This window comes from Muntiacus reevesi, chromosome X (assembly GCF_963930625.1).
Source record: "Muntiacus reevesi chromosome X, mMunRee1.1, whole genome shotgun sequence".
Taxonomy (NCBI): Eukaryota; Metazoa; Chordata; class Mammalia; order Artiodactyla; family Cervidae; genus Muntiacus; species Muntiacus reevesi.
The window spans coordinates 121690486-121812381 of NC_089271.1; the positions used below are offsets into that span (position 1 = coordinate 121690486).

General features: G+C 45.4%; 2 protein-coding genes across 3 annotated transcripts; one reads left to right on the top strand and one right to left on the bottom strand.

The window, feature by feature from the left end:
• Nucleotides 1-10006: 10006 nt before the first annotated feature.
• Nucleotides 10007-19169, top strand: APLN (apelin). The gene is made up of 3 exons (XM_065914762.1): nucleotides 10007-10384; nucleotides 15959-16130; nucleotides 16727-19169. The coding sequence occupies exons 1-2, from the start codon at nucleotides 10318-10320 to the stop codon at nucleotides 16123-16125; spliced, it is 234 nt and encodes a 77-aa protein (XP_065770834.1). The 5' UTR covers nucleotides 10007-10317; the 3' UTR covers nucleotides 16126-16130; nucleotides 16727-19169.
• A 49452-nt stretch (nucleotides 19170-68621) lies between these two features.
• OCRL (OCRL inositol polyphosphate-5-phosphatase) lies at nucleotides 68622-117032 on the bottom strand. Of its 2 annotated transcripts, XM_065914760.1 has the most exons (24): nucleotides 116797-117032; nucleotides 116454-116524; nucleotides 111997-112076; nucleotides 109244-109282; nucleotides 101171-101281; nucleotides 100621-100710; nucleotides 99788-99908; nucleotides 99538-99699; nucleotides 98107-98208; nucleotides 97483-97597; nucleotides 96291-96407; nucleotides 95997-96184; nucleotides 93917-94028; nucleotides 92283-92392; nucleotides 90047-90182; nucleotides 85282-85392; nucleotides 84525-84690; nucleotides 84020-84255; nucleotides 76765-76788; nucleotides 73869-73985; nucleotides 72878-72962; nucleotides 72168-72295; nucleotides 71281-71392; nucleotides 68622-71075 (listed from the first exon to the last, which is right to left on the bottom strand). In XM_065914760.1, the coding sequence occupies exons 1-24, from the start codon at nucleotides 116833-116835 to the stop codon at nucleotides 70951-70953; spliced, it is 2697 nt and encodes an 898-aa protein (XP_065770832.1). In that variant the 5' UTR covers nucleotides 116836-117032; the 3' UTR covers nucleotides 68622-70950. The 2 variants fall into 2 exon arrangements, with proteins under 2 accessions (XP_065770832.1, XP_065770833.1); XM_065914761.1 differs by lacking the exon at nucleotides 76765-76788.
• Between the last annotated feature and the right edge of the window lie 4864 nt (nucleotides 117033-121896).

Genomic DNA, 121896 nt, shown 5'->3' on the forward strand with positions numbered 1-121896 from the left:
GGAGGTAGTAGGGTGCAGTGGGTGGAATGGGAATGCGCAAAAGATATGTCTATGTTTAAACCCCTAGAAACTGTGAATGTAACCTTATTTGGAAAAAGGTCTTTGCAGATGTAACTAAGTTATGGATTCCAAGAGGAGGTCAGCCTGCATCATGCAGGTGGGCACTAAATCCAATGGTAAGTGTCCTTATGAGAGAGAAGCAGGGACTTCCCTGGTGGCCCAGTGGCTAAGACTCTGAGCTCCCAATGCAGGGGGCCCAGGTTTCATCCCTGGTCAGGGAACTAGAGCCCACGTGCCACAGCTAAAAATCCCATGTGCCAAAACAAAGAATGAGGATCCTGCATGCTTCAACTAAGACCTGGAGCAGCCAAATACATAAATATTTTAGAAAAGAGAGAGGCAGAAGGAGGTCACACAGACAAGAGAGAAGGCCATATGAAGATGTTGCAACCCCAAACCAAGGGATGCCTGGAGTCATCACAAGTTGAAAGAAGCAAGGAAGGATTCTCACCTAGAACCTTCTTGATTTCAGACTTCTAGCTTCCAGAGCTGGAATAGAATAAGTTTCTGCTGTTTTAAGCCACCCAGTTTGTGGTAATTTGTTACAGTCACCTTCAGAAACTAATATGTGAGATTTTGCTGCAAAATGGCTACTTTTCTTTACCCCCCACCCCCCAAAATGTTACCTTTTAAAGTTAATACATTACTGGACTCTCTCTTTCTGTGTTCCAGAAATGTATGGAAGATGAAGAAGTGAAACATCAAGAGGCTCTCAGTCTGTGGTCTGGGTTAAGACCCATGTGGTGACGATGCCATCTCTGATCACCATAGGGGTACAAACTTGCATCTGGGATGGAGCAAAGCTGACCGAGATGATCTCGCTAGCTTAACCTCATTATTTCAGAGCTCTAAGCACACAGCCAAACTTGTCATAGACTCAACACCTAGTCCCCATCCATCTTTGCCTTGTCTCAGCACTCAAAGATACCAGATTTGAGGTGCTATAATACCCCACCTTATGTAAGTCTGGTTAAGATTAGCCAGCAAAGCAAGAAGAAGAAAGGTTCAATGGCCCACTGGACCTTGGAGATAAACCTGCTCATTTGGGAGTGGCCATCCTAGTTCACAGGGCCTTGCTGCCTGAGGAAGGAATTCATAGGCCCCCCCCCTGGGGGACCAGTGTATTTATAGACCCTAGAGGAGAGGAAGGATGGAGGCTCCTGGGAGACGTCATAGAGGATGTGCTGAGGAAATGAAACTTCTCTGAAAGACCAACCAGAGGAACAGGGACCTGTGTGGCTCTAGGCAAGGCTGAAGGATCAGAAGGAATGGACAGGATGCAGGGAAAAGGGGCAACTCTGTGGGGCTGGGGTGGTGGTGGGGGTGGAAGAACAGTTCTTTACCTTCTTGGAAGCTCCCTCTTAGGACTGGATCCCGCTGGTGAGCAGTCAGTCCATTGAAAATATTTGATATATTGCCAGTGATCTGAATTCCATTGCCATAATACCTTTCAGAAACATAGTTGTGTCATGTGAGGCATATCTGTGAGGGAACCCCTGATCTCTTAAATATATGAGAAACTGGGAAGGTATGCTGTTTGCAAAGAAGTTGGAAGAAATGTAAACGTTGAATAAACATTTCTGGGACATTTGGAACCCATTTGCAAGTGGCAGACACATGCCCTGTGAAAGGATTTAGCATGCAAGGGGACTGAGTTATGGAATTAAAGCCAGGCATGTGAATAGAGGTAATGTGGTTATGCTGCAAAATGGCTACTTCTCTAAGATTTGCAAAAATGATAACTTAAAATGTTTAGTATTTGATGCTGCATGCTTGGGGCAAGGGCAAGTGTGAGAGGCAAGACCTTAATCTGTTGCCAGGGTTAGGATCCAGTTGATGATAAAGACTGGGAGGGATTGGATACCAAGGTGAGGGGAGAATCATACAGCTAGCTGAAGAAATTCTGGCAATGTCCCAAAATCCCAACAACTGGGTTTTTTCCCCCAATTGGTCATTAGGATCTTTTGATTATAGAGTAAGTTTCAGGCCAGTTTCCATGTAATTAACATCATGGTTTCACACTCAAAGTGGGAAAGTTAATCCCTGAAGATGTATTAAGTTTCTACTGTATAACAAACATTGTGTTGGTTGCTCTGGGGCATATAGATGTTCGAAAGCTCAATTCTAGCCAATAGAATTGGAAAGACAAATACTTAGTAATGAGACAGTGAAAATTCATGTTCTCTGCTGGTGCTGAGCCAAGCAAAGATCATTTGTCAAGGAGCTAGTTAGTGAGGCATCAACCAGCAGCTGGCCTTTACTGCTGTTTTTCAAGTTCCTGTTAAGTAGCTACAGAGACAGCGGAAGCTTTGAGGCTCTTCTTAAAGACTTTTCACCAAGGTTGCTGCTACTGAACTTCTCTGATCATTAATTTAGCTTATGTCTTAGGGAACAAATTGGATGAGTGATATTGGGAAGGTTCATTATTATGATGTGCTCCAGAAGGCCTGACTGTGAATGAGAGTCTGTGACTAACCACAGCCGTTCTGAGTGGCTTCACAGTCAGCCGGGGCACTGCTCAGCCAGTGAGTGAGTGATAGCTGTATGCAGGGAAGGCGCCGAGAGAAAAGCAAGAGACAGGAGTTAATCAGGTCATGGTCTCTGTCCTGACTTTGCCACCCGCTTTCTGTGTAACCTTGGGCAAGTCACTATTCCTTTCTGGACCTCAGTTTCTCTATCTGCATAATGAGGGGGTTGGGACTTTTTCTGTTAGGGAGATTTCTCTGAGTACTGGCTAGGCTTATCACTCTCCGGATGTGCACTTGTCACTCCACTTTTTGTATTACTCCTGTTAAAATAGCTACTACCAATTGGGGGTGGGGGGATTTCACATCTTTGTGTTATTTCTGCTAACTCTTGCTGTTGACCCATCTCAGAACCTGTTCGACAGGCTGTGATGATTTTGCCCAAATAAGGATACCTGATATTTATCATAAACCCAGATTGATTATTAACATGACTGTACTGCCTGAAGAATCCCATGGACAGAGGAGCCTGGTGGGCTACAGTCCATGAGGTTGCAAAGAGTCAGACACGACTGAGTGACTAACACACATACAGTTCCTTCCCACGTTCAGTGAATATTTATTGAGTATTTGCTTTGGGCATTAGCACTGCTGCTAAGAACACAAAAATGAGTAAGACATAGCCTTACTATTTCATACTGTTGTTAAGATATACACAAATACCTATGTGAATATATAAAATGTATATAATGCTTGCCTTACTAGAAGAGTCAAGCAGTGTACCAAGTACTTCCTAGGTATTGTTGGGTTTAATCCTTTCAATTTTCCAGGGGGCTAAGCAACACCCTCCCTTTTTCAGATGAGGAACCTAAAACTCAGAAAGCTTAAACAATTTGCTCTAAGTTATCTATTTAGGGACAGCGGTGTTATTTCAGAACCCAGAAGCTTAACCACTATGCTTCACTGCTTCCTAATTTGATTCAAGACAGTAGTGGTGCAGTGTTAGAAGTGTGAATAGGGCTTCTCTGGTGGTTCAGGAGTTAAGAATCTACCTGCCAATGCAGGGGACACGGGTTTAACTTCTGGTCTGGGAAGATCCCACATGCCATGGAACAACCAAGCCCATGTGCCACAACTACTTAGCTCGCATGCCTAGATCCCACACTCTCTGCAACGAGAGGAGCCTGCACACTGCAATGAAGAGCAGCCCCTGCTCACCACAGCTAGAGAAAGCCCATACGCAGCAATCAACACCCAATGCGGCCATAAATAAGTTAATCTTAAAAAAAAGAAGTGCAAATAAAGTGATATATTAGGCTCAGAGAAGTGAGAATTTGCTTCTCAAAGTTCAGTGAGGGAAGTGTGTAGTCTTCCAGGTTAGGCAGACCTGGGAAATTTTCTTAACTTCTGTTAGCCTCAGTTGCCTCATCTGTAAAATGGGAATGGTAAGAAGCAGGACTACTTCATGGGCATGAGGATTAAATGAGTTGACATACGTGAAGCATTTAGAACAGTGCTTCACACGCAGTAGATGTTCAATAAATTTTAGCTACATCCTCCTCCTCCTCTGTGGGGACAGGAAGAGAGGAATGGGCTACAACAGAAATGCACTCCAAGGTTTCAGTGGATGAACCTGTGAGTTGAAACTTGGGTTGTTACACAAACACTACTTTGAAGAATTACATGCACCCCCCTACTATTCACAGCAATGTTATTTACAAATGCCAAGATGGAAGTAACCTGTGTCCATCAACAGATGAACGGATAAAGCTGCGGTATATATTCGATGGAATATTATTTAGCCATAAAAGGAGTGAAATCTTGCCATTTGCAACAACATGGATGGGGGGTTTTACATTTAGTGGAATAAGTCAGACAAAGAAAGACAAACGGTGTATGATATCACTTATATGTGGAATCTAAAAATAAAACTAACTAGTGAATATAACAAAACAGAAACAGACTCACAGATACAGAAAAAAACTAGTGGTTACCATTGGGGAGATTAGGGGGGAGCAGCAAGGTGAGAGGAGGGGATGAAGAGGCACCAACTACTGAGTATATAATAAACTGACTACAAGGATATATTATATTGTACAGCACAGGGAATATGACCAATATTTTATAACTTTAAATGGAGTATAGTCTATAAAAATGTTGAATCACTATGTTGTACTCCTGAAACTAATATAATATTGTAAATTAACTATACCCCAACAAAAAATTTTTTTAAAAAAGAAGGTTGGGTTGTAAATTGTTAGAGGGGATCCCTTTTTGAGTTGACTCTGAAGCAAGGTGAGCTCTCTGTAGTGGTGCTTTAGTTGCTAAGTCGTGTCCAACTCTCGAAACCCCATGGACTGTAGCCTGCCAGGCTCTTCTGTCCATGGGACTCTCCAAGAAAAAATACTGGGGTGGGTTGCCATTTCCTTCTCCAGGGGATCTTCCCGACCCAGGTATTGAACCCAGTCTCCTGCACTGCAGGCAGATTCTTTACCAACTGAGCTATGAGGGAAGCTGGAGCTCTATATAGAGCAGTCAAATGAAACAACTTAACCTGTGTGCCACAACTATTGAGCCTGCGCGCCTAGAGCCCACACTCGGCAACGAGAGAAGCCCACACACCACAGTGAAGTGTAGTGTCTTTTTTGAGCCAAAGTCACAAGAATATCTCCTTGCTTGAAAGGGTGGAGCTTGATACTACTCTGCAGAATAGGACATACTTCATTGGACTACTATCATAATACCATACCTGGGAGGCAAACCTCAAATTCCTATCATGCATTAACTTCCTGGATCAAGTGTATTCATCAGATTAACTCCAGTAGAGATGGATGCTTTGGGGGAATAAGAGAGTGAACAGTTCTGATGGCTACTAAGAAGACAGGTATGGATGGAACAGGGCAAAGATTGAGCTGTTCTTTCCTGATCAGTTCCAAGAGGTCAGAGGCCAGAGCCCAAAGGTGGGTGGGTGGGGGGATCTTATCAGTAAAAGGAGAAAACTAACATTGACTGAGCAACTACTGTGGCTGGGGCCTGTGCAAAGTACTTTACAGGCATTATTTTGTTTAATCTCCCAACATAACGAGGTAGGTACTATTATTACCCCCATTTACTAACTGAAGACACTTAAGCTCAGAGAGGTTAAATAACTTGCCCAAAGTCACACAACTAAGGGTTGAGGCTGAGCATCAGGATTTGAATTCAGGTATTTGAAATTCCAGAAACTGAGTTCTTTCTGATACACCACACTGCTTACTGCAACCCAGAGGACAGGGAGTCAATCAAGCAGCAGAGTCTGGCGGTGAAGACATACAAATGGCACCAAGCAGAATGGAACAGCTTGTGCACCATGAGGGCAACGAGTCACAGGCTGGCGTCACAGGGGTCCATTATCTCATCTCTGTCCCCAACAGTACACTGGATTCTACCCTGGTCCTCAGAATTGCCCCTGAACTTGATTGGGCTTCCCTGGTGGCTCAGACGGTAAAGCAACTGTCTCCAATGCTGGAGACCTGGGTTCGATCCCTGGGTCGGGAAGATCCCCTGGAGATGGAAATGGCAACCCACTCCAGTGCTCTTGCCTGGAAAATCCCATGGACAGAGGAGCCTGGTAGGCTGCAGTCCATGGGGTCGCAAAGAGTCGGACACGACTGAGCAACTTTACTTACTTACTAACTTGATTGGAAACCAAGTCTTGCCCCTCCTTACAGGCCCGAGCCCCAACTGCAAGAACGCTGCTGCCTCAGGGCAGGAAGGTGGGGATGGCAGCCTGCACCTCCTCCCCACCCTTGGAGAAAGACCTTTAAACACTTATTCTGCTAACATGAACTCAACAGTGTCCTCTTTCGAACAAAAGACAGCGCATAGTTCTACCAACAGTCAGTTATTTCTTCAACGAGTTGCCTCCAAGTGCCAACTTTGTGCCACATCCTTCGTGAGTTGTTATCATTCTTATAACCTTCAAGTCTAGTGGGTGGAAATAAGTATGCAAATTAGTTATTTGAATAGTGAAAGTCACTCAGTCGTGTCCGACTCTTTGCAACTGTTATGCCCGATGTCCGAATCCCCGAGCGGGAAGAGAGAAGGCTTCCAAGACAATGCAACTCGCAGGAAGGGAAGTTTATTACTGACTCGAGTCAGGACTCCCTGCCGCAACCAACGCAGTGGTGCGGGTCAGAGAGCCCCGAGCCCAAGCTGTTACACAATTTTATAGGGCGAGAAGTGGATTGGTTAAACAATTTCATTGGTCAATACTTTCGCGCGGGCGGGACTTTCCTGGGGGTTTCCGCCCCATTCCTAATTTCCTAATTGGCAAACATCGGTGAAAGCTAATTGGTCCTAATTGACAAACAGTGGTCATTGTTAAGCGAAAGCTACCTGATAGTAGGAAGGCCTGCTCCTAATCTAAGCTGCGTTACTTCTGCTCGCCTCACAGCAACCACATGGACTTAGTCTGTAGAATTCTCCAGGCCAGAATACTGGAGTGGATAGCCTTTCCCTTTACCAGGGGATCTTCCCAACCCAGGGATTGAACCCAGGTCTCCCACATTGCAGGCAGACTTTTTACCAACTGAGCCACAAAATATACAGGAACTCACAGGGGTTTCAGGGTGCCTAAGTTGAGTTGCATCCCTTACCTCACAGGCCTTGGTTCTGGAATGGGTATCCTAGTGGTGGACCCTCTCCACAGACCCACAGAACATGGTATGCAGATACAAAAGGGCAGGCCAAAGTAAAACTGCCAATGAAAGTTATAGCCATAGCTGTTAAGAAGAAGATAAAGTTACTGTTGGCGAGAGCGAACTGAGAAAGGAAAAAGATGAGATCTAGAGAACTAAGAAAGGAAAAAGATATGATCTTGGATCCAGGACTGGAAAAATGGATGCAGTTCAGTGAAGTGGAGAGAAGGATTAGATTAAAACATAATTCTCCCACGTGGCCAGCTCTTTAAATCTTGCTTTTGATGCATGCCTTGGGAATTCCCTGGCACTCCAGTGGTTGGGACTCCAAGCTTTCACTGCTGATGGTCTGAGATCAATCCCTAGTCAGGGCACTGAGATCCCACAAGCTGCACAGTGCAGCTTCTATTTACTGAGAGTTGTTTGCCTTAAATTTGTATTTGGCTTTGCTTTTGAATGTTGTTCCCTTGTGCATTTTGAAGACAAAGTAAGGGGGGAAAAGGATTATAGAAGAAAGAATGAGGGACTTCCCTGGTGGTCCAGTGGCTGGGACTCCATACTCCCAACACTGGGGGCCCAGGTCCGATTCCCGATCCCCAGGCAGGAAAGTAGATCCTGCATACCTCAGTTAACACTCAGCACAGTCAAATAAATAAAGGAAGAAAGAAGAAGAAAGAATGATTGGGCTACTCTAACCCAGCACTGTCCAATAGAACTTTCTGCAACGGTTGAAAGGTTCTATTCTGTGCCGTCCAATTCAGTAGCCTCTAGCTACAGGTGGATACTGAGCAATTGACATGTGGCCAGTGCAACCGGGGAAATGAATTTTTCATTTTATTTTAAACGTCACTGGGGCCAATCGCATTGGAGAGAGCAGCTCTTAACCACTTAGCAAATAGCCCATCCACACCCTGGTTAAGGAGCAATTAAATATGAACGCTTCCATGAACGGACTTAAGGGGGCGCTCATTCGCAAATGCCTGGGCTAGTTCCATCAGCGGTTAGAGGATCACGGTTCCTAAAAAGCACCCCGCAAGGGTTGATTTCTGATTTGCATGGGTGCCTTCAGGTACATTATCTCATTCAATCCCCTAACAACCCTGAAGGGAGTAGCACGGAGATGATCATCCCCGCGAGATGCAGTAAATTTAGGTGACAACAGCAAGGCCCTGCAGCTGTTGAGGGTGAAAACTAGAGGTCCCCTGTTTTTCCTCCTGGAGGGGGAAGACTCTTTCCAGGAGGTAGCTCAAGGGGAATGATCTCACGTTGCTAATGCCCACTGCTCACCGCCTGGGCCTCACGGATGAAGAGGTGAAGACGCCTCTACCTCTCCTGTCTCTGCCTTTTTCCTACTGGACTGGGGTCAATCTGGCCGTAGGCTATGAACAAGAACCCTGTATTATCCCCTTCTCACTACCTTGATTTAGGCAATAGGAAGCGTCTTGAAACGTTCGTTTATATATTCAAAATTATGTAGGGAGCACCAACCATGCCCCAGCCATTGTTCTAGGCCTGGGGATGCACCTGTGAATAAAGCAGAGACCCACACTCCAGAGTTGACAATTACTGTGGACAGAAACTCCTAAAAAATTGGGCTTACACTGGATTAATATTTTTAAAAATATGTTAAATCTATGGTGGTCTCTTACATCTTCAGTGTCTCTCTCACACACACACACACACACACACACACACACACACAGAGTTCAAGGTGTTTTTTGTGTAAATCTGGACTTGCCCTTCAAGCAAACTGCTTGGCTGGCTGAAATGTGGAAACACCTTTCAATTTAGTCTTTTAACATGTGTTGAGTGCCACCTATGTGCAGAGACCGATATTGGGGACTTTGGAGAGAGGCAGAAGGATGAGAAGACAAGGTCCTATCTTAGGGGGTTCCCAGGGCAGCGAAAGGCAGTTCCTTGTCTTGGGAGCTCCCAGGTTGTAGGAAGGGACAGTCTAGACTGGGAAGGCAAACAACTTCGGGACCCACTTTCAGAGGGGAGTCCCAAGTACATGCAAAATGAATCCAGCCTAGGCTGTCTGGAGTCAGTAAATGGTCCCTTGTTGTGATAATGGGGAACTAGAGAGCAGATGCCCTCTCTTAGGAGCTGTCGCACATCCCAAGGACGAAGAGGAACCGGGGCAGCCTCTTCTGGATTATCCTTTATCCTGGCAAGTCTTCTGAATGAGAAGTGGAAGGATGGGGTGGGGGCATTCCAGTTAGAGGGTGCATCCTGGAGGGATAGTGGGAGAAATGGGGGCACCGGGCACAATTCAAACCCAGCTGAAGACACAGAGTTGAGAGGCGGGCGAGTGCCTGAGGGTCTCGGCTAAGTCCTCACAGCGGCGGGGTGGCCGTGCGGATGGACCGAGTCAGGGGTAGAGGGGGCGAGTGGGGGCAGCGCCTCGGTCCTTGACAGCTGTTAAGGAAGCGTGGCGACAAAGGGTTAAGTGTGCCCCTCCACCGCCCCAAACGCTTCCTGTGTTTGAAATCCTTCAGGTCTCCAGAACCCTCTGGCCCCCGGCCAGGCGGGCATTGTCCGGGGAGCCGCTTGTGGGCTGTCAGAGCGGCCGCGCCGCCTTTGTTGTGGGGCCACCTCGAGGTTCCCTCTCGCGCCCTGGCTGGGGCTGCCGAGTGCGTGCCGGGAGGGGGGCGGTGCGGGAGGCTCGCTCCCTCTCCCTCTTCCTGGCCCCCCCCTCCAGCCCTCCCGATGACCACATGACCAAGTGGGCTCGCGGCCAAGCCACAGGCTACAAAATGCAGCCCCTGGAGTGAGCGGGGCGCATTCCCGCTGGCAGCCTGAGCCCCGGGCCGTTGGAGCCACAGCCGAGCCGCCAGCCATTTGGAACGGGCTCGCCGCCGCCCCCGGAGCCGCCGAGACCAGCTGGGCGGCGCTGCCCCGCGGCGGGAGAGGGAGGCTGCGGGAGAGAGGAGGCGGCGGCCGGTCAGCCCGCGGCGCGGCTCGGGGCGCACGGTCTCGCGGCCCGGAGCCACGCGAGCTCCGCGCCCTGCAGCCCACCCGAGCCGCGGCTCACGCCTCCCTCGGCCCCCGGCCTCTCCGCCCCCACCCCCGCCCCCTGGCCCGAGCCGCGCGGCGGCGGCCGGCGGAGCAGCATGAATCTGCGGCTCTGCGTGCAGGCGCTCCTGCTGCTCTGGCTCTGCCTGAGCGCGGCGTGCGGAGGTGAGTGCGCGCCCTCCCGCTAGTCCGCGCTGCAGCCCCCGCGCTCCGCCCAGACGCTCGCCCCCTCTGCGCCTCCCGGGAACCGCGCGCGAGCCGTACCGGAGCCGCCACGCGCCGGGCCGCCCACTGACAGGGCGCCCGGGGTCAGGGGCCCGCCGGCCGCGGACACTGCTCCCTCCGGGGGAGTGGGGGGCTCGGCTCGGCCTGGGGCCTCACCCGCCCGGAGCCTGGCCCCTCCCGGTCGCCCCTCGCAGTCTGAGGAGCTCAGGGCCGCAGGAGTGCGCCCCGGGTCCCGCGCCCCGCGCCCCACGTGCTGCAGGGAATCGGGGGATGCGCGTCCCGCTCCCCTCATGGATCATTGGGGGGAACTGACCTGAGCCGGGTGGGCAGGTCTCCCGCGTGGAAAGTTAGGGGCCGCTGGCCGGTCCAGGGGCGCGGGCCACTGGGGATGATGTGCCAAGATGCAGACGTGACACTTGTTGCATAGGCAGGAGCGCGCGGCGGGGGCGGCGGCGTGGAGCCCAGCTGTTGCTCCTTGCAGCCTGCATATGAGCTGAGGCAGCCTCCCTTGGGCCGGGCCAGGCCGGGTCGGGCCGGTCTCCTCCCTTACACCCAAGTCCTGTTTGGTCTGCTCTCCTGCTCCCACACGGGAAGACTCTCCCCAAGGCCTCGGTCTCACCGCGGGGACTCAGTTCTTTGAGATCCTGGCTCCCTCCCGCCTCCCCTCCACCGCAGGCATGGTCATGCTGCGCTTCAGTCCCCTTGTCTCCAGGCACCAAACCGGGCAAGAGCGCCTGACCGGATGGATCCCTCCAGGTAGCTGGCCCCCACATGCACCACAGCCCCACCTGGCATACTTGGCAATCGTCCCCAAGCCCGGTCCCCACCCACAGCCCAGCCTCCAGGTCCAGGCTGCCTGTCTGTGCCTCAGTGTCTCCTGGGGCTGCCAGCTCCCACCTCCAGCTGCCACGGTCCTGTGATCTGGCTGTCACTGCTGCCTGACTGGCACCACAGAATAGAAAAGCCAAGACCAGGTGGACTAATGCCAGTGCCAGGGTTGGAGTTTCCGGGAGGTGGGAGCCGAGGGAGGCAGAGAGCAGGGCAGCATGTTTCCTAGAGGCAGGCTCCGGCTCCTCCTTGGTTCCAGGCCCTCCAGAACACAATGCAATCTTGGAGGCTCTGAGGGGCCTGGGGGGGACTCCACCTCTCTCTTTGTAGGTCACCTGCTTTCTCAGCTCTTGCCTTTGGCACTGTTCTGGCCCCAGGGAGCCCTGCCTGGCTTCTCAGGAAGGTGACTTGGTTGGCTCTGCCACCACCTGCCTTCAGCTGGCTATCCAGTGGTCACTCTTTTCAGGGCCCGAGCCCTGGGTCAGCCACCTCCTTGAGAAGAAGGGGAGCAGGCTTTTTCCTGACAAGCTCCTGTGAGGCAGGCAGTGGAAGAAAGTGAGCAAAAGATACAAATGAAGGGCCCCGCAGGGACCTGCCCTCCGGGAGCCTGCCGCCCAGTGCACTTGGCAAGACAAGACACCCAGGGGGCACCACCACTGGCAAATGGCCCCAGGTGGTGCCTTCAGGGAGAGTGGGTGCTGAGAGGGCATCCCAGAGGAAGCTGGGCCTGCCTGATCGGCAGGCTTGGGGCTCCCCCAGAACCTCCAGGGAGATCCTTCACTAACCGACCAGCACTCGGACCCTTTAGGTGTCCTGCTGTTGGGGTAGCATTGAGGTAAAGACAGAGCCGGTTTCAACAGGAGGGAAGGCACCGTCTGTTTGAGACCCTGCCACGTCCTGCTTCAATTCACCTCTTTTTCATTAGGTCGCCTTATCTCCACAGCCTGCTTTAGGTAAATTCGTTGCCCTCACGTTTTGCTTAAGCCAAGCACTGGAAACTTCCCAGGCTCCCCCTGCCTCTCCACCCACCCGCCTCCCGCAGCCTCTCTTGGAGTCAAGGAGGCCACCTCCGTGCAGGTGGCCACCAGCCCAGGGTCCAAGGATACAGGTCCTGCTGTTCGTGCCTCCTGTCCTGGGTCAGAAAAAGAGCTTTTCTGAAGCACCTCACCCCTGGCACAGACTCACATGCGGTCTGCAGCCTGAGTCCCCAGTCAGAGCTCCAGGCCTGAAATCCATGCTTCCTCCACAACACTGTGCCCTGACTTGGAATGCACCCCCACTAACACACACAGACTCCTCAGCTGCCTCCTGACCTGGGATACACTTTGCTCTTCTGAGTCTGCAAACAGCTGAGCCAGGGCCAAGCAGCCTTTGGTCTTTGTCTGAGCACCTCTCTCTCTCCGGCCCCCTCCTGCCTCTCCCCAGCCCCAGCTGAGGCCTGGCCACCGTGACAGTGTGAAGACAGCCTCTGACCTCTCTGGTTCAGGGAGGGGCTGTCTCCACTCCATCCCCAATGCCTCAGAGCTAAGCGCCCTGGTAACCCGAGTCAGTAAAGGACTAACGCAGGTGAAGCAGATGAGCAGGGCTGCCAGGGCAGGGGTCCTCAGTGGCTTGGCTGGCATGGGAAGACGGCTCAGAGCATGGGGCTGGGCAGAAAGAGGAGGGGCACCTCATCCCGGAGACACATGCAGGACCCCAGAGCAGTGGAGGGGACACAGCCAGTGCCACTTGTGTGGGCTTTTAAAGCCATCACAAGACAGGCTGGATGGTAAGAAGAAAAAAAAAGATACTTCATTCCAAGTGAGGATGGCATGTTCCTGAAAAGTGCACACACCTCATTGTGCGCTGGCAGGGTTGGAGTTCATGTGGTGTGAAAAGCAAGCCCTGTTTACCCCTGACTGGTTCACAGTGGAGATGCTGATGGCACTTCGGTCCCTGCAGGCTTGTGACTCTTGGCTGGATTGCCCTAGCCTTCCTTTAAGTAGCAGATGAGTTAGAGGAAAATATTTAAGTTCACTGGGGATGGCCCCAATTTCTACAGGGGATTTCTCTTGTGTAGCCAGGACCTCTGCAGTGATGAGAATCAAAAGCCTCTGATTGGCCCCTTTAGACAGGACAAAGCCTGGGTTTCAGGTGTCAGCTTATCTTCAGGTGAACCAGACTCAGAATCAAAAGTAGGAAACAAGTGGGTGATGGGATCAGGGTGGGAGAGGAACTGCAAACTTCTGGACAGTGAGCCCCCCGTCCAGTGGGGTGCAAGATGCCTGGAGCTTCTGGGTGACTGCTTTCCAGGGCCCGGCTGAGAGCTCGGTCAGCCTAGGTAGTTCTTCTCTGCAGCCCTAGTGTCTAGACATCTCCCTGGCTAGAGTCTGAGCCCACCAACTGTGCTCCTCATCCTGGATCTGGGCCTCCCTCCCTCTTAGGGGCCTCCCCCACCAGGCCTCCCTCCCTGATTGCTGCCACCACTTACAGCCCTGGGTCTGAGCATTTGCAGATGATACCCTTCCCAACTGGGCACTGGACCTCTCTTCTCATGCCTGCTGTTCCTGGAACCATAGCCTGTGCCATTGGTCACCCTTCAGACGCAAGAATCACGACCTCACTTATTGAGACCTTAATGGTCCCTAGGGTGCCTCTGTGTGCCTGGGCCACACACTCAGCACAGTCCTTTTTGCCCCGAGAGTTTCTCTGATACTATTCGTTAGCATCATTCCTATCCTCTTGCAGAGGGCAGGACAGCCTTGAGGGGGCTCCAAAACACAGGGCAGAAGCTGAAGCAGTTGGGGTGGGGGGCTGAGTGAAGGGACTTCCCTCCTGTCCCTACACACGTTCCAGCCCCTTTGCAGAAGGTAGCCCCACGATAGGAGCAAGCAGCCTCCTGGCCCCTACTGCCCCAAAGTGCGAAGACAATTTGTGTTTGAATTTACATTAGGTGCTGGGTTTAGGGGACCACATTAACCCACCCCCAACCAGAAGCATGAAGAGTGGCTGGTAAACAGAGAGGTCCTAATGGGCTTGTGACTCTTCTCCGGGAGGGAGGGTGGAGGGCTAGAGAGTGTGCACATGCGTGTCTGGGCCAGAGCTGGAGAGCGGCAGGCCCCAGGGGCCTGGGCAGGGAGGGCCCAGAGGACAGACCTCGCCTGCTTCTGGCCTAAGAGGAGGATAAATGCCTGGAAATTGTGTGCAAGTGGAGGAGGAATCACAAAAGCCAACTAGCCAAGGAAGGAACTGAAGCATGGGGATGCTGGAGGCAGGGAGGAAGGAAAGGAAGAGCCGCCAGGGGTATAATGGGGGAACTGGCAGCCAAGGGGCGGTTATATGGAAACTGTGAGCTAGTGGTGGAGACTCCTGGATGGATAGAAACAGGTCTCGAGAGAGAGGGATATAGCTGGAGGCAAACCTGCTGGTGTAGGAAGAGGGAGACTGGGATTCACGATCGCTAGCCTCAGAAACTGTATTTGCCCAGAGCAGCCCCATCCTGGGCATTGCTCAACACTTTGCTGGCCTGCCTCTTGCCCAGGACTGTCACCACTCCCTGCTCTGTTGGCCTCTGGTAGCTGGCTTGCCTGTGGTGTGCCAGCTCGCCTGCCCTGGCTGGACATCAGCCTCCATGAGAGGTGGCCCATGGGTCTTGTCCCTCATCACACCCAGGAACACCCAGCACCACTTGGATTCTATTGGCAGGGCTTGCTCTAGCATCAGAAGGTTTCTACTCTGTGCACAGATGTAGAGGGGAGCCCCTAGAGCAGAAAAGAAGTTAACTGGGATCAGAATAGAAGGAATGTGCATCAGACACAGGATGGGGGTATGATCTGGGGATGAAAAGAGGTTGTGGTAAGGGGGGCAACTCTAGCAGCCCAGCCCCCTTCCCGATGCACTTGCTGCTTCAGGTGACGGTCACTCATTTGTTTACTCATTCATTTCATTTGTACAATATTTATTGGCCTCTGAATCTGGTCACAGCCTGAATAGAATCCAGCATAAGGCAGAGTCAGAGACCACCGTGCCCCCCTGACACAGAGAATCAGAGACTGCCCCCCCCCCCAGCAGTCCCCCAGTCACACCCACCAGGAGGCCATGGGAGCAAGTGAGCCCCAAGATGGCTAGACATTGATGAGATACCCAGGGGGGAGGTCTAAGAGCTCTAGGACTCAAAAGTGGGTCACCTGCGTATCAAAGGATGTACAATGACATCATGTTCCAGATTTGCTTTAGAATACCTCCACAAAGAAACAGGAGAACCAAAGCATATGTAACTCCATCTGCATCACTGTTGAATCTAGGTGATGGCCACGTGATGGGGGGGAGTTCATTTCATTGAAACATGGTGTGTCTGAAATGTTTTCAGTGTATCAGTTGCCAGGGTGCAGTGGGAGGTATACCCCAAACTGCACCTTTTGATGACGTTCTGAACACAGAACATGTATTTGTGCCCATCAGAAACATGATAAGACTCTCAAAAGGACATGAAGTCAGGTATATAATTCGCAAGATGTGAGTCGTGGGTTCCATTTGCCCCAGAGCAGTGTAATCGTTGCAAACTGTTCATCGGTTCATGGATTGAAAAAGAAAGACAAGCTATGAGAGCGCCACCTCATGGGGAAACTGCCCCTCCCCTGGGGCGCCGGCCCTCTGCATCAACCTTTGGGGATGACTGGCTTGACCCCAGCTTTCTTCTTCCTACAGGACCCCTGCTGCAGACTTCTGACGGGAAGGAGATGGAAGAAGGCACCATCCGCTACCTGGTGCAGCCCAGGGGGCCGAGGAGCGGCCCAGGGCCCTGGCAGGGAGGTCGGAGGAAGTTCCGGCGCCAGCGGCCACGCCTCTCCCACAAGGGCCCCATGCCTTTCTGAAGCAGGTACTTGAGCCTCTGGTGAGTGGGTGGCACCGAGGGGGCAGGGGAGGAACAGTCTGGAAGCTGGGTGACCCTGCTGCTGATTGCTGGCCAGAGACCTGCCCCAGGCAGTCCCAGCCCCACACAGAACCCTGGGGCTCACAGACAGGAGGCCGAGGCTGGAGAGGGGCTTGGCGCTCCCCCAGGGGTCAGGTGCTGGCTCCCGTCTGCCCGGCTGCCTAGAGTTGGGCTGGCTGGCCCAGGTGGAGTGTTCTGGAAGACTTGGGGGGAGGGCGCCTTGTTAAGCTGGGGAGGGGTGCCCCAGGGTACGTGTGTGGGTGTGGATCCTCACCAGAGGCGGAGAAGGCGGCAGGGAGCTTTGGGGGTAGCCGCAGGCAGAAGACAGGAAGAGAGCTGCCCGGAGCTATGGGAGGGGAGGTTAGAGGTGACCTGCTGTCTCTCCCCCTGTCTCCAGGACAGGGGCACCAGCTCAGGGGCTTGAGGTTTTAAGTTCAGGCTTGCGCGGAGCAGGGTGAAGGTGGTCTTCTGTCCCACCCCGGGCAGTTTCTTTGACCTAGGACACATCAATGACTCCTCTCTGGTCATTTTTGTCTCTTTAGGACCGAAGGGGCCACCACGTGCCTATCCCCTGCGATTTCTCTCTACTCCTCTGTAGATCGGCCTGCTTCTCTGGAGCCCTCACAGCCGTTCGCCTCACCTGGCCCCTCTTCTAGCTGCTCACCGGCTGGCTCTCCTCCCCCACCTGCCTTCCCATCAAGGATCCATTCAGCCCCTGATTCCTGAATTGGGAGACTTTGCGCTGGAATGCCAGTCCTCCCCCTGCTCTAAGCCCTACCTCTTCTGTCTGATACCCTAATGTCTAACCCTTTTCTGGCCCTTCCTGCCTCAGGTATGCCCTGTGGGCTGGGCTCCCTTCTTCAACTAGGGCATCAGCCTTCCCCTGGCTGCCAGAGGGGCCCAGTGAGCCGAGCAATGAGAGACTCTAGTGAGAGGGGGGAGGGATGGGGTGTTGGCATGCAGACAGGGTGCCTTGGGGGGCATGGGAATGGGGGCTTGGCGCTCTGGTCAAGGAGGAGGTGAAGCACCAGAGAAGAGAGGAATAGCTACTATGGTGTCTTCCTCCTCCCCGCGTTTGGCCCAGTTAAGGAAGAGGTGAAGGAGAGGGGCCATGCTGTACGGGGTTGGCCAAGAAGTTCGTTCGGGCTTTCCATAAAGCTGTTATGGATACTTTGTCACTTCTCTCACCGCTTGCTGTGCTGCCTGACTGTCGCTCTCCCCTTACCCCAGCTAGTTTCAGCTCCAGCTCTGGAGGGGAGGAGATGGGCCTGAGGTGGCTCTGTACCCTCCCAGGAATGAAAGCCAAGCAGGACACTTGGTTTTGCCAAGAATCACAGACTATCAGAGCCAAAAGGCACCTTGGAGATCACTTAGCTCCACCTCCTTATGCAAACTCCTGCAAAAAAGCAGAGGCCTGGAGAGGGGATGGTGACCTGCTCAGTGTCATCAGAGCCAGAATGAGGGCTCAGGTCTCCCGCTCCCACGTGAGGACGTCCTCTTCCTTCTTGATGAGGCTTTCCAAAGCCATGAAGTGCCTTTCTCCCTGGGTTGGGGCTCGGGGTGCCTAGGAAGGGAGAGGGAGCTGGCTGTGAGCTGCCCCATGGTGGGACAGAGCTGTCCCGGCCTCCCTGGCCTTGGGTCCATTCCCCAACCTGGCCTGGAAAGTTCTGTGTCTGGCCAGCCACTCCCATTCCTGTGACACTTGCAGACCCCAGGTATTTTCATAGCGGCAGCTCAGGCACCAAGACTCCCAGGAGCCAGGAGGTAGCCTTAACCAATTGGACTCAATAGCCTTCCCTTCATGTTAACAGGACTTTATCTTCCAGTGGCCTTTCCTTGGGGAGGGGGGAGACAGAAAGGAGAGAGGAAAGAAAGGGGGGGAGGAAGGAAGGAAAGATGGGAGGAAGTGTGGATCTCAGCAGGCTTTCTTCTGAGAGGCCTGGGAAGGAGAAAAGGGAAGACAGGAGCCTGATGGCCACTCTTATATGTGTGGGAGAAGGGGGAGTCAGGGCCCCCTGAGTCCCACAGCAAATCCCTTTCACCTGTACCCGAACCCTTCCCGTTCCCTCCACTGCTGCTAACGCTACTGCTGCTTCCGCTGCTGCTTCAAGGCCCACCCTGGGGAGCCAGGCTGGGCACCCGCTGACCCCCCAATGCCTCTCAGCCTGGAGTGGGGGCTGACCAGAGTCCAGAAAGCCTCTTCTGCCATGGATGCCCCCACCAGGGACTGGGCCGTTTCCCCCTCTTCCTCTCTGCTTCTCCGGTCTCGTCAGTTGCCCAGCCCTGTGGGGAACGAGATGGAAAGGGATGGCTGGGAAAGTCTGGGGACACGAGCAGTAGGGGTGCTGAGGGGCTGTCTTATTTAAAGTGGTTGTGTATGATTCTTAGACTAATTTATACAAAGTTATTAAGGCCCTTTTCATTAAGAAAGCATCCCCTTTCCCTAGTTGTGTTCACTGTGTTTGTAAAGATTGTTCAGTGTAAATATGTCTTTATAATAAAGAGTGAAAAGCTGACAATTCGCCCTTACTCTTGGAGGTCACGTTCAGGAGGGGCACACCTTTCCCCTGAGGTCCCCGGTCCCCCCCCCCCTCCCATGCCCATGAACTTCACGCACAGGGACTGAAGTGCCTGCCTTCTATATCGGTTCCAGGTCAGATGGCTTCTAACTAATTTGCCAAAAACTCACAAAAAGAGTTGCTATGCTTAATGACCAGTTGACATAACATGCAGTCCAGTTTTAAGTGTGTTGGCATCTGTTTGAGTGTCCTAGTTGTTGTGTGCCGTGTCCTTTAAAGGACTTTAAAAAAAATTTATTTAAGAACATTCTGATTAAAGGTGGGATTTCTACTAAAAATTGTTTTATATCCTTGGTGCGTGCCTTCTTCTATTTTTATCTACTTTTGAACACTCCCGGGACTTTTTAGCCAGTTTGCCTTTCTTGAGAAATGTTCTGTTTCCTGCAATAAATACATTTGATAATGACTTTGTATGTATCATTTTATGTCTCACAAAGTAGAGTTGCTTGATGCACAAGATAGCCTGAGAAATAAAATGCAAGGAGTTCAATGCAAGGAGTTCGATGCAATTCTGCCCCATCTGTCTCACTTCTTCACGCTTGTTGTCAAAATGCCAATATCTTGGAGAACAGAAAGGAACGTTGGGTACATGCTAATTTGGTTAATCAACTCATTAGGTGCACACAGGCATACACAATCCAGAGTAAAACCCAGCGAAGAGGAGACAGGAGTGATCCAAAAGGTGTTTTCAATAAGTCTTGTGGGAAATTCTACAGATTTGACAGGTATTTAGTTCTAGAAATATACAATTTGAAGAAAGGGTCTTGAGATACTTGCTAAAAAGTCATAAAGCTGCTCAATGAAAGGTGAAATAGAAAACACCACCCACCAGCATACACAACAATCTTATCATTTGCAAAATGTTGCAGATTGTGACAGTGATTTTAAAAAACGACCTTATGTTGGAAGTGCCTCTTAGGAAAATTGGTACAAAATGCCTTCTTTCAAAATTACTACTTTGACTTTTAGGCAAACTGGTCGTCAAAGGAACTGGTTTTAGGCAAGGACGTTTGGGGTGGGCTGGCTTCATGCTGATTGGTCTGTTACCTCCCTAATCACCCCCAAAGCTCTAATTTCACATGAAACCAAGGAGGGGGTGGGCGGTGGCAGGACAGGACAACTTAATACTGACCCATAAGTGTGTAGCCCTTTAACAGTTTACAGAGCTCTTTGAAAAAATATCAGCTCTTTTTATTATCCTAACAACTGGACAACACAGACCCCCTGTTTTACAAATGAGAAAACAGGCTAAGAGAACTTGCCCAAAGGCTCAGAGCCAGTAAGTGAATCTAGAATCTGGACTTTGAATTCTAGAATGTGAACTCTTTCTATAGTACTATGAAAGATCCCCTAATTAGAGAGAAGACTTAAGTACAAAATGTATTTAAACCCCAGTAAGTGCACTTGAAATAGATGGTGTGGTGTGGACCGGTGGAATCAAAGAAAGGCTAATGGAGACTGACCAGCTAACACTGGCCCCAGAAGGCCCAGTTGCGTTTGGTAAAGTTGGCAGGAGGATGGTGGACAGTGGAGGTGGGGATAAGGAAGGGGAGTAGCTACCGGAGTCCTTCAGGCATGTGTCATCACTGGATGCTAGTGGGTGGTGGTAAGTCTGATCTCCTTGGACCAGACGATGAAGAGAAGTAAAGCTGGTGGCTTTCTGTAAAGATAGGCGTGCCTGTGTGCTAAGTCACTTCAATCATATCCGACTCTGTGCAGCGCTATGGACTGTAGCCTGCCGGGCTCCTCTGTCCATGGGACTCTCTAGGCAAGAATACTGGAGTGAGTTGCCATGCCCTCCTTCAGGGGATCTTCCCAACTGAGGGATCAAACATGTGTCTCTTGCATCTCCTGCATTGGCAGATGGGCTCTTTTTATCCACCTGGGAAGCCATCTGTAAGTATAATTAGACATCAAATCCAAAGAAGGTAGGACATAAGGGTTGCCACCCTTTGGAGATATCTTGACCAAGTAAACACAATAGAATCAGAGTAGGGGGGTTGTTTTTGAAAAAGAGAAAACAAGAAAAAGGAAAAGGAATTCACTTTTTGTTCACTGATTACTACTGGACCAAGACGTGGAAGGGTGTGGGGAGGGGGTGTGGCAGATGAACCTGAAAAACAACAGTTCTTCAAATCCACCTAGAAATCAGACGGTCCCCGAAAGGCAGAGACTAGGGAGGTAAACAGACTCAGGCTATGCAAGGCTTCTCAGGACCCCAGGTGTGGTATAGAATGAGCCATAGCCACTTAGATGTGTAACATTTCAGATTCTCCCACAAGCCCTGGCTGACTCGGTACCGCTAACTGGGGCTGGTCATTCCCAGGTGCTTATAGAATTCTATTTTTCAGGTCTGAAGTTTATTCAACTGAAATTTCTCAACTCCAAATTTCTGAATAGAGTGAACCTCTCTCAGCTGACTGCCAAAGGGCATGGTGGAGAAGACTTACTACCTTCTTTTCTGATCCTAGAAGGGGCTGCTGACTGAGCCAGCATTTTTCTAGAACCCCCGAAATGGAAGGTCTCTCCAGGGTTCCTTTGAAAAATCAACTTTCCCTACATACTGGCCAGTGCTCAGAGAAGGATACTCCTGACTGTTGCCTTGGACTTCAGTCAAAGGCCAGAAGGGCATCTAGGACATTTCCTTGAATGTTTCAAATCAGGGGTCAGTGAACTTTTCCTGTAAATTGACTTTGCAGGTCTCTGTCCCAAGTCCTCAAGTCAGCCATTGCCCTGCAAAAGTGGCCATAGACAAAAAGTGAATGAACCACAGTGGCTGTGCTAGAAAACTGTGTTTATAAAAACAGATGGTGGGCCATGGAAGCCTTTCTCACGTGGAGCGTCAGCAAACCCTCCAACAGAGCCCTTGACCCCTTGTCTGGGGCCCAAAGGGAGGACTCCCATTCTGCAGCAAGGTCTAGAATTAAAAGCAGCTAATCAACTTGTCACGAGCTGGCTCCTGTGCCATGCTATCTGACCATAGATATAGTAGCAGAGGGCTGTCTGTGTAAGGGGGAGTCTGAAGTCAGATCAGGGCTCAACTACCAGCACCACCATTCACTACTCTGTGAGACCTGAAAGCCGGTGTCTCAGTGAGCCCCGTTTCCCCTGTGGACAGAATCCTCTGGTTTCTTCTGAGCGCTATGGCCAGCATGGAATGTCATGATGCAGATCAAGTGTTGGGCACCGTGCCTGGCTCATGTATGAGCTCCCTAGTGGGAGGTAATATTATCCTCACTAAGCCTCAGTCTAACCTTGAGAAGTGGACAGGGCAGCCATCATTGTCCCCAATTTATAGACGGAATAACAGGCTCAGGGAGGTCAAGTCACTTGTTCAGACTCAGAGAGCCACTAACTGGCCAGGGCAGTCTCAAAGCTGGCTCCGTTCTCAGCTCAGGTTAGCTGCCTACACAACCCATGGGATTCCCAAGTGGCGATAGTGGTAAAGAACCCACCTACCAATGCAGGAGATAGAAGAGACACTGGTTCAATCCCTGGGTCAGGAAGATCCCCTAGAGAAGGAAATGGCAACCCACGCCAGTATTCTTGCCTGGAGAATTCCATGGGCAGAGGAGACTGGCAGGCTACAGTCCATAGGATCGCAAAGAGTCAGACATGACTGAAGAGACTCGACACACATGCGTGCACGCAGACAATCCACAGGGCCTACCCGGGCACTGATGGCCCTCAGCACTCCTGCGGCAGCGGGACCTTGGGCAGCACCTTATCCAGAATTTTGGAGTTGGGCACTTGCTCTAGAAGAACTGCCTGGCCCCTAGGTTCCTTTCTGTCAGAGGCCAGAGACCCAGAAACCTGACTTCCAGTCCCGAATCTGCTTTGGCCCAGGGCTGCCTGGGCAGCTTGGCAAAGTCTCCCCTCAGCCCTTTCTGGGTCTCAGCTTCCTCACCTGCCTTGACTGCCTGGAAAGAGGGGGTGGGTAGGAAGCACCTGCTTGTGAACAGGGCTTTGTTGGGGTCCCAGCAAACAGCGAAGATGCTTCAGGCCACTCTCCAGAGGGAATCAGTGCTCTGGGAGAAGAAACCGAAGAAATGGTGGGAAACAGGACCCCTGGCCAGTGAGGAAGTCCGTGACTGGGTTCCGTGGGTCTGTCTAAGCGTCCCTTGGCCCCAGAGGCTGCTGGAACCTTCATTTAATTTTATTTTTTAAAAGTTTTTATTGAATTCGCTACAATATTGTTTCTGCTTTATGTTTTGGTTTTTTGACCGCAAGGCATGTGGGATCCTAGTTCCCTGACCAGGGATCCAACCTGCACACCTTGTACTGGAAGGCAGAGTCTTAACCACTGGTCCACCAGGGAAGTCCCTGGAACCTCTGTGTTATACTTCTCCCATCTTGCAAGCCAAATGCTTTCTGACCTTCCCTGAGTGTGAGAGAATTGTCAGGCTGCAGCCCAGTGGCCTGAAGCTAGTGGCTCAGCACTTGGGATCCTAATCCCAGCTTGGGCTGTAACTGGCTGTGTGACCCTAGGCAAGTCATTTCATCTTCTGGGGGTCCCAGTTCCCCTTCATCTATTTTCACAGGCCAATAATTGCAGCTCCCCCTCACCCTTAGATTTACAGAATCCTAGCAGGGCAGAGCTGGCAGGCTCTTGAGAGGCCATTCAGTCTCCTGAGACTCTTCCTTTTTACAGAAAGTTGGGCTCAGAAAAGGAAATGGACTCACTTAAAGGGACACACCAAGCTGGTCCTAACAGACATGTAGGGAGCCAGCGCTTCCTGGGTGCCAAGCACTCTTCTGAGTGCATCGCCTGTCCTGGCTAACTTAGTCCCCATAACTCCATTTTACAGCTAAGGAAACTGAAGCACAAAGAGACTAAATTCGTCTGAGGATCTTCTGTGGTATGTAACGGAATGAGGACCCAGGTGACACTGTTTTAGCTGCATTTTGCAGTATGAGGGATCTTAGTTCCCCAACCAGGGATGGAACCTGTGTCCCCATGCCATGGAAGCATGGAGTCTTAAGCACTGGACTACCAGAGAAGTCCCTAACACTGTTTTAAAGGAAGCCGAAGGCACTAGTGAAATGCCAAGCAGTCACTCCCCGGAGATGGGGAAGCCTTCACTCTGGCTCCTTCAGCCCCAGGGCAGCAGCAGTACTTGTGTCTGTGGGATCTGGGAGACTGGCCTGGCCTGGATGAAGACGCCATCTTTCCATCTAGGCAGGGAAGTCTCTGGCTCCTTCCCCAGCAAGTATGGGGACAGGAGTCAGTGACCCTGGCACTGTCATAAGGTTTCCTACCCCTATCTCTAGACTCCCAAACTTTCTCATAGCCTAGAGTCCTCTTGGGGCTTCCCAGGTGGTACTAGTGGTAAAGAACCTACCTGCCAATGCAGGAAACACAGGAAACACAGGTTCGATCCCTGGGTTGGGAAGATCCCCTAGAGGAGGGTGTAGTAACCCACTCCAGTATTCTTGCCTGAAAATCCCATGGGCAGAGGAGCCTGGTGGGCTGCAGTCCATACATGACTGAAGTGACTTAGCACACATGCATGCAGAGGCCTCTCACCTTCTTGGGAACTCCTAAGTTGAGTGATAAGAGAAGAAAAACAAAGCAGGGAGGGGAGAGAGCACACAGGGATGGGGGAGGTGGGGAGGAGGCATCTCAGGAGAGAGGGCTCACCTCTGGGTCCCTTCTACCTCCATCACCTCAGATGCTCCTTTCCCCAGGAGTTTCAAACTGACTCCCCTCCTACGCCACACCAAGGCGACTCTGGGCTACCGCAGCCCAGCCCCATAACCCTCTCTACCTCCACCCCAGCTCCCGAATGGCCCGTCAAGTTGCAGGTCCCATGCGTTGTGAAAGTTGCAAAAGTAGTTCCAATTCACCTCAACCAAGGCTAACATTTTCAGAACCAAAGCACAAGAAAAACCTATTCTGCCTGCCCCCATCCAAGATCAATTCAAAAGAATCAATCTCCTGGACAATGAGCTCAACAGAAAAAGCACCTACTCTGTGCAGGATGGTAGGTGAGTGACCGCAGAGAAGACTGTTCCTTGCCTTGCCTCTGGCAAGGGTGGGACCTGGCTGCTGCCTTGGTCCCAGCAGTAGTGTGACGGAGTGAGCGTCTCATGTATCTTTAAGGAAGCAGAGGCTGGGAAGGACTTGGCCTACGTCACCCAAACCCCATTTCTCGGTGCACCTCTAGTCTCCCCAGTCTTCTCTTCCCTGGCTCTCTGCCTTCTCTAATTCTCCCAGTCCTTCAAGTGCCAGCTAAGGCCGCCTCCCCCATGAAGCCTGACCAGATGCTCCTCCAGCCCTGAAGGTCATGGGCAGGCGACGCCCAGATAATCCAGGCTTGCTCTTCCACCAAAGCCTATGTCCTTGCCAAATATATACTTTCTTGCCAGGCTGAGCATGACCTTTACCACAATGGAGATGATGATGCCCAAAGTGATGACTGGCAGGGGAATCTAATGATAGTACCTGTCCACACGGGGTGCTGTGCTGTGCTAAGTCACTTCAGTCATGTCCGACTCTGTGCAACCTTATGGATTGTTGCCCACTAGGCTCCTCTCTCCGTGGGATTTCCCAGGCAAGAATACTGGAGTTGGTTGCCACTTCCTCCTCCAGGGGCTCTTCCTGACCCAGGGATCAAACCCACGTCTCATATATCTACCTGCATTGGCACGGGATCTGGAGGCCTAAAAATCCTGGCTCCTCCAAGCACTAAACCTGGGTCACACTTCACCTTTCTGGGCCTCAGTTTTACTGTTTGTACAATGGAAATGATAATCCCTAGCTTCCTCACAGGCTTGTTGAGAGGCTGAAGTTTCTGAAGTGAAAAAGTTTGCTACACTACAGAGGTGATACAGGTGTGAACAATGCCTACCTCAGAGGGTGCCCAGTTCGTCTCCTGCCAAGGGCCATAGAAATTCATTTCTCAACATTCAACAAATGTCTTTGAATGCCTGCTCTGTGCCACATTCCTTAGAACCTGGTGAGAGAGACCTGTGTTATTCAAAAGTCACAAGGGCAGGTCTGGCCACGACGGTGTCAGGGCCCTGTGGGCAAGCACAGGACTCGAGGAAGTTTATCATGGAGAAGTGGCGGGATCCTGTTTGGGAGGAGAGTCCGAGAAGCTTCCTTGAGGAGAAGTATGTGGCAGGAGATGTCAGGGTGAATAGAGATAAAGCAAGAAAAAGGAAGTCCTGGCAGAGGGAGCCCACAGCTTGGAAGGAGTGAGCGTGTGTGATTTACTCTTAAACCCATTTCACAGACAGAAAGTGGGCCCTGAGAGGCGCTATGATTGACAAAATGAGAAATTCCATTCAAGTCATGTGTTCTAGCTGATTCCCTTCTGTGCTCTCGGCTGGGCAGAGCGATAGCAGGGCCCTGCTATGGTAACTAAAATATCATCTCCTCATTAACTTGCCCAAGGCTCTATCAATTTCATCAGTTGGGCAGGAGGGGCTGAGGCCCCACACCCACAGGACTGGGTGGCTGGCTGTGCCTGGGCCAGCTCTCAGGCTGGCTGGACACTTGGCACGCTTCTTAGATGTTCCACTTTTCTTGCGCTCCACCTCCCTTTCTCCTCCAAGCCCCGTAGTCCTCCGGTGAAATTCAGAGTGGTGTGAGAGGCTGCTCCCTGCTGGCTGAGCCTGGGAATGGCAGGGACTTCTCACTGGCCATTGAAGGAAAGTTCCTGAGGTCACCTCAGCTCTGTGGTTCACCGGGAGGTGTGAGGAAGGGCAAAGACCAAGGTGTATGTGGCGGGCGACCAACTGGAGATAGTGAAAGCTGACTGTTTCGCTTGTTTCTGCTGCAGGACTCTGAGTCTGTGAATGATTTTGTGGGTGTGAGTGTTGAGGCCCCATGACTTGAGAAGGTATCTACAGGTCATGTGCACAGGTAGACTCTGTGTGAACACTGTTTGGGCAGGTATGTGTGTTTGCTCCACAGCGTGCACTGTATGCGTACATGCTACCTGCTTGTGCCTGGAAGAGGGACAGAAATTGCCACCGAAGGGTGCCGGGCTGAAATTCTCCAGCTGGTGGCTTCAAAAGGTGACATTCGGCTCTCTGAGTCCAGGCTGGGCCCTATTTGCCTCCATACCAGACTTTTCCTAGGCTGTCTGGCTCTCGGGCTTTCCTGAAGGGCATTTCCACCAGTTCTCCCCCAGGAGGCACACCCCTGCACCCCTGCAGCTACTGTGGGAATCTCACAGCCTCTGGAGGCAACAACAAACCTGATTTCTGCACATGCTCCCAGGAGAGGCCCAAAGGAGCACCCCACTGCCTGGCAAGGCCCAATCCAGGGCTGCTCTTTCCTCGTGTGCTCTAGTGCAGCCTTCCTGGGTGTTTCTGAACATTCTGATCAGTTAGTGGCCATGCCATGCTGGTTATTAAAGATTATCAGTTACCCCTGTCCATTTCCTATACTCCCAGATAGTATACATATATTTTAACCTGGAGTTTCAGGAGACCATGAGTATTACTCTTGTTCTCCAGCCTAAGAGCAGGTTTCTTCTATTTAAACAGCCCGCTTCTTCATCACGTCTCCAAATGGCATGAAAATACTAGTCCGCCTTACTAGTCTCAGCAAGCAAAATCACTTGCTCAGGCCACCAGCCATCAGTTAAATACTTGCGCCATTAGGTTGAGAACAGAAATGTCAGACCAGAGTCTAATGACTCCTTTGGACTTTACCCAAAGGCCCAGCTTTCTCAGTGAGATCAAAGTGATGGGCGCTCGGGAGGATTCAAGTTTAGGTTCAAGTAAGTACACATGAGCAGGCCTGGCCTTGTCCTTTGCCCATGGGTAGTGCACACCAGCCACACCCACAGCATTTCTAGGAAACACCCTCTTCTGCTCCCTGGGCCTCAGCTCCTCCTAGGAAAAATGCAAACTGTGCAGAGCTGCTCTCCACAAGTTACTGCCCCGGCAGGGCTCCTCCTCTGCCTGCCCCGTGACATGCCCCGTCCAACTGCCATCTTCCCCATATGGTGGCCCTGAGGACTGCCAGGCAGTGTGATAGAAGGGAAGCTCCCATCCCTGTTCTGCCTCTTGGTAGCGGTGTCACCTTCCCCCTCCGAGTTTGGCCTCTCTTGTCCGTAACATGCCGATGATCACTGTACCTCTTGAGTTGTCTTGAGGCTCAATGGAGTCACTGATTCCCAAAGCACTTGGAGACGGAGATCATTGCTAGAAGCAGGTAAGGAGTGGGAGATTCCCTCAGGCAGCTTCCCAACAGGGGAGCTTGCAATCTTAGCCTTGCCAGAATCTCTTTTTTATTTTTTTATTTTTTTTTAACAGAATCTCTTTTTTATCCCCAAGGTGTAACCAACAGTCCTGGGGTTGGCAGGGACCTTAGTCGAGCCATCAGTAGATAATAGAAGCTACTATTTATTGAACACTTACTATATACTGTTGTAAATGCTTTGCATATATTATACTCATGTAATCCCCACAACAGCCCCTTGAGGTAGAAACTCTTATCATTCTCATTTTATAGACAAGGAAACCAAAGCTTGATAAGCTTAGGAAAATTGCCCCAAGTCACCTAATGAGTCAATTGAGCTAAGAGTTGAAGCCTGGTGATTGGCCCCCAGAACCTTTACTCTTGATCATTGTGCTCGATGGCCTATAGACAGTCTTCACTGAGCAGCTGTTTTGCTTCTGCTTGCATACATCCAGTGACGGTGAGCTCACTACTCACCAGCATAGCCTATTCTGACTTCATGCAACTGTGGCTGCTAGAATCTTCTCACATGTCTGGCCAACCCTTTGGTGATCCAGACTACACAAAGACCCCAATTTCCTGAAGACTCGAGTAGGGTATAAGTTAAAACAGGAGACTACAGAGGACAAATATTTTTCCTGTATCCCTAGACACATAGAGGCCCTGTGATTCCATTCCCTTTGGCATGCCAATACCTTCTCCTCAAATGGAGATTGAAGCAGGAAGTAGGATGGTTACCCCCATCTCATTAGTCCTCTTTCAACTGGGGTTAGTGAGTGAGAAGATGGTTTTATAGTTAGAAGCCAACACATATATTTGCATGCTAAGTTACTTTAGTCGTGTCTGACTCTTTGTGACCCTATGGACTGTAGCCCTCTAGGCTCCTCTGTCTATGGGATTCTCTAGGAAAGAATACTGGAGTGGGTTGCCATGCCCTCCTCCAGAGGATCTTCCTGACCCAGGGATCAAACCTGCATCTCTTATGTCTCCTGCATTGGTAGGCAGGCTCTTTGCCACTAGTGCCACCTGGGAGTGGGTTGCCATTCCCTTCTCCAGAGGATCTTCTTGACCCAGGGATTGAACCTGCATTGCAGGTGGCTTCTTTACTGTTTGAGCCACCGGGGAAGCACCTAAGACATACACAGCTTTCACTGTGTTAATAGCTAGTCAGTGAATGCTGAATGAATGAATGAATGAATGCACAAATGAATGAGGCTCACAGCCTCCTTTCCTACCAGCCTCAATCCCCTGGAAGAGTTAGTTTTACACTGTGCTTTGAGATCCTCAAAAAGCACCATTTCCATGGTAACGAAACATATAGATCTGCCACTCTGCAGGGCCAAATTCTTTCCTGTCACACTGACTCTGAGCTCATCCAAAAAAGATCCTAAACTACCTTTGGTGCCCATGGAGTGGGGCACTGTCAATTGGGAGGCTTGAGGAGTGGGCACGGCCATGGGCGTGTCCCCCAGCGCACATCTCCTCTGGGGAATTCCTGGGCTGATCGACCTTGCTGGGGTTTCCATGGCAACAACACTAGGCTAATGGGTTGCCAGGGTGATGGTGTGCTACTGCTAAGATTGCACGGGACCGGACCACACAGGGCCACTGAGTTGAAAAGATGCTAATAACACCTTTCTGAGTCTCCATGGCAACAACACTCAAGCACCGGGTAGGCTTTGTCCCAAATGCAGATTAGGCCCCCACCCACCACACACAGCAAGAACACCCTGGGAGGCAGGCCACTGGTCCAGTGTCCAGGGGCTTGGCTCCTGCTGTTCCCCCCAGGGGAAGAGTCAGCCGGCCTGGCCTTGTCCCTCCTCAGGGGTCCCCCCTCTGCCCCAGGCCCCTCACCATACTGGTCTGGGGTGTCTGGCTGAAGCAGCAAGGGCTTGGGATTGTCATTGGGCTTGTCCCAATTGCCATTGGGATTGTCAGGGAGAAGTGCCAGGGCAGGAAAAGGGCTCGGGCTGGTTTTTCATGGGGGAAAATGAAGTCTGGGATACTTTTGGGGTTGGGGACATGTCCTGGTATGGTTGCTGCCAGGCCACTGGACTCACTACCCTCTGGGGCTAAGGAAGCAGCCAAGGTACTTTGTCTGCCTAGCAAATCCAGGAGCATGAGGCCAGAGTTTTTAAACTACTTTGAAAGCTGTGGCACATATGAATTCCATCAAAGTTGGATGGGCGGAGGCATTCCCCATTCAGTCTTGTCCTTCTCCCTACCACAGTGTCCCTGAGGAACCTTAGCTTCTGTAGAACATGGTCTGAGAAACCTCTGCTTAAGCCAGTCCAAATGGAAAGACTAACTGGGGACCAAAGAGGGCAGGTGACTTGCCTAAGGCCCCACAGTCAATCATTGTGAAAGTAGCTTAGTCATATGCGACTCTTTGCGACCCCTTGGACTGTAGAGTTCATGGAATTCTCCAGGCCAGAATACTGGAGTGGGTTGCCATTTTCTTCTCCAGGGGATCTTCCCAACCCAGGGATCGAACACAGGTCTCCTGCATTGCAAGCAGATTCTTCACCAGCTGAGTTACAAGGGAAGCCAGAAATAAAACCCAGGACTCAAACCCAGGACTCTCATGCTGGTAGGCCCACTGTCAATAAGCCAGTGTGTTATATACACGTCTGATTGACCTCTAACTTGGGCTCTTTGAATTGTCGAAGACCCCTGGGGCTTCTGTCTTTCTACTTACTTGTGGAGGTTTTAATAAGGATCTGTGGGGACAGGCAAAACTGTTTAGAATGAACCTTCCAAATTTGACATTTTTGAGCACCTGCTGTATGTTACACATTTTTTAAAAAAACATACTTTCTGTGCTAGATGTCATCTTATTTCTTTATAACAATCTATTTAGACAGATATAATTTTCTTCCAGGACTTCCCTGGCGGTCCAGTGGTTAAGACTCCACACTTTCAATGCAGGCAACGTGGGTTCAATCACTGGTCAGGGAACTAGGATCTGACATGCCATGTGGCATGGCCAAAAAGAAAAATAAATTATCTTCATTTAGCAGGTGAGAAAATGGAATCTTTGGAGGTAACTGAAGATTAGGTCTATTGAATCCTGAGCATGTCTTCAGCAGAGACATCACCTTACTAGCTCCAGCAGGGGCTTGTGGGATGAATGCTGATCATGGTCTATCTCTAGTGACATTGAGCTGAGGCAGGTGGATGCATTCGAAGTATTAGAAACCCTTTACTACCTTCTCCCACTGTTCCCCCCAACTAAAACCACATCTACCTCTGCCCCATCAGTGATGACTGTAGAACAAATTGAGTCTCAAATGGCAGGCATCTGTTATTCTTCACAACCTGACACAGCTGGCCACAACAGGCAGAACATCTTGTGAGTTGTGATTGGGGAGCGAGGTGATTCCTAGTTGCCATGGAAACCCGGGGGAAGGTGTTGTGAACATCGTGTCCATTATACAGAAGGTCTGGGGCAGAAACACATGGAATTACCTCCCAGCTGGTGGCCTGGTGGGTGTGGCCCCCCTTTGTCTGCCCCCAGGAACTGCCAGAGTGTGCACGCTCTGGCCAGAGACTTTCCAAGGATCGCTGCCTCACACCCTCCTCCATGGGACAGCTTCCCTCCTTCGCTGGAGCTTGTCTGCATTTGCTCCTACTGTGGGGTTGGGGGGGAGCCTGGGAGTCTGAGCCTTGACTCTGGGTCCCAGCTCTGTGACTCACTGACTCTGTGTTCCCAGGCAAGTCATCTGATCTCTGTGTGCCTCAGTTGTCTTTTCTGTAAACTGGGCTGTGGCAAGAATCAAACAAGATCTCAGCTGAAAGAGTCAAGTGCTCAAGGGAGACCTTCCCTGGCACACTAGACCAGGCTTGGACTAGATCTAGGTTTGGCCCCTCTTCGGGGTGCCTGTGGCCCTCTCACTGCTCCTGTGTGGGCCCTGGTCGCACGGCGGTGTCACTCCTGGTAACTGCTCTGTTTCTAGACTGGGAGCTCTGTGACTGCAGGCCTCCCTGGGGCAGTCTCCTCAGGGCCCTGCTGTCCCTACAGTCAGAAGGGCATGCAGTGTAGGGGTTAAGAGTGCAGGCACTGAAACGAGATGGCCACTATCAACCGTGAGACCATGGGCGAAGTCCTGAACTTCTCACGGCCAGTTTCCTGATCTGTAATACGGAGGTGTTGATAGTGTGTGTCACTGCTGTGTGTACGTGTGTCTGTGTCTGTGTGCGTGTGCCCATGTGTTTGCTTGGCACTAAGTAAATGCTCCACAAAAATTGTAGGAGAAAGCAAGAAGGGAGCTCTCTGCTCCAGTTAAGGGTGGGGCTTCCCTCCCTTTAACCCCGCCCCCCCCCCATTGTCCCCACCCCAGTTTCCTGTCAGAGCTGTGTCCCATGAAAAGAAAAGCCCAGCCCAGCTATTCCAGTCTCACAGATCTGAACCCAGCAGGACTGAGTTTTATACCCCTGTGGCCTGGTCGGTCCTTCCCCCACCTCTGCAGCAAGAATCTCTTTCATTTATTTACGATGCATTTGTTAAGCACCTACTGTATGCCACTCCCAGGCCTTCTCAAGCATTGCCTACATCAGTTCCTTCACACTCTCCTTAGCAGTACTCCCGCTTTAGCATCACATCTCCCTCAGACTATTCATCCTCCCTCCCTCTCAGCCACTCAGTAGCTCCCTCTCCTTTGCCTCATTTTCCTTATTTAAAAATGAGGCTCTGAAAAGTCTCTAAGGACCCTTGTAGCTGAGGTGGTTCCAGATGGCTGGGTGTTCTTGGCTTCTTGTCCTGGGGCCAGGATGAGTTGTGTGTGTTGCTGTGTGTGTTGCTGGGTGTGTTGTATGTATGTCCTGGAGCTCACCAAGGGCAGGGCTTGGCGTCCCTGCCTGCTGGGCAAGACACAGCCCCCAGTTCCAAGGTGCTCCAGGTCTTCTGGGGCAAGGTTAAGGCCATGGTGGGGGAGGGGGGTGGAGCTGGAGGCAGACATTCCCAGAGGGAGGCCAACATCTCCCCAGTGAGTTTCCAAATGTTGCCAAAGTCAGGAGACACAGCCATGCTGAGTGGCTGAGAGAGGAGCTCACGGGGACCACCCCTCCACTGGGAGAGTCAGCCTGGGGGGCCTTGTTGGCCCACATTGACCAGGCAACTGTCCGCACACACTGCCTCACGGTGTTTAATCAGAATCCCGTGGACCCTGGCATATATGTCACCAGGCCACTCTGCAGGGTCTTCCCCACACCCCTCTCCCACCCCAAAGCTGCCCAATTTGAGTTACAGCCCCCTTGGCAGTTGAGGAATTCTTACTCCTTCCCATCTGCAACCCTGCCTTAAGTGAAACTGTCGTCTTTCATCAGTCCCCTCAGGGTGAGAAAAGTTCCTCAACTTCACAGGCATGAGGGAGCCAAGGCTTCTTGTTGAGCAGTGGAATAGCACGCTGAGAGCACTGGAGTGGGGGGTGGGCAGTGAGGAAGTCACACGGACTTGAAACACTCGGAGGTAGAATACCTGAATTCTAGCCCTGGTTCAGACAGCCCCTCTCTACACCTGTTTCCTCAGGGGTAAAATAGGGGTGATGCTATAAGTTGCCCTGCTAACATTTCTGGGTTGTTATGAGGATCAAATAAGTACATACATGTAAAAGCACCTGTAGCCTATAGTGCGCTATGTAAATGCTCCCAGCAATTGACAGGTTTCCCTTTGTCCTGTCTTAGAGGAGTCTGGCTCCACACTTTCCCCTTCCCCCTCCACCATCTGCAATGTTCACCTCTCCACTGGCTCCGTCCCTTGACCTTCAAATGTGCTAAGAGTTTCCCGTCTCTTCACTGATAGGCACTTCACTATCACTGCCAAATCTGAGAAAAAGAATCTCTTCATCAACTCAACTCAGAGTCATCCCCCAGCTCTGCTCTCTGGCTCTGCCCCTTCCCCACCTCACGCTTCATCCTTCTTAGTGTGTGTCTCTGCAGGCACTTGGTCTCACTGATCTCTCTCCACCTAAGTCCTCTGGTTTTTGTGGTAGGCAGCCTCTATGATGATCCCCATGATCCCCACCTCCTGAGATTCCCACCTTTGTCTATTTCTTCCCTGGAGTACGGGCTGTATCTAGTGACTCACTTCTCACAAATAGAATATGGCCAAAGGCAGGTCAGAAAGCAACAGTTAGAACTGGATATGGAACAACAGACTGGTTCCAAAGATGAAAAGGGGTATGTCAGGGCTGTATATTGTCACCCTGCTTATTTAACTTACATGCAGAGTACATCATGAGAAACGCTGGGCTGGAAGAAGCACAAGCTGGAATCAAGATTGCTGGGAGAAATATCAATAACCTCAGATATGCAGATGACACCACCCTTACGGCAGAAAGTGAAGAAGAACTAAAGAGCCTCTTGATGAAGATGAAAGAGGAGAGTGAAAAAGTTGACTTAGAGCTCAACATTCAGAAAACTAAGATTGTGGCATCTGGTCCCATCACTTCATGGCAAGTAGATGGGGAAACAGTGGAAACAGTGGCTGACTTTATTTTGGGGGGCTCCAAAATCACTGCAGATGGTGACTGCAGCCATGAAATTAAAAGACACTTGCTCCTTGGAAGGAAGGTCATGACCAACCTAGACAGCATATTAAAAAGCAGAGACATTACTTTGCCAACAAAGGTCCATCTCATAAAAGCTGTGGTTTTTCCAGTAGTCATGTATGGATGTGAGAGTTGGACTATAAAGAGGGCTGAGCACCAAATAATTGATGCTTTTGAACTGTGGTATTGGAGAAGACTCTTTAGAGTCTCTTGAACTGCAAGGAGATCCAACCAGTCCATCCTAAAGGAGATCAGTCCTGGGTGTTCATTGGAAGGACTGATGTTGAAGCTGAAACTCCAATACTTTGGCCACCTCATGCGAAGAGCTGACCATTTGAAAAGACCTTGATGCTGGGAAAGATTGAGGGCAGGAGGAGAAGGGGACAACAGAGGATGAGATGGTTGGATGGCATCACCGACTCAATGGACATGAGTTTGGGTAGACTCTGGGAATTGGTGATGGACAGGGAGGCCTGGCGTGCTACGGTTCATGAAGTCGCAGAGTCAGACACGACTGAGCGACTGAACTGAACTGAAGGGTGATGGGCTGTTGTGTCCAAGGTTAGATTGTAAGACTGTGACCCCTGTCTTTCTTGCACTCTCTCATCATCTCTCATTTGTTGCTGCTGTGGAAGCCAGCTACCATGTTGTGAGCTGTCCTGTAGTGAGGGCAGCCGACAGCTGGCAAGAAACAGAGGCTCACCAGTTTCCTGATCTTTAAAATGGTGATACTGGTAGTGTGATACCTGCTTTATAAGGTCAAGTGAGACTATGTACAGGGAGTGCTTAGCATAGCAAAGCAGGTATTTTATGATCCATAGCAAATTAATTCTCTCAGTTCCAAATATGTGCTAGAAATAATGTTTGCTGTCAATTTATTTTCAACCCATCCTCCTGTGATGAAAAGACTATAAGTTAGTAGATCAAGTCTATAGTGATGAATAGGCCAACGACTTAACCTCTCTGGTTTTATTCTTTTGGCTCTGTGAAGCAGCTAGTTAGGGGAGTTCTGAGTAGTTTTCAGTTTTAAAGTTTCATGTTAGGATTTTTTTCCAATTCATTTTTAAACAAAGTTTTAATAAAATTAAGCATAGGAAGTATTATATGTTTTAGCAATTTATATTTTAATTAAACGTACCTCAGGTTAAAACTGCATTAGGTAATGTTAAAAATACAGAAGGATATGGAAAGTGATACATGTACCTATCATTCACTTTAAGAAAAAAAGAAACAGAGGCTCTCAATTTAGCAGCCAATGAGTGCCTGAAGGCCCCTCCAACAGCCTCATAATACAGCTGGAAGTGACCATCCTCCAGGTGAACCTTGAGGTGCTTGTACCTGGCCATCACCTCGACTGCCTATGAGAGAACCTGAGATGGAGTCAAGCTAAGTGTACCCCATTCCTGACCCACACAAGCCATGAGATAAAAATGCCTGTCATGAGAAAGAGAAATATCATATGACATACCTTATATGTGGAATCTAAAAAGTAATGATACAAATGAACTTACTTACAAAACAGAAAGACACTCACAGACTTAGAGAATGAACTTATGGTTGCCAGGAGAAAGGATAGTTAAGGAGATTGAGATGGACATGTACATACGACTATGTTCAAAATGGATAACCAACAAGCACCTACTGTCTAGCACAGGGAACTCTGCTCAATGTTATGTGGCAGCCTGGATGCGAGGGGCGTTTGGGGGAGAATGGATACATGTATATGTATGGCTGAGTCCCTTCGCTGCTCACCTGAAACTACCACAGTATTGTTAATCAGCTATAACCCAATACAAAATAAGAAATTTGAAAGTTTGAAGAAAAATGCCTGTCGTCTGAAGCTGTGAAGTTTGGGGGCAACTTATGAAGTTCAAATTATTGCTGTTACTTTCCAGCAGTTTTGACAACACGGCTAACAAAATGTCATTAGGGAGAAATCTGGCTGGGCCCAGCTTAGAGAACAGGGCACAGTGAAATCAACAGATATGGTTTATTTCCTAATGCCTTGGGATTAATGATCCCAGACACACAGATGGAGGTAAACAGAAGCACTTAATCACATTGTATCTGTGTGCCCTGAAGCAGAAAGCATTGTGTGCTCCATGGAAGCAGAAAAAAAAATCTAGAAATTCAAACAACCTAAGTCCATTAATAGGGGACTGGGTCCATAAATTGGGACATAATGGTACAATATTATAGAGTTAACTGGAAAGAATGGTATGTTTCAACATGATCAATCTAAAACAGGAACATGGTATCATTTATATAAAATTTAAACACTCATAAAGCAGTCATAGAAATTGTTTATACACACTGCATCATAAAAACATTTAAAATGTGCACAGAGAAGATATAGGTTCCTTTCTTGAGTTTCAGACTCATGTATCCTACTGCCTACACGTCTTCCCCATTTAGACATCTTACAGGCTCCTCAAATATGGCCACAGCCACCTACCTGATTCTGCCCCAACACCCAAACCTGCTCCCCCTGCAGGAAATGGCAGTAGATGACATCTCCAAAGTGGGTCAGGTGGAAATCTTTTGAGTCATCCTTGATTATTTTCTTTCTTTCACATCCCACTCCTCCTGTCTAATCCTGTCAACTCCACCTTCAGAATATATCTAGATTCTCCCATGTCTCACCCACTGTTATCTCTGGGGCACACCATCACCTTTCACCTGGATTATTTTGAAGAGGCCCTTAACTGGTCTCCCTGTCTCTGCCCTTGTCCCCCTACATTCTATTCTCTACACTGCAGCTGGAATAATCCTTTGTAATCTAAATCAGATTAGGTTGGGCCTCTGCTCTGAACCCTCCAGTGGCCCTAATCTCCCTCATTACAATGACAAATAAGACCCTTAGGATCTGGCCTCCGTTATATCTTCAGCTTCACCTCCTGCTGCTCTTCCTTCCAGTCCTCCACTCCAAATACACTGGCTTCTTTGTTAGTCTTTGCTCGTTCCAGGCATATTCCTACCACAGGGACTTTGCATGCACTACTTCCATGTCCAGCATGTTCTTCTGGATATAAGTACCGTCTACTCCTTCACATCCTTCAGTATCTGCTTAAATGTCATTTTCTTGGTCAACCTTTCCTACTCACTGTATTTAAAGCTGCAAACCCTCTCCTAGTCACTATTCCCCTTTCTTCCTTTATTTTTTTATCCAATAGCACTTAGCACCATGTGTCACATTATCCATTTTGTTTTTGTCCAGACGCTAGGTTACATCTGACTCTGCAACCCCATGGACTGCAGCACACCAGGCTCCCCTGTCCTTCACTGTCACCTGGAGTTCGCTCAAATTCATGTCCACTGAGTCAGTGATGCCCTCCAACCATCTTGTCCTCTGTAACTGCTTTCTTGTCCATTTTGCTGGTTTGTTTATTGTTCTCCACCTCCTCTCACTAGAACATAAACTGCTGAAGGGTCAGGGGTTTGGTCTGGGGTGTTCTGCACTGCATTCTCAGTGTCTATGAGCCTGGCACACAGTAGGTGGGGTTGGGGGCAGTTTCCACCCAGGAAGTTGTGCCTAGTGTCAGGGAAGGCTTCTGAAAGAGCCTTGAGTCAGATCCACAGCAATAGTAGCTTCTGGCCCTGCCACCCCTGACGGCTTTCCAAGGAGAATGGGTTGGATGGAGTGCGTGTACAACAGTGTGTGCAGAACTGCATGGAAATGGGTAGAATGGGGAGCAAAGGGTGCATGTGTGTGTGGTAACTGTGGGGTGACTGCACTCAAGACGGAGAGAAGGGCCTTTAGAGTCAGCCGAAGAAGCAGAGAGCAAGTCAGTGCCTCAGATTCATCCTTGGCCTCCAGGTGGACTTGTGGCGTGGCCAGACCCTCCCTGCAGTGTCCTCTGAGGGATCCGCATTGGTAGTGACTATTTGGCCAAGCATCTCTGAGGAGGTGGAGGGGAAGCTTCAGGCATTTCCCTTCCTGAGTCAAAGGAATGCCAGAGAAGCCTCGAGAACAATGGGGAGCCAACAGCCCCTCAGTGGCCCCGTGACGTGGGCCTTGAGGGGGGCTCACAGCTGTCGGTCAGAACCCAGGGCAGGGGACAGGGGCTGGCGGGGATACAGAGGAGCCATGGAATCCTTGAAGGAGGAAGCCGGAAGCAGCTGGGGATGACACTGATAGGCATTTCCCGCCTCAGGATGCCCTCCCGCTTTCTTCACTGCCGCTGCAGCTGCAAAAGCAAAGATGTCGCTTCCCTCTGGCCCCAAATGGCCGTCCTAGAGGTTGGGAGCTGTCGGGTCCCCCTCCCAGCCTCCCTCTCTGTCCCTGAGGAGAGCAGGCAGCTCCCTCAACCCTCAGCAGGTTGCCCCATAGGCTTAAGGGAAATCTTGGCCTGCCTGACCCTGAGTTTGCTCTGGTTTGCCAAAAGAAGGGCTGCTTCTGAGGGCTTCGGGGTCTGGAAGGTTGCTTGCCGTCTTATGCTTTCCCTGGGCCCCTCCTAGGGTGCTCTGGCTGGGCACTGCTGGCCTTCATGTCTTCTCCTCATATCAGTGTCTCAGTGTAAAATGCTAGGCTTCAGGCCAATGGAGGCCTCTCACTCTGGACAGTCTAACCCACCTGACTTCCCTGTTCTAGGACTCCTTAATCTTTTTACACATTTTAACTCACTCTAAGCTTCTCAGGTGTCTCAGTGGTAAAGAATCCACCTGTAATACAGGAGTTGCAGGAGATGCAGGTTCAATCCCTGGATTGGGAAGATCCCCTGGAGAAAGAAATGGCAACCCACTCCAGCATTCTTGCCTGGAGAATCTCATGGACAGAAGAGCCTGGTGGGCTACAGTCCATAGGGTCACAGAGTTTGACATGACTAAGTAACTGAATACAATCACTCTGAGCATGCTTCTGTTGGCATACTTGGGTTGTGATAACAACCAACCCTCCCCCCAATCTACACACAGACATATGTGGTAATCATGGCTGCACCTATTCATGATCCTCAATGGTTGCTCAAGGGTGGGAAGACAGGCTGGGGATCATGGGTGATTCCAAGCCCAGAAGCTATAACCCACTTTCTCTCCCATTTAAGAAGGCCTGCTGGGATGAAAGTGACCTTGCTCTATGGGGAACTTTGACTCTACTTTTTTTTTCTCTGACTCTACTTTTATTTAAATAAGAATGATGCTGAATCCAATCTCATTTATCATAAAAGGTCACTTGTCTGCACACTTAGCTGTTCTATGATTAGTCACACACCTCACAGCTGATCTGCCTTAACTTTGTTGTTGATGGAAATGGCCTCATCCAGAACCTTCTCTGGAACTGAACTGCATGAGAGAGGTTTCAGTGAGTGGCCCTTTCCTGGATGTCTCCACCAGGGTGGGGCTGACCATGAGTCCAGATGGCAGGCTGCACCAGGGGACAAACACCCAGACCATACACACCACAGCTACAGCTTAGTTCAAGCCATATTGAACCCTGGGAAGCAGCCTACTCTCTACCCCCAAGGCATACGCCACCAAGCTGGACCCCATTCAGACAGGGCCAAGTAAAGGATCCAGGGACAGAAAGCTGTAGTGTCTGAAGACCAAAGATGAGGGCATGCATCAGGTGATGCATGGGAGAGAGACAGACACAGAGAGCCCCTCAATGAGAGAAAGGGAAGGGTGCTGAGAAATCCCATGGATCTCTGTTGCCCAAAACAGTCACCAGTAGCCACATGAAATGTGACTGGTGTGAAAGAAGACACCTCGTTAGTGTAAAACACACTGGAATTTGGTGGGGAGGGATAAATTAGGGATTTGGGATTAGCCGATACACACTACTATACATAAAATAGATAAACAAGGACTCACTGCATAGCACAGGAAACTCTACTCTATATCTTGTAATAACCTATAATGGGAAAGAATCTGAGAAAAATGCATATATATATTATGTATATATATGTGCATATACATATACAATGTATGTATATATACAATATATATATAATATATATTGTATATAATATGTATATGTATGTATATAATATATAATATATATAATATATAATATATATAATATACAATATACAATATAATATGTATATAATATATATAATGCATATATATATATATATATATACACACAACTGAATCATTGTGCTATACACAGGAAACTAACACAACATTGGAAATCAACCGTACTTCAATTTTAAAAAAGGGTGAAAAAAGACACACTGGAATTTGAAAACCTGGTATTCAAAAAATGTTAAATACCTCATTAATAATTTTCATACTGAATACATGTAAAAAGGAATATTTTGATAAATTGACTTAAATAAAGTATACTATTAAACATATATAATTTCAAAGAGGCACAAGGACCCTTTATTCTGAGGATGGTTTCACAGGTATACACATATGTAAGATCTTAAATTGTATACCTTAAATATGTGCAGTTTATTATGTATCAGTTATACCTCTCTGATGTTGTTAAATAATACTTTAGTAGCTTCCTCACTGCTACCTGAGAGGATAAACAAGAACTAATTTCACCTGTTTACTTTTTTTGATGCCACTACTAGAAAATTTTAAATTACATATATGACTTTCATTATATTGGACAGGTTTGATCTAGTGATTGTAGACCATTTTACATATCATGAGACTGAGGTGCAGAGAGGGAAAGGAGCTTGCTCATATAATGAGGTGGAGAAAATTTTATTCCTTAACGACAAGAATTCACAGGGCAAGAACTACCTATGTTGGTAAAAAGACTTAGACAAAAGGGTCCCAAAGGCTTCAGGGAGTGGAGGAAGAACTTGGGGCAACCTCAGGAACCCTGGAGGGAAAGAGTAAGGAGCAGAGAGGAAGAGGGACAGAGGAGACAGGGAGCTGGAGGAAGTCTGTGAATTGTGTGTGATGTGACTCCTTCCCCCGGGGTCCATCAACCAAAGACCTTCAGTCAATTCTACTCTTATTTTCTTGATGGGAAGGGTCTAGGTTTCTTGCCTTGGTCAATAGGGTGGAAGCAGAGACCACGCCCAAAGCTCCAGGAACCTGGGTGGCACAGGAGGCTGTGAGAATATAAATCTTCCTTATTCCTCCACCCTAAGAAATTGGCCAATACCTTGGACACGGTTCTTGATTTGCCAGGGTCATGGCCTGGGGGTGGGGATGGGAGAACTCAAAGTAATAATGTTTAGATCTCAAGGGGCATGCATGACCTGGTAACTCTGGGATCCCTAGTATGGTCAGAATTTCAAAGTTAAGAATATGATCAGAGTGACTGCAGCTGTATTTCCATCCTCCCACACCTTAATTCAGCAATTGAACTAGAAAGGATTAAGGAAGCTTCTACTGCATGCAAGGCTAAAACTTTCACCCCATCATGCTAGGTGCTATGAAGTGGATGGAAAAGCCACGGTCGCTTGAAGACCACAGAGTCATTTCAGCAAGTGGTGGCAATAGACAATGAACAAAAATCTAAGTAGAGTAGTTAAAGGTATATGGGAGTGCTTGGGGCCACCAAGAAAACAGCTCAGCACCCTCGTAGGGCCCAAGGCCCCAATGAATGATGGGCCTGACTCAAGGAGGTGCTAAATGTGTCCATAATTGCTGGCCAGGAAGAAGAGGAGGGAGGGAGAAAGAGCATCTGGAGCCCAAGGTCAGCAGCACTGGGTCAACCATGCAGGAAGGGGAGCAGCAGGCTACACTGGGCGGGAGGCAGGAAATCTCTGGGGTTTGACTTTGAGATCCTGGTCAATCCGGCTGTACTGTAGGCTGAGAATCCCAGAATGAGAGGGGGCATCAAGCAGCCTGAATGTGGTCCAGAGTGTGCTTCACCACTACTATCAGAGGCCAACATGGGGTCTGCTGTCGACTGTGCCCCAGCCTGGGGGTCTTGATTGGGGAGTGGCGGTGGAGCCATGTGAGTCGGCCCCAGTGGCCGCACTCACACCTCCCTGATGATGGGTTCCCCACCTTCCCATGGGGGAGGCCAGTCAGGACGGAGGAGCAACTGTGTCTCCCCCTGGGTCCTGTTATCACCCCTTCTCAACTCCATGCAATCATTCCCCAAGGACTTAATGAGCACCTCCCGAATGCTCCCAGATGTTATAGGAAGGATCCCAACCCTTAGGTGACTGGCACATGTATGTGTCTTGTTATGACACTAAGTGGGTCCCCAGGACACATCCAACCAAAACCCTGTGGGAAGTTAGAGGAGGGAGAGAGTATTTTCACTTGAGTGGATCAGGAGGACTTCACGGAGGAGGTGGCATTGGAGCTGACTTTTGAAAGAAAGTTGGATTTGGATATGAATTACTAGTCCCTCATAGAGTGCTTCTGATTTACCAGATACTCTCTTGCATGCACTACACATGGTAACTTATTTAGGATTAGCCACAATCCTATGAAGGAAGAACCATCATTATCTCCAGTTAACGGGTGCAGAAATGGAGGCATAGAGGCCATACAGATGGCAAGCAAGGGAGCCCAGGATCAAATCTAGACAGAGTCCATGCTTGTCACCTCTAGACTACACTGTCTCTTGGATGGGCAGAAATGGGGTGGGGGCAGTGTGGTTCAAGGAGCAGAATAAGCAGACAGTGAGGGATGCAGGAAAAGATGGCCCCCTCCTGGAAAGAAGATATGAGTCTGTTAGGACTGGAGTGTTTGGTGCATGAAGGAAGAAGTCCAAGATGGGACAGAAAAGGAAGGTGGTTTCCAGTTAAGTCGTCAGGCATCTGACAGCAATGAGTCTCTGGCACTCGCCTCAGCCCCGACTCCAGAGTGGGAGGCATGCCCCTCTGAAGCTGGGCTCAGCTGAGACAGTGCTGTCCAGTTCTTGGGGGGCTTTGCCAAGGGCCCCTGTCATCCACTAAACGCTGAGGTGGGTGTTCATCCAAGGACAAGAATGGAAAATCCATCATGCTCAAGGCAGGAAATTCCACAGTGAAGGCCCCTTGAGCTGCATCATTGCAGCAAGACCCATCGCCCATGCAAGGCAGGTCCCGTTCCTGTTTTGTTTGTTTGGGGACCAAAGGTTGTTTTTACCCTACTCTGCCTGTGTTTATATCAGGGGATATTTACCGTCAAACAAAAACAAAAACAAAAACAAAGTCCAGGCAGTGTTCCCATCAATGCAGCGACCACGGAACCCTTCTCTCTGGCATTTCCGGCTCTCTCCCACCTGATGGATTTCTCAATTGAACAACATCAAAGATCTCCTTTTCTGGTTTCCCTCTCATCTTAAAGGGACTGGTGCTGAGAGGAAGCCATTTGACTGTGGAAGAAACGCTGTTTCTAGATTTGGTACCCTCGCCCATCTCCAGTCTGGGTGAGAAGTGAAACAGGCTTGTTTCACAACTGCTGGTACACAAGCAGAGGCAGGGTAGCCAAGGTCTGGACCCTCGTCCTTCACTGCCAGCCTGGGGAACATCCACAGCCCTGAGGCAGCAGCTCTTATTGAATCAGATTTCAGAAGCTGAAGGGAAAGCAGGAGAGGTGACACTGGGGGCCTGCAGTCTCCAGCACGAATACCTTTATTCGGCAGATGAAATAACTGAGACTTAGAAGAAAAAAGGGATGACAATGAGACCCAAAGGAGGGAGAGAGAGTAGGGATGCGTGCAGAAAATAAAGGATACAAAGAGAAGAGAATGTGGGGTAGAGAGAAAGGGCAACCCCCCTGGCCTCTGCAGCCATCTGGCCCAAGGTCCCTCTCTGCAATTCTGCTGCCCCTACCTCTGCCCCCACCTGACTGCTCGCCCTCTTGCCTGCACCTGACCCACATCTCCTTCAGTCCTCACCGAAGGCCTGCTGGTTCCCTCCACCAGCCCTCACACAGATGAGTGCATCCCAGCCCGGCCAGAACTCAGTTCGCCCACCCCATGCCAATCCCTCCTCTCCTGCAGCGTCCAGCCCTACTGCACTCCCCACGTGCAGACTGCTTCTTCTGCTGCAGAAAGTACAGGCTACAGACTCCAGCACTGGGCTATGGACAGAATCCCCCTAGACTTTCCTCCCTCCCTCTTGTGTGAGGTGGCATACTCCATCATCAGCCAGGGCCAAGACCAAGTCCCCTCTTTTTTTCTCCCTTCCTCCCTTCCTCTCCCTTCTCCTCTCTCGCCAACAGCACCCAACAATGGGCCATGATCTCATGCCCAGTGAGACACACGATATGATCCAATGAGCCTCCCCATGACAAGAGGGATCCACTAACCGCCAATACTAGGGGTGACTAAGGATGGGGATGGGGGAGTGGGAGACTGGGGGATGGGCAGGTGGCAAAAGAAAAGGGCCCAAAAGAGAATAGGAAAAGTCTCGGACAAGGAAAGGAAGCCGTTTCCCCAAAAATGGTAGAGACTGATGGCATGCTGCGTGTGGCCCAGAAGCTGAGGAGAGGAACAGAGACACAGTGACCTTGTTACACTGGCCCCATGCCGGCACCACCTCCACAGGGGAGCAGCTCCCTGCACCCCTAGCTGCCGCTCTAGCACTGGAGGGAGTGTGGACCATGTGGGTGTGGGTGGTGCACTGATCTGGGGATTCTCTCTGCCCTGGCCTCTGTGGGAGCCACACCACATGCTTGAGTGCCCAACTGCAAGGTCTCAGGGGTGTGACAGCTGGATCTGGGCAGGTGAGGAGCAGAACCAAGCTGGCCCCTGCCGGCCACTGCCAGCTCATCTCATTTAATCTGGACAATTCGGTGAGGAAGGTGCTGCTTTTCTCTCCATTTTACAGATGAGAAAATGCATCCCCAGAGAGGTTACAAGTGACCTGTCTGAGGTCATAGAGCATGTAGGTGGTGGTGGGACTGGTATTTAAGGTCAAGTCAGTCTGATGCTAGAGTCAGGCTCATCACCCCATGTTACACTGTGGAATGAAGGACGGAAGCTTCGATTGGCCACTTTGACCTCAGCAGTCGTGTGCTCAAAGCACAGGACATGAATTGATAGGTGTGAAGGTCTGAAATACAGCCCCCCTTCCAAAGTACACACATTTACACACACACACACACACACACACACACGGGACACATGGGGCACACACACATGGGACACATACACCCGGGGCACATACACACATGGGGCACACACACGGGGCACACACGTGCACACATGTACACACATGCACACACACATGGAACACACGTACACACACGGAGTGCACACACACACAGAGTGCACATACACAGCACACAAACATACACAAGGTGCACACACACACACACACACACACACACACACACACACATATTCCAGGCTTTGGGAACATCTTTTTGATGCAAATGGTACAACCTCCAGCAGGGAAGATTGCAGAGCGCACCCCTGGGGGTCAGAGGGGGACAGAGGGTCTATGGCAGCGCTGCCTCCACAGTAAAGGTACAAGTCAGAAGGACAGACACCAGCTGAGGCTCTCAGCAGGGAACTGATAAAGCACTGCGGAGTGAGGGTTGCCCCTTTGAGACTTTGGGAACTTCTTGTGGTTGTCCACCCATCCCTTCAGTTTCAGGAGAAGCACAGGGTGGGGTACCTTCAACACAGCAGCTTCCCAAGCCCCTGGCAGGGTGGGTGGGTGCCCTTGGTCTGAGCTAGTGGTGCCAAGCCCCACCCACTAGCTGCTGAGCACGCAGAACAGTCAGAAAGACGACATCCACCTCCCAGGCCCTGGCAAGCCAGCCAGTGCCCCAGGTCTGCATATACAAAGGTCTCCAGCTAGGCCACAGGAAACACCCTCACTCCTTCAGAGATTTGCCTGTGAGTCACTTTGTCAGTGAGGCCTGCCCAGGTCACCCTATTTAAAAGGGCACCTATCTCCAGCTCTCCTTTTCTTTTCTTTACTTTTCTCCAATAGCATTTATCATCAAATGATATGTTATACTTATTCATTTTCTTTATTTTTCTGTTTATCTCTCTAGCACACTGTATGGATCACCAAGGCAGGGAGTTTTAGGCTGTTTTGTTCACTGCTGTAGCCCCAGTACCAAGAACAGTGCCTTGCATAGAGTTGGTGCTCAAGAAGAATGTTGATTGAATGAACTCACTGATTTCTACTATTTTTGAGCATGACGCAAAATATGATGGTGTTTACAGTTTCAAGCATTCTCAGCCATTCCAGAGGGGCAGGCTTGGTATTTGGGAATACAGCCAGTAAAATGGTCAAGGTGAGATCCTAATTAAAACCCAAAAAAATCTTATAAACATGATTTCCCTGCCAAGATCGGTTACTGCAATCGTCACTCTGAAGGAAGGGCCTCACTGAGGTTTAAAGTTCTTCAATCACATACAAAAGCCATGAGAAAATTCAGGAGTGCTCCGGGCACACACAGGTCTCCTCCAGCAATGTTGTTTATCACGACTACCAGCAGATAGGATCTAAACTGCAGTAGGAGCTGATAGAGAACTTCCTAAGCAACCTAGGTCAACAACGACCACAACAGAAACAGGGGAACTCCCCTGCTAGTGACTAATAATAGCTAATTCATTCTCACTGGCTGGGCCACCTCAGGCAACTTACTTGACCTCTCTGAGTCTTAGTATCTTTGTTTGTAAAAATGGGAATGATAATAGTGCCTCCCTCATAGGGCTGCTGTTGGGCTTAAAATGAATGAATAGATATGAGGTGCTTGGAACATGGTAGGTAATAAACATTATACAAATGTCACTTATTATTTGTATAGTTCTTTCTAGACAATGAATGTATGAAGAGAGAATCTTTGTCTTCTGCCCCCACTGCGTCGAGAATGACACATATGAGCAGAATATGTTAGCTATTGATACTGTTATCAATATAACAGTCATGAGGAAGAGAACAAGGAGCAGGAGGGGTACATGTAATGTCACTACTGAAGTGATGGGCCTTCTGTAGGAACTACAAGCTCCATGAAGGCAGGCAGGGGCCAGGATTGCCTAGATCCCTAGAACACAGTGGGCACTAAGCTTATACACAGCAGGTACTCAATTGAATCTCACGTGTGACTTTCACCCAGGGCTTTGGGAACTCTCCTGCCATGTTAGGACTCAAATATTCTTATACGTGAGTCAGCCTTGGCTCGTCCTCCCATAGGGGACACAAAGGATAGAGACATCATAGTCTCTTCTACTTTCCCTGGAGAAACTCAGTTCAATAGGTCCAGACCTGAGAAATCTCTTGCAAGCCATTCAGAAGGAAGTAACCAAACAGGTAGGCACAGTGGACTTACCTGGTGGTCCAGTGGTTAAGAATCTACCTGCCAATGCAGGGGACATGGGTTCGATCCCTGGTCCAGGAAGATCCCACATGCCACGAGGCAACTAAGCCTGTGCACCACAACTACTGAGCCCGAAGCTCTGGAGCCTGTGCACCTCAACTAGAGAGAAACCCACATGCCACAAGTGGAGAAGCCCAAGTACCACAACAAAGAGCCTGTACATCCAAATAAGACCTGACACAGCCAAATAAATAAATAGACTAAAATATTTTAAAAACCCAAATAGGTGGAGAATGTGATCATTGATATAATACCAAAGAAATAAACCTACTGATGATAAAGAGTGTCTGTGGTGGCTAGGGGAGGGTGGGAGATTTTATGGCTTTTTATGGGTAGTCAGACCTCTATGAGGTGGTCAGAACTTAGACTTGAAAGATGAAAAGGAAGCACACTGCAAAGATCTGGGAGAAGAACATTCCAGGCAGAGGGAACAGTAAACACAGAGGCCCCAGAGCAGCCAAGGGTTTGAAGTCTCTGGAAATAGAATGGAGGCCAGTGAACCTGGGTCTCTAGGCAGAGGGGTGAGGTTGGAGAGGCAGGTATGGGCCCTGTGAGCCTCCAGGAGGGAAGCCGTGATCCATACTCTCTCCTCAAACAACCTGTCAGAACACATTGCTCAAGTATCTAGTCGTTAAGGCAGCTTCCTGAAGACTTGTCCTTGGCAGCGTTTGTTAACTCCCTTGTATGTATATGTGTAGTGGAACAAGAGGGCTTCCCAGGTGGCGCTAGGGGTAAAGGACCACCTGCTTACCAATTCAGGAGACACAGGAGGCTCGGGTTTGATCCCTGGGTCGGGAAGGTCCCCTGGAAGAGGGCTTGGCAACTCACTCCAGTATTCTTGCCTGGAGAATCCCCATGGATAGAGGAGCCTGGCAGTCCACAGTCCATGGGGTTACAAAGAGTCAGACACAACTGAAGTGACTTAGCACGCATGCACACAGTAGAACGTGAATTTATAAAAAATAAGAAATGGAGCTTTGGGAAGGGAAATATGCAATATGTCAGTTTAAAAAAATGGAATCTAAAGCCTGTCTCTGCCCAATTCATCTGAATTTCCTGAGTCCCTATTGATATAACTGTGAGGAAACGTTTGTGTCCACATCCTGGGCAGGAGACAGAGTAAAACCTCAAAATATCCCAACCACAGGGACAAGTTTCCTACCTTCCCGCCCCCACCCCCAAGAATCCTATTCAGAATTGGGTTCCATGTCTTGGCTCCTCAAACCTGCCTGGAAGGCCATGTCAGGAGTTTGTTTCCTCCCTTATATCTCAGTGCTGCTGCTCTGACTCTCAAAATGTTTCTTCTTCACCTGACCCTATCCAGCAGACCATGTGTGACAAGCATCGTGCTCAGCAGATATCTGCTTGCTCCCCTATGCTTCCCAGCCTCCCTTGGAGTTAAGTTTGGTCCATGTGATGAATTCTGACCGAGGGAGAGTTGTTGGAAGCCATGTACATCACTTTGGGAGCTGAGGGGCTTAAGACTTGTTATGAGCTATGACTGATGTGTGTCTCTGCCTCATATGTTGAGGGCCTAACTCTCAGGGTGGCTATATTTGGGTTCAGGAAGGAATTACGGTTAAATGAGGTCATGAGCAGGGGACCTTAATCTGATGGGACTGTTGCTCTGATAAGAGGAGACACCAGGAAGCTCGCAGTGAGAAGGTGACCGTCTGCAAGCCAGGAAGAGAGCTTGTTGTTGTTGTTCAGTTGCCAAGTCATGTCCAACTGTGCGCGACCCCATGAACTGCAGCACACCAGGCGTCCATGTCCTTCACTGTCTCCCGAAGTTTGCTGAAACTCGTGTCTGTTGAGAGTTTTTACCAGGAATCAAATCAGCCAGCACCTTGATCTTGGCCTTTCCAGCCTCCAGAGCTGTGGGGAGTAGGTTTCTGTTGTGTCAGCCACCCAGTCTGTGGTAGTTTGTCATGGCCGCCCCAGATGACTAAGATTCGAGCTTCCCTCCTGTGGAGCTCTCAGAGGACACATGTTCCAGACAGCCCAGCTACCTGTCACTCAACCTGCATCACACTCTGCGTGACCAAGAAACAAGCCTTTCCTGTGGTAAACCACTGAGATTTCAGGGCTTCTGTGTCACTGCCGCAAATCTGGCCTACCTCAAGCAACGCACAGTGGCAGAGAAAGGACGCGGAGTAGACCATGTTTATCCAAACAAGAGCAGAGGCGGGGGAGCGCCACCAGCGCTTCTCCCTCTGGCCCAGCTTGCCCCTTACGACTGTGTGTGGATCCAGTGAGCCCAGGGTATTCAAACAGATGCAAATCAAATCATGCTTTCTGGGTCCCAGGATTCAGCCAACAATGAAGTTGTAAACTGCTCCAGGAATTCATGGAGCTCTCAAGTGGGAAAACAAGAGTTCTTGCTGCTAAAAAGTTGGGAAACCCTGGGAGATAAGGCATTGTCTCCAGACAGCCCCCATGGAAATGCAGACCAGTTCCCTGGAAGGGGTCACTCATTTATCCACTAATGACCAGGAGGCACTTTCTTAGGGATCCATTTCTCAGGGAGGGCTGGAGGGACAGGCAGACCACACAGCTTGGCCCAGGAATTACCCCTCCTCTACCTATGGGGAGGTTTGAATTTCATCAGGAGTAGGAAGGTCATTTCAAGACTTCAGTTTCCCTGTGACTTCTCAGTGGTATACCCTTCTTGGGTCAGGCCACCTGTGTGACCATGTCTTCAGGCCATCTATGAAAGAGGATGGGAGTGAAATTTGAGGCCTTGCTTTTACTCATTCATTCATTCAAATGCTTGGCAAGATTTACAAGAATCTTCTTCTATCTGACCTTCCAAATTCATCTCCCCATTTAAAGCCAAGCTTAACCCTAACCTTCCCTAACAAGCCTTTCCTTACTCCCCCTTCCCTTCTAATTCCTGCTAATCTAAGACCAATAGCTCTAACCAACATTTACCTCATACCACTACACACCAAGCCCTTCACTAGTTCATCCCACCCGAATGCCATCTCATCTGATCCTCTGGATCCTGAGGGGAGAGGGTGTTATCAATCCTACTTTAAATCTGAGTTAATAAGTTCAGAGAGGGCAAGTGACTTATCCAGAGTCACCCAGTAGGGAATTTCCTGGCAGTCCAGTGGTTAGGACTCTGAGTTTTCACTGCTGAGGGCTCAGGTTTGATCTCTCTTTGAGGAACTAAGATCCTGCGAGAGTGGCATGGCCATAAAAACAAAACAAAGCAAAAAAGCTCAAATAAATAAAGCCACACAGCAGAACCTGCAAGATTCCAGGTGTATCCAATTCTAAGACCCCCTATTATAACCACTACACTATCTTGCCCTTCAACTTCCGTTATCATCTTTTTTTTTTTTTTTTACAGTTGCAGATTTTATTTTCTTGGGCTCCAAAATCACTGCACACAGGGACTGCAGAAATGAAATTAAAACTTGCCTGCTTCTTGAAAGAAAAACCATGACAAACCTAGACATTATATTAAAATGCAGAGATGTCACTCTGCCAACAAAAGTCTGTATAGTCAAAGCTATGGTTTTTCTTTTTTTTCCCAATTATTTTTATTAGTTGGAGGCTAATTACTTTACAATATTGTAGTGGTTTTTGCTATACGTTGACATGAATTAGCCATGGATTTACATGTGTTCCCCATCCTGAACCCCCCTCCCACCTCCCTCCCCATCCCATCCCTCTGGGTCATCCCAGTGCACCAGCCCCGAGCACTTTGTCTCATGCATCCAACCTGGACTGGCTATCTGTTTCACACTTGATAATATACATGTTTCGATGCTGTTCACTCAGATCATCCCACCCTCGCCTTCTCCCATAGAGTCGAAAAGTCTGTTCTATACATCTGTGTCTCTTTTTCTGTCTTGCATATAGAGTTATCATTACCATCTTTCTAAATTTCATATATATGCGTTAGTATACTGTATTGGTGTTTTTCTTTCTGGCTTACTTCACTCTGTATAATGGGTTCCAGTTTCATCCACCTCATTAGAACCGATTCAAGTGAATTCTTTTTAATGGCTGAGTAATATTCCATGGTGTCTATGTACCACAGCTTTCTTATCCATTCGTCTGCTGATGGGCATCTAGGTTGCTTCCATGTCCTGGCTATTATAAACAGGGCTGCGATGAACACTGGGGTACACGTATCATCTGTTTTGAATTGTGCTCCCCCCACCCAATCCCTGTAAGCTCTTTGAGGAAACGAACAGTTTCCTCTGGGCTTCCGTGGTGCCTCAGTTGGTAAAGAATACCCCTACAATGCAGGAGACCCAGGTTCAATCCCTGGGTGAGGAAGACCCCCTGGAGAAGGGCATGGCAACCCACTCCAGTATTCTTGCTGGAGAATCCCGTGGACAGAGGAACCCAGTGAGCTATAGTCCATGGGGTCTCAAAAGAATCAGACATGACTGAGTGACTAACACACACATACACACAGCTTCTTCTAATTGGTTAATAATTAGCACTTCTCCTTGGACCAGCACTTCACAGTTCCTATAGGGCTACTACATACTTGATGTCATTTGTATGACTGAAGAGCTTTTTCCACTTGGGAACTCTGACATGGGGAGGCCCCCAGATTGTTCCCAGGTTGGGGGTAGTGACTGAAGAAAAAGAAAAGCTTTGTGTGTCTGTACCTCACTAAGTCAAGACTCCACAACAAACCAGTTACACGGTGTGAGGCTCCATCCCCGACCGAAAACCTTCCATCCCTCTGAGCTTTTTTCACAGAGCTCTCGTTTCCTTATGGCTGTGGTTTCCTTGTGGCCCCTCTGGGGTGAGGCTGAGCCAGCAGCTGGAGGAACGGAGGACAGGGTCTGGGGCTGGCATGGCAACCGACCTTGCCTTATACGGGCAGGCCCAGAATATAGACTTTCCTTCAGGGGGAGCCTGGATGAGGCCTGCAAGGAAGTTCCTGGAGAATAGCACCCCTCACCTCTAACCCTCGCACCCTCAAAAAAAGTCAAGCAGTTTTGTGACTATGAGGGAGGTAAGAGCAGTGGAAAGGAAGGTTGGAGACCTGTGTCTGAGGCCCAGCTCTCCCACCGACTGACTCGGCTAAAGAACGACTTCTCTGTGAGTGTCCTCAGGCGGAAGGTGACGGTGGTGCCGCCCTCAGAGGGCTGCAGGAGAAGCCAAGGAGATGCCACTGGCTAAACTGTGGGCCACAGGCCTTCCTGTTTCATCTCTTGCTGCATAATTTGGAGTAGGTCTCCTAAACTGCCTGTGATAATCTGTAAGAAACCAAAGAATGTTTTAAACTATCTAAAGTGAAAGTCGCTCAGTCGTGTCCGACTCTTTGCCACCCCCATGGACTATACAATCCATGGAATTCTCCAGCGTAGTATACTGGAGGGTGTAGCTGCTCCTTCTCCAGGGAATCTTCCCAACCCAGGGCTTGAACTCAGGTCTCCCTCATCGCAGGCAGGTTCTTTACCAGCTGAGCCACCAGGGAAGACCAACTGTCTAAAAGCAGCTATTAAATGGAAATACAATTTTTTTAAACTATCTGAAAGCAGAGGGCTGGTCTGTATAGTCTCACAAGGTCCCTTCCTGTTCTGTGTTTCCATGATTTCAAAACAAAACAAAACTAAACATAAACAAAAACTTGGAACTGGGAAAGAGAGCCGAATGCCAGGGAGGCAGCTTTCTGTACCACTCCCCCAAGCCAAACAAAACTGAGGTTATTCTGTCCTCTGGTGGACTGTCCTGCTACTGCAGCCACTGCCGGGGCCTGCTAGGTTTCAGATCTAGAATCGCTTACGGCCATTCACCCATTCATTCAGGCCTCACAGGCATCGAGAGCCCCGCTGTAGGTCAAGCTCTGCTGTACAATGTAGGAACAAAGATGAATCACGTTAGGACTCCTCCTTTAAGGGGCCTTGTTATGATGTGATTTCCTTTGTGTTGTAACTCCTACTCATATTCTGTGAAACACAGGATTTAAGATATGTTTGTTCAGCTACCCTTATGGCAGAAAGTGAAGAGCTAAAGAGCCTCTTGATGAAAGTGAAAGAGGAGAGTGAAAAAGTTGGCTTAAAACTCAAAATTCAGAAAACTAAGATCATGGCATCTGGTCCCATCACTTCATGGCAAGTAGATGGGGAAACAGTGGAAACAGTGGCTGACTTTATTTTTCTGGGCTTCAAAATCACTGCGGATGGTGATTGCAGCCATGAAATTAAAAGACGCTTGCTCCTTGGAAGGAAAGTTATGACCAACCTAGACAGCATATTTAAAAGAAGAGACATTGCTTTGCCAACAAAGATCTGTCTAATCAAGGCTATGGTTTTTCCAGTAGTCATGTATGGATGTGAGAGTTGGATTATGAAGAAAGCTGAGCGCCAAAGAATTGATGCTTTTGAACTGTGGTGTTGGAGAATACTCTTGAGAGTCCCTTGGACGGCAACTCCTTGCTGGACAGCAACTCCAACTAGTCCATCCTAAAGGAGATCAGTCCTGGATGTTCATTGGAAGGACTGATGTCGAAGCTGAAACTCCAATACTTTGGCCACCTGATGCGGAGAGCTGACTCATTTGAAAAGACCTTGATGCTGGGAAAGATTGAGGGCAGGAAGAGAAGGGGACAACAGAGGATGAGACGGTTGGATGGCATCACCAACACAATGGGCATGGATTTGTGTGGACTCCGAGAGTTGGTGATGGACAGGGAAGCCTGGCGTGCTGCAGTTCATGGGGTTGCAAAGAGTCAGACATGACTGAGCGACTGAACTGAACTGAACTGTTCAGCTATCTTAGGCAGTTTAAATGGAGTCACAGTGGCCAATGTGAACTTCCATACTAGTGGTTTTAAAGCATGTGGTATAGGAATGCAAGTGTCTTAGAGTGTCTTAAATCAAAGAGTGTTACTTACATAAGAAATTTGTTTGGCAACGTCCACAAAAGGACTTCACTGGAACAAGAGCAATTGATAGAGACAAGGCATCCTGGGGCATGACTGTGACGCCCTACTGATGGGCTTCTTAAAAAGGGGCCACTGAGCTGAGTGACTTGAAGTTTCCTCATTGGAAGACCGGGCTCTGTGTTGCTGAGAGCTGCTCACAGGGTCGCTGCTGGAGGTACTATGAGAGCAGAGGGTGATCCCCGCTCACACATGTGAGACCCATGGCCAGACCTGTTGCTGAACCTGAGACAGTGGCTCCTGTGGTGATGCCTCCTCCCCAGGCTCCTCCTTGGAGCGGTTCCTTACTCCCCTTTCTATTTTCCCCACTCTGACCAACCTGTGCAATAAACTGGGTGAGTCGCGAACTGAATATTGGCTACATCGCCTTTTTATCTACAATTCCGTACTTCTTCCCTGACTTCATTGCTGGGCCTTGATTAGGGGGCTGCAGTCTTGAGGGACAGACAGACACACAGAGAGATCATTTTGATACAATGAAATAAAGGCTGTTAAAGGTCATTATGTTTGGCTTGCGGAAGGGACAGGGGACATGTCAGGAAGAACTTGGCAAGAAGAGGTGGTGGTTGAGTTTGATGACTGGCTTTATGTTTTTTAAGGGCCTTCTGGACAGAGATGGGTGTGGGTGTGAAGGCATGGGACATATGTAAGTGATGACAGAATGTTTCATATGCTGGTGCCGTAGTGTGGGTTAGGGGGGACAGTGGGAGATGACGTTGAGAGCTGGCTGGTGTTCACGTGGTGGAGGGTCTCGTGTGCCATTTGGATGGCTTAGACCCTATCCCAGCGCAGCTAAAGTCCTTGAAGGGCTCCAAGCAGGGTACTGACAGGTGAATTTCCATGAGTTCATTCTGGCTGCTTTGTAGAGAATGGGCTGTAGGAGTGTAAGACTGGTGAAGCTCTTGGGAGGGTGGCCAGATTTAAAAAAAAAAAGAAAAACAGAAGGAAAAAAACAGGATGTCCACTAAAATTGACATTTCAGACAGAGAACAATTTTTAGTGTAAGTCTATCTTAAATGTTGTATGTGATATACAAAGAATCATTGTGTATCTGAAATTCAAATTTAACCGAGCATCTTATACTTTATCTGGAAAGCCTATCTTAGAGTCATCAAGGCGAGATGATGGAGGCTTGGACTAGCGTCGAGGCAGTAGAGTTGGGATTGAAGTGGAAAAATTCAGGAAGTATTCTGGAGACAGAAATGGAAGAACTTGGAGATGCTGTGGATAAGGGAAAATGAGAAGGAAGCGTCAGACATCATATCCACTCTCAGTTTGAGCTGCTTGCTCTGTGTCTGGTCCTCTAATTGCACCCCATCCCAAACACCACACACACTGAGGTCAAGGGATCTTCCTAAAACCTCCTAGAGATCCCTGAACCCAGGAGCCAAGATATCCTGCAGGTTGCCGTACGCCTGTGCCCAGCTCCTTGGCTTCCATATCTGCTTGGTTCTGAATTTTGGTCTCACCCTTTGTTTGGTCCAGTTTATCAGCCATGGAGGGTCATCTGGGCCACCTTCAGGCTTCTGTTCTTTGCCTCTCTGTTCCACGCTCCACAACGACTGGCATGGGGTGCCCAGCTCAGGCCTCTGTGGTTGATTAGGACACATCTTTCCTGCCAGGGAGGAAAATCCCAAACAATTCCCCAAAGCCACGGGTTTCCTTAGGGCCTTTCTCACCACCAGAAGGCCAGGACTGGAATGGTGGCCGCGCTTCTCAGAGCTTCTTGTGAGCCAGCAGCACCTCCCAGTGGTCACACAGCACACTGCAGGCTGAGGTGAGATGTGAAATTCGTTCTGCTGCTACTTGATAAGTCACTTCAGTCGTGTCCGACTCTGTGCGACCCCATCCCTGGGATTCTCCAGGCAAGAACACTGGAGTGGGTTGCCATTTCCTTCTCCAATGCATAAAAGTGAAAAGTGAAAGTGAAGTCTCTCAGTCATGTCTGACTCTTCGCGACCCCATGGACTGCAGCCTACCAGGCTCCTCCGTCTATGGAATTTTCCAGGCAAGAGTACTGGAGTGGTGTGCCATTGCCTTCTCTGCTCAGTCCTGTCCAACTTTTTGCGACCCCATGGATTGTAGCCCGCCAGGCACCTCTGTCCATGGGGATTCTCCAGGCAAGAATACTGGAATGGGTTGCCATGGCCTCCTCCAGGGGATCTTCCCAAACTCAGGGATCAAACCCAGGTCTCCCACATTGCAGGCGAATTCTTTACCGTCTGAGCCACCAAGGAAGCCTGAGGTGAGATCGGAGACTGATCTTTGGACTGGTTTACAGGGAGAGGTTAACCATCCTGATCTCTCCCCTGGCAGGGCACAGCGGTCCTGCCCCTTCTGGTGGCCATCTATCCGGAGTTCTGTTGGCACTCCTTGGCTCTTACGGATCTGAACAACACATCTGTTCAGTGAACCTGCTGGTAGAGAGGTGGCCCAAGGTTACACCTGAAGAATTGAACAACCAGGCCCTGAGGTCTCTGTCCTTGTCAGGACTCAGGGTTGAACTGGTTAGAGTCCCTTAAATTCTCAGTCTTCCATATTTGATAAAAAGCAATAAAGGTAACTGTGTTTGAGGATCCCCTCCCCATACATGCCTGTGGAGGGATGGCGGCTCTGACAGATGGGTTCCCCACAGTGGACATGTTACCAGCCACGCAGTGGGCCTTGCCACCATCAAGGGCGACTGTCCAGCTCTCCAGCATGCTGCCACCCTCTCTGGGGTCTCGGCCAGAGAAAGAAAGAAACGAGCAAATGTCCCACCCACTCTCTCTTCCACACCAGAGGCTTTGAGTGTGCAGCCAGAGCCGAGGTTCTGGGCCCCAAGCTGGGGAGCTGAGAGACCTGGGGCCTCAGATGACCTTGCGGGCAGGAGCAGAAGACTAGTCTGGAGGAATTTAAAAAGGAACTCGGCTCCAGAAATTCAGCTTCTAACCTGATTGCTCTCTGACTCAAGGCACTTGCTATGGGGGCCTGGGAATACCCCAGGCTGTGGGGGGTGGAGGAGGCTGAGGTGACCACTGACCAAGTGCTATCTAGCTGGAGATGGTGAACTACCCTCCAGGAATAGCACACCCTTTGCTTTCTAGCAGGATTTTGGCCATCAGCGTTTGCCATGGCCCCTGGGGGCCCTGGAAAATAGAGTCCAGGGCCCAGGACTTTGGACAAATATGCAACTTGTCATGTGCCTCATCTGTAAAATGGGAATAACAATAACTTTCACCTCATCACTACATGAGTTAATACCTGTTTTATTATTGTTGTTAAGGTGAGCACTTCTCAGAGTCTGAGACTGAGTCTCTGCAAGGATTTAGACACCAGCTAGGGTCTAAAGCGCCTCAAGCTCTCTCCCTTTCACTTCATCGCTGGGTCTCCAGTTGTCTACTTGAAAAATGACATCTTTTCCATGGGCTGTGAATCTCTCAGAATGAGGACTTCTTGAGGTTCTGTGTATCTGGGTGGGCTGTGGGTGGAGACCATGGTCATGGTCATTGAGCAGTGCAGCGTCCCAGCTATCTCCCAGTAACTAATGAACAACAGTTTGCCTGACCTCCTGGACTGAGGGGCTGCAATCTGCTTGTGACATTAATATATGCTCCGGAGTCTTTCACCTTGCATGAGCCACTGGCCTGCTCCATCCTAGATGGTGTTTTAGCCCCACTTCCTGGCCAATGCTGAGAGATACACAGGTGAAAAGCCCAAGGGGGTCACGTTCTATTCAGCAAGGGGGGCCACCTGCTGCAGACCAACTCCATCAATGCAATTGCTTGCCATCACTGGGTTCCACAAGGCATCAGTCATCATTCGTGTCTCCAACCTGACCTCCTCAGGTAGGGAAAGAATTTCTCAGTCTCTGATGAGGGGCATTTATCTTGGTTTATGTGCGAGGTCTGGATCCAGCTCTATGGTGCCCCAACAGGGCTTGAAAGTGAGAGTGTCAGTCGCTCCGTCGTGTCTGACTCTTTGCGACTTCATGGACTGTAGCCCACCAGGCTCTTCTGTCCATGAGGTTCTCCAGGGAAGAATACTGCAGTGGGTTGTCATGTTCTTCTCCAGGGGATCTTCCTGACCCAGGGACTGAACCCAGATCTTCTGCATTGCCGGTGGATTCTTTACTGTTTGAGCCACCAGGGGGTAGCTTAGCCAAGAGTCAACACTAGAATTGTGCACAGCCCCGGGGGAGTTGCTCATGTAAGGGACGCACATGAGCACTGAGATAGAGGGAACAGCAGAGTCATGATTCCCATGAATCTCATGCTCGGCTGAGCTATCTGCTCGTTGAGTGGTAGAGGGTGAAATTGCTGCCCCAAATAGTGATTTTTATCTCTCTTTCTGTTCTGAGCACTTATATGTGAATTCCTGCAGTTTAAATTCCATGCAATATGTAACTACCACCAGGGCCAACCTCTGGGTTGCGGGTACTTTGTTAAGGGGACACAGCCTCTAGTGGTGGGCGGCTCAGACCACCCCAGTCTAGAGGAGGGGTCAGCAAATTTTTGTGTGTGTGAAGGGCCACAGGTACTACATATCTTAGACTTTCTGGGCCATATGGTCTCTCTTGCGACCACTCAGCACTGACTTTGCCGCACAGCAGAAGCCATAGACAACACACAAAGAAGTGAGCATGGCTGTGTTCCAATAAAACTTTATTTACAAGAACAGGTGATGGGGCTTCTCTGGCAGTCCAGTGGTTAAGAGTCTGCCTTGCAATGCAGGGGACACTGGTTCCGTTCCTGTTTGGGGAAGATCCCACAAGCCTTGGAGCAACTAAGATCCCTGGGGTTAGGACTTAACTCACAAATTTATTGGAAGCGGGGAGACATAAGTCAACCCATAGCCAGCCGTTTGGTCTCCTTTGTTTTCACTTCCTCTCCAATTGGCTGGCCAGAGATCATTCTGTCTCTCCCCATTCACATCTGTGTCTCCCCTGCCTCTGACCGCTTCATCACCTCCAGCCCTCTTTCCCAGGTTACCTGTCTCCAGAGAAGATCTAACTCCTCAGCTTGCAGTGACAAATTCACCTCCCCACTGACTGTCCGAGAAAATTTCTAAATAACTTGGAAGAGGGGCGGGGGAGGAGCCAAGGGAGGAAAATGCTATTTAATTCCACCTGGCTTTCAGCAAAAGAGAAGGCTGACACCTCTAGGGACTTTAGATGATTACAATGTAGTCTTGAAAAGATGTTTTTGTGGATTTTTCAGGCCATCAGTAAGAGATTATAAGAATAGTCACACTCCTCCAAATAGAAAGAAATGATCAGAAAATGAGAAGACTCTGCAGCTTTAAATACCAGTTTTACAACTGGGGACAGTCATTCTCTGCCATCTACTGGCCACAGCTGCAATCGGTAAATGATCTTTGCTCTTTGGAGCCAGGTTCCACCATAATTAAAGGTAGCGCAGTGGCCTAAGATCACTGAACGGCCCTTGTAAGTGTCTTTGTGCATGGACACGACTTATGGTGACATGTCCCATGGAGCCCCATGGCCCACAGTCAGGATGGGGCCCTGGAGGAGCCAGGGAGCCAGCCAGGGATCCCCGAGGCTGCCTGGTGGTGCTCTGGTCTGAAGTGCCAGAAGCCAGAGGAGAGAATGCTGCGGATGAGAAGGACAGAGCAGGCCTGGGATGCGAGGAAGCCGCGAGCAGTGGGCCCGGCTTTGTGCCCAGGAGGCCCTCTCCAGCTGCCTACATGCCTGAGCAGGACACTGTGTCTGTTCATTCAACACATAGACATCTCTTTCTTTTATGGAGTAATGTTTTCTTTACTCTTTTCCTGATATAAAAAGTAAAGCATGCTCATTGTAAAACATTTAGAGAACCAAGCAAATATAAAAGTAGAAAAACATCATTTAGCTTGGCACCAGAGGGTGGCTTGGGGGGCTTTACCACAGCCTCCATCAGCACCCCCAAAGTCACTTCAAATACACATGCAACTTAAGGGAAACCTCTGCTTGCCTAGCAGAGCAGCTTGCAGTTCGAGGAGAAAGTCCCTAGCCCCTCTTCGAATGGCTTCTAAAGCATCCATTATAGACTTCCTGCAGGGCCCACTGCCCACAGTGCCACCAAACCTGGAGGTGACTACTGTCTGTCATTTTTGTGCCTGTGTGTTATCTTTTCTTAAATTTATTTTTTATTGAGATACAACTAACAGATAACTATATTGGTTTCAGGTGAACAACATAATGATTCAAGGTTTATATATATTATGAAATGATCACAATAAGCCTACTTAGCATCCATTGCTGCACACGGGACTTCCCTGGTAGTCCAGTGGTTAAGACTCTGTGTCTAAGATCATACCTGCCGAGTGGCCAAAAAAAAAAAATTCCACTGCTGCACAGAGTTCCATTTTTTTTTCCTGTGATGACAACTTTTAAGACTTAGTCTCTTAGCTAATTTCAAATATACAATACAGTATTGTTCACTATGGTCATCATGCTATACATATGTCTTATCTTTATGTACTATCTTTATATCTGATTTTTTAAAATTTAGGACATTCGGTATATACCTGCTTATATTTTATTTTCCACTCAATGGCACATCTTAGCATGTTTCCATGTCACCGTTCTCTGAAACATTATTTGTAAAGGCTACATAGTATTTTATCCATAAAAATCTGCCATGTGTAGATTCACCTTACAGTTTGGTGGAAAACCTGCTTCCAGGTTTTGCCCTGATGGATAATGCTGGAATGAACTTCCATGAATCTATGTCTGTGTGCTCCTCTAGGATAATTTCTTTTTTTAAATATTTAATTAATCTATGAATTAATTTTTTAAAATTTATTTGGCTTCATTGGGTCTTAGTTGAGGCAGAGGGGGATCTTCATTGCAGTGTACAGACTCTCTAGTTGTGTCTTGCAGGCTTCAGAGCATGTGGGCTTAGTAGTTGTAGTACACAGGCTTAGTTGCACCTTGGCATGTGGGATCTTCCTGGACCAGGGATCGAACCCATGTCCCCTGCGTTGGAAAGTGAATTCTTAACCACTGAATCACCAGGATCATTTCTTAAAAGAGGAATTACCATCAATAGTACAGATGCTTCCAGGCTGTTTGATATACATGGCCATATTGCTTCTAGCAAGGTGAGTCTCCTTTACCCTTTGGCAAACAGTAGACGTGTGGATTTTTCTTTGCCTGTGCCTATGCTAGACATACGCTACTGGGTGCCAAACAGTAGGCTACGTGCTGGAGACACCTTAGCAAGAAAATTAAAAAAAAAAAAAAAAGGTGGTGTTTGCCTTCCCAGATTTTCTGACTTGGCGGGAGAGAGCAACCCTGATCAAATAATGAATGTAGAATTACAAACTGGGAGGAGTCGTCTGGGAGAGAGGAAAGGGTGTGAGGAGAGTGCAGGGTGTGGTGGGGGTGGGGGAGGCAGGAGCTGGCTTTGGGGTGAGGGAGGCAGAGAGCAGTCAAAGACAGAAGTTCCAAAGTTCCGTGTGGCTGAAGCCCAGAGGATCCGGGTGGCCGAATGTGGGTGGAGGCTGCAGGCGAGCTGCTCAGAACTGCTGGGCCTTTAATTGACAGATCCCAGGAAAAATTCCAGAGAACCACTAAATAGTTTTAAACACCAGGGTGGTGTGGTCAAAACTGCCTTTTGAGGATCACTATTTTTTTTTTTTTTTGAGGATCACTATTTTTAAAATAAAAAATTTAAATAGTGGTTAAAAAAAACAACTAACATAAGATTTACCACTATTGGTTAATTGTATTTTTTTCCCTTTTGAGTGGTTACGGTTCAGTAGTGTGCAACAGATTCCCAAAACTTTTCATCTTGCAAGACTGAAACTCTGTCTCCATTAAATGACAACTTCCCATTTCTCCCTCCCCTCAGTCCCTGGCCACCACCTTTCTACTTTCCATGTCTATAAAGCTGACTAGGCATCTCAGGTAAGTGTGATTATGTAGTGTTTGTCTTTTTGTGGCTGGCTTACTTCACTTGGCACAATGTCCTCAAGGGTCATTTACATTGTACCATGTGTCAGAATTTCCTTCCTTTTTAAGGCTGAATAATACTCCATTGCATGCATATATCACATTTTGTTTCTCTGTTCATCTGTCAGTGCACACTTGGGTTGCTTCTGTGTTCTGGCTATTGTGAATAATGGGTGTGCAAATATGTGTTTAAGTTCTTGTTTTCAATTCTTTTGGATCTATTCCCAGAAGTGGGATTGCTGGATCATATGACTGCCAGGGAAATCCCTCCTATGGTAACTCTATTTTTAAAATTTTGAGGAACTTTGAGAACTCTTAGGAAGCAAATTCGGCAAGGCTAATTCTCTTGTCTACAAAATAATAGAAAATAGTACTGGATATTGCTGAAAGCTATCATCTTCTTGTATTACATTACTATATTTTACTAACTACACACACACTTGAGTGTCTCCAAAGTTAAAAGAGCTCAATATGAATAATTAAATGTTTACACATTTCAGGAACACCCACTGTATACAGACTTGTGTCTTTAAGTGCTTTGAGGGACAATATTTATTAACCAGATGTTGTTGAGCTCTCGGTCTCTGTGAGGCATCATGGGGAAACCCGAAATATGCCTAGCTTGGGTTTCCGGGAAACCCCCACTCTCACGAAGGTGGCAACACCACCCTTTGTTGGGTGGTGTGTTAGAAATACAGGTACAAAGGGAAGGTTCTAAGAGTTCAAGGGAGGCAGGAGTCATGGGGAAAGGCTTCCAGGAGGAGGTGACAGTGGCTGCGGTGGGGTTTGGGCAGGTGGAGGGGTAGGGGCCAGAGGGTTCTAGGTGGCTGACACAGACATGAGAAGATCAACAGAGGGAGATTCTGTGGGTGAGATGGGCGGAAGAGATCCAGAGTTTTAATGCCAGGCTGAAGAATTGGCACTTCTGTGGTAAGCGGGGGTGAGGGGCCCAGAGGGGTTTAGGGGAATGACATCAAGCTCTGCGGTGATGTGTGCAGAGTAGACTGAAAGGGAGAGGTATGGGCAGCTGAGAAATTAGTTAGAAAGGGATTAGGTAATGAGGGTTTGAGTTTGGTGGTGTGGCACAGGAGGTGGGGAGTGACAAAGAGGGGCCGAATGGAGACTGTGAATGACTTGACCTTAGCTTCCTTTCTGTGGATGTCCCATCCCACCTTTTCTCCCTTCCTCTCTGCTCTCCTCACCTCCTTCCCTCTTTCCTTTCTCCCTCTCTCCTTTTGAAAAAGTGTTACATATATCTTACCTTATGATAATCAGACTTACTCATCTAGGTTTCCTTCTGAACCGTGCGTAGTGGCCTACACTTACCAGAAACCTAATACTTGTTGGATTGCCAGTGGTGACTGATTAGAAGTGGGGGCAGGTGACAAGGCATGGAGTCAAGTCTGAGTGGTGGGAGAGAGCAGGATGCCAGGGAAAGCTGGTCAGGATCAATGTCAGGTTGAATCTGAGCTACTGGCAGGTTATGCAGCTGACTTGAAATCTTGGGATGTGCTGGGAAAGATTGAAGGCAAAAGGAGGAAAAGGGTAACAGAGGATGAGATGGTTGGATGGCATCACAGACAGGTAAGTCTGGTATGCCGAGTCGGACTGAACAACAACAAGCTAGAAAAGAGAGAGATTTTAAGGAACATCGCTGCCCTCACTCCCACTCCAGCTGGGGTGATAGTGTCTGTTTCAGAGCACAAATTTTGGTCTGGGGTCATATTTTGGTCTGCCACTATCCAAGTACCAAATTAGGTAGTCTTTCTGAGCCTCTGGTAGCTCAGATGGTAAAGTGTCTGCCTACAATGCGGGAGACCCGGGTTCAATCCCTGGGTCAGGAAGATCCCCTGGAGAAGGAAATGCAACCCACTCCAGTATTCTTGCCTGGAAAATCCCATGGATGGAAGAGCCTGGCAGGCTATAGATCCATGGGGTCGCAGAGTCGGACATGACTTTCACTTTTCACTTTCTGAGCCTCAGGTTTTTTTTCACCTGTGAAAGTGGGATAAAGTGGTACCCTATAAGGTGGTTGTCAAGGCTAAGGTGAGGTTAAATGTATTCATACAGCACTTGGGGCAAAGAATAGCTATAGTTATGAGTTATTACTATTATTAAGGTTTGGAGAGGGAGCATAAATCCCATGACTCCTGAGTAACACCATCACGGCTTCCCGCTGCACAGCGAGTAAGACATCCTCCTTCCTGGGCTCTGCACTTGGTCAGATCCCTGCCTGCCTCTTGTCCAACCCCTCAGCTGTGTTCTGCCTGCCTGCCCCCTGAACTCGGCAAGCTCTCTGCTGCCTTAGGACCTTTGCATTTGCTGCTTCCTTTGCTTGGAAGGTTCTTTGCCAGATCTTGTGCAGCTAGCTTTTTTCTGGGACAAGGGAGTGTGTATGCTTTGTATCTCATTCAAATCGAGATATGGGATCTTTTGGCTTCCTGAGATTTAGATCTCAGCTCAGACCTCATGACTTCAAAGCAAAGGTCGCTGAGCAAACCCCCTTACCGTGCCCTCTGGCACATCATCCCGCTTTATTCTCTCTAGAGCTCTCATCGTGATCTCGTTACCTTGTGCACGGTTTATTTTTATGTCCACCTACCCTGCTCTGCCTCACCCTCCTGGAGAAAGTACCGCAAGAGCAGCCACTTTACTGTGTTTACTTCTACATCCTCAGCACCTTGAACAGCACCTGGTGCAAGGGAGAGACTCAGCAAACACTTGAATGAATGGCTGGTGTAGATGAGAAAGGAGGGGTGATGGTGACAGGAACAAGGCCAGTGAGGGTGGAGGAGGTGGGGAGGAGGGGTGGCCTGGGCAGGGGAGATCACTTACTTCCAAGACAGGAGGGAAGGGGGAGGGATGAGGGGACCCTGGAGACATTTTGATATGCAGTGCAGGGCTTCAAGTGCACTGCTTCAGCTGACCGCTTTGACATTTTCACAAAGGAAAGGGTGCAGTCACCTGCCGAGAGCTGAAGGGCAGCAAAAGAGGGGTCTGGGCTCTGAGGCTAGCGGAGGGTTTTGGAATAATTGCACTAGTTGCCATTTATTTAGCACTTATGCACCAGGCACTGTTCCAAGCCTCTCAGACTAGTTGATTTCATCTCATGACAATCCTATGAGGAAAGGCACTATCATTACTTCTATTTTAAGATGTAGAAAGTGAGGTCCAGAAAGGTCAATTCACTTTTTGCCAAGGTCAGACATTTAGGACATGGCAGTCTGGCTGTTGGAGCCTGGTGAAGAACCTCTGCAATTCCCTGCCTCCCTGGTCCCCAAGGCATGGGTATAGGAAGGATCAGGAGGAGATGAAGAGGATTGTGGAATAAGTGGCACATGACAGGCCCAGGGGCGGCCAGCCAGCCAGTATGCTGTGCCAGGAACCTAGGAATGGGAGCACAAAGTGAAGGGGACCACGGAGTGGGGCAGGTGGTGACTCCCGGCTAAGCATGGCAAAGATGGAGGCTGAGGCTTTCTGAAGTGCATGAGGGAGGGGGTTTCTGGACAGAGAAAACAGCATCTGCAAAGGCCCTGGGGCGGGAAAGAGCTTAGCTCATTGGGAGGAGTGAAAGGACAGTGTCACAGTATAGTGGCAGGGATGGGGGATGGCGACTGGTTGGCATGCAAACAGTCCAAAGTGGAGCCCAGGCATTGGTATTTTTAAAAGTACCCCAGGTTATGCAGTCAGCATTGAGAACCGCTGATTTAGACCAGTTTCCAGGTATTGGTGGTTGGGGGCCTGCTTGTAGATGGCAGGATTATATTTATTGAATTCATTTCACAGTGCTCAGCATGGTGGTTTGGGGCCCACACTTTGAGAAACATGGTCTAGATGATTCTAGTAAGTAGCCAAGATGGGGTCATTGACCAGCACAGAGCCATGGCTTCAAAGTGTGACCTCATCTCCTCCCAGAGAACCAGGACCAAGGTGAGGAAGAAGGCAGCATTGGTTGGGAAAGAATCAACTTAGGTGAGCAGCAAAGGTGGTAAGTGGGTGGGGGGGGGGCACTTTATCCCAGGTATAGGCAGAGGAAGCGGGGCTAGGAACCAGGCACTGAGGGTGGACAGCGCAGGAAGGAGCAAAAGGAAGCTGGCGGTGGGCATGGGCAGAGCCATGGGTAAGGTTCCAAGGTTCAAGGCTCACCGCAATCAGGTGTGACATGCTGGCGATGGCACCTCATTATTCATCCTTTAACTGACACTTCAGCCCCACTCCCAAAAAGATGTGTGGTGAAACTGAAATATGGAAGTATGGAAGGGGACTGGATGGTGTGTCTGTGGTGGGGGGAGGAGGGAAGCAGAGCAGACTGAGCAGGTGTCAGATTTTAGCGAGCCAAGGTTGGTTTTTTTTTTTTTTGCGAGCCAAGGTTGTTAACAGCACATGAGTGAGTGCAAAAACCCTGGGTAGGGCAGCAGAGCCAGCATCATACGGTCTGGTGCAGAGCGGGGGTGAGCGGGGATGGCTAACATCCCACAGCACCCACTATGTGCCAGGCACCAGGTCTGCCACTTTGTTTCTTTCTCATTTCATAATGCAAGGCCCAGTGGGCCACAGGAAAGTCTGGCCTTTTTTCTTAAATGCACTGGGAAGTAACTGAAGGGTTTTCAGGAGGGAAGTGATGAAAGTGAAGTAGTTAAGTCATACAAGACTGGTACTCTGCCCATTCTATTTGATAGGCCAGGAAACTAGAGGTGAGTTAGTCCAGGATCACGCACAAGGAGGTGGTGGCCAAACCCAGATTGAAACCAGGCCCCTCTGAGATAAAGCAGTTAGGGCAGAATGTTAACAGTTGGTGAGCACAGGTTAGGGGTCTAGGGTGTTCATGTTCTCTTCTTTCAGCTTTGCTATATGTTTGAAAAGTTTTGTAAAAAAAAAAAATTTAGAAAAAAGAACTAGGTCTAACTCCAAAGCTGGAGGGAGCTCTTTTTTTCCCCAGTATGCCATGCCCTGTCACTAATCTAAGTGACATTAAGTCACTCACCATCCCCTCTGAGCCTGACTTAGACCATCAGAAAAAACAGGATTGGATTAGACCACCACCAAGGTTCTCTAACTTAGCAGCAATCTTGCCAGGGCAACATGCAGCTTTAGGTTGCTAGGCTACACTAAGAGACAGGGCTTCCACCTGACCCGCACTCAGGAAGGCCGCCATGGGTCTCCAGTAACAGCAGCTCGCAGGCAGTTTCTAACCTCTGGGAGGGTAGTCACTGAGGCTGCCCTGTCGCACTGCCTGCTGCTCCATCCACTGTGGGGAATCACTTGCAAAAGGAAACACCTTCTTCTGCCAAGGCTTTGGGTGGGGCTACAAAAACTGTTCATGACAACACTGAATCAGCACACGCATTTGGGTCAAGTTCACAGAGTAGACTGGAAGAGGGCCCTGGTTGAAAAGAAGCCTCCAGCTGAGGCCTCTTCAGTCCTGAAGGGAAAGGAATCAGAATGCCCAAATCCACACCAGAGATTGGAGGCAGGGGAATAAAGGCACTATGTTCAAATGAGGGGCTTCCTCTTCCAAGTGATGGAGCTCAGATTCAAGTTCAAAAAAGCACAACTAACTTTATGGGCTTTGTCACCCCAAGAGGTACTACAAGTTCAAAACTGATTTTTTTAAGAGTTGCAAATGAACGATGTGAAAACAGGCTCTTTGGGAGGCAAGTCTAAACTACTGAGGTTATGGTGCCAAGGCCAATGCGGTTCTCCAAAAATGCATACGACAAAGCCTGTCAGATTCCTGGGGCTGGCGCAATCATGGATCTGACTCAGTGTGACATTTACGGCCATCAAGAATCAACATCTTTTCTTCTAACATTGTTATTTTGTTGCCTGAATCCCCAGGGTCAAAATAAGGATCCTTGGCTGACTTCTGAAAGCACTGTAACTGCTTTGTTTATTTCTGATAATATGGGGTTTCTTCTCCTCTCCATGGGCAAGTACACTGAGAATTCTGATGCTATTTCCTTTCAAGATAGGAAATGCTACTCCAGGCATAGCTGAGGGGATGGCAGCAGTCATGTGGGACCTGGTGACACAAGCCACTCCCTCAGTTCTTCCTAAGATCACACTTTGGTTTTTCACACAACATATATTTATTCAGAAAAAATTTGCAATAAATTATAATAAAAAAGATGACACGAAATACAGAATCCCACTAGCAGCTTTGCTTAGTGACCAAGACATTTTGGGGAAATATAACAAACCATTCATTACAGGATAAAAATTAGGAAACAGTGAAAGGGAGACTAATGCAACATCATCACGAGGGGTTAAACCATTTCTTCCCTAAAACGATAGCTGCAGAGTCTTTCCTTACCAGCTGGATCTAAACTCCTTACTTCAGAGGCGCTAGGAAATAGTACATTAGAGATACCTAGGGGTTAGAGAGTGGGGTGCTGGAGTAGGCAGGGAAACAGATTTCTTATGTCTGCTCTGTTTCTGATCTCCTGTCCCGAGAGATTGTCTAAAACCCTTGACCCTGTGTACATCCCAGGACCAGAGGTGGACAGAAGATGGAGGCAGTGAAGCAACCGAGTGCACCTGCCTTACGGAGAGCGAGCCAGACGCTGCCCACGGTTCCCACCAACCACAGCCCTGACCACATGAAGGCCCCAGGTGGTAGCCGACTGGGAAATGTGTCTAGGACAGGCACTTCCCTGTCTTTGTGTGACCACCCTGCCCCAGCATCTATCAATCACCTGCCTCTCCTCAGATCCCTTTCTGATCTGGTGGACATGACAAAAGGGTTGTGCTCAGTCGGCCAATAACTGAGTTCAGCACCCAGCCCCTGACTTACCAGGTCTGCAGCTATTTGGTACCAATAACTTGACTCCTACTTCCATCATTCCCAGTCAGGAAAGGCTTTAGGCAGAATATCACAGGATACATACCTTTTCTTCCCCCAAAGAACTCAATGCATGGGAGACAGGGGAGTTGAAGATCCACTCAATGGCAGTGCTTTCCTGGCTCTCTGCTTCAATGCTCTAGAAGAGTCAGGAATCAATGCCTAAGACCTTGCACACAGCCTATACACACGGCTCTGGGGTTTTCATGTGAACATGTGACAATGAGTCAACTCAGGGTGGTTTTAATGAAAGAAAACCAGGAGGAAGTCAATTACATCAGGCAGTTTTGCAGTCAGTGGCTGGTTTGCCAACCAACATAGATTAATTTTTTTAAAAAGGGCTGCCCCACAGGAGCTTGGGTAAATGACAAGCTCAGAGGGTTGTCTTGCAAGTGAGAGAAGGTGCTTGCTTTGTCCCACTGCACGGTCTCTTTTACGCAGCACTGGACAGGTGACTGGGAGCTGAGGGCAGCTGGCTGCAGAGCCCCAGTCAGTTCTGATGTGGGAGGGGTGATGGTACATCAGGAGAGCAGAGAGGGGATTCTCGGGGTTATCCTCAATTCCCCTGCTGGGGGTAGGAACAGTTTCTGTAGAGAGGACCACTTGGGGCACAGCCTCCCTTTTTGACTGTGGTACAAGCGTTGCTCTGGAGGTGGATTTCTAAGTGGGGTATGGGCCCCACAGACACCCAGGGTTGGTTTTTGTGTACAATTTGCATAAGAACCAAGAGGGATGGTAGGAAGCAGGACCTGTCGAACATGAATACTCTCACTCCTGAAACATTCAAGAGTGCTTCCACTCTGTGATTCTCTCACATCAATGAGACGTCTTCTCTAATAGTCCCTAATGTTCTGCTACTAAGTGTGGTCTGACACAAGAGAATATGCTTCTACTCATCATAGATCCATAAAAGGCCAATGTTAGGGAGGGGCACAGATACCATTGTGGTAGGAATGCACAGATGCATGTAAAAGCCACATGGAGATGGTTAACTCACTGTTGGAGATACCCAAGGAGTCACAGCCTCACCGACTTTCTCTGACATGGTAGTATTAGCGGAGTAGAGCACAAAGGGGTGATACAGGGAGGCAGTAGGGCCAAAGTGCTTTAGACCAAGGACTACAGACAAGTCTGAGCTACGGCAAGTAGTGCTTGTGGGCCTAGAATGGGAACACCTCAGAATCTAGGTCTCAGGTGCTAAGGACAATCATGATGGCTGGGCTGGAGGGCAACACACACATCCCCAGGGAAAGGAGTGTAAATACAGGTCTCTTTGCCTTATGAAGAGAGAACACAAAAACACCAAAATATGGTTAACTTTGGCTTGGCAATATAAGTCTAAAAGTATCTTGCTGCGTAGGATATGGCAAGGGAGGGGTTAGGAGACTCTTTTCCTTTCACACTAGAAACAGAACTTTTTCATGCCAACAGCCTCGAAATTCTGCAACGGACCCTTCCTGTGGCATGACTTTTGAAATCATTCTGAAATACTCGAGGCCCAAGATCTTCTGCCTCTAGAACCTCGGAGAGTAGTAAGAGGAAAAGGCTTATCATTAGTCTTCATCACTCCCAAGTAGAAAAGTCAGAAGGAACTGGGTAGCACGCTGGCGGTCACTTGGAGTCTGTCTTGCCATAAGGTTGGGTGGAGGCCTTAGGAGGAGACTAGTGAAGAGAGTAGCTAGAGGGAGAGAGAAAGAAAAGGGGAAAACCCTCAGTCAGACACAACCTAAGCAAAACCTCAGGGATAGAGGCCAGGGGATGAGGGCAGTGGGAGGAAGTGACTGTTACACGCCTGGACACAAAGAAGGGAATACATGTGTCCACCATCCATGGACAGTCCTGACCAATGCTCCCATGTGGCCATTCCTAGGAAGAGTTCTTACCGATCATGTTGGCGTTGACATTGTTGTATTCGGAGAATTTTAAGAGTTCTCGAAGGAATGCCATCAAATAACGAAAAACATTTCTATGGCATCCTGGAAGCTGGGAAATCACCTGTTATTTAAAAAAAAAAAAGGGGGGGGGAGTGGGCAGTGAGGATAACAGATGGAGGAAGGGAGTAAGAAGAGCTTGCAGCTGCCATGAAAGCAGTTTATAATTCAACCCTTATAGGACCCCTCCCTTATTGACTCATGACCAATGCTACCTGTTGAATGGTAACTCACACGGCAGAATGGTCATCCTGTTTGGCCCCTGTCCACTCAATGAGCAGGCCACGTTAACACATAGTCATACGCACGCCCTGCCTCAGGTGTAGATGGGTATCAGTCTGGTCTCTCCCAACCTCCCCAGGAAGGTGGTGGTGGCATCTACCAAGCTGAATGGTTTTCTGTGCAATGCTATTTGGCATGGGAGGGAGCGCCTCCCGATACTCACTAGTCTGACAGAGGTATTCTCAGCTATTGTGCCTCAAAAGCATTTCAAGATTAAAAACAAACACTGAGAAGACAAAAAGAAAGGCTCACGAGTGTCACCCACCCTTCCTGGTCATGTCGGCCAGAATGCTGCATGTGACCAGTTTTACCAATCTTACCCCGGAGAAGAGGTGTGCACCCTACTCAATGGGCTAACTGGAAGAGGGTGGCAAATATAATAGGAAACAACACAGGCTACAGTTGAAGAGTCCCAATTTTCAATGCTGTTGTCCTGCTCTGAACAGATCGAGACCTGTCCTAGTACACAGCTGGTTGTCCAGTTGGCTTTGTAAAAATGAGTGATTTCTCTGTGGGAGAACTTGCCTCAAACACATTCTCAGAGCAACAAGACTCACCTGTCGGCAGATCCGGGGATCCTGAGCAGAGTCGAGGCATCGCTGATAGAGCTCATAACAGATGACAGGTTCCGGCAGGGCTTCTAGGAAAATGAGCAGTGCCTCAGCCACTGAGTGGTTACTGCCAGCTGGATGGCCTTCTGTCAAGGGAAAGAGGCTCCAGGAAAAAGGCCACATTAGATGCAATGTGCTCCCTCCCTCAAGTTCCCTCAGGGGTGGTTTTCCTCCTCTTAATTTAGGGCACCCTGATCCTAATTGGGGTTTGATATTTTAGTAGTCCAGTTATGCTGCAGCTGAGTTGTTAGAGAATTGATCAAACACCCTTGGGAGGTTTGGCCTGACTCGAGAGTCAAGGGAACGTGGCCTGCAGAATGACAGTTCACACTGGAAACTCATCACCAAGGTTTCCCATCCTCCTCCCTGTCGTGTGGTGGCAGGAGTGATCACTGGCCTAAAGCAGAGCAGCACCAAGGCTGTAGGTCATATGTCCCATGCCAATTACAATTCATGGTTATCTACCCTTTGATTCCTTTTAGTAAGTGTCTCATGCAGAGAAAGTGTGAAAGTTCCTAAAGGGAATTGAAAACTGTATAGTCAAAAGACAGTTACAAATAAAATAAATATGGAAAACACAAAAATCACACGCAGGTGGGAAGAAGAGTTTGAGCGAGTGCACATCCAGCTTCCTAAGCCTTTGTCGAAAAGGATACGGATTGTCTTGGGAATGCTGGTGTCCAGACAATCAATGATCTGCTGTAACTCCTCCTGCATTCCAGGGGTTTGGAACAGATCCTCCTACCAAAGAGGTTACAATGAATGGAACAATGCAAAATGACCAGCCCTAAGGTTCTGATGATTACCCAGGGATCAGGAGAGCAGCAGGAAGTGAGGGGAAGGAAGAGGCATCATCCATGATGAGGAACAGAGGTGTGATGATGCCACCTTTTCCCTTTATCATCTCTATAATCCGTGTGAAATTTTCTTTCAAACTAGGAGATTATTGTCAAAGGTTTCAGCCTGCACCTGACAGGGCAGGGGACTGGATGACTTGACGGGGACATCAAGCATTCCCACTTCCAGGCTCCTGACAGGTACAGAAGGTGGAGTCCAAACAGGGGACCATATTCAAATACCGACACACAGACTGCTAGGGCAAGAGTCAAGGGTATGTCCGCACCAAACCTTGCTTTCAAGTTCTGTTACTTTTCAGTAGTAAGACAACATTATCCTTCAATGTAGTCCCAAGAAAATTTTCTTTTTTGGGAGAATGGGTTGGGGATGGTAGGTATTTTAGATGGGACTGAAAAGTAAGGACAAATTTTAAAAATGGGATGGAAGTTTGCTTTGGACTTTGAAATCTGTGATGCCAAGGTGACAGCTGAAGCAGGTGCTCCAGACTCAGGTGCTGAGTGGTCCAGGGGAAAGCGTGTGTGGCCAGGGGACAGGGGAGCTCATTTGGGCCCTACTCTGCCACTACACTTATGCCATGGTCTTAGGTAAATCCCCGAGCCTGCCTGCTTTAGCTCTCACAGTTATACATGGGAATACTTCCACTTGCCCAGGTGCTCTCATGTGACAGTGCTGTTCTGCAGAAGTGGCTTGGGAAAGTTAAAAGCACTATCTATACTGACACGAACTACTATCATTTCCCAGTGGACTCAGGTGCCTTCCAAAGGTACCTGGAGGCCTGTCCTCACTCACCTGGTGACAGGCGTATCTGAATAAATGGTCTACCAGGAGCCAGATCTCCTTGGGGACCTTAAGAGGTCTCTCACTGGCACCTTCATCCAAGGGAACCATCTGTAGAAGGGATTTCTCCTAATAGATGAAAAAGAGTGAGAGTCAAAAGGGTCTCAATAAAAGTTCCTGTGTGAAACCATCTCCTCCACCCTGTCCCCCGCCAAGTTCTGCTTATGTGGGTATTATCTGATCTTCAGCTCTTAAGACTGTTTTTTTCTCACTGGGACACTCCTGGTCACAAGGCACTCGATATGGATTTCCACAGTTAAATGATCTCTTTTTCTAACAAGATGCTTCACTTAACCGTTAAGCGTTCCTTCTGGGTTTACTAAGTTTCTCACGTTGATGCACTGTGCGCTGCAAATCCTTTCAAGGATGACACTGAGAACCGGCAATACAGTCACGGTAGAGTCCACACACTACTGGAGACTCACGGACCATTAAGTTACAATTGTCAACAGAGCACTTGGAGAGCAGCAGCTACTGAGGTTTTCGCTGACTTTAATTTATTCTTCTTTTAGGTCTTACCACAAGTATCAGAGCTTGTATTGTTGATTTAAATGACGTTCTCTGATCCTCAGGAATGAAAGACAATTCACATTAGATCTACATGCATGAATATTTCAGGCTTGACAGAAGATCTAATCTTAAGACACTAAAACTCAAAGTCCTAAGATCCAAAAATAGTAAACTGAACACAGCATACCAAGAGCCAGAAATACCATGAAAAGTCTAGGCTCTGAGTCCAGAAGTTATTCTTTTTTTTTTTTTCAGAAGTTATTCTTTATAGTAACAGTTCAGCAAAGAGTTCTCAGGCCTTTGACTCCATTCACCTAACTTTCTACTCTCTCTTAGATTCTCCTGAAGGAACCTCAGAGGAAAACCCAGAAGTGACATGTTAGATCAGTAACTAAATCTGAACTGGAAAACGGGGAATAAACTCAATGATTTCATGTTTATATAGTCAAATATAAAATATATCACAAAGATTTCTGAAATAGGTTAAAAGGCAGCCTTCATACAAAATCTAGTGCAGAAAATGGTGACAAGTTTTTGGCATCTTCCACCTCCTCCTACACCTCTGGCTTAAGGTCACATATTATATACACTCAAACTTAGCAAGTGCTATAAATTTGATCCACAACCCTTAGCTGTGTCACTTGAAGGGAAAGAAGAGAAGTATTTCACTACTTTCAGAGTGTGCGTACACTAGAACAGACAGAGGGCTAAGAAGAGCATTCTGTTCTTCAACATGCACGGGTGACCTTTTAAAGCCGCTGTGCCTTTCTACAGGCATCAGGAAGAGAAGGGAGCATGACAGTTGGTGAGCATTTAAAATCTATCTTCTTCACATTCATTTTGTTTCCTTTCTTTCCCTGGGAATCCATCACTTTATATTCACGTCTCCTAGAGCTGCCAGACCTCCAATCATGGCTCATCCATTAACTTCTTTCCACTTGCAAGTATTAAATCCAGGCATCCACATGACACCTGAGCCAAAACACTGTCCATAATGCACTCTGCTCACTTTCTGGACCAAATGCAACACATGTACGGATTCTTCAGCAGAATAAATTATTCAGTATCAATTCATGTAGTTTTTAAAAAATCTGACATCCAATTAGCACTTTGCCTGTATTAAGGCATTAAGGCAACACGAGGCACTGTTCAAGATGAAAAGACACATGGCCTGCTATTAACAGGAAAGGGTTGGGAAGCAGAGCCGTCTCAATCCTTAGTGGTTTAAAAAGGTTAATAAAATGCCACCAGGTTACATACACCATCCACTATCCATTTTCAAATTCATGTGTGCTAATATGAAATGTCATGCTTGTTGTCTCCGAAGTCTAGAGAAAGATTACGCCCAAGAAACAAACTTTAAAAAAGTCCACAAATGACCCTGAACTCTAATTTTTCAAAGAGAAACCAGGCACTCTGTGTCTTCTTTCAATGGGAGACATTCAGTGCTTGATAAGTCCACACTCTGTAACCTTTGTGCTATTAACTGAAGCACAAAAACAGTATGCCATGCCTACCATCAAAACACATTAAACTCCACCAAATGGGGAGGTCACATTAGATACTGTGTGAAAGTGTTTTAAGAATGGTTTTCAAGCCCATGTTTCTCTATTAGATGACCCTCTGTGGAGCCGGGCACCCTCCAGCTTGAGGATGGAGAGGTGGCAAAGGACCATAGAAGGAGTGCTCACTTGGTTCCTGCACTGGATATGCAAGAGACCCGGGTTCTAGTCCCCTGTGCCCCACACCCTTGATGTCAGGAGCAGGATGATTTTCAGCGAGGTTCTCAACCTTCCTGGGTTGTCTATTAGAATGGAAATGACATCTTACCCTGTCTGAAGGCAGGAAACTCTACCACATGATCCCTATGATCTCGTTCAGGCCTAGGATTCTATTCAATGCTCTATTCTTGACCATATCTGTGTATTCTTTCGGTAATTACTCTTATCACTTCCCCCAAATCACTCTTAATGCAACAGAAATTCACTTCTGCTTTTACTATCATTGAAAATGGAGAATGGCTAAGTGGTACCCTCCTCCATCTTATGAGCTTTCATATGCATTGAGACAGCTCTTCAGTTACTTCTCATTTCAAAAAATAGTAACCTAGAACTTTGGGTCCTATTGCTTTTATGTTCTGGGTCTCAATGGTTTGGCAGGTGTAATAAGTATCTTTCCTGTACTTTAGACAAACTTAAACACAGCTGGCAGAATTTGGGGGAATTCTCATGGAGTCAGAGATCTCTGATATGGGAAAGCTGACGGATAAATTCCAAGGACCATGGTTAAATGTTAACCAAGTACAGGGAAATGCATAATCACCAATGGATTGCATTACCTTTTCTAGGAAGCTGTCTTCTTCCTGAGAGCGGAGCAGGAAAAGAAAGTCATTGACAGATAGAAAATGATTAGAATTAATTTACAGAATTAGAAACAGATCAGTATTATTAGAATGCACTAGCTTACTAGATACATGTATTTTAAACAGCTTTAAATTCTTCAAATAAATTCTGTTGAAAATGGAACACATTCTCACATACAAATTTCTCGATTATGCATATTCAATTTTGGGCAGTTTGTTGAGACTATCGCTTAAGAAACATACGTGTGCAGTCCTAGACTCTGGTGTCCGTTTGCAGATGACAGCTGACCAGCCAAACGCCCACTGGGGTTTCCTCTTCCTGTGCTGCTGGGCGGCATCTCGCTCACCCTAGTGCCACTTCAATGGAAGAATGTGTTTGTGAGCCCGAGAGCAGCCATGCAGAAGGAGACGGTGAGCATCTCTCCTCTCCGCTGCCGTGCCTCTCAGCCTAGCGAGAGGGCTCTCTCACTCCTTTCCCCTGCCTGGTACCCTCTCCCCTCCTCAAGGGCCATTAGAGTCCCCAAGTATGAAGTTTCTCTGAAATACAAATTCATTTCATTCCAGACCTTTGTGGACCATAAGATCCATCATTATCCCCTAGTGTGTTTTCCTATAGGGCATAACAGAAAAAAAGAGAAGCAAGGAAGAGGGAAGAAGGTATCTTTTTAATCATCTTTGTGTTTCACCATTATTACCATCTAACAAAGACAACAGCAATAATAACTACTGCCACCACTTAAGGGGTATCTGCCATGTAGCGGTAACTGCAACGGGCTCATATACAGTGCCATTTAGTCCCTGCGCAAATGCAAAGTAGATACTATTTCCATTTTACAGATGAGGAAACTGAGGCTCTGGGAGATTAAATTATTTGCCCACGGCCACACTCTTAGGTATTAAGTGGCAGAATCAGGATTAGAATGCAAGTCTGACTGACTCCACAGTCATGACCACTATGCTCCCTTAGGTAACTCAGAAAAGGATAAACTGACTGCTTCCTAGACAGAGAGGTGGAGGAAATCTTTGAGAATGTAGTCTATTCTCCGGCAGGCTAAAGACAGTTACAAGGCAGCAGGGTTAGTGGAAAGAGTACAGGCATGGGTGTCAGGCAGTTCTGGGTATGAATCTTCATTCTACCTCTTATTTATTTTGTATGGACTGCAGGCAAGCTACTGAACTTCACAGAGCCTCAGTTTCTCCATCTCTAACCAGAGACAACATTTACCTCACAGGCACACAGAAGTGGCCTAAAACTCAGGTAGAGGGCGTGCAGTGGTGGTGCAAAAGGCCAGCAGCAGGCCAGGTCTCTCAAAGCTCCCTGCACTTCCCCAACAATTCCCAACCCTGTCAGGGGCCACCAAGAATCTGAATAGAAATCCCATGTCTTGGTCTGAGAGTGAAAGGAGAAATCCTGATCTCTCCATCAGAAATGTGCAGGAGGTTGGAGGTGGGGAAGTATGTGTTCCCTGACACTCCAACTAGTAGTGCTGAGTGCATTTGTTCCACATGACTATTCCATATGATGGGTAGAGTTTTCAGTATTATTAGCTACATTATGAGTTAAACATGCTTTTGTAGCATAGACACAATGAAATATCATATATAGAATGAAATAAAAGTAATCAGAATAATAGTGCTTTATAAAGTATACAAAATTTATAGTATTGCAATTATAATACTTTGGAAGTTAATTCTGAGGGCCAAACGTCTAAGTTAACTCAATTTTGGAGTATAATCTTTTTTAAAATTTAGAACTACTTATTAACAAACAGAGAATCTTCCTGACAGACTTCTCTATTTTCCCTTCCGTGAATATGTGCCATATGATATGATGAGTAAAACCAGGCAGAGCTTTTATATACTAACCTGCCAAACCATCAAAAAGGTCTTCTTTGAGCACTGACTGTCTACCAGTGCAAGACACTGAGCTAAATGTCTTTGAGGGGTGGTGGTGGGGGGTAGGTATGAAAACTGAGGCTACACAGAGGGGAAAGACATGGTTTTTGACTCGGGTTTCCAACTGAGTTGGGGTAAAGAGGCCCAGAATTTATGGCCTGGTGTTATTGTAATTCACCAATCTGAGTTCTCACTAAATGGTAAAAATAAATGAACAAAAAATTAGGGGTACAAAGAAAGAAGTCCAACTAGCCCTTAAAAGAGTCACAGGATTTTAAAGGGTAGAGACGAGGTGGGGACATTATAAGTGGTGGGGGGGGGTGGGCAGAAAGAAACAAAGGTGGTGAGATCAGGGAAAAGTTGGTTATATGGTTCCTGTGAGAGGATAAAGGGGGGATGAAAAAACTATCAGGAAATAAATCTAAAAAGGTATGTTGAAGTCAGACTCTGCAGGGCCTTGAATGACAGGCAAAGCAATTTGGATTGTATTCAGCAGGTGTGGGGGAGTCAAAGGTCTGCCTTTAAGCAAGGAAACGGTAGGCCCCATAGCTGTATTGCAAAAAGATCAGTCTGACAGCCCTGAAGAGGGCAAATGCAAGGTTAGGGAAATAGAGGCAGAGGGAATCATTAAAAGGCTAAGGAGAGAGTAGGCACCTCACCTAATAATGAGAACATAATATTTTTTTAAAAAAATGAATGGATACAAGAGAAAACTCTGAAATCAAAAGGTCTCTGGTACTGGTGGAGGTACAGCAGACTTAACATTGATAGTTTATTCCTCTGGCTTCAGGCAGAAAGTGGGTGTAACTTATACTTATTCAACTCTAGGTTCAACTCTGAAAATAGAAACATCACTTAGCCCCCACTAAAAAAGAGCATTCTCCTAAGGTAGGCCTACCATTGCTGCTAATCACTTAGTTCAACTGACTTGATTACTGACTGCAAAAGGTTACATGTTGATCATATTATGATCAATGTTATGTAGCAGCCAAGTCTGGATGGGAGGGGAGTTTGAGGGAGAATGGATACATGTATATGTACAGTTGAGTCCCTTCCCTGTTCAGCTGAAACTATCACAACATCCTCAACGGGCTATACCCCATACAAAATAAAAAGTTCAAAAAAAAAAAAAAAAAGGGAAAAGAGCCCAGGAGTCCCCAGCAGGAACACTGGCTTATCGCAAATACACTGCAAATCATTCTTCACCCCAGCATTCAGCCTTAGAGGAAATTTCCCATTAATAAATGCAATGAAAATCATGTAAAAAATTCATTTAGAGGCAGATTCAAATTTAAAAATTAAAAGCAGAAAACTGAACAGATATTGAAGTTCTAGAAAGGATTCATTCATGTGAAATCTAAAAAGAAACACAAACCTTAAACTTCACAGGATAAGAAATGGGTCATTAGGTCAGGAAGACAAAACAAACATCTACTGAAGAGATCACTGGAAACAAACTAATCACCAAGTTGTTATTCATGCTATTTCAGATTTCTGATATCGTTCTGTTAATAGACATGTGATGTGCTTAGTCGCTCAGTCGTGTCAGACTCTTTGCGACTTCATGGACTGTAGCCTGTCAGGTTACTCTGTCCATTGGGATTCTCCAGGCAAGAATGACTGGAGTGGGTTGCCATGCCCTCCTCCAGGGAATCTTCCCAACACAGGGATCAAACCCAGGTCTCCTGCATTGCAGGTGGATTCTTTACCATCTGAGTGACCAGAAAAGCCCTTAATAGACATGTCCCCAAGCAAATACAGCTGGTTCCCTCATCCCTCAACTTTTTCCATCTCTGTATTTACAAGCCAAGCCTTTAGCTCAATCAGATGGGTTCAGGCCTAGTCTCCTTTTCCACTAGTCCGATCTACATGTAAACTAGAATGTCCCTCCAAATGTGTCTGTTTATAACCACCTACTAATGCGACCATTTACAACCACATACTACTCATCAAAGACTTCTGATGGGTCTAGATGCCCTCTGGCTCCAGTATAAACTCATCTGTTGACTTCAAGACTCTCCATCCCCCATTCCCACCCTATCTAGGCAGCTTCACACACCAAAATAGGCTGATTCTGAGACTGACTTTCACAGAAATTAGCTCATCAATCAATAAGCTTTTACAGCATATAAGGGCTTGAGGGAACAGCACAGGAAAGGAATCTATTTGTTAGTATAAATTACAAGTTCCACATTCTAAATAACTCATTTTAAATAACTTTCTAAAATATTGACTTACCAAACACACTGGACATGGATCAGTAAAGGGAGTTAAGTTTAGATGATCTCTAACCAAACTTCCTATTAACCTTGGTTTAGAATTTAGCCATATTGTAAATACAAGTAAACTTTCATCACCACTGAATTATAGGAACCCAATAAACTCTCTAATACTTTGTATTCAATATACAATGAATACATACTGACAAGTATATGCTATTTAATAAACCAAAAAATCTACCTTAATTCTGGAAAAGAATAAAGATAATTACAAAGAGATCATCCTGTTTGTCACCTGTGCTAATCCTAATAGCTCTAGAAGTGGCGAAGTCACTATCAGGGAGAATGAAAAGGATTTACACCAGTTACTTTATTCTGTACTTGTGGGGAAGAGCATGTAGCAGAAGGATCTTGGTGAAAACAGCACAGGAAAGTCAACACAGGCACTGAACTCATTTCTGGTTTCTCTCAAATTTTAGAGTAAATAATACAAAAAAGGACAATGGGTACCGTCTCATGGGATTTGAACTATCATCTTGGGTCTTGGAACAAGCATGAACAAACAAACTGAAGCATTTCAGATGGTCAAAATCAAGCCAAAACAGCATGGGAAGGTATTACAAATGGGGGTACAATAATAGATTTCTTGTTTGTCTCCCCACACTAATATGGATAATTTCTTCATCAATGAGATCCAGGAATTTAATAATAATTAAATGCAACGGGCTGTGAAAAGAATTGGGACCCTAAATCCTACAAAATTAAAGCTTTAAACAGAGTAAATTGTGACTTCACAAACACAATTTAAGAAAAGCTCAAATGATCAGGGTTTTATTTAAAAAACAAACTCTGAATCATGTGTGCACAAAAAGAAGGAAAAAGGCTTTCTAAAGAAAGTCTTTCACTAAAGACTTTGGCTACTTCCTATTCATGGTCAAATGTGGCTGAATTATCTGATAATATCTTAAAGAAACTTTCCTTAATGCTGGTTAAGTCTCCTTCCCATCCTTTTAATTAAGATGGGACAATTAGAGTAAAGGGTAGTATAGTGCCTGAACTAACTCTGAGCAAAAGGTTCCAGTTAGATGGAGTACAAAAGGATAAGTTTAAAAAATCATTAAGAGGAAACAATCAGACAAATTTTTAAAATGGCAGGCCCTTGACTGGACAGTTGTCCTGGATTCTTAAAAAGCCAACGTCATCAAAAGAAAAAAAGGGAAGAACTGTTCTCTAGAAGAGACTGCAGAGACCTCACCAAATGTACTGCATGAATCTGAATTGGATCTCGGCTTTACAAAGCTACGAGAGGAATTATTGGGACAAGTGGAAAAATCTGAATATTGACTGGCTAGTTTTCTCAGGTGTCATAATGGCATTGTGCTGATATAGAAAGTGTCCTTTTTCTCAAGAAGCAGGTCAAAGTGTACACTGGGAAATGACACATCACCACTTAGTTTTGAACAACATAGCAAGAAAACAGGTATATGTCGGTATACATGTGTAAAGCATGTGGGTGTTGTCTACTATACCATTCTTTCAATTCTTCTGCACATGTGCCAGTTTCATAATAAAAGTTGGGAACAAGAAAGCTGGGAAATGGCGTCTGGGATGGAGGCAAGGTGGTAGGAAAAAGAAAGGGCAACAACTTCATTTAGAATGTATTCTAAAAGGTGAAATAATAAATCTAAAACACAGGAATATGATGGTAGAAGAAAAAAATAAGTATCATGAAAAATAATACACTCAGTCATGAGGGCTCTAGGGAAACAAGCATAATTCCAAGAAAGAACGCTGCAAATGAGTTCAAGGGTTTTAATCTGCCATCTGAGTCATCGCTACAACAATTCCATGGCAACAGAATGGATCATACTCTGACAAGCCAGCAGCCTGCCTGCCGGTCTAGTCCTTCCTGCCAGATGATACAATCACTGCTCCAGCTAAGCCAAAAGGATCAATGTGAATACTGGTGGTAATGATAACATATGGTTGTCACATCATTTAATTTTCTGTGGTAAAAGACTGAGTGTACTTCCCAAAGAGGTCTGCACACAAGTACAATATTTTCATTCAGAAGAAAGGTTCTTTTTTGTTGTTGCTGTTAAGTTCTACCAGTTTATTGCTACCAACCCATCTCCCTCCACCTTCCTCTTGCATGCATGCTCAGTCATGTAACCCCATGGACTACAGCCCACCAGGCTCCTCTGTCCATGGACTTTTCCAGGCAAGAATACTGGAGTGGGCTGCCATTTCCTTCTCCATAGGAGAAAGGTTCTAATAGTTGTTACTAGATAATTTATGTTCCTGAAGATAATAAGCATTTCCTCCATAAGTACATAGCTTGGTGTTGGGAAACAGAAATCCTCCTCTTCTCTTTTCTCCAGTTGAGTCACATTAAACTTGTATCAAACTTCAGTGCACATTATAACCATCTGGGATGCTGACAAAACCACAGATCCCCAGACCCTGCACCCTGAGATTCTGATTCCACTGCCACAGGTGAGTAGGGGGAGGGGCCTGCACTTGGGTAAAGACACCCGGTGGCTCTGAGGCAGGTATCCTGAGCTTCATTTTGGTCTCGGCTCCAACAAACAGCCAAGTTTGACTTGGATCAGATATGATACAGTGAGAAGCTCTGGACTGGGAGTGAGAAAATCTGGGTAACAGATTCATCACTAACTTATTCCACTTGGGGCAGGTTATTGTTTCTGTGCCTCAGTTTCCTCGTAAGTTTGATGAGGATAATAGTGCCCTAACCCTCACTGGACCTCACGTACATGTTAATTTATACAAAAATGACTTGAAAATATGAAGAGTGTAACAATTAAGCATTGCATCTCTGAAAAGGGAGGCTTTAATCTCACTCAGGGAACTTTGTATTATCTATTATAGTCACGACAAGAGTCAATTACAGATTACTCTCTTGTCTTTCCTTTTAGGCTTCATCCAATGAAAGGCAGGCTAGAGTAAAGTGACATTCTTATTCATCGCTTGTGGTCCACCCTCCACCTCCTCCCACCAGCCCTGACCGAAGAGAAAGCACAGAGACAAGGAGGACATCACTGAAGCACTGTTAAATTTCCATCTTAGGGAGATTCGCGCCTTACGATGCCTCTTACCAAGTCTATGAGTTTGGTAACAGGAACTTCTCGGATTGGTCTTTTCATTCGGCACAAAGCCTCTAAGGATGTACCAAAACAACTTGGGAGGTAATTTCCACTGATGGTCAAGAAGTAATCTTTGCCTCGATCCAGGTGGAGGACGAGAATATCTTCAATTTTATCTTCCCCTGAGTTCAGGATGGTCACAGAGTCCTTGCTGACATACACATCAAGGGAGATGTCCACGGTCTCATCTGAAATGTAAGAGATGATACAAGGTAACAGAAACTTCCAGTGGAAAAGCAGAAAGGGGATGAGAACCAACAGAAGAACTGTCCTCTAAAAAAATCATCAAGTGATGAAGGAGAGATGGGACACACAAAAAAGGGAGAAACCCCAATATAATGACAGTGAAGGTGAGAGACGTGTGGTTAGAAAACAAGAAGTTACACAAAGGGAGGGGATGGAAGTCACGAGGGGACGGTACATCGTGAGCAGAGACAATGGTAAAGGGGAAACTCACTTGGCTCCAAGTAGCCCTCACAAGGTTCAGCCCGAAGCCATGGCTTGCAGTACTGGCTGTCATTAAGCTTAGGGATGAAAGAAAAATGGCAGGGAACCTGTCCATTGTTGCTGATCTGGAACTTCTCCTTTTGTAGTTGCCGAAACTTCACATTCTCAAACACAAACTGGGGAATAACAGACAGACACAAACATGCATCACTAGTAGGGGAAGAAAGTCAGTTGGATTATTCCATAGAGAATATGAATAAAGAATAAGGTCATTATTAACCATTATTAACTGCTGATGTACTCGCCAAGCGAGCCAGCTGTCCACCATCACCTCTCACAATGGCAGAGGAGTGAGGCAGGTCTCACTACTTCTCTAGGTTACTGAGTGTTCCTGGGATCCTGAGAGGATAACCTGACCTCGGATCAGGGCATGTATCCTGTGTTCAACTTCTGGTTCCCAAGATATGAATTAACCAGCAAATCTGCAATATTAAATAAGAGCAGCTAACATCTGAGGGCTTACTTTGCGCCTAGTGCTGTTTTAAGGGCTTCACATGTATTAACTCAAGTAATCCTCACAATTGTCCCTTTATCCAGAAAAGGAAACTGTGGCTCAGAGAGGGTAGGACAGGTGCCTGCGGTCAGCACAGGGACTGGAACAGAGGCACTTTGCCTTCAGTTCACACAGTATTCACAACTCTGCTAGTTACACAATTTCCCCTGTGCTGACCACTATGGGCAGGAGACAGGTGGCTGGGTATGCTCACCTCCCTCCGGCTGAGTTCTAAGGAAGGAAGGAAATCATTTTCCATTCTGTCCATGATGCGTACAATATCTTCAAACACTTTCCGGTACCTCCGTTCATCCACAACCTTCACCTGAAAGAAAATGAACCGTCTTTTCAGTCTTGCATGCTCGCAGCTCATCTTCCTGTGAGATTACCTAACAGCTTAAAACCGGTCATTACGGCAATCATTTCAAATAAACTGTGGTGCAAACAACCTCCTCCAACACTTTTTGAAATCTCATTTCATTCACACCTTATAATCTGAAAAAAAAAAAAAAACCAAACCAGATAGATCCTTATTTAGTTTTCTGTGCTCTCAACTCATATATCTCAAAGAATCTAACTATCTTTCAAAGGTCAGTAAAACAAACAGAAATTAAATAAACGTTACAGAATCACACACTGCAAGGTAGAGGTAAGGTTAATTGGTTAACTTCTTGGAAAAGTTACACCTCTGTACTAAGAAGCTTGGCAATAAATATTTAGGAAGAATATTCTTTGCTCCACTGTTAAGTAATTTAGTGGTGGAGAAAATGTGATGACTGTGCTTAAATATTATTTCCACCATTATACAAATTGACAGTGTCAAAACATACCTGTTTCCAACAATGATCATGAAGCACTGAAATAGCAGAAAATAATTACTAAAGCATTTAACTCTATTAGCTGTTATGCACAATGCCAAGAATCATAATATCGATGCTCAGATTATATGATGATAAAGGTATGTTAGTAAATAGACCCTACGGACATTTTAGAAAACAGCCGATACAAAATGTCCCAGAGTAAAAGCATGACAATAGACAAACAAATCATTCTGACTAACAGATCAAAAAACTCCCATCTGACACAGCATTTTCAGCTTCCTGACACAGCTGCGCCTTTTTTTTACTGTTAAAACTTTATACAAATCGATGCTCCAAATGAACAAAATTAACATAGCCTTTTCAATTATTAAGATCCTGATTTCTTTTTCAGAATAGAAAACTTTACAAATTCAATTTAAAAAAACAGATTAATGCATACAGCAGAGGCTGTAAGGAAAGCATGAAAAATAAAGCTGAGCCAAATATCTCAAATATCTCAAAGGTTTTTACATATCTGAACCATACTTAGAGAACTGAGGGGTAACCCATCGTTAGGGTAAGAGGAATTTAATACTTCTTAAGTTATTTTTCAACATTTTGCAAGTTTTATTTCAAAAAGTATTCTACATATGTCATCTTATTTTCACAACAACCCATGAGGTGACCAAAGCAAGGATTACTGTTCTCACTGTTGAGAATCTCGAGGTACAAAGAAATCAACTAAGTTGCTCACTGCCAGTTAACAGCAGAGGTGTTATCTGAACCTCTAGCATAAGACCCTTTCCAAAATACCAGGTATGCGACTTGGGTAGGTCTTAAAAACACAGATGCCTCAGCCCATAGATCAAAATCTCCAGAGGACAGGGTCCATGCATTTTGAAGCTCTTAGGCGATTCTGACATCCACCAAAGTCTGAGAACTAATGCAACAGATCCCATTGCCAAGTGCAGGGGTCGGAACCCCATCTCAGCTTAATCTCAGCCAGCCCACAGCAAGTCTTAAGTTAATTGGCCCCTGAGCACTTGGTCCCTTTGTTAATAGTCACTGATGTGAATGGTGGTAAGAAACATAATGTGGTTCTTAAAGCCTCTAATCATAGCATGCCTAAGAGTCCAAAATATGGGGTGGTTACCCAATAAAATCAAAGCTCTCCTCAGAGCATTATCATGATCAAAACCCTTAATGCACATGAAGGGCAATGAAGGGAAAAATGTCACCACAGAATGTCACCACTTGACACACCCATTTTAGAAAAAGAAATTACCAACAAAATTAGAATTAAGTACAATGAGCTAGATCTTTATATAAAGACATGGATAGCATTCTAGAATATACCACTGAATTAAAAAATAGTAAGTTGTATATCAACACATATAGTATAAGACCATTTATGATATATACACAGCAACACACAGATAATACCATATTGGGTATGGGTAAACAGAAAAGCAAATGCAAACATTGAGAACTGTGCCGACCAATATAACAGCCAGTAGCCACATAAGGAAATTACATTTAAATAACTCCAAATTAAATCAAATCGAAAATTCTGTTCTTTCAGTCACACTTCAAGTGGTCAGTAGCCACCTGCAACTAGTAGCTACTGGATAGATTTAGACAGGACAGGATAGATTTAGAACATTTCCATCATCACAGAAAATCTATTGGAGAGTGCTGATCTAGAAAGAAAAGAAACTCATAAAGGTAGTTGGCCTTGCTAAGGAGTGGGGGCTTGGGCAAAAGTGGGAGTGGAGGCTAGAATGGGTGCTGAAGATCTCAGCTTTACCTGTGAATTTTGCTTATTTTTATTTTAAAGAGAAAACATGTTTGCATCTCTGTGTAATTTGAAAAGTATTAAAAACTAGAAAGGTAGACCTTTATTACAGATACACAAATATACACAGAAAGCATGGAAAAACTGTAAATATCCTGCTGGGAGCTCTGCATTAATATGTATGTGTTAGTCGCTTAGTTGTGTCTGACTCTTTGTGACCACATTGACCATAGCCTGTCAGGCTCTTCTGTCCATGGGATTCTTCAGGCACTAATACTGGAGTGAGTAGCCATTCCCTTCTCCAGGGGATCTTCCCAACCCAGGGATTGAACCCAGGTCGCCTACTTTGCAGGCGGATTCTTTACCATCGGAGCCTAATTTATCAAAGATACACAAAAATACACAGAAAGCGTGGAAAACCTGTAAATATCCTTCTGGGAGCTTTCAATTAATATGTATGGAGTATTAGAAACATTCTGAGGTCCTGAAAAAAAATATACACAGAAAAGCTAAGCATAGCTGATGAAACTAAAAAGGTTAGTGTTTGGGAGGAAGATATTCTTCTAAAAATGGATTAAGAGAACTCAAATGAAGAAAACATGGCAGTCTACAAGTCTAAGCTAGAAATGAAGTGGGCAAAAAGTAGTATCTGAAGGTACATGTACTCAGTAAGTTCTCTGGTCCTCTGGAGGCCTTGCAGGGGTAGTGGAAAGATCATCTATAAGTTTGGGAATTAGACAGGCTTAAGATTTGAATCTCAGCTCTTCTTCTAGCTAAATGCTTTTTAAGGAATTTTATTTAAACTCACTGGTTTTTCACTTGCTCATCTGTTAAATGAGAAATATTTAACTCAAAGCATTGTTGTGAGGAGCAAATGAGATGTGTATAGATTGCCTAGCATGGTGTCTGCTACATACTAGTTACTACTTGAGAAACACATACTATTATTACTCATTATTATTTTAAAATATCAAAATGGATGAAAGTCAAGTCATGATTGACTCAATAAAATTTAGAATCTATTCTAAGACCAAGAATTAAATTTCTACATAAAGGAAATGCTCCAAAATCATTCCCCTCTAAGACAGGAGCTGGATAAGACATATTGCTGAGAACCAATCTCAGAAGTCAAAAAAATTTACATGTGCACAGAGGAAAGAAATCCATCCTACTGTGCTCTTGGCATGTCTGAACTCATTAATCCTCTTGAGGATATACCATTATCCCCATTTTATAGAGGAAGAAGCAGAAGTACAGGGATGTTGCATAGATTTTCCATGGTTACATTTAGAAAGAGTTTGAACTGGGATGAGAGTTTAAGCAGCCTAGCTATAAGGTCCATTCTATCAAGCACTGCCTTATATAGATTCTGTTAGATTATATGACCTCAGGTCTGGAAAATCTACATGGAATAATCTATACGTACTAGCTGTGCTAAATTAAGTCAACAAGATCCCAGAATATAACCTGTGTACTAATAATACACACCTAGAAAATACAACAGGAAAACAAAAACTTTACTCTGACAACAGAGACAAAACAATTCAAATATTGGCCATTACTTCAGCCCAGGATGCAACAGAGTTAAAGAGAAATTTAAAACCTGTGCTCCTGAGAGGGGAGGAGAGGGTGAGACGTGTGGAAAGAGTAACATGGAAACTTACATTACCATATGTAAAATAGATAGCCAATGGGAATTTGCTGTATGGCTCAGGAACTCAAACAGGGCCCTGTATCAACCTAGATGGGTAGAGGGGGGAGGGAGAGGGAGGTTCAAAAGGGAGGGGATACATGTATACCTCTGGCTGATTCATGTTGAGGTTTGACAGAAACCAACAAAATTCTGTAAAGCAATTATCCTTCATTAAAAAAATAAATTTTAAAAACAACAACAACAAAAACCCATGCTCCAGGATGGGAAGACTTCAGTATCTTAGTTAGCAGGACTGACAGTATGCCTCTTAGGGTTACATACAGATGATGTATTCTGACCAGTCTGTGCCTCTTTGCTTCTGCTGTCCCCAGACCTCCACCAGGAACCTCTCTCCCAGTGCTTCCCCTTTTCACTATCTTTCTGATGCAAAGCTATTCATCATCCTTTAAAACTTGGCTTCAAGCTCTTCTTTATGTATAATAACTTTAGGAGGTGAAGGGTGCTACCCAGACATTATGCAGCATGAGAAACATCTGTGTCATTAAAAGGCCACATGGACAGCATTTAGGAGGGTCAAGGGCTCGAACTTCTCAATGTTGCAAATGATTGTTCGGTTATGAATTGAAAACATTTATGGTTCACCAAATTACTGATCCATTCAGAGTCTAAATAATGCCCTAAGAATAGATACTTAACACACAAACAACTGTGTGAACAAACAAGTGTTTACCCCAATATGGAAGAGGGCGCTAACAGGCTTGTGGTCACTGGTTTTTAGTTCCATGTGACTCCGGTAATGAAGCTGATTAACATTAATGCCTCTCCAGAGAATTCGGTCACACCAGGCTGGCACCCGACATTTCCCACTGCAAAAAAAAAACAGCAAGGGATTAGAAGGAGAACATACCACACAAGAGTGGAATATCTACCACACTGGTTCAGACCTGAGTTCGGCCCTCTTATTATCTGCTTCTCCTTTCCTAACGACTTCTACTGTTCCCTACTCTATTGCAAGCTCTGTGAAGGGACTGTCTTGTTTGCCACTGAATTCTCAGCCCCTAGCACAAGATCTGATGAAAGCAGGTGCTTAATGAAGTGAAGTGAAGTGAAAGTCACTCAGTCGTGTCCGACTCTTTGCAACCCCATGGACTATACAGTCCACGGAATTCTCCAGGCCAGAATACTGAAGTGGGTAGCCTTTCCCTTCTCCAGGGGATCTTCCCAACCCAGGGATCAAACCCAGGTCTCCTGCATTGAAGGCGGGTTCTTTACCAGCTGACCACAAGGGAAGCCCAAGAATACTAGAGTGGGTAGCCTATCCCTTCTCCAGGGGATCTTCCCAACCCAGGGATCAAACCCAGGTCTCCTGCATTGAAGGCGGGTTCTTTACCAGTTGACCACAAGGGAAGCCCAAGAATACTAGAGTGGGTAGCCTATCCCTTCTCCAGGGGATCTTCCCAACCCAGGGATCAAACCCAGGTCTCCTGCATTGAAGGCAGATTCTTTACCAGCTGAGCCACAGGGGAAGCCCAAGAATACTGGAGTGGGTAGCCTATCCCTTCTCCAGAGGATCTTCCCGACCCAGGAATCAAACCAAGGTCTCCTGCATTGCAGGCGGATTCTTTACCAACTGAGCTATCAGGGAATGAATAAACAGTGCTCCTAAGGTCAGGATTTACATCTTCAATAATGTTGCCCCAGGAGAAAGCAGAATAGCATCTTCTTAAAATAACCTCAGAAGGGCAGGATTATATTCAGAATACTTCCTCTTTGTTTGCTCTACCAACTGCAATGATACTTCATAACAGATAGACAACAAATGAACTCTAAAAATCCAATTCTATATTTCTAGACTGGGTTGAATCAATGGAGATGGGTAATAGCAGAGATTTCTTTAAACCTAGACTTTTATGGACAAGTGGAGCTTCTTCTAATAAAGATGAACTAAAAAATCTAAGCATGCAAGTTTGAACAAGTAACAGCCTATAAGAATACCAAAGGAAGGGAAAAATCCTATTCATCATTCTACTAAAATAAGCAACACTGTACACCTGATCCAGATGGTGACACAAATAAATTTCATATCAGTAGCTTTTCAGTTGACTCTCAAGTCAGGCGAGTGGAAGAAACAAAGCAACGTGCACAAGATCTGTCAGAGCCACTTTTCACTTGCTGAGCAGCTCCCTCCCTCAGAGGACAGGGAGACAGGTACCTCCCTCCCCATGCTGACATTCCAAGTCTAAAGAAGCTGATGATGTCTGGGAATTTTCTTTTTCTTTCAAACTTCTGGGTTCAAACAACTAGGAAACCATAGTGAATGAAGAAGCAGTAAGAAGACACACAGCCACCAGGCACATACTGACAGGGGCACCATACTAAGGGTGATCAGGAAATCAATAGCCCCCCACTAGACAGGATTCTCAGCTTCCTCTGGCAGTCATGCAGGCCAGGCTCAGGCACTGGTATTATTAGAAGTCCCCCAAGAGATTCTAGGGTTTCCCTGGTGGCTCAGTGGTAAAGAATCTGCCTGTAGTGCAGGGGATGCAGCAGACGCAGGTTTGATCCCTGGGTCAGGAAGATCCCTTGGAGAAGGGAATGGCAAACCACTCCAGTATTCTTGCCTGGAGAATCCATGGACAGAGGAGTCTGGCAGGCTACAGTCCATGGGGTTGCAAAGAGACAGACACAGCCGTGCACACATGCACACACACACACAAGAATCTAATGTACACTCAGGATCAAGAATCACTGTGCTGGAAGAGCCTTTCATGCTGCTTTGTTTTCACCTCTGGTATCCTGAGTTAAAGAGCTGAAAAAGAGTTTGGGCAAAGAAGCAGAACAGGGCACTACGTTTTTATCTCTGCTTCTGGCAAGACCCCAAAATTTCCCAATCCCTCAGCAATTCAGAGGGACAGAAGTAAGATCAGGTCTTAACCTATTCCATAATGAGGTTCTTGTTATTTTACCTGGAATCCCAGCGGTCTGTTTTAGAATCATACTTATATGTGGGGATAAACTTGATTTCCCCTTCCATGAAGTCAGCAAAAGCTTTTTTCTGTGTGCGTTGAATATTTAGCTAGAGATAGAAAAATGTATCATATAAGCAGGGTAACACCATCTTAATAGAAGTGATAATCAGGTTGATCAGCTATTTTTCTATGCATCTAGTTTCTGTATCTTTTGCAATTGTCAGAGTACATAGATAATATTTCTGTGCCTTGTGAATTAAATTTTGACATTCCCACAGCATCTAAACTCACCCACAGACAGGACGCTCATATAAGCATGTCACTAAGTTTTTATTGCTAATGGTGGTCAGGGCACAATGGAAAAATGAAACCTGAATAATCATAAGTTCCCTGAAGTTAGCATGTTTTTCTTAAAATTTATTGAAGCATAGCTGATTTACAATGTTTTCTTAATTTCTGCTATATAGCAAAATGACTCAATTATACATATATTCTTTTTCATATTCTTTTCCATTATGGTTAATAACAGGATATTGAATACAGTTTCCTATGTTATACACTAGGATCTTGTTTATCCCATATATAATAGTTTGAGTGCAGCTTTTTTAAAAAAGCGCACACATGTTGACTGGATAATTCCAAAAGCCAAATTCAGTAAAGAGTTAGAGATCATTTTGAAAGTTATCCTCACTCAAGTATTTTACCAGAATTACATAAGATTCCAATTGTACCCCCTTTGGAGGTAGGACAGAGGAAAAAATGCAAAGAAGTTAGCCAGCCAACCTCAATGTGAAGGTAGACAGGGTGAAGATAGGCTCACTATAAAAACCATTCTACTGCAAAACACTGGAATGCTGACCATAGCTGAAGGTTAAAAGCCTCATATTAAGATTTAAAGACATTAAAAAAATAGACATTCAAATCAACTTGAAACATTTTCTCCCCTCAATAAGCAGCATTCACTTTTAGCAGCAGTATCCATATGCTGAACTAAAAAATTCAAGTCTTGTGCCAGGTTCCGAGGTAAATTGCCAGAAAACTAGGTTCCTCAAAATCGTTTTATATAAATGCTACCATATCAATGCTTCCCTGACAAGTTTTAACATTTATAAAGCAGCTAGTCCCAACTTCTCCATCAGTTCCCATTAGACTGCAGTTTGTGCTATTTGTCCCAGACAAACTTCTCTTCTGTGCTCCCCAATCCCCTCATAGGGCCTCCCTCTTTTACCTCCAAGCTGTTGCTGAGCCTGCCAAGTAATCATAGAGCAGCTTTCCCTGTTCCATCTGCCAAACCACATCAACATAGCTGAAGGCCTGCTTCCTCCAGGAAGTGTTTTCCAATTAACCCCACCCATTCTCCAACTCATTTACACAAATCTCTGAAATCTCTTCTTGATAAAGGCTTAATGAATAAATGTTACATTGACTATTTATCACTAATATTATCTCCCCTCCTCCCATCCAAGTACTTCGTAAAAACCTTGTGTGTATTCACTGCTTCACTAGTCACAATGTTTTCCCAAGACAATGAGACCTTTCCATCTACTTCTAGATTAAGACACACTTCCCATGGGGCTTAACAATTTTATCTGCTATGTAAGAAAGTACCTATAAGATAAAATTTTACTTACCTGGTCAAATTTCAAGAGTCTCTGAAGGTCATTCTTGTTAATAAGACTCTTCACTTCACTGGCATCAGGCATGCAAAGCCTGTAGTTCAAATCTCCCAACCAGATGACAACACTGAGGATCAAGAAATATATGAGTAAGAGTAGTAGTAATTAGCATGAAAGTCAATGAGAGGAGAATGCAGAGAAGGAAAATGGGTAGATTACTGATAAGCATTCATTTATCATTGTCTGACAAGGGGTTTGAGTGCTAACTAGCCTTTAGGGATGAGTACTATCAACGCCTGAGAGGGACAAGGGGATGAGAAAAGAGGTTGGAGGACGGACACTGCATGCATGAGGAACAAAGATGGAGAAATGTGGGGTGTGTGTGGGACTCGGGAGCCAAGGAGTTAACTGATTCAGAGAAGCATGTAGTTTATTTGCTGGACTAGCTTCAAAATTTCACCTGGCTGCTTGCCAGGTCTCTAGGGGAAGAGAATCTGAACGTTTTCTGCCTCTCCGAGCCCTGATGTTCTACCGGCTCTCCACGAGGGTCTGCACAGTCTGAATGACATCTCTCTTGGGCAGGGCCCACTAGCAAACAGAGGTCCAGGGCTTTCTGCTGTCGCCAGTCTATCTACCCTTACCCGAGAACCACAGTCCAAGTCCCAGGAAGGAAGGAGACTGGCAGCCCACAGGGGCCACAGGCTCCCAATCACAGCAACAGACCCCCAGGTATGCTTAGAGCCCCACAGGGGAGACCCTGAAATGACTGCACCAAAACAGGCTATTTCAAATTCTAAATGGGTCTTCTCGCCAATCTTTGATGCAACATGAAATTTAAGAAATCCCAGGTAAATAAATTTATGGAATTTCAGGTCAATTTTATGCCCACTGATGTCAAGGCCTTGCTTTACCACTGTGAAGCAGAATTCCGTACGATCCTAAATGTTGAGACAATATGGAACAGACCAACATCACTATCTTGCCCTACTCTTTCTTCAATTACCCCACTCTCTATTGATTCTAATAACTCTCAAATTATCTTTTGTTTTCCTGCTAATTCCTATCTCAAACCACTTATTCCAAGTCTCATCACCCTCTCAGAATTTCAATTACTAGTGCTAATTTCCTTACAGCTATTTTCTACTAACAGTCCATTCCTCAAGTGATTTTTGTTTCTGTTCTTATTAAGTCCCATTATTCACTAACCTTTCATATTAACCACTGGTGTCTTTAAGTCACCACGGCCCCTTTTCTGAATGATTCACAGTCGGTGAAAAGAATAATGTAGATCTATGTTTACTGGCTTGGAAAATAATTCACAAAATATAGGATAATACAGTCCTATATGAATATGTGTGTGCATGTGCATAGATAAAAGTCTAAAACAGCACTATTCAGAAGAAATAGGACGCACATCACAAATGTAATTTAAAATTTTTTAGTAGCTGAATATAAGAAATGAAAGAAACAAGCGAAAATAACTTTAATAACAAATTCCATTCAACTCAATATATCCAAACTTTTGTCATTTCAACATGTAATCAGTATTTTAAAAACTGAGATAGTTTACATTTTTCCCCATAATTTCAGTGTATAGTCTATGCTCACCACACATCTCAATTTGGACTAGTTACTTTCAAGTGCCCAATAGCCACCTGTGGCTACTGGACTGCCATACTGCACAGCAGAGATCTAGAAGGATACACACTGAATTGTCCACAATGGTTTTCTCTGGAGCGAGGGACTGGCTGGGGAAAGCAGAGATAAGAAATGATGGATTTTTTTTTCTTTCACCTTTTATTATATTTATGATAAACATTTCTATTTTATAATAAAAAATAATGAAAACTGATTACAACTGACAGACTCCCTCCACCACTACTCAGATGACCACTGATAGAACTAACCTTTCCTCTGAGAGCAAATCTAATTTCTCTGACTCATTGCATCTGCTAGTCCTCAAAACCTTCCTCTTCTTTGTGAACCCAATCCCTTAACAGTAATCTCTCACTACGCACATTTCTATAGTTTCTCATCATGGTGGGTCTCTTCTCAGCTCCACTACTCAAAGGCTAAAGAAGACTTAACCACTCACTCATGTTTCATGATGTTCAGTTGTGGGAGGGTCTGATTTGGGACCACAAAACTCATTCGTGCGCAGATGTCCTTATAATCTTGATTCCTTCTCTCAAACTCTTCCACGTGGGCAGCCAGGTGGGAATTGACAATGCAAAAGGTAGTGTTGTGAAATACAAACCTCACAGCTACCCCACCTTTGTTTCCCTGTTAGCAAGAGTAATTATTTACAGTTAGTACAAAAGACACAATGAGCACCTGAACTTCATATGGACATGAAATCATAATCAAGCTCAACTCCAAAGTAACTCACCATCTTTCCCATGACTCCAGTTCCAACTGTTTCTGTAGCAACATCACGGATATATCGCAGCTGATCCTTTCTGGCAAATATCAGGAGCATCATCCCAACAAGGCGGACTAGTTGAACCTTTAAGTTCCAGGGAATTAGAAGAGGTTTGTGCTAATACCACTCTTTGCACAGATCTAACTTCCCACAAGTAATTTTCCACCAAGAAGATATAATCATGCCTCAATTTGAATCTAAATCCTCTAATTTCCCAATGGACCTCATAAAGAGGAAACAAAATTTTTCCAGGAAAGCTCTAATCTGGCTCTGACCAGTAAAAGTCTTCAGGGACAACGAGTACCCTCTAGATTCATTATTTTAATCACGTTTTAGCCTACCATGAGTAAGCAGTATTAAAAATTTGAATAGTAAAGACAAAGCCTCTATGCCAGCTTGTTCCTTTTGGCTCTCCTTCCTAGTTTCTGATTTACAATATCCTAATAAAATGTATAACAATCGTATTGACTTCTTTGTGAACTAGAAATAAATCTGAAATATGTATTAGTCTATATGAGAGGAATAACAACTTCAGGAGTCTTATCACCTACATCAGGTGTAAGAAGATGCAGATGAAAATTACTCAGACAGATGACTTCTTTTGAAGGGCTTGGTATGGTAGCTGCATAACTAAAATAACTCTCTTGGTAGCCTCTACTATGTGCCTTCTAAAGACCAACAAATTGGGTCACCTTGTTAAAGTCAACTCTACTCTTAACTTACAACCAAGTTTTAAACTCATTTAAATTCCACAACACTCCTGTTCTTGCTCCAGTTCCAAAGCTTACCCAATGCACCCACATGCTTCAAATTGCTTTTCTGTAAAGCATCCAGTTCTGACCGTGTAAGCAAACAATTTCAATCTTAAATTCTTACTGCAAAAAATCACTTATATGTCATTTGAGTTAATTGTTATGAGTACAGTAAAATTCTTCCTTTCTCTTAAAACTTAGCCAAGCAATGAAACTATAGAATCGAGAAGCTTAGGGATTTTTTTTCCCTAGGAAATAGGAATGAAAAGCATTAGTCTGCCCTATCTGGTATTACACATGGGGGAGAATTCAATTAATCTATTCTTTTGGAACAAACTATAAACAGAGTAACTTCCAGTGAGTGGTATTTAGTCATATACTAAAAAAGATAATTAAATGCGGCTTACTTTCTTATACTTGGCTTTGGAATGCAAACTCCTCTCTACCGCCAAGGACCACTCTTGTTCTTTCACAGATTCAAAGTAGAAAAAGGCTTCTGTGCTCAAGTCCAGCTCTTGGAATCTGAGAAAACAAGAGGATGTGAGATCTACATCCCATAATGATCTCTAACTACCTCCTGTCCCATTTTCCGAGACATTAGGTGAAAAAAGGATGTGGGAGAGAGGAATTTTAGAGAACTGCTCTACTGATTCAAGTGATCAGTAAGGACAAGTAGTTTTCTTCTCAAAAGACTCCCCCACAAGTATATGCATAGGCCAAGCAAAACAAAAAAACTTCCATAAGGGGTAACAGAGCTTTGCTCATATATCCTAGGAATAGTCACTATAAGAATTAACCTCAGATGTTAGTTTCTATGAAGAATATAGTTTTCTATGCGTTTTGAGAGGACTAGATGCTTCCTCACACTATTTGTATCTGTTCCTTTATGATCTCACAAATTTGACCCACAAGTTAGTTCTCATATATAGCCTACAGTAGGTTTTTACAAACAGTGGGGGAAAAAGGGCAAAATGTCACATAAGGTAACACCAAACATATAGCCAAAATGAAATTCCAGACATGTATTTTACCCAATGCAGTAGATATCAGGAGGATTCAGATCACAGTTCAGCCAAGGTTCTAACCCACTATCTGGAGACTGGCCATTCACGTTCCACGTTCCAACAAAAAATCTAATACATAATACCAAAAAATAATTTAGAAACAAAGGTAAAGTGTGAACTAAAGAAGGTTCTCTCATTACTTCTATACAAGTGTATATTTACAATAAGCCAGTGTAATTTCTCAAGCTGCTTTGCCACACATACCAAAAACCCCTTCTTGCCTGTAGAACGCAAAGGCAGTGGGCTTATTCTCTCTAAATTTCACATCAGGTAAACCTACAGAAAGGAATCAAGTTTCTATTTAATAAACACAAATTTAATGGCTCTACCACATTTCCTTCCTCTTACATTCCATCCAAACATATTTGAAGGGAGAACTTCTGGATGGGAAAGAGGTATCTTCATGCTGTAAGGATGTCTAATATGGATAACTGTTCCATAAGGAACCGTAGTTAAATACAAAAACTCACTTCTTGAAGGATTACAAGGACATCTGTGGAGGAAATTCTGTTGAGACAGATATAGTATTAAGGGGGAAAGCAGAAGGGAAAACTCATGACTGTCTTAACTGTTTACATACAAATATAAGCATCCTGGAGAATCTGAAGAACTGGAGGCTTCAGCACAGGGATATACTCATGACTGAATTAGAATAAATGAGGCATAATGGGATAGCAGATGGGACTGGAATCTTGGACTAAAAGGGTACATGCTGTTCGCAAATAACAAAGAAAAGTGTTGCTGCTCTGCACATCGAGATACATGCCATACTACACCGCTCCACACGCCACACACAGTGAATCCAAAAAACAGGATATCAACAAGTAAAGATGAAATGAAAAATATAATAGAGGAAAGAATCCAAGATAGGCCTCCAAATCAAGATGACTGGGCAAACTTCCTTTAGTTAACTTACCAAAGTAGGAAAATGAAAATTAAGGTCTAGTGGTAGTGGTGGACTTAATTTGCTGATACTGGCAAGAAGAAATTCAGCAGGTCAGATAGATAAACACACCTGCTTATGGAATGTGCTAGGAGACAATTCTCTATTACATGTGAGCTTGACTTCGTTCTCTAAGAGTGGATAGTATTAAGATGTGGTATCAGTAGTAATTAGAAAATCAATGTAATTGAAATTAGAAAAATTAGAAATTAGAAAAAAAAATTTTCTAATTAAAAATTAGAAAAAAATGCAAATTAGCATTTGCATTATTGTGGATATGTAGGTTACTGACCGCATAAAGACAGGTGCTTGAATCAGCTCACCATTCTTTTTTATTATGCTTTTATTCTGAAATAAGTTAATTACACTAATATCTTAAATACCAAAAGAACATTTTTTGCTATACCAACTAATGTAATTAATGTTTCACCTTCATAAGTAGAAGAGAGACTAACCTGAAAGTCTGAAGGTTGACATATTCTTTTTCTCGCTTTGCCAGGATGTGTTTGATGAGACCCTCCCGCTGTCCAGACTGGGTGTTTGGTACAAAGAGCTTCCGCATGGTGTTGGTCACTTTGGGGGGCTCCTTGTTAGAAACTTCTTTTTCACGTGGAAGCCTAGCAAATAAATGAGCAATTCAGAAGTGAAACTGCCTTTACCAGGGAAGTCTCACATATGGGAAATCTGTTTCAACACAGGACTTACATTCTATTCACTGAAGGGGGTGGGGGTGGAGGTTCCCGGTGGACCCCTATAGGCTGATTCTGCAAATTGATTTTCTTGTCCAAATTCATAGATGAAAAATTATCCTCAAATCCAAGAAGCCCTGAAGGATACAGAACCCAGAGTCAAAGGGAGGGGGGAAGATAACATCCAACTTGTTCAGGATAGATAGGACTTTGCTTTGGTCAGCGGTTTTGGTCTGACCCCTATTTGCTCAGCAGCGTTACCAAACAGAAAGGTATATGAACAGTGATAACATAGATGGGGGAAGAAGCACATCTGTCCCTGAACCACTGACATATTAACTAGAATGATAAACATAACTAGTAAGTTACATTAACTTGGAACGTGACTAAAAGAGCGAGTATTTATAGAAGACTTTAGCACAATGCCTGGTTGATAATTAGGGATTATATCACTATCGCATAATTGTCACAAAGACCCCATAAGATAGGTGCTATTAAAAAAATCTTCCTAAGTTACAGAAAAAGAAACAGAAGCTCAGAGATGTCAAAGTAACTTGACCAAGGTCATACAACTAGGAAGTCAGAGAACTGTGATTCAAACCCAGGCAGTCTGCCCCTGGAATCTGCATTTTTTACCCCTCTGCTAAGCTGGCTCCGAAAGAGCTAATGTGCCACAGAAAGTACTAGGAGTGAACATGAGGCGGTGAGTACAGACTCCAAAACCACTCCATAGGAGAAGGTATCTGACACTGACATCACTCCACACTATCTTATCTGCCCAGATAAAATCTACTGACTCTGCAATCATCATAGCAACCAGGGGGGAAAAAAAAAGAATCTTTTCAGTACCTGAAAAAACAGAAGAGTTGTCCTTAGTGTCTAATTTCTGGTACCAGCTGGATGACTCCTTTTGGTCTGGAACAAGAAGCTGTGACTGAGCTGGAGAGATAGGGGTCATAGAGTGGAACAACCATTCCATTGAATGGAACTTACCATAACCAAAAGAGGAGCCTGGCAGGCTACAGTCCATGGGGTTGCAAGGGTCGGACACAACTTAGCAACTAAACCACCACCACCACCAAAGGCCATTCACTTAGCACCATTCCTGAACACAAAGGAAGAGACTAAAAAAATGAGAGCAGCTCTGGGACCATCTGGGGCTGGAGGAGGATTACTGTCTGCAGTATGCTGGCCATGGCAAGAAACTGAAGATTCTAGAAACTGATTCAGGGTCCTTAAAGCTGAATAGACTTACCCTAACCTATCCCTGGGGTCATTCCTGAACAACAACAAAAATCACCCATCAAGGCTCCATGGGCCAGGTACTCTGCTAACGGCCACCTGTCTCTGTATGCATGTCCCATACAAACAGAAAGAAAACTGCTGAGGCCTAAGTTACCTTCCTGAGCAGCGAGGACCTCTGAGACGAACTTCACACAGTGATCCTCATCAGGGATTTCAAAGCGTCGCTCTCTGGTCCAGTCCCCTTGAATCCGAATTTTGCAGCCACCTAAAAAGAACAGAAATCCATATACATATAATGTTTTTTTGGGATCATATTTTCAACTTACCAATTTAATAGAAGAAGGTCCAGATCACAAACATTCCAGACCTCTAATGTATGAAGCATACCTATAAGATTAAGGGATTTATGGTGGCGGTGGTATTGAGGGTGATGCGGAGAAAAATTTAATGTAGGCTAATGAACTGTGTAAATGAGCAGCCCAATATAGTCACATGATGCATAATAAAATCATAGTTTCCTACATTCTGATATGTTGCTCATATGTCACTGTAGGAACCTTCAAATTCTAGCAAAAGATCAATTCCCCAACCACCCCCCTCACATATCCTAGCTGGAAATTCCTACCACTTCAAATCCAAATCACATAATACGAATCTCTGAAGTGTGAAGGAAAAAACAGAAATAGGATGGTTTGTTCCTTAGGTACAGACTGTACTCAGGCAACTGAATTTATAAGCTAAGTAAAAAAGAAAAGCATAATGGGATTGGCTTGAATTATTCTGAAAAGAAGCATCCATAACTCATTTATCTCCAGTAAAAAATCTATGTCTTGAAAAAAACTCACAAAAATAATATAATGACCCATGTCCATGAGTGGTCTGGTTCAAGTATAGCCAATTAGAAAACAGTGTAATTGGAAGCAAAAAAAAGAGAAGAAAACAGTGTAATTAGAAGCAAAGTTACCTGGGATACTTCAGTTTCTTATGTACATAACATACTGTCTCCTCTTTTCTAAAGCCTTACATTTACCATCTGTATCAACTGTCTGGCTATGGTGATCCAGGAAACCCATGTCCTTGTTTATATTCTTATTTTAACTGATTTATTACACATAATGCTTTCTCATGGCCCTGGAAACTATAAGCTCTTTGAGGGCGAGAGACAGGCTGCACATAAGGGTTACCCAACGCAACACTCTCAATGGTCTCCAGGGGCTGTCTGGGACAGGGGGGCTTCTTAGGACTCAAGACTTCTAAAGCTAAGACCAGGAAAGCCCCAGCCAAACTGGGCTCATCAATTACTTTATTGATAATAATGACATCAAACTTTACAGACAGAAGGCAATTTAATGACTATAGAACTGGACTCTTTCACACTTGTAAATAACAAAGAGATGAGAAAATGAAATGAAAATCGTAGTTTCTTATGGCAAAAATTCACTTCTGAACCTTTGACTCTCTCTCTCTTTGCATTTCTTTATGTTTCTATCTATACAGATTTAGTGATCAGAAGAAAGAGATAAACATAGAGGATAAAAATGGGGGGAAAAAAGCATGCAAGAGGGCCAGCAATAAGAAAATTAATGAGGCTGCCACTGTAAGGAGAAAAAGAAGGGCATGAATAAGGACTGTCAATTAGAACTGCCTTCAAGATACAGAGAAAACCTCCTTCAGGACACAAATAGTCCTCTCTTTCTCTGATAATTTATATTAAAAGTAGAAAAAAAAACTTAAAAAGAGCAGCTTGTATCAGATAGAAACTTAGAATAGGAACATGTGTTCTCTCTGTCCCAGGATCTTGAAAGATACATTTTAGCAAGTATAAAAAATAAACTGACCCATTTAACAGAAGATTCCAGAAACTGCTTACAAAACAAAAAACACTAGATGCTCTCTCACCATGTTGCATGGGAAAGAGAACAAATTACCCCCTCCACCCAACCGTCTACTCTCTTCCCTGCCAGCCCTTCTGGCCTCAGATCAGCTAACACTCCTCTTTCCTCAACTTCTCTGAATACTCCCTGAATCTTTCAGTAGTTCTCAACTCAGGGAGCATCAGAATTACCAGAGGCACTTTCAGGAAATACTGACACTTGGGCCCCACCCCAGGCCAAGAAAACTGAATTTCTGCGGGTGAAGCCCAGACACTGGCAATTTCTAAAAGCACTCCCCCAGGTGATCTAGTGCATCCAGAAAACCAGAGTCACCTGCAAACTGGCTGGCCCCTGAGAGGAGCTCCCCCTGTGGCCCTCCGAAGCAGAGGCTATTTATAGTCTCTCACACACTATGTAATTTAAGACTGGTGTCCTTATATGTCCTAATGCCATCTCCAGTCCATTCCCTCTCCTCCCTCAGGAAAAATCCCTTCTCCTTTGAGGCTCACCCACTGGACTATGCCAATGCCTTCCCTTCCCTCCTCCATGAGACCACGTACCAACCTCCCAGAAACTTCTGAATCCAAGCCTGATTCATAAGACTTCCTCTCCACTCATACTTTTGCTTTAATTTTGCATCCCTTTAAAATTAGCACCGAAAACTCAGTCAACACCTTCAACTTCCTCATCCAACGACCTCGCCCCTCCACCTCAGCCACCCTACTCCCTCAGTCTTACTGGGACTACCTCAGTTACACCCCGGACCTTTTGTCACAGAAACAGCATCACCTCATAAATCTTTAATTCAAATACCCACTCTGAACTCCCTGCCGCTTACCTGCTCTTAGAGGAACCTCGGACACACTGATCCCTTCACTTTCTCAGTATTCATTCACTCTCTCTCTTGCTTTCACTACCCTCCCCCACCTTTTTTTGTGAGGGCAACCCTGCCAACTGTGCTTAAGGAATTTTCCCAGCAAGAATACTGGAGTAGGTTGCCATTTCCTCTTCCAGGGGATTTTCCCCAACCCCAGGATTGAACTCGTGTCTCCTACAGCTCCTGTATTGGCAGGCAGATTCTTTACTACTGAGCCACCACCTTCCTTTTTGTCAAACAGAAGCCATCATTTCACTCTGTTGCAAAAACCCAGAACTGCCTTACCACTTACTCTGTTCTGGTTATGCCTATCTGGCTAACTCTCAACACTCAGAAACCCAACTAACTGCATTCTCTATACTTATATCTGAGGGAGTAAAACCAGATACACAAGCACACACACACCCCATTATAAATTGACTGCTAACCTCAACAGGGCCCTGTAGATAGGAATCAGTCTAAGTTTCCATAGTCAACTTGTCTCCCACCACTATCTGGAAAAACAATTCACAACTTCACATTTATCATCTGTCTTTGAATCCCACTCCTCAAGCTCTTTTCTTCCAAGCAGACTGCTTTACCTCATACTTCAAAGGAAATGGAAGCCATCATATAAAACCTACCTGTATCTCTATTCATATTCTCCTTTCCCTTCTGGTACAAGGAAGAAGATCAGAGGAATTACAACCCCTTGGGTTCTCTCAGGAATCTTACCCTTGGAATCATTCTCTAGACACTGCCTCTCAGTATCTTCAACCTCTCCCTCACATAGTGTCCTTCTTATCAGCATTTAAATAAATTGTGTTCTAAATTTTCCTCGTTTAAAACAAAAAAACCTTCCTGGACCCCATATCCTCCTCCAACTCCAGTTCATCTCTACAGTCCCCTCTGAAGTCAAGCTTTGAAAGACACATAGTTAAGTTACTACTTGCTCACCTTCCATTTCTCTCTTTAATCCACTCCAGTGTGACTCTGGCTCCCACTACTCCTCTGAAATTGCTTTGTTAAGGTCACCAATAATCTCCATATTGCTAAATTCAACGGATATTCTTCAGTCATATTATCAGATCTATCAGCAGAAATCAACAGTTGATCCCTCCTTGAAATAGTCTCTTTAAAAGGCTTCTATGACACCATACTCATCTAGTTTCTCTCTGTCTTTGGTCAAAGGGAAATTTTTAGTGCCCTTTAAACTATCTTCTCCTCTACCCAAACTTTAAAAAATAGAGTGAGTTCAATCCTAAACCTTTTTCCTCACTCTGTATCAGCACTGTCTAATAGGATTTTCTGTGATGATGGACATGTTGTATAACTACACTGTGCAATATGGTGTATTGCACACCATATTGTTGTATATGTTATATGTTGTATAACTACACTGTGCAAACAATGACCCCATGTGGCTAATGAGTACTTGAAATGTGACTAGTGCAACTGAGGAACTGATTTTCTCATTTTGTTCTAATTAATTTAAACAGGCACATATGACTAGTGGCTACTATAACTGACAGCACAGCTCTACAATGCAATCACCTAATCTCTTATGGGTTCAAATACCCTCTTTGTGCGAGTGACCCAGACCTTACTTCTGAGCTTCAGATGCATACATTCAATGGCCAAATTATCATCTACACTCAAATGTCTCAAAGAAATTTCAAAGTAAACATAGCTAAAACCCCAGGAAAACTCATTCCTCTTGCAATGTTCTTATTTCTGCAAATGGTACCACCAACCACATTCATGCCAGAAATCTAGGATTCATCCTTGACAACTTCTCTTCAGCTTACCCACTACCCCCACACCAACCCCTGTTGATTTACTCTTCAAAAACATTTATCATATCTGTCCACTTCTCTCCATTCTTACTGCCACCATACTCTCTAGCACTCTAGTTTAAACCATTGAAAGAGCCTCCTGGCAACCCAACACGGGCATAAAATCTTTCATATTCTTTCAATTTTTAAACTCTAAAAATCCAGATTCCTCATCATGGCTTACAAGATTCTACTGGATCTGGTCCTAGCCTGGCCTACCTTAGTGCCTGAGACTTATTTCAAGCATCCTGGCATTCTTTCATTTCAAAGAAAGTATCAAGCTACTTCCCAATTTGGGGCCTTTACCCATGAGGTTCCTTTTACCTGGAATCTTCTCTTCCCCATTTTCACCTCTTACTTATCCCCTCTGGTCTCAGTTTAAAAGTCACTTCTTCAAAGAGGCCTTCCCTGAGGATCTTGACTAATTTAGTCTTATCAACTCTCTGTATTTCTCCCTGATAGTATTTATCAAAACTGCAACTATGAGGACTTCCCTAGTGGTCCAGCAGTTAGGACTCCAGGGTTCTGCTGCAGAGGGCCTGGGTTCAATCCCGAGTTGGGGAACTAAGGTCCCACAAGCTGTGGGTGATGAAGTCAACAACAACAACAAAAAACCCCTGCAACTATGTAACCATACATTATCAGTTTAAAAGCTGTTTCTTGCACTAAGTTTCATGAAGTACCATGCCTATGCTGCTTTTCCCTGTATCCCTAGAGCATAGTGCCTGGCACATAAGAGGTGTTCATAAGCTTATGGAAAGGATTAACTGATTAGAGCCATCAGTGTGACACTAGTACCAAATAGCACAGAAACAAGAACCAAAGCAGGAGCAGCAACCTTATCTATGTTGTTTTCTACTGATTGCGCAGCACTTAGAATAGTGCCTGGCAAATAGAAGGTACTCTACAAATATTTGTTGAAGAATGAATAAAAGAGGGCTCAATATTAGGGAATTAGTATCATACTGTCCATCAATAGGTCAAATAAGGAAGAACAATATAATCATCTCCATACATACTAAAAAGACATTTGATAAAATTTAATATATATTCATCATTTTAAAAACACAAAGGACTTCCCTGGTGGTCCAGTTGTTGAGACTCCATGTTTCCACTGCAGGGAGCATGGGTTCAATCCCTGGTCAGGGATCTAGGATCCCACATACCCATATGCCATGGTCAAAAAATTAAATACACTCATGCAAACTTGAAATATATGCAGTTTCTTAACACTTTTTTAAAATAAAACTATCAAATCAATAAGCAATAATGTCCTCAACAGTGAAGCACCACTTGAGGCATTCTCACTGAAATCAGGAGCTAAACATAAAATGTCATCATCATCATCATCATCATCATCATCATTTAGCATTGACCTCCAGATTCTTGTTGGTGTAATGAGATAGGAATCAAAACTAATAGGTATAGCTACTAGAAAGACACAAAACTATTATTTGCAGATGACTAGGGCTATCAAAACCAAAAAAGAAAATAAAAGGCTCCCCCAAAATAAAATTCTGTAAAGTGGCTGGATAAAAGATAAATATCTAAACGTCAACAGCTGCTCTGTATACTAGTAGTAGGCAATAGAAAAGAAAAAAGCTTCCAAGAAAAAAGTTCCACTGACAATAGCAGCAAAAAAATCCATCAAAAAATACTTAATCTACAAATATTTGCTATCTATGAAGAAACCACAATATATTACTGAGAGATATAGAGAACCTCGGTAAGTAGAAAGAGATATCCCATGTTCCTTGACAGTGACTTAATTTTACAAAGGAGTTAAATTAGCAAAATTTGATGCATATCTATGGTGAAATGTTAGTCATTAAAAATCATGTTTTTAAACTTTTAAATGATATGGGAAAGGTCACAATACCTGTTAAATGAAAATGCAGGATAAAAACTATATATGAGGATTCCAATTATGTAAAAATATAAATAAAAGACTGGAAAGAGATACATAAAAATGTTAATCACAGTGGTGAACTCTAGGTCACAGGAGTGTAATTTTAATTTGATACTTTAAACTTTCCCGAACTTTACAAATTGTACATAATGAAGGATGTATTATCTCTATAATCAGAAAAAATATTTTAAAATGTTTAATACCAACATCCAGACATGGGAAAACACAAAGTTTCGGTAAAATCAGGCTTGCTTAATAAACCCAAGGTCTCCTCCAGCAACACATTGTGTGCTCTAAAGATTTATATGTGAAGCCTAAGGATCAAGACAAAATCTAGTTTCAGTACAAATATTAATAAATAGGCAGAAATGAATGATTTTATTCAAGTGGTTACTTAACTCCTTCCCATGTAATCTAGTAACTTGAACTCTGGACACAGCAACACATGGCTAATTTCCATGTAGGAGAGGCCAACTAAACGAATATCATAAATTAGGTGTTTGTAAGAGAAAAGGCACAGCTCAGTTTAACTTTTAAGCTCTGGAAATACCTATTTCCATACTAAGAACAGGACATTTAGGTATCTAATTTCAGCAGATTTCAGCAGCAATGTGAGTCACTGCTGAACAAACTTTGCTCACATTTTGCTTTATTAGTATTGCTCTTGCCTTCTCCTTTTTAAGTACAGTAAGACATAGATATTAGGTTACTTGCTATCCTGGACATATGCAGTAGAAGCTAGAAGTTGGAGGTGCTTAGCCTTTTAGGATCAGCCCTTAAGAGTTCCAAAATTTATGATCAAAGGAAAGAATAATAAAATCCAAATCAGAAGAAGTACCTAAAGTGTGTAATACAAAACAATAGTGCCAAGGACGGGGACTATGTCTAAGCAAAATTATGTATGAACTGATAGACCCAAGCTAAGGGCCAAGTCCCAGGCATCCAAGGACTCAACCAAGAGGTAAAGCACCCCATTTGATTTGGATTCATGTTGTCACATACTCTTTCCCACGGCAACCACAGAGTAGATACAGTAGCATTCAAGTGCCCATTTTTCCCTCCCCATGTTAACAAAGCACAATTTTAGATGATAAATGGAGAACAGCTTGCACAGACAGTCGAAGATTATTTGTTTCAAGCAGATAAAAAATGCAAGAACGGAAACGGTGAGAAGGAAGACCGTGTTCTCTCTGATAAAGAAACGCCTTGAGAAGACAGTCTTAAATAAAAGACCAAAACTATTTTAAGAAAAAAAAAAAAAAGGTATCCCTGGTACAAAAGGGACTCTGTAGCCTCCCAAATAATATAATAAATTAAGGAAAACATTATGATTTAACATGTAAAAATCAAAAGTAGGTAGGGGAAAAAAGCTTAAACGTAAACAGTTAAAAAAACCTCATAAACAAACCTGTTGCACCTTAAACACTTTACGGCCCTTCCTACAATTTCCTACTCCACAGGAATGACTTAACTGATAGCAACAAAAAACTGGTCTCTCAAAGAAGTTCAGCATCAGAAAAGCAGATCACATTTTCAACTTTTTAAAGACTCTTGCCAGCCACCTGCTTTTTCTTAAGCTTAGGCTAAGTGTTTTGGGGAGGCAATACTAACATGTATGGGTGCCTTATGAAAATAGAGAATACAGGATAAAATGGTAAGATAAAAGTTGTGCAAAAACGTTGTCTTACATACAGTGGATCTTCAAGTATATATTTGTTGAATGAAAATCAACTCCATTCAGAAAGATACTTACTGTTTGAAGCTATGTCAATTAAAAGAGTTTCTTCCGCTTCTAAAGGAAAAGAAGAAAGAATAGGATCAGGGAAGAGAAAACCATTCATTATAATCCAAAGAAGTACACACCTAACTACTTCTTTCAATCACCACTCCTAGGTTTTAGAACACATTAAAAAAAATCCTTTGCTTTTTTGTTTAGCACTTTTAAAAGGGGATTTTAATAGCACTGTGTCCTAAAGATTATAAGCAATTCAACTAAAACAAAAATGCATTGACCAAGTAATCACATGGAATTCCTCAAAGCAAATCAAGCAATGACTATAGTAGGGAATATAACATGTTAATTCAAGTGAAGGTGAGTTTAATTCCCCACAACTATAACACACTAACTTAATATAATCTAACTGTATCATTTAGATAATTCTTATAAAAAGTCAAGAAAGTGACCCCAAAAGCCTAGAGGTAAATTACTTTAACTCAAATCTAGTCTCTGAAAATTTTCCAATGACCTCATTACCACCACCCCTGCCCCATACAGGAGCAGAGAATACTTGAAGTTATCTTCAGGCTACCATTAACTACCAAGGCTTACCACACCCAACAAGTATAAAACGGGTCAAGTTCAAAGTTCTATTTTCTCTCCATGGCTCATCTAGACTTCCTCTCTTACCTCTAGTGTTTAGATCCAACTCATCACTTCCTCTTGGATTTGGCCATTGGCACCTATCAGACCCTCCTGGCTGGTTAAACTCTGGGTACTCCCTCTGGGTACTGACTCCTTCCTGGAGTAGGAAATGGCAACCCACTACAGTATTCCTGCCTGGAAAATTCCATGGACAAAGCCTGGCAGGTTGCAGTCTGGGGTTGTAAAGAGCAACTGAGCACAAAGGTACTGACTCCTTGTGATGAGTCTGGATCCACCTTGGCCAGGAGTAGTCTCAGTCTTTACTAGCTCCCTCACTTGCCTGGACTGTAATTTGGCTCCATTATTCAGGTGCAACAGAAGAACTGATAATGCCCCAAGTTGTCTAATATTAGAGAATAGTCTCAATACTTTTACTAGCATGATGAATGAAGCAAGGGACAACAGTGCTTCAAGACAGCAGTATTAGTTCACAACTGCTCTTTGGTAACTTTTATTCTTTAAAACCCAAGTACTCATAGATTTTTCAAAATAGATGTACAGGTTGGGAAACAGAAAGGATGTGAAAACTCAAGGAGGTATCTGTTCCTTTTGTCATGAGGATTACTGTGTGCATGCACACAAATTTTCCTAGATTCCAACCTAGCAATCTGCCATCTATTTCTTATTAAAGATGATACCAAGAGAAACAGGGTAAAATAAATTCTAGAAGTAGCACAAAGAAGGAATAGAGTTAATAGGATACTAACATCATTGTCTTTGGCTTTTCTCCTCCTTAAAGGGCTAAGTATGTAACAAAAAGCACTATGCTATCAGAAGTGAGGTGACCACAGTAACTTATTTTGGCACACAGGTGTCTCCTTCAATGTCTCTCTTACACAGGGCTTCTAAATAAAAGATTTCATTCTACTACACAGTATGGATTCTATTCACAATGGGTATTTTTAATTCTTAATACATGCTCTTTTAAAAAGTCATGCCCACTTAGTATTTCTACTTATAGGAATAAATCCTAAGGAAGTAAGAGACATGCAGGAAGATTCATTATTTATACTAACAAAAAACAACTCAAATGTCAAACACAGGGAATAACTACAGTAGAGCTTACTCATAAAATTGAATAGTATACAACTATTAATAGCATGTAAAAGCACTCAAAACATGATAGCAAATGGAACGGACAAAAAACACATATATATGAGCTCCACCCACCCTAAAAGTTACATGTGTAGAAAAAAGGAAAATGTTAAGTATTTATCTCTGAAGGACGTGAATTTTCTTATTTCCTTTATAATTTTCTGTTCTTTCCCAACTTTTTACAGTACATACATTACTTTTGTGATCAAAAAAGTTGTATGTAGTTTAAGAAAGAATTTATGCAAGTCAGGATTCAAGTTTTCCAAGAAGCTGTAGCTGACACAGAATGCCTGTCTGATAAGACAATGGAGCCACCGGAAACATAATGCATTTGTTCTCTAATAATCAATTTCCTTTCTAGGGCAATGTGAAATGACAGAAGCAACACCTCCTACACAAACCTCCCAATTTTTCAGTCTCATTGTAGCAGATGAAACAACAGATTTTCTGTTCTCTTTCCCCAAATTTGGAGGCAGGAAGCCAAGTATTTCCTCCCCAGAGTCGATTTTCTTATGATTCACCAATGTCAAGGTTTGAGAATCAGCACAATTAAGTGTAAGGTACTACAATCTGGCAAGGCGTGTTGCCAAATGTTTTAATTTCAAATAGTGTGGGGAGAAAGTGCTGAATGTATGTGAATTGAAGTGACCTTGACAGTTTACAATGAGCAGTTTATCAGTTAAGCCCAAGAATGTGATTAAAATCTACATATAGGTTCATCAGCATAAAAGACTACCTACATAGATAATAGACCACATCTATCTCTAACCCCAGCCAGGGTGGCAGGTGAGAATATATATATTTCAATATAATCCTTCAGTACTCTTAGACAAAGAAATTATCATCTTCTCAATGGTAGATTATTTACAGAGGGTAATGCATTTCATTTTATGTGCAGTGACAAATCTAAATATGTATGATGTTATACAATGAGATAACGACCAATGGAAAAAACATTATAAAACTAACTAAGCAATTAAAGCTAGTACCTTGAACACATCTAAAGTGGCTATTTATAGGAATGATATCTTGAACACGCTGTTCCTTCTTGTGCAACCAGATTATTAGCCTAGGAAACAGAAGAATGCATCAATGAATAGATACTGAAAAACTAAAAAAAAAAAATTAACAACAAAATATATTGCTGTATTGTTATATAAATCCAGTCTGTATTTATTAGACTTGTTGGATCTTGTTCCCTGGATTTGAGAATCATGGTAGAAATTGCTTTAGGTCAAAAAGGATATTAGTGATGATCAGTACCTGAATAACCACAGTTCAGTGCCATGGAGAACACAGTTTACATCCTAAAAACAGTTTACAATTTTAAGAGCATGAGTTATAGTGCACACACCTTCAGATTACGCATACCAGGGTGAAGAACTAACAGTTAGGTGTGAAGACCATGAGGGAAGGGACTATGGCTGTCTTTTTACCACAGTATTTCTAGCACCTAGTACAACACCTGGCATGTAGCAGTCCCTCACGTTTGTTGAATAAATGGATTATAAATTTCATCAATTAGCTTTCTGATTTTATCCCCATGGCTTTTATCAAAGAATGATTCTATCTTTTCAAGTATACAGGCTCATGGAGAAGTAAGAGGAGGTGCCCAGCCAGCTGCATCAGTCAAAATAATCCCAGTGACCAATGAGGTAGCAGATATCACAACCAGATTGCTTTTATATCCCTGTGTTTTCATCATGGTTTATGATTTAATGCTAATATTTCTGGTAAGCATTTTGGCCGCTCAGTATGAAACACAAGACTTCCAAATTCCTATGTACTCCTGAAATATTAATTTTCACTTACTACTTAATCTTAGTGGTCCAGAATCAAGGTGCAACCTACTGGTAAAAGGTCATCCTGAACATCTCCTAACTTCCCCCAAAATCACTCTTCAGGTGGTTCTTTGAGCCAGGAGCACTATTCTTTTCTTCCCTGAGACCTAGTTTAAACTATCAACTCCTCTGTGAAACTCCTCCCAAGTAACCTCAGGCAGAACTAGTGGCCTCATGCCTTTGCTTGTCCCTCAAATATAGCACTTAACACACTCCATTATAGTTACATACATAACTATATACATACATACAAAAAACTATATATGAATCCCTCAGATTTGAACTCCATGAAAGCAAAGACCCTATGATATTCAGTTTTGTCTCTTACTTAATAGATGATCAATAACTTTGGTTGAATAAACATTTAATTAAGTTACAAAGAGAGGTGAATTTCTAAACATACTTGGTCAACATTTGACCTTAGAAGTCATTCTTTAGAAGGGCTTGATTTCTATTTTGTTGTCTTTTGGGGGGCTTGTCATTTTAGCTTTTTGAATTTTTTTTTCAAATGTGTTAACTTTGAAGGGGTAACTTGGGGGAAAGAAATGCTTAGATAGAACTAAAGGAAATAAAAGTATTAATGCTGTTTTTCTGCTCTGATTCTACTTGCCTAACTTTCAGGGATTTATAGTTTAAGGTGATTAGAAAGAAGAATTTAGGGGCAGGTCCTTCTCAAACTGCAAAGTTCATGAGTTGAGTAGAGTCCTATAAACCCAGATGTAGGCCAGAAACTAGATAAGACTGACAAAGCAACGGTCAATGAGAAAGAGCTTGCTTTTAGAACACAAACCAATGTAATTCCCAAGTAAATAATATAGAAATGATGTTGAACATTAACAGTAAAGTTTCAACTGGATTGTCTTGTTAAAAACCAACACAAAACAGACAACACGGATGGACCTTGAGAGCATTATGCTAAGTGGAAGAAGTCAGACAGAGAAAGACAAATACCATATGATCTCATGTGTGAAACAGAAAAACAAAACCCAAAAATACTGAACTCAAAGACACGGAGAACAGATTGGTAGTTGTTAGAGGCAGAGAATAGGGGTGGGTGGGTGAAATGGGTGAAGGGGGTCAATAGGTACAAATTACCAGTTATAAAATAGTTAAGTCTTGGAGCTGTAATGTATAGCATGATGACTATAGTTAATAATAGTGTACTGTATATTTGAAAGTTGTTAAGAGGATATGTCTTAAAAGTTCTCATCAAAAGAAATAAAAATGTTGAAGGAACTTCCCTGGCAATTCAGTGGTTTAGACTCTGTGCCTCCAAAAAAGGGGGTGCAGGTTCAATCCCCAGCCCCGGAACCAAGATCCCACATACCACGTGGAACAAAGATAGAAAAAAAGAAAAAAAAATTGTTAACTATGTGTGGTGATGAATGTTAATAAGACTTATGGTGGTCATCATTTCATAGTATATACAAGTATCAAGTCATTATATTGTACACCTGAAACTAACATAATATTATAAATATCAATTTAAAAAAGAAATGCGACCCCCCCAAAAAATAAAAAAAAACATAAACTGGGAATTCAAGTCAAGTCCACAAATATTTCCCTAGGAAATACTCTGATTTGTTTAAGGAAGGTTAAAGATGAAACAACAGGTTGCATCATAATCTATTTACCTTGAAAAAAAGAATGTCAGTGTTTGATTCCTTGTGTGCAATAAAGTCATTTTCAATTGTAATTTTAGTCTCTCAAGTAAATTTCTCCTATGGTTAACAGCAGGAACTACAAAACTAAAGAAGGCACCCAAGAGACAAGGATTATACAGATGGTTTGACAGTATTAGGTGTCTCCAATAAAAGATTTCAAAAGAAACTTCTCAGATACAATGCAATTCTGAGATGTTACATGGCTTTAAATCTCAGCTATGCTACTTCCTCACTGTGAACAAATGACTTAACCTCTCTGAAACTCCATATCTACACCAAGAAAAAGGGGATGACGATGATAATATTACAATTTCACAGTAATCCTCACATGAGAGTTAAATGAACTAATTCATGAAAGTGCTTAGAAGAGTACCTGACACTCATCTAGCCATTGAGTGTGACTTGTGCTATACTCATAACTTATACAGAACTATAACATAGAATTTGATTTCTCTAGAGGGGAAGATAAAAATAATCAGGAGAGCTACCACTGCAAGTTTAAAAGTGCTTCCAGTATATGAGACCAGATAGAAAGAGGTGTTTATCTCAAGGCCATCCACTTGTTCCCTTATCAGCTGAACAGTTCCAAACCTACAGAACCAAGGGACCAGATCCTGGGATGTGGTCATCTCAACAATGTAGCTATTTTTATTTAATTCTCATAATTTAAAGAAGAGGAAACCGAGGCACCAAAAATTTAATGGTTTGCCCAAGGTTCACATCTTCCCATTCTATTCTTGCCTTTGGACATGGTACTGGTGTTCCACTTTTCTCACTTTTCTGTTGAATTTACTTTCATTAAACTGGTCTTCCAGTTTGATGAAATCTGGGAAAAATAAAATGAACTTATCACAACAACAGAATCGACCAAGTAGAATCTAGGCAAGAGCTACTTCCATAGAACCAGCTGACATCCAGTTTGAATGGCACCAAGAGTTTCAGAATAGGGCAGGCTAGGCCAATGGAAATTTCTTCTCTGTAAACTAGACAGCACAGACGAAGATTGAATCTGGACAATCTAAATGTAGGGACTGGGAAAAATTGTTTTTAAGCAGAATCCATTGTTGGGGGATGGCAGGATTTAAGTGATTGACAATTCTTCACTGATGTGAAGAAACCAGTCAAGTACCAGGGGCAGTGGCTGGGGCATAAAGGGATAGGGACCTACCTATATAGGACAGTCATCAGAGATACTTTAGATGAAGCATTAGTGGCAAGGAAGTGAGATCAGCAGATATGGTTGATGGCTTATCAAAATCTTTTGATCAAACAGTCAACAGTCTTTACTGAGCTCCTATGTCCAAGTTAGAGTGGAAGGTAACACATCCTGATGAAAGGCCAAAAGTCATTTACATTTCTACACATTTCATTACTTTCTCTAACAGTCAAGTCAGTAAGGGAAGCAGTTACTGACCTACACAAAATCATGACTGAATTAATGAATATGCCTTCAAGCAAATGGAATAAAGGGGTGGGGAGACTGGAGGAACCAGTTGAATGAGGTTAAGAGAAGGTTAACAATGAAGCATTTCTACAGCACTTTTACTTCTTTGTAAACCACTTTCGTATTTATTATTCTCCCAGTTATAACTCCAAAGGCTATAAGGTAAGGCAGTTCATGTTTTTATTAAACTGATGAGGACACTAAGGCCCAGAAAGCTTTATTGACTAGCCCAGGATTACACAACCCATGTCATTTGCAGGGGCAGGAACTAAGAACCCAGGCTTCCTGCTGGCCCGCCCATTGAGCCCTTTCCTGAGCCATAAGCCAGGAGCAAACTTGGGGAGAAAGCCGGGTGGTTAGAGCACTGGCACTTCACACCCGGCCGAACCTGTTGCCCACGTGGCCTCAGTGGGTGGAGGGTGGGTGGCTTGTCGCGGTTTGGGGTTGGGAGGTAATGGCAGGCTCCCCTCCTCTGTGGGTATCAGGTGGTTACTTACTCATACTGCCCGTTCCTCTGGACTAGGGTCAGCACGCAGGGCTCCCGGAGAGGACCCTTCATCTCCATACCCTCGATAGTATGCGGGCGCTAGTCAAGGGTCTTCTCTACAAGCGCGGCCCTGGAGGGGACCCGCGGTGCGGGGTGGCGAGAGGTTCCTGCCCCTCTGCCCACCCTTCCTCCCCAGCGTCCGAGACAGCGCCTCCCGCGCCGGCCCCCTTCCCCGGCTCGGCTCGGCTTCGGGGCCCGATTGCCCCCTAGCCGCCCCTCCGCCGCGATCCGCAGTCCCGCGGACCCCCACCCCCGCCCTGCGCGGCCTCCCCTCCCCCTTCTCAGGCGGATACGGTAAGGGGCTGGGCTCCAATCGGGAGCGGCGGCTCCATCCCGGCGGCTTCCAGGCTCGGCGGGGCTGCGGACTGCGGGCTGATCCGACGATACTGCCTCCCGCGTCCTCACACCCCTTAGCCTCGGCTGCGCGTCCTTAGAGAAATGGCTCCGTGCTGGGCGCGGGCAGCCCGCAGCCTGGAGCCCAGAGCCGGGAGCCGGGAGCCTGACCCGAGAGAGAGCGGCGCCTCCCACCCCCGCCAGTTTTCCAGGCCGCCGCAGATTCCGCCCCCTGCGGCCAACCTGAGGAACTGCATGGAGAGACCCGACGGACTGGGGGCGTCTCCCGCACGTCCAGCAAGGGCTAAGCTTTCAAGGCTGGCTGTGACGCCAGAATTGTTTTGGAGACTTTGAAGGTTGCCGTAGAAACAAAATACAGTTATGCCCATGAAGTAACTCAAAGGTATTGGGGCCACTAGGACCCACATCCTCCATTCAAAATATCCTTATTATGGTTAACAGAATATACCGTGCTGGTTATCCTACCGCTCAGATGTCCCACCACCTCACTCCATCCTTCCATCCCCTAAATCGAAAAAAATCCCCAAAGATCATACCTTTGCTTTCTCTGCCCCCCTTTAAGCTCACTTGTAAGCAGGCAAACACCAAACATATTATCCCTGGCCCACATCCCTTGCCTAATATATAACTCATTGTTAGCAAAGCATTGGGTGACAATAGCCCACGGTTATTTCACACAGCGATGCAGGTTTGAAATTTCAAAGCCATGTGCTTGCTTGTGTCTCCTGCATTGCCAGGTGGCGCTAGTGGTAACGAACCCACCTGCCAAAGCAGAAGATGTAAGAGATGCGGGTTTGATCCCTGGGTTGAGAAGATCCCCTGGAGAAGGGCATGGCAACCCCACCCCAGTATTCTTGCCTGGAGAATCCCAATGGACAGAGAAGCCTGGCAAGCTACAGTTCATACGGTTTCAGAGAGTAGGACACTAGTGAAGCGACTTAGCACGCATGCACATGGGAAGCCCCATATGCTAGATTCCTCTCTCCTGATTACTTCGTATCCAGTCAGCTGGCAAATCTTATTAATATGGTCTTTGGAATTACCTTTAGATTCTTTGTTTTCTTGCCATTCACACTGCCATCACTTGAGTGTAAGTCCTTGTGATATCTCATTTGACCAATTTACTCTGTTGACAGTCATAAGAATATTCTTCCTAATGTTTCAGTTGTGTTATTCTTTTGTTCGAGACTCTATGATGAACTATATATCAAGACTGACTTTAAACCTGTATTAATTAACACAGTGTGGTATGGAGGTAGAAAGACCAATGGAATTAAATACTGAGCCCCAAAACAGGTCTACACATATATGGAAAGTTGATATGTGGCATATTTGACTTTTCAAATTAATGTGGGAAAATGGATTATCCACTAAATGGTGCAGGGAATATTGATAATCCACATGGAGAAATAAAATTTGATCCCTATATCATACCATAGAGGGACAAAAAGTCAATTCCCCGTGGGTTAAATATCTAAATGTGAAAAACAAATCTTTACAACTTTCAGAAGAAAATAGGAGAATATCATTATGACCTAGGGAATGAGAATGATTACTTAAGACACTAAAAAGGAGGAAGTAGGGGAATTGATTGACACATTTAGCTACATTAGGTATCAAAATATATGCACTTTGAGATAACATGAAAGTATGAAATGTGGCAATATCAGAATATAAAGGACACATGTACTTAGTTACAAACAAATTGCACTGCTAGACATTTACTATACGGTTAACATGTAGATGTTCCCAAAAAAGAATGTACAAGAATGTTCATCTGAGCATTTCTTTTTAAGAATGTAAAGAAATACAAATGAACCTGTGGTCCATTCATACTGTGTGAAATACTATGCAGCTGCAAAAATTAACATGGTAGATCTCTAAATATTAGCTGATTCAGAAGGCTGGCCAGTATATATTTTGGGGTGAATATAATAAATCACAGAACAGGCAAAAAAAGAGATAACATGAACAAGTTAAAAGACAAGCCACAGGCTGGCAAAACATTTTCAGTAACTATAATTGACAAAGGATAACCTATGAGGTTCTACACTCTAGATGTCATAACCTAACTCACTCTCCCACCACTCACTCCAACTCATTTTGCTTAATCACACTGTTCCATTCTATTCCTAGGATTTGCCAGGCACACTCTTGCTTCAGGGCCTTTGCACTGGCGGATCACTTTGCCTGCACTCTTGGGCTTCCCTGGTGTCTCAGATGGTAAAGCACTTGCCTGCAATGTAGGAGACCCAGGTTTGATCCCTGGGTTGGGAAGATCCCCTGGAGAAGGGAATGGCAACCCACTCCAGTATATTTACCTGGGAAATCCCATTGACAGAGGAGCCTGGCGGGCTACAATTAATGGCATGGAGTTGTGAAGAGTCGGACACGACTGAACGGCTAACACTTTCAGAGAGATTTGCCTGCACTCTTCCCTTCTTCAGGTCTTTGCTCAAAAGTCACTTTCTAAGAGAGGTCTTCCTAGACAACTTTACTTGAAACTGCAGTTCAGGGGCTTTCCTGGTGGCTCAATGATGAAGAGTCTGCCTGCCAATGCAGGAGACACAGGTTTGATCCCTGGTCTGGGAAGATTCCACATGCTGAGGAATAACTAAGCTCATGTGCCACAACTTTTGAGCCTGTGTTCTAGAACCTGGAAGCTGCAACTACTGAGCCTTTGTACTACAACTACTGAAGCCTGCATGCCCTAAAGCCCACGCTCTGCAACAGGAGAGTAGCCCCCACTCATCACAACTGGAGAAAAACCCATGCAGCAATGAAGGCCCAGCAAAGACAAAAATAAATAAGTAAATAAAATTTTAAAAAATCATTGTGTGAAATTTTATAAAGGTTTTTTAAAAATTACAGTTCAACAATTTCCTTTCCCACTTCCACACACACATACTCCCTCTCTTCCCTGTTTATTTTTTCTCCTGAAGATTTTTCACTGTTGATTATTTTATTTTTACTTATCAATTGCATTTATTGTTTACCTTCCCCTACCAGAATGTGAGTTCTGGAAGGGCAGGAGTTCTTACATTCTTGCATTCCCAGCACCTAGAACCATTTCTAGAACAAAATAGGTGCTAGAAAAATATTGATTAAATGAATAAATGAATTTGTATCTTGAATGCATAAGAACCTCTACAAATCAGTGAGGAAAAAAGAAAGAAACCTTGTAGAAAAACTGACAGGGACTTCCCTGGAGAGCCAGTAGTTGAGACTCCACGCTTTCAGCGCAGGGGGCATGGGTTTGATCCCTGGCTGGGGAACTAAAATCACACATGCCTTGCATGGGGCATGCTCTCCCTCAGAAAAATAAGAAAAAGAAAAACTGACAAAATGTATGAATAAAGGGACTTCCCTGGTGGTTCAGTGGTAAAGAATCCACTTGCCAATGCTAGAGACACGGGTTCGATCCCTGGTCAAAGAAAATTCCACATGCTGTGGAGCAACTAAATCTGTGTGCCACACCTACTGAGCCTGTGATCTAGAGCCCATGAGCTGCAACTACTGAAGCCCTTGTGCCCTAAAGCTCATGCTCCGAGACAAGAGAAGCCACCTCAATGAGAGGCCTGCACACTGCCACTGGAGTGTAGCCCTCATTTGCCACAGCTAGAGAAAAGCTCATGCAGCAACGAAGACCCAACACAGCCCAAAATAAATAAATGAATAAATGACTAAGCAATTCATAGTCAAGGATATCCAAAGGACATGAAAGGACAAAAGGATATGAAAGGATGATTCACCTCATTACTACTCAGGGAAATTAAAAATTCAAGCCATTACAGCAACATGGATGGACCTAGAGATTCTCATACCAAGTGAAGTGAGTCAGACAGAGAAAGGCAAGTATCGTATGATATTGTTTATATGTGGAATCCAGAAGAAAGCTACAAATGAAGTTATCTACGAAACCAAAATAGAGTTACAGATATAGAAAATAAACTTATGGTTACAGCGGGGGCGGGGGGGGCAGTAAGGACAAATCGGAAGTTTGGGATTGACACATACACACTATTGTACATAACACAGATAACTAATAAGGACCTACTGTATAGCACAGGGAACTCTACTCAATACTTTGTAATGGCCTATATTGGAAAAGAATCTAAAAAAGAGTGGATATATGTATTTGTATAACAGATTCACTTTGCTCTACACCTGAAGTTAACACAATATTGTAAATCAATTATACCCCAATAAGTTTTTTTTTATCTCAAGCTATGAGATACTATTCCACAATCATTGGTTTGACAAAAATGTAAAAATTCAGACAACACCAAATGTTGTTGAGAATGTAGAACAGATTAAACTCTGATCACTGCTATAAGGAGTATAGGTTGATAGAACTGCTATGAAGAACCATTTGACAGTGTATAATACCCTTCAACCCAGAAATTCTATTTCTTGCTGTAGACCCGAGCAAAATTCTAACCTTTGTGCGTAAGGATACATGTAAAAGAATGCTCACTGCATTTGAGATTGGTAATCTCAAATAAAGGAAACAAATTAAATGTCCATCAGGAGTTGAATGAAAAAATGAAATCTGGTATTCATGAAACTGAATATTATTTCGGAATTAAAATGAATAACTCAAGCAGCATGTATAAACAGAGTTAAATCTCAAAAATATGATGTTGTGCATAAAGAAAAAGTTACAAAACATCTACAGTATACCATTCATATAAAGCTTGAAAAGATTATATATTGCTTATGGCTATATACATATAATAGTAATAATATATAAACATGAAAGAGCATGATCATTGTTAAATTCAAGAAAGGGAGAGGGTTGAGATTGGGGAGGGGCATACAAGAAATATCAACTATATCTGAAATATTTATTTTTTCAAACACAATCTGAAAGTTGATCTGGCCAGATTTGATAGAACTAAATGGAGGATACATATATTGTTATATATATATATATATATATATATGTTATATATACATATATTATGTTATTCCATGTACTTTTCTACATTTGAAAATGTGTGCAACAAATGAAGATGAAAAATAAATAATATGGAGTT

What these genes read in the sequence shown, in the direction of transcription:
- OCRL (XM_065914760.1), bottom strand. Translation starts at nt 116,835, where the DNA reads ATGGAGCCGCCGCTCCCGATTGGAGCCCAGCCCCTTACC. An exon ending in TAGAACTCAGCCGGAGGGAG is followed by an intron (nt 84,691 to 85,281) that starts GTGAGCATACCC and finishes GTTATTCCCCAG; the next exon opens with TTTGTGTTTGAGAATGTGAA. An exon ending in ATCCCCGGATCTGCCGACAG is followed by an intron (nt 71,393 to 72,167) that starts GTGAGTCTTGTT and finishes TTTAAATAACAG; the next exon opens with GTGATTTCCCAGCTTCCAGG.
- APLN (XM_065914762.1), top strand. Translation starts at nt 10,318, where the DNA reads ATGAATCTGCGGCTCTGCGTGCAGGCGCTCCTGCTGCTCTGGCTCTGC. An exon ending in CCTGAGCGCGGCGTGCGGAG is followed by an intron (nt 10,385 to 15,958) that starts GTGAGTGCGCGC and finishes TTCTTCCTACAG; the next exon opens with GACCCCTGCTGCAGACTTCT.